The 144,179-nt window shown below is 46.6% G+C and overlaps 1 protein-coding gene and 1 pseudogene across 4 annotated transcripts; both read left to right on the top strand.

Annotated features, from left to right (window-relative positions):
* The first annotated feature begins 33,498 nt into the window (after positions 1-33,498).
* On the top strand, positions 33,499-131,655 carry LOC147108911 (double-strand-break repair protein rad21 homolog). 4 transcript variants are annotated; one of them, XM_086005866.1, is made up of 16 exons: positions 33,499-33,588; positions 42,014-42,086; positions 42,646-42,718; positions 45,149-45,331; positions 52,185-52,314; positions 66,047-66,146; positions 69,115-69,215; positions 73,147-73,338; positions 80,331-80,438; positions 82,469-82,582; positions 91,351-91,580; positions 93,737-93,851; positions 102,278-102,423; positions 104,946-105,056; positions 108,529-108,609; positions 130,286-131,655. In XM_086005866.1, the coding sequence occupies exons 4-16, from the start codon at positions 45,188-45,190 to the stop codon at positions 130,469-130,471; spliced, it is 1,758 nt and encodes a 585-aa protein (XP_085861992.1). In that variant the 5' UTR covers positions 33,499-33,588; positions 42,014-42,086; positions 42,646-42,718; positions 45,149-45,187; the 3' UTR covers positions 130,472-131,655. The 4 variants fall into 4 exon arrangements, with proteins under 4 accessions (XP_085861992.1, XP_085861989.1, XP_085861991.1 ...); XM_086005863.1 differs by having other exon boundaries at positions 130,283-131,655; XM_086005865.1 differs by lacking the exon at positions 42,646-42,718 and having other exon boundaries at positions 130,283-131,655.
* LOC147108912 (uncharacterized) lies at positions 88,383-89,324 on the top strand (annotated as a pseudogene).
* Positions 131,656-144,179: the final 12,524 nt, after the last annotated feature.

The following is a 144,179-nucleotide window of genomic DNA, read 5'->3' as shown; positions in this document are numbered from 1 at the left end:
CAACTCTTGATCCTGAATTCCTTTGGATTTATTAGTGACTATCTTTTATTTATGGCCTCTAGTTTTGGGACACCCCACAAGTGGAAAAATCTTCTCTATGCCTACCCTACCAAACCCCCTTCATAATTTGAAAGACTTCTATCAGGTCGCCGCCTCAGTCTTCTCTAGAGGATGGCAATGCATTCCAACAGTACTGAGGGAGCGCTGCACTGTCGGAGGGGCAGTGCTGAGGGAGTGCCGCACTGTCGGAGGGGCAGTACTGAGGGAGTGCTGCACTGTCAGAGGGGCAGTACTGAGGGAGTGTCGCACTGTTGGAGGGGCAGTACTGAGGGAGCCCTGCACTGTCGGAGGGGCAGTACTGAGGGAGCCCTGCACTGTCGGAGGGGTAGTACTGAAGGAGCGCTGCACTGTCGGAGGGGCAGTGCTGAGTGAGTGCCGCACTGTTGGGGGTGCCGTCTTTCAGATGAGACGTTAAACCGAGGCCCCGTCTGCTCTCTCAGGTGGACGTAAAAGATCCCGCGGCACTATTTCATAGAAGAGCAGGGGAGTTCTCCCCGGTGTCCTGGGGCCAATATTTATCCCTCAATCAACATCACTAAAACAGATTATCTTGGTCATTATCACATTGCTGTTTGTGGGAGCTTGCTGTGTACAAATTGGCTGCCACGTTTCCCACATTACAACAGTGACTACACATCAAAAGTACTTTGTTGGCTGTAAAGCGCTTTGGGACGTCCGGTGGTCGTGAAAGGCGCTATAGAAATGTAAGTCTTTCTTTCTTTCTTTAAGCATGTTCTGTAGTTAATACTTTCAGCTTGCAGATTTGAAGGTTTTTTTTAGCAGAATAAGGAATGAGGAGTATTAATCTATAAAATTTAATGTTTTGCTCCTGACACCTATTAAGAAGCCCGAGTACCTGTACGGCGCAGGAAAGTGTTTGATATGTTTGTATGGTGCCAAGCATACTGCTAGCTTCTAATTTTAAGCAAATTGTGCTGATTGGTGTTTTTTTTAAAGAAAGTTGGCGAGGAAGCAGATGATGAGACACCAAAAAAATTGCAAACCCTTGCCTTAACTATCTCTTCAATTCCAAGTCACAAAAAAAAGAGAAATCATCCGGCTCTTTTGTTCCAAATTCTTTTCAGCAGCCATGTTGCTTTCACACCCAAACCTAAAAAATAAAATTATTCACATACATCATAGGGCTGGATCTTGCCAATGAGGAGCTTTTGGAGGCGGGACTGCTGCTTGTCGGGTTTTAGTCCCGCCTCCATCGACTTCTGGCCAACTCACGCTATTTTCCCTTGATTGACCTTGTTAAGCCTGCCCAGCGGGTTTAGCAGGCCAATTAAGGGAAAGCCGGTGACAGAGAACATCAGCGTATGACGTTTCACAGATGAATTGTCATTGTTTGCTGACATTCTCTGTTGTTTGATGAGTTCTTGAATTCAAGACTCATCAAACCTCTTTTGTGAGCAGAAATTAGATGGCGGTTGCATTGGAGAATGCAGCAGCCATTCTGTCATCTCTGCCGGTGAGATGCCGGAGTCTCCACATCCCCAACTGTTGAAGCCTACAGGAAGAAACAAAGGTAAGTAAACATTTTCTATCACTTTACACTCACCTCACATACTTACCTCTCCACACTTGCACCCATCACTCACCTCCACAGCGCACTTTTTGACCCCTCCGACCCCCGCAGACCCACGGCTCGACTCGCTGACCCTGGCGGGGTAAAATGGGGATAATCCTGTTAACTGCCTGTTAACTACCTGTTAACAGGCAGTTAAGTGGCTGTAATCACCTTCCCGCCTCGGGGAGGCGGCTCCAAGCGCGCGTCGGGTACCCGCCTCCTGGGAAGATGGCATGGAGGCGGGTTGGGGGCGGGATGGCCACCTGCCCCTGGATTCTGCCATTTTGCCAGCAGTCCCGCCTCCAAACCCGCCTCCCCAGGGCTGGCACAATTCCCCCCATAGAGTCATACGGCACAGAAGGAGGCCGTTCGGCCCATTGAGTCTGCGCCGGCTCTCTGTACAGCAATTCAGTCAGTCCCATTCCCCCGCTCTATCCCCGTAGCCCTGCAAGTTTATTTCCCTCAAGTGCCTATCCCGTCGTCCCTTGAAAACATTGAGTGTCTCCACTTCCACCACTTCCGTCGGCAGCAAATTCTAAGTCCTCACCACTCGCTGCGTAAAAAAGTTTTTCCTCACATTCCCCCTGTATCTCTTGCCCAAAACCTTGAATCTGTGTCCCCTAGTCCTTGTACCATCAACTAGTGGGAACAGCCTTTCCCCGTCTAGCCTATCCAAACCCGTCATAATCTTGTACACCTCTATCAAATCACCCCTCAACCTCCTTTGCTCTAATGAAAACAAATCCAGCTTCTCCAACCTGTCCTTGTAGCTAAGATCCCCCATCCCCACATATATATAAAAAAATCAATCATTCTGGAGAAATAAATCCATTTTCAATCTCACCTTCCATTACCTAAAACAGCTTTTCACTGTACAGACCTGCCACACTCTTACAGACCCTGGGCTTACCTCTGCTCTGCTCCTGGAGTCTGAATTCTTCAGCTGGTCCTGGTATATTTCTGGTATCTAAACATGCATGAACTCAACAAACGCCCTTCCTGCAGGGAGAGCTGTTCGCTTAAAACTTGCAGCCATAGTATTGAGGGATCAGTTCAGTACTCAGACTCTGGACAAAATGAGCCACTGGACAGTTCAATAAAAATGGCAGGCGCACAGCCTTATTCAGGTAAATGATTAACCTCAGCCTCCTCCAAAGGCCTTCTATTTCCACTCTACAGCTTTCCCTCTCCTCAATCCACTAAGTACTCCCAAGCCTTGGACCCTGCTCCCCCAGAGAGTAATATTTGGTAGGCATCAGCTACTTTTTTGAATGTGTTGGATGTGTTGAATTTTGAGGAAATCCAAGCTTTGCGGCTGTGATGTTTGAAGCATCATCACTATTGAATCTGCTCATCTCGACTTACAGAAGCACACTGGAGACATCCAGCTACATTATTTTTGTTAGGTAAAGAATATGGAGCAAAGGTAGGTAAATACAGTTGAGGTATGAGCTAAGTGAATGGCGGAGCAGGTTCGAGGGGCTTATTGGCCTACTCTTGTTCCTGAGTTCCCATCCACCCTGCCCATGAGTACAACCAGCCCCCAAATACGCCAATATCCCAGCCTCCCTCCCAAGTGCTGTCAGAACCAGCTCCCACCTCCCACCCGGTCTCTAACAGTCCTTCAACGGGGTTCATTTCTCTCTCTATTCCCCCCTTGGAAAAAGTGCAACATCCCCACCGACACCTGGGAATCCCTGGCCCAAGACCGCACAAAGTGGAGGAGAAGCATCCGGGAAGGCGCCGAACACCTCGAGTCTCTTTGCCGGGAGCAAGTGGAAGCCAAGCGCAAGCAGCGGAAAGAGCGCACGTCAACCCAAGCACCCCACCCACTCGCCCCTTCAACCACCATCTGCCCCACCTGTGACAGAGACTGTAGGTCCCGCATTGGACTCATCAGTCACCTGAGAACTCATTTTTAATGTGGAAGCAAGTCATCCTCGGTTCCGAGGGACTGCCTAAGAAGAAGAGAAGACTCCCCCCAACACAAATGATCCTATATCCTGATCCCACACATCCTGTCAGACCCAGCCCTTCCACCCCACCCCCACCAACCTCCAAGTATTCCATTGCCCCAGCCCAAGTGCTCCGAAACCCAACCCACCAAGTACTCCGCACCACACCTTCCCCCTAACTCCTGCGCCCCAGCCTCTCTCCCCATACACTGAATGCTCTCAAGTCTCAAGCCAGCCTCCACGAGTACTCCCTGACCCCTGGCCTACCTGCACGGTTTGCAAGCTGCCCCACCCCAAATCTAGCCACCCACGGCCTCACAGCACAACTTTTGTTCTCTCCTTCCGAGTCCCCAGCCCTCTGTCTTGTTCACAAACACCCTCCCAAACCCCACCCAACACTTGGGCCTAGAAATTAGGTGGCGCCGTCGCGCCAGGGCGCCGGAAGTACCGCCCCGGAAAGGGTCGCGAGCGCCCACCGGAAATTCAGTTTCAGCGCCCCAAACGGAAGCGCGGTGCTACTCGAGGCGCCCCGCATCCCTCTTGGGGCGCTGCAACTGAATATCGCAGCGCAACATGCCACAGCGCCACACGCAGCGGCACTGCGGTCTGCGGTACTGCAGGCCTTCCTCCCCTTCTTAAAGAGGCGGGGCCTGCTGCAGTGCGATCTGAGATCACGAGTGCCGGCAAAAGAGCCCAGCACCGAGGAGAAGTGCCGGGCTCTTGGGACACAGCCGGCACAACGCAGTGGGGGGGGCTCAGGAGGCTGGGGACGGCTGCGCGAAGAGGTGCTGGCAGGCGGCCAGCAAAAAAAATGGCCGCCCCGCACCTCAGCGCCTCTACCGCCGCAGGCAGGCCCCCCTGAACCGGTCGCAAATTGCGACCGACGTTACAGCGGGGGGCGCTACCAAATTTCGTGATCGGGGCGGTAGCGAGGCGCTGCGCACACCGATGATGTCATCGGTGGCAGCACAGCGCTACCGGCTAACGCCGCCATTAGCACCCCGCTAAATTTTGCGGGAGGTGTGGCCAGTGGCGCTAAACCCACTAAGTGCCCTCTTTGGGTGCTAACTGGTGGCGCAGCCCACCGAATTTCTAGGCCCATTGGTCTTTACGTTACCATCCACCAATGCTATGCAAGGAGAATTGTTTGAAGTGACCTTCAGCACTGGTCAGTTATCAAAAGACCCAAATAGAGACAGAACTGTGCTGCCACAATGCCCAGTTGAAATCGCTGCTTCTGAATATTTATTAAAGGGCTGTGTGTGTGCGGGGGGTGGTTCTATTCACTCAGCACACTTTAAATGCAGTAGTCAAAAACTTTTCTCTCCAGGTATCATTCCTCAAAATTATTGGATGCCCACTGCCGAAGAAAGCCCCTGATATTACAGCCCCTGGTATGGGGTATAGTGGCTTTGTTACTGGACTAGTAATCCAGAGGTCTAGACCTAATGATCCAGAGAGGTGAGTTCAAATCCCATCACAACAGCTGGGGAATTTAAATTCAATTAAATAAATCTGGAATTAAAAAAAACCTAGTATCAGTAATGGTGACTATGGGATTATTGTAAAAACCATAGGGAAGGAATTCTGCCGTCCTTACCTGGTCTGGACTATGTGTGACTCCAGACCCACAGCAAGGTGGTTGACTCTTAACTGCCCCTCTGCCACTCAGTTGTATTCAAGAAGGTGGCTCACCACCACCTTCTCAAGGGCAATAAGGGATGGGCAATAAATGCTGGCCTTGCCAGCGATGCTCACATCCCATGAACAAATTTTTTAAAAGTTACAGCCCCTGATATTACAGCTTCTGAAATTAGTCTCTGATATAACCTCTGATATTATAGGATCAAAAATCAGTCTTTAATATTGCACCCTCTGACATTCTTCTTCCCTCAGGTAGAAGATAGCACAGCTTCTCATATTACATATTGGTGCAGTAATTCCGGTCCCAACGCGTGAGTTCGGACGGTGTACTCACGCGTGGGCCTGTTGGAAGTGCCGGATTCCAGCATGCACAGCGCATGCGCGGGAAACCGGCATTTCCTCTCCATCGAACTAAGGGGTTAAGAGATCCAACGCGTGCGCGCAGCACTCTGCGCGCACGCGTTGAACTTCCTTCGTTTAGACAGGTTTGTGCGTGTGCAAGGGACTGAACTTTTTGGAAATGAAAAAAGGAGGCGTAAGCAGTGGATTTTTGAAGGTAAGTGGTCTAATATTTAAAATTATTACATTTTTTCCACAGCTTCATTGTTTTTAAGGACTTTACAGTAAGGTAAGTTTATTTTTAGACCCGAATTCATGAAAAAAAAATTCTCAAAAATTTTATTAATTGTTTTAAATCGTTTTTTAAAGTTATTTATAGTTTATTTAATTATTGGGATGTTTTTTAAAATTTTAATTAAAGTTAAAGTAGTCTTTTGGGCGCCCGTACTTTTCATGAGTTTGACAGTCTTTACTATCAAACTCATGAATCAGTTTCCCCTCCCCTGATTGGCTGCAGAGTGCTCACCTGATCCCAGCCGGCACATCGCACTAAGTACGCCGTTGGATCAGGTAAGCACATCGCGCCGACATTGGAACCGGGCCTGTGACAGGAAATGCAAGCAGGCCCGGGCTTCAGATGTCAGCGCGCAGGGTGAGTGCAGATCGGGGGCTTGCACGCGCGGCAAGCACCCGATCCTAATTTCTGGCCCATTCTGATATTGAAGTTCTTAATATTGCAGCTCCTGATATTACAGCCCCGATGCTGCAGCCCACAACATCACAGTTCCTGATAGCCCAGCTCCTAATGGGCCAGAAATTCGGGTCCCCACAGGTGAGTACGCGCTGGGTACTCATGCTTAGGCCCAACGAAGGTGCCGATTTTGTGCATGCACTGCGCATGCGCTGGAAGCCGGAACTTCCGTTCCCTTGAAGGAAGGAATTCGGAGGTCAAACGTGTGCGCCAGAGAGGCAGCGCGTACGCCTTGAACTTCCGATTTTTTTTTTACAGGTTTCACCGGGAGGGTAAGTCCCTAGCAGCTGCGCTTAAAAAAAGGAGGCGCAAGGCCTGCTTTTAACAAGGTAAGAGGTTAATTAAGTAAAATTAAAACATTTTTTCCACAGGTTTATCATTTTAAAATACTTTAAAGAAACATAAGTTTATTTTTAGCCCTGTTAAAAACTGTAATTAATTTTTTCAATAAGTTAAATTTTTGTTTAAAATAGTTAATTTATGTAATTTATAGTTATTTTTAAAATGTGATTTTTTTTTTTTAATTTGAAGTTTTAGTTATGTTTTAGGGCCGATCTCCGATTGGCTCCCCATGGCCCACGTGATCCCAGGGGACGCTGCGAACTAACTGCGCCCCTGGGATACGCAAGCACTGCGCGCCGGCAGCTGGAGGAGGCCCAGGATTGGAATCCCACGCGGGCCCACAGCACAACGGCAGGCGCGCTAGGTCGGGGGCTTGCGCCCGCGGGAAGCCTCCGACCCAAATTTCTGGCCCAATGGGTAATAATATGGATCCTGACATCAGATTTTTACATTAGATTGTAAGATTACAGCCCTTGATATTGCAACCCAACATTGCAGCTCCCGATATTGCAGCCCCTTATGCTGCATCTCTGCAACTTCAGCCTGATATTGCAGCCTTGATATTACTGTTCCTAATATCCCAGCCCTTGATATTGCAGTTTGTGATTTTTGCAGCCCTAGGTATTGACAGTCTCTGATATCACAGCTTCTGATCCTCTGATTCTTGCACTGCTGCTCCCACTGAGTAACGCCCAAATGCGCTATTACAATAGGAGCATTCTGTATTGATCTAGTGCCGCTACCTGTGTCTACCTGCCCAGCAAGTTAGTGCACTTAATTGGAAGGCAAGTTGGCATCCTTTTTGTTTTGAAATAATTCTCCAGGTAGGGCTTAGGGCTTTACATGAGATCATACATCCAAATATATGTCTTGGTATTTGGAGAGTACTTCACCTCCTGTAACGACAGAAAAGAAAACAATTCCTGGCTTATCTGGGATTTTTAACATGAGCTTTTCTTTCTTGAAATTTGCCCGGAGGCTTGGTAAAGATTAAGCAGAAAGCTGGTAGCTACCTTTTTTTAATTTAATTTCAGGACGTGGGGGAGGCTGGTAAAGCTGCATTTATTAACCATCCCTGGCTGCTCTGTGAAGGGTGGTGGACCTTCTGTTTGAACCCTTGTAGTGATGGTGACCCCCATAATGGTGTTAGGTAGGGAATTCCAGGATTTTGACCCAACAATGAAGGAACAATGATATATGTCCAAGTCAGAATGGTGTCTGAGTTGGAGGCGAACTTGGAGGTGCTGGTTTTGTCATTTTTTTTAAAAATTCGCTTTTTGTGGGATGTGGGCATCACTGGCAAGGCCAGCATTTATTGCCCACCCCTAATTGCCCTCAAGAAGGTGGTGGTGAGCCGCCTTCTTGAACCGCTGCAGTCCGTGTGGTGAAGGTGCTCCCACAGTGCTGTTAGGGAGGGAGTTCCAGGATTTTGACCCAGCGACGATGAAGGATCGGCGATATACTTCTAAGTAGCTAATGTTACCCCAATATTTAAAAAGGGGGGTAGAGAGAAAGCAGGGAATTATAGACCAGTAAGCCTTACATCGGTTGTGGGCAGAATGCTAGAGTCCATTATTAAGGATAAAATAGCGGAGCACTTGACAAATGGGGAAAGGATCGGACAGAGTCAACATGGATTTACAAAGGGTAAATCGTGTTTGACTAATCTGCTGGAATTTTTTGAGGAAGTAACTGGTAAAATAGATGGGGGAGAGCCAGTGGATGTGGTGTACCTTGACTTCCAGAAAGCCTTCGATAAGGTTCCACACAAAAGATTATCATGCAAAATTAAGGCTCATGGGATTGGGGGCAAAGTACTAACGTGGATAGAGAACTGGCTGGCGGATAGAAAACAGAGAGTTGGAATAAACGGCTCGTTTTCGGAGTGGCAGGCAGTGACCAGCGGGGTGCCGCAAGGATCTGTCCTGGGACCCCAGCTGTTCACAATATATATAAATGATCTGGATCAGGGAATTGGATGCAATATTTCCAAATTCGCTGACGACACTAAACTAGGAGGAGGGGTGGGCTCTGATGAGGATGTCAGGAGGCTACAGTGCGATTTGGACAGGTTGGGGGAATGGGCGGATACGTGGCAGATGCACTATAATGTGGATAAATGCGAGGTTATCCACTTTGGGGGTAAAAACAGGAGGGTAGATTATTATCTAAATGGCAATAGATTGGGAGATGGGGAAGTGCAGAGGGACCTGGGTGTTCTTGTGCACCAGTCACTGAAGGAGAGCATGCAGGTGCAACAGGCGATTAAGAAGGCAAATGGTATGTTGGCCTTCATATCAAGGGGGTTCGAGTATAGGAATAGGGATACCTTACTACAGCTGTACAAGGTGCTGGTGAGACCGCATCTGGAGTATTGTGTACAGTTTTGGTCGCCCCATCTGCGGAAGGATGTTCTTGCCATGGAAAGAGTGCAACAGCGATTCACCAGGCTGATACCTGGAATGGCGGGAATGACCTACGAAGAGAGATTAAATAGTTTGGGCTTGTACTCACTGGAGTTTAGAAGATTGAGAGGGGATCTCATCGAAACATATAAAATTATGGCAGGCCTGGACAGGCTGAATTCAGAGAGAATGTTTCCAATGGCCGGGGAGCACAGAACCAGGGGCCACAGTCTAAAAATAGCGGGCAAATCATTTAAAACAGAGATGAGGAAGAATTTCTTCACTCAAAGAGTGGTGAGCCTGTGGAATTCCCTGCCACAGAGGGCTGTGAAGGCTAATTCAATAAATATTTTCAAGAGAGAATTGGATATATTTCTGAAGGCTAAGGGGATTAAGGGTTACGGAGAAAAGGCGGGGACGGGGTACTGAACTGGTAAGATCAGCTATGATCTCAGACGAAGATCAGCCATGATCTCATTGAATGGCGGAGCAGGCTCGAAGGGCCGAATGGCCTACTCCTGTTCCTATCTCTATGTATCTATGTATGTAAGTCAGGATGGTGTGTGACTTTGAGGGGAACTTGGAGGTGGTGGTGTTCCCATGCGCCTGCTGGCCTTGTCCTTCTAGGTGGAAGAGGTTGCGGGTTTGGGAGGTGCTGCTGAAGAAGCCTTTTCCAAACAAGGGAGATATGGTGGACCTTTAAGCGTGTGTATTTATACAAGTGTAGTAGGATTGACATGGATATAGTGCTGGGTTAGTAACCAAGAGATTGTGAGTTCAAATCCCAAAATGGCAAGAAAGTGAATTCAGAAAATTTGGTAATTTGTGAGCTGACACCAGAAAAGTGACCATAAACATTGCTGGATTGTTGTTAAAAACTCAACAGCTTCACCAACGTCCTTCAGGGAGGGGCACCTGTGGTCTTTACCCAGCCTGGCCCCAGTGCCATATTACATAGTTGACTTTTAATAGCTCTGGAGTGGCTCAGCAGGCCACTCAATTGTAAAAATGATTGCTGTGTGTGAAGGCCACCACTTTCTCAGGGCAACTAGAGATGAACAGTAAATGCAGCCTTGCCCACATCCCAAGATCAAATATAAGATATATATTTTAAAGTGTTCATATACAAGGTGATAGCATTACACTTTTACACAACTATATGATGTGAAGGCCTTAGAGAGGGTGCAGAAAAGATTTACAAGAATGTTTCCGGGGATGAGGGACTTCAGTTACGTGGATAGACTGGAGCTGCTGGGGTTGTTCTCCTTAGAGCAGAGAAGGTTGAGAGGAGATTTGATGGAGGTGTTCAAAATCATGAGGGGTCTGGACAGAGTAGATAGAGAGAAACTGTTCCCATTGGCGGAAGGGTCGAGAACCAGAGGACACAGATTTAAGGTGATTGGCAGAAGAGGCAAAGGCGACATGAGGAAAAACTATTTTAAGCAGCGAGCGGTTATGATCTGGAATGCACGGCCTGAAAGGGTGGTGGAGGCAGACTCAATCGTGGCTTTCAAAAGGGAATTGAATAAGTACCTGAAGGAAAACAATTTGCAGGGCTACGGGGAAAGGGTGGGGGAGTGGGACTAGCTGAAGTGCTCTTGACAGGCTGAATGGCCTCCTTCTGTGCTGTAACCATTCTATGATTCTATGAATCTATTAAACAAATGGTTTATGCTCCAAAATGATTTTGAATAAAATTGTCACAAACTCAAATTGCTTCTTCATAATTATTTATTTTCCATTAATGGCTTTCTATCTAGTGTTTTTATTTAGTTTGAATATGTACACATTACGGCCAGTTGGAATCAGAACTTGTGTTAAACTACCTGATGCTTAATTACTGAAACAAGAGCCATTTTTATTAATTCAGCTCGTCTCTTGGTACACCGGTAAGAAGTAAATGGGCCTTCCTGTAAATCCATTTGAGCTTGTTTCTAAAATAAATAGACCAGTGGAGAAGCTCAGCAACAGATTGTTAGTTTAAGGTGTTGCAAAGAACTTGTGTTCCTTTTATGGCCATAACCTTCTCTAATCAGAGTATAAAACAAGTAATAAAGATGTATTTATTTTTCTGTGACATCCACTCTGTTTCTGTTATGCAACAATTTAATGTTGGAACTACACAGCAGGTCAATCACACCCGAAAGAGTAAGAAAGGTTAGTGTTTTAGATGGAACCTTACACCAACTGTGTGGTGTTATGTTTATTTTTTATTTGTTCACGGGATGTGGGTGTCGCTGGCAAGGCCAGCATTTATTGCCCATCTGTAATTGCCCTTGAGAAGGTGGTGGTGAGTCACCTTCTTGAAACGCTGCAGTCCGTGTGGTGAAGGTGCTCCCACAGTGCTGTTAGGGAGGGAGTTCCAGGATTTTGACCCTGCGACGATGAAGGAACGGCGATATATTTCCAAGTCAGGATGGTGTGTGACTTGGAGGGGAACTTACAGGTGGCGGTGTTCCCATGCGCCTGCTGCCCTTGTCCTTCTAGGTGGAAGAGGTCGCGGGTTTGGGAGGTCTATTGTTACAAATAGATTTCTAAAGATATCCTATCAGAGTGCTTCAAAAAAGTATTGAAATGCTTTAGATTTGTTAAAGTAGCTGATTTGTTTTACAGAGATTTAGCAAATTAAAATCCCTCCAGCCTGTCCTGTAGCTAATGGCTGGATTTGACCCATTCTTGGTTGTTGCATTACTCAGTCATTTTACAGGGTGTGTAAACCCGGGGCTCATGATGGATGACTGGAGTCTTATCCTTTTCTTGTCTCCTTCAAGTTGGAAACAGCTAGTATCTAGTCAAAATCTGGTAATACTAACATAATATGCACTTGTTGATGTGTCTCTTTGCATGAGCTAAGGTGGGCCGAATAGCCTTCCACATCCCTATTTATCTTGTGATTTTGTCTAGTACTGTAGGAAAGTAAATATTATATATAAGAATTGTATTGTTACACCCCCTGGCCACAGTGGGGTGTGCAAAATGCTACCACTCTCACATACTGAGCATGGAGATTAAGCACCTTTTTATATAAGAACATAAGAACATAAGAAATAGGAGCAGGAGTCTGTCATTTGGCCCTTCGAGCCTGCTCCGCCATTCAATGAGATCATGGCTGATCTTCTGCGTCAACTCCATTCACCGGCCCTATCGCCATATCCCTTGATGCCCTTACTAGTCAGAAATCTATCGACTTCTGTTTTGAATATGCCCAATGACTGAGCCTCCACAGCCCTCTGGGGTAGAAAATTCCAAAGATTCACCACCCTCTGTGTGAAGAAATTTCTTCTCTTCTCAGTCCTGAATGGCCTACCCTTTATCCTGAGGTTGTGGCCCCTGGTTCTAGACTCCTCAGCCAAGGGAAACACATTCTCCCAGCATCCACCCTATCAAGCCCTGTAATAATTTTGTATGCTTCAATGAGATCCCCTCTCATTCATAATCATAATCATAATCAACTTTATTGTCATTGTTAGTGCACAAGTGCAGTACAACGAAATGTAGGCTTGCGGCTCCCGAGAGTGTACATTTAGATTAAGACATTTAAACATTCAACATACATTTGGCTTGTAATACATTAACATAAACATAACCATAATAAAGTGCATTGGCAGATGTGCAGGCTTTAGAGTTTATTTGTGGAGTTCAGTAGGATGACAGCCCTGGGAAAGAAGCTGTTCCTAAATCTGGTCGTACGGGTGCGAATGCATCTGTAGCGTCTCCCAGATGGCAGGAGGGCGAACAGACTGTGGCTGGGGCGGGTAGGGTCTTTGATGATGGACCATGACCTCCGTAAACAGCGTTTCTGGTATATGTGCTCTATGATCGGTAGCCGGGTGCCGGTAATGCATTGGGCAGTTTTGACTACCCGCTGCAGGGCTTTCCGGTCATAGTAACTACAGCTGCCATACCATACTGTGATACAGTTCATCAGGATGCTCTCTATTGTGCAGCGGTAAAAGTTAGAGAGGATTCAAGAGAATACAGGCCTAGTTTACTCAATCTCTTCTCATACGACAGTCCTGCCATCCCAGGAATCAATCTCATGAACCTTTGTTGCACTCCCTCTATGGCAAGTATATCCTTCCTTAGGTAAGGAGACCAAAATTGTACACAGTACTCCAGGTGTGGTCTCACCAAGGCCCTATATAATTGGAGTAAGACTTCTTTGCTCCTGTACTCAAATCCTCTTGCAATGAAGACCAACATACCATTTGCCTTCCCAATGGCTTGCTGCACCTGAACATTCACTTTCAGTTCCCTTTGAGCATCTGCATTCCCCAATCTGTCACCATTTAGGAAATACTCTGCCTTTCTGTTTTTTCTACCAAAGTGGATAACTTCACATTTATCCACATTATAATCCATCTGCCATGTTCTCGCCCACCTCACTGAGCCTGTCGAGATCCCCCTTGAAGCCTCTTCACATCCTCTTCGCAACTTGCGCATGTGCTACATGGTTTGGACAATGAAACACAAATCAGCACAAGGATGTCCAATCTACCCCTTATCCCACTGCCCACCCTCCCACTTGGTACGACTACTAGTGCAATGTGATGGTCTGTAATGGAGGCGTTACAATACCTTTGAAAAGAGAAAACCTTCTATTTACTCCACTGCTAGACTCGAAGGCACGTTAGAGCTGGCAGCATCTCGCCAAGCTGGACATTTTATCCAGTGTGTGAATAAGTGATGTGATGCGATGATGGTCCATTAGCAATGTCTTTTGATCTGGTTACCCTGTAAATCTATTTGAAGACACACTTTCTTTCATGTATACTTTCTATAACTCTATTATGGAGAATAACATAGCAACACATTCATCTACTTTTCCTACTGAATGTGTGGCACACAAGGCAGTTTTTAAGAACAGATAACAGGCTTTCTACAGAGGGAATAATCTTAAATGGTATTCATGGTGTACATTTTTAATCAAAAATAAGCATTGGCTGAATCCCTGCATTATTAATAGGAAAAAAATAAATCAAACTCTCATTCAGGGAACAATGTTAGAAGAATATTAGATTTGCATTGTTCTTTAAATTATTTATATTACAATGAATATTTTTTTCTGACGTTTGAGACAGAATGCCATGTAGCTCTAAAATTCACAGATATACATTGCTTAGGAGGGCAAGTGCCTGTCAGAGGAAGTGGTGCCCTGCAGTGCTCTAATAATACCCATTTGATCTTGAATATCTGCTGATATTTTGTCTGTTGTTTTCAGGATTCAGAACTCCTACTGTGATCAGATAACAGTGACAGCAGATTGTCAGGTTTCTGTGCAAACATTATAGGTGGGAACCTCTGGGGTGGCATTATGATTCACACAAATATTTTCTCAGAGCTGAGACGGCGTTGTAAGGTAAGTCCTGTTTGACATTTCTCTCCAATTCTTAAAATACTTAAATTCTGTAAAAAACAGAACACCTCAGAGCTCCCACAAAACAAGAATATTTGATTATTTTCCAATTCCATTAACAGCATAGCCTTAAAATTAAAATAAACTGAATCCAGTAAGTGCACATTTATAGTGGAAAAAGGAAAAAACTGGACCGTTATTTAAGGGAACATGAATGATAAATTCCTATGTTCCACATTCTAACCACTCTCTGAATAAGGATGTTTCTCCTGAATTTTTTATTACATTTCTTGGTGACTATCTTATATTTATGGCCCCTAGTTTTGGACTCCCCCACAATTGGAAACATTTTCTCTACTTCTCCCCACTTGAACCCCCTTCATAATTTTAAAGACCTCAATCGGGTTACCCCTCAGTCTTCCCTTTTCTAGAGAAAAGAGCCCCGGCCTGTTCAGTCTTTCCTGATAGTTGTTCCCTTTCAGTTCTGGTATCCTCCTTGTCAATCTTTTTGCGCTTTCTCCAGTGCTGTTGCACTGAGACTCAAACACATCCCAAAACGGTATAAAATACAAAACTATGTAAAAAAAATGTAAAGCACGAAGGGGGAAAAATTCAGTCATGCCCCTTTTGGGGTGCTAACTTCGCCGGGGTGCTACTCGTAGCGCCCTGAAAAAGTTAGCGTCCCCGCACCATAAATTGAGTGGTAGCGCCCCAAGCAGGATGTGGGGCACTACTGGAAGCACTGCCCCACCTTCCTGGGGTGCTACCATTCAATGTTGCGGCGCTACTTACAACAGCGCCACGCGCGTCAACACGTAGCACCGTGGTATTACAGGCCTCCCGCCCCTGATTAAAGGGGAGGAGCCTAGCACAGTGTGTACCGGGGCTCTGCTGGGCCACCGGGGACCGGGATGCCGGGAAAACAGCCCGGCACTCGGGAGGAGCGCCGGACTGACCGATCGCAGCCGGCGCCCCGCAGGAGGAGGCGAGAGGGGGCAGGTGCTGCCAGGCGGCCAAAAATAAAATGGCCGCTCGGCACCTGCCCTTTAATTTGCGTTGCCGCGGCCGCAAAGACACCTCCCTGACCCCGTCAGACATATCATCCGGCGGTAGGTCAGGGGGCGCGACTGAAGTTTGCGGCCGGGGCGCCAGCGAGGCGCTGTGCACGCCAATGACGTCATATCGCGGGGGGGGTGCAGCGCCGCGGGGCGTTACCGCCTGCCGCCGTCGCTAGCCTCCCGTTGAATTTCGCGGGAGGCGTTAGCGCCGCAGCGTCCGGGCGCTAGGGGCTTTGCGCCCCGTCAGCCGCAAAGCAATCCAATTTTTGCCCCAAAACCCCTTGCAAAATACTGAAACTCCCCAAAGCAGCAGGAGAAACGAGTACACACTGCAAATATTATTAGCATTTGCAAGATATTAACAATGGCTTTAGGGCATACATTAATTAGCATTACTTAGCTAAATATAAATTGAATTTTTAGCACAGCGTGGCGTTTCTTGTTGACCACAATTTCTATTCATGTCATCGTTATTAGTAGAATTCAGAAGCAAATTACTCATGCCCCAGCAGCTACATTTCGATCTGTAAAGTGTCCAAACCTCTGAGTTAGATCCAGTCCTACAAATCAATCTCAAGTACCAGTTAATCTGTGTATAAACTAAGCAAATTCCCAGTAAGATGCCAGCCTGTAACATACTTTACTGTATCTATTATTCTACAGTATATACAAAACTAAATTCCTTCTCCATCTGGAAAAGTCCTGTATAATTTTTCTCATGGAAATTTCCAATAAAAGGAATCGCAAAAAAAATATGTAAAGTACTAACAATAAATAAGACAGCTGAGTATACCTGGTGAATATCAGTGCTGTCATGAAAAATAAGTCAATTTATACACACTTCTTTACATTTATAATAATAGATATCAGATCTCATATCCCAATAGCTGATCTCTAAGTACTGTTTAAGACTTACAGCAGACCAATACGGCCACTCTTTAAATTTATGGCAGCATCAGGCAAATATTTATTCACTCTACATGGAGATCACCACTTTCTAAATAAGTGCACCAGGAACGTGCTATGATGCTGGAATACTGATTCCACAGGTTCTAATATTCATATTCCACTGGGATTTTGCATGGTAACTTTATTCCTGTAACACGGAGGGTAATTTTGACTTTGTGCGAGAGTGTAAAATGGGTGCTAGCGAATCGGCTTCCCCGTTTTTGCATCTCTCCTGATTTTTAATTCTAAGGAGTTAAAAAATCTCAAGAGATGTAAAGCGGGCTGCCAATTTGCTATCACCCGTTTTACACTCTCGCACAAAGACAAAATTACCCCCACAGTGTCTTGTCAGTAGTAAACTTCAAAGCTCATAATTTATAATATAGCTCATCCATATCAGTGTCAGTTTAGCTCAGTTGTGTAACTCTTGCCCAAGTCAGAAGGTCGCAGGGATCACGTGAAATTGGTGCTCATTATACTGAGCGAGGCGTGCAGCCCGAGCTACTTATTGACTGCGTGTCTGTTTGGTGGTGGGGGTGGAGGGGGGAGAAGCGTGTCTGATCACACCAACTCTTAAAGGGGAGGTGCACTGTGGCCACAGACAAAGGGTTAAAATGGCTGCAGGAGCTCCAGATAGGGCACCCAGGTCCTCCGATGCAGCTTTGGAGGCTCTTGTCCAGGTGGTCAGCAGAGAACTGAGATGCTATTCCCCAGGGAACAAAAAGCCCTCAGAAGACAGTGGGAAGAGGTATCTGAAGAGATGAATGCAAGGAGCTTAGCTCCCAGGACATGGCTGCAATGCTGAAAAAAGTCCAATGAACTCACTTTCTCCTCACACCCACAACCTCCCTACTTGCCCGCTTCCCTTCACTCTCCGATAATCACTGGCCGACACTTCATGCCACCACCTACCCTTAGCACTATTGAAACCCTCACTTCCCCACACCTCAGAGCTTGCACATAACATCTGCATTGTTCGATCATTACAGGCACGTTCTCAAAAGAGCTCACAAGGCTACCACCAATACTCTTCAATCTTTCTTGCAGGTCAAGGTCGGGCACAACTTGAGGCAGTGCAGGCGGCCATCAAAGAAGCCTAAGGCCGCTTGCACACTCTTTCACTGCTCAAGGAGCGTGTCCTCAACATTACAGGCCGTGAGGCGAGTCATGGCCGCGGCGAGTGGCAATGCTGGAGGAGACATCCCGCACGGTTTCTTCACACCTTATCCTCTTTTTCCCTTCTCACTTCTATCTCATGTTAAAGCATAATCATACGTAGGGACTGGATGGGCCTTATTTGCTCTGACTTTTTTATGTTCTTACCAAACCCTCTCTCACATGTTGGTGACATCTCCCTCCTCACACATTTTCTTGCCAAGACAAAGGGGTCAATTTTCAGTGTGCCATGGAGTCGGGATTGGAGGCGTGCGGGGGGGGTTAAATTCCTAAATTCAGGGGTCCCGACACCATCCTGCCCAAAACCCGCCTCCGTGTAAGTTTCAAAGGAGGCGGGTACCCACCCCGCACTGGGACCCGCCGACCCGAGGCGGGAAGGGATTAGTGCCAATTAACTGCCTGTTAACAGGTAAGTTAACAGGCAGTTTTTAGCCTAATCCCTATTTTAAAGCTTGAAGTGTGGGATTCCCGACGGCTCCAAACCACGCCAAGTTAGAGGAGTCGGGCCGTTGGGTTGAAGGACTTGGAGGGGACGAGATGTCGGTGTTCAGGTGAGTGATGGGTGCATGAGTGCAAAGGTAAGTGTGTTTGGTGTGTCTAAAGTGTGTAAAGAAGTTTAAATTGCCTGTACTTACCTTTACAGCCTTTCTTCCTCTAGGTTTCGGGAGTCCATCATTCAGCCGGCACAGAAAGCAGAATGGCTGCGATCTGTCAAAAGTGACAGCCTGCAGCTTTCAGTGCCGGTGAGATTTCTAACTGAGTCTGTGTAGAAGGACTCAGGTTAGAAGTAAGACTGTCAGGCCTAGAAATTCAGTTGCGTTCGCCAGCCGTTAGCGCCATAAGAGGAGTAGATTTCGAGCGCTAGGCACTTTGCGCCCGGGCGCAGAGCGATCTGCGCCTACGCCCAACTTCAGTTGACATTTTGCGTCGGCGCAAAGTGTTTGCGCGCGCTCAGCTGCGCGCGCACCTTATGACGTCATTTCGTCGTGCAACGCCGTTTGTGCGCCCCAAACCGGAACTTCAGTGGCGCCCGCCCAATGTGGGCGTGGCGCTGTTAAGAACTGTGAAGTGGAACGCAGCAGAGGCCCTGTGGGCCTTGGGGAGTGCTAATTAAAGGGCACTTAGACTGAGGTATAAAGGCCAGCCATTTTGCTGCAATGACTTTAGTGCTTTGGATTTCTGGACAGAGACCAAGGAACAGACCTTACTGATTTGGGACAACATAGGAGAGGTATTTTTGGCTTCTGGCCAGAGCTTGGAAATTTGACTCATTGTGATTTGACTGTTTGCAAGTATACTATGGGGGCTGCATGGGGTTCCAACCCTCAGTTCCAGCATTATGTGCGAAGGGCTCGCAGACGCTGTGTGAGAGGGGCAGCCATGCCTAGACGCAGAGGGGCCATCAGGCGTCGGCAACGTAGGCCTTACCCACTCAGGGAATACCGGCAGCAGGTGTCCTATCTCACCATGACTGCCGCGCATTGTGTGAAGAGGCTGCGCTTCAGAAGGGAGGTGGTTGCAGAGATCTGCCAGCTGCTTCACAGAGATCTGCGTCCACAGCTGATGTGCAGGACGTCTCTGTCGGTGGAAGTGAAGGTCACGGTGGCTCTGAACTTTTATGCAAGCGGCTCCTTCCAAGACGCCGCTGGGGACATAGCGAACATCTCCCAGTTCGCCGTGCATCGCTGCATCCGGCAGGTCACCGATGCCCTTTTCGCAAGGAGACACCAATTCATCTCCTTCCCCATGACCCTAGAGAGGCAGGAGCAGCGTGCAGTCGGATTTGCCAGGATCGCCGACTTCCCCATGGTGCAGGGCGCCATTGACTGCACGCATGTGGCTATGCGGGCACCTATCGACAATGCCGAGGATTACCGCAACCGGAAGGGCTACCATTCCCTCAATGTACAGCTGGTGTGTGACCACAGGCAGCGCACCCTAGCTGTCAATGCCCGCTTTCCAGGAAGCAGCCACGATGCATTTATCCTGCGCCAGACTACTGTGGCTGACATGTTCCAGGCACAGCCTCCCCCAAGGGGATGGCTTATCGGGGACAAGGGCTACCCTTTGTGTACATGGCTCATGACCCCGCTCCGCGCGCCCAGGACCCCTGCTGAGGAGGCATACAACGAAAGCCATCAAGCCACAAGGAACATCATAGAGCAAACGATTGGCATCCTCAAGCAACGGTTCCGCTGCCTGGATCGTTCCGGCGGATCTCTACAGTATTCGCCGGATAGAGTCTCCCAGTTCGTCGTCGTTTGCTACATGCTGCACAACCTGGCTATCCGCAGGACTCAGGCACTGCCACCTCACGTTGGACCACCACCTCAGGAGGAGGAGCATGAGGAGGAGGAGGAGGAGGAGTACCAGCCCAGGAGGGAGCCACAAGGTCCAAGGGCCATCCGCCGGCGGCTTATTGAACGACACTTCTAGGCCCCCTGTCAGGGAATGGCTTGTGGCAATGAACGCACCTGAATGCAGCCGCTCCGCAAGCCCTCAGCCGGTTAACGCAACAACCACTTGAAACATGACACATGGACAAGCTGAATAAATAAAAAGCTTTATTTAACAAACTCAGGGCCCTTCCCACATGAAACACAAAAACAGACAAGACCCCCAAAAAACAGTCAAAAACATATCTCACTCCCACAACCTGGGGAGGAATAACAAAACTTGTCCATCCAATTGGCCTTCATCCTCGGCCTTACCAAGACAAACCCCCCCATACAGAACACAAACACCCCCATCTAAAAAAACATTTGCCATCATCTTCGGCCTTACCAAAATAAACCCCCCCCATACAGAACACAAACACCCCCATATAAAAAAACATTTGGCAACACACTCTACTTGGTGTGCCGAGAGGGCGAGTCCTTGTGCAGGCTTCTCCGGCCCCTGCCCGACCTGCTGCTCCGCCTCAACCTGGGCCCTGTGGGTGTTGCAAGGCTGGGGGAAGGCTCCTGAGGGGCACAAAGCGTGACGGCAGATGACCTTGGGGGTCGGCCTAGACGAGGTCCGGCCCTGGAGGGGCCGGCTGCTGACTGCTGCAGCTGTGGCTGGGCAGCATCAGTCTCTCCAGCAGCTCGTCGCAGCTTTGCTGGGGGAGTGGCAGTGGCGGCTGCAGCAATGGGGGCAAGCTGGCTGATGCCAGGCGCTCGCTGGTCACCAGAGACACTGGCACTCGGCCGGGCTGGCACTGCAGCAAGCGCAGCAATCTGGTGAAGGCCAGACCGCTGTGCTGCAGCAGCGTGGCGGGTGCCCTGGCGATGCGTCCGTGACACAGCGAGTGTGGCAGAAGTGAGTGCCCGTACTGCCCTGGTCTGTGCCCGCATCAGACCAGCCAGTGTCTGCACGGCACCACTCATGAACTCTCGACTCGCGTCCTGTGCTGCCGCGAGTTGTTCGACACCCCTGGCCTGTGAGTCCCCGAAATCGGCCACACTATGAGCCAGGGACTCAATGGCCTGAGGCAACTGTCCCACAACCCCCATGAACTCGGTGTGGCGCCGCTCCGAATCCGCGGCAATTTGATCAAGGAGGCGCACCTCCTGGGCGAGGACCGTCTCTGGACTGGAGGCCGGACTCTCCCTCTGGGGAGAAGGCCGCCGAGCTGGCCGACCCTTCCCGCGTGGCTGGACGCCACTGGGCCCAGCAACTGCCCTCCCCTGCAACACTTCCCCCCTCTGGGGAGAAGGCAGCCGTGCTGCCCGACCCTTCCCACGTGGCTGGACGCCACTGGGCACAGGAGCTACACCCCCCTGCAACACTTCCCCCTGGCTCTCCTCCAGGCAAGACGTGTCCCCTCCATTGCCATCCCCTGGCGCGGATGAGGGTTCCTCCGATGTGCCGCCTTCCTCTTGGTCCTCGTCGTCCTCCTCTTCCGAGGAACTGACACTCGCAGCTTCAGGGACCTCCTCCTCACCAGCTGAAAGCAGGAAGGCGCAAGAGTAGCTTTAGAGTGAGGACAGGGCGTCAGCGAGGGAGGCATGAGTGGTGGCATTATGCGCATTGGTGGGACAGTGGCAAAGGATGTAGATCTGAAGCGCAAGGGGAACGAGAGAGGTCCAAACGGTCATGTCCTTACCATTGGGGCCCAGCACAGGGTCGGCATCTCCAATAGCAACGGGGCCAATCACCCGGGCACGCATGAGTCGAGCCATGCGCTCCTCCAGGTCACTGAGCTCCTGGAACTGGACACGGCCTCCCCCGGTGACAGTCCGCCTCTTCAGATTCTGCGCCAGCTTGGCCTGCAAGAGAAAGGACGGCCTCTAAGTACAGTGTGGTGCCCTGTTGTTGTGTGCACTGCCTCCCATGGTCGAATAGCTTGGCCAGTGTGGTGCCCTGTTGTTGTGTGCACTGCCTCCCATGGTCGAATAGCTTGGCCAGTGTGTCAAGTGCAGAAAGTGCTACTGATGATCATGCCAGTGCCATAGCTGCTGGAGGAGGGCTGGCCATTAGGCCTTTGAGGTCCCTTTGCCCATAATGTGAGGTGCACATGCAAGGATGAGGAGGACACTGGAAAGGGTACTCACCCTGACCAACCGAGTGAGGTCGTTGAACTTCTTGCGGCATTGGTCACCAGTCCTGGGGACATCGCTGTTGGCTGTGACCCTCTGGGCGATTTCCCTCCAGGCTCTCCTGTACAGCCTCTTGGGAGCCTTCTTGCCACTGTCCGGGCACAAGATATCTCTTTTCTTCTCCAAACCCCTAAGCAGCACCCTCAAAGCATGCTCTGAGAAGCGCTGCGCTCGTTCACGGGCCTTCTGCATGGCTTCAGGCGCTATTTGGGTCCAGCAGCAGTGTTCAGGCCTAGCTGGAGGGCTCCACTATCCAGGGCGTGGCAGCAGACCAAGTCGACCCTTCCCCCTTTAAGAGCTGGCCGGCGTCAGGGTGTCTGCTGTCAATCAAAACATGACCGCACCTGCACTGCGCCCGGCCTCGGCGTTATCACTCTGCACCGCCGGCTTAGCGCCTAAAGATAGGGGTGCAACGCCAGTTTCAGCGCTCGCCCAAACTCCTTGGCCAAAGCTACTGAATATCGGCGAAGTGGCCTCCACTTTCCGGCGGGCGCTAACTTTAGCGCCCGCCCGACTTTACCGCCCCAAAAGTGGCTATACTGAATTTCTAGGCCTCAGTGTTTGACAGCTTCAAACAGCTGTGAAACACTGATATTTCATCTGTCAACACGTCTTGACAGATGAAATTTCAGTCTGTGACGTCACCTGTTGCCGGGTGGCCCTTAATTGGCCTGCTGAGCCCGCTGGGCGGGCTCAACAAGATCAATCAAGTTAAAATCGCGTGGATTGGCCGCATCTCGATGGAGGTGGGACTACAAGCAGAAAGTTGTAGTCCCGCCTCCTTCTCGACTTCTGAATGAAAATCCAGCCCAAAGCCTCTTCGAAGAAGCATTCTGACTCCCAATTGCCCCTTTTAAAAATGAGCCAGGGCCACAGAATTTGACATTTCTACTCATGTTTTGATTAACTAACAATCCTGTTTCTCTGTTGCATGTCTGCATGCTTGGTTGTTTTTTCTGTATCTGCAACAAACACGGGTTATACATAAACATGTCGCTATAGTAACACATCACTATAGTAACCTGTATTTGCTTATCAACATTGTCTACTTGGGCTGCCAGAACCCCAGAGTTAGCTTCATGCACTGCATTGCATGACTGCTGCCATAACAAATGACAAATACTCAGTACTATCCTAAATCTAAACAAGCTGTGATTACAGGTGTACTGTAGGCGTTGCCATTAAGTATTTGGCTTGGCAAAGAAAACTATGGAATCTTGTTCTTTTACATTCTCTGCCTGCAGTAATAATGTATGACAGTGTAGAATAAAGTCAGGAATGTTCAATCCGCTGGAACAAAGCAGTGAATGTGCCTGTACCATTATCTACTAACACTCCTTCCTCCACTTCAACAACAACAATAACTTGTATTTACATAGCACCTTTAACGTCCCAAGGCGCTGCACAGGAGTATTTTAAAACAAAAAATTTGACACCCATCCAAATAAGGATAAATTAGGGCAGGTGACCAAAAGCTTGGTCAAAGAGGTAGATTTTAAGTAGCGTCTTAAAGGAAGAGAGAGGTAAGGAGGCGGACAGGTTTAGGCAGGGAATTCCAGAGCTTAGGGCCCAGGCAACAGAAGGCACGGCCACCAAAGGCTGAGCAATTATAATCAGGGATCCTCAAGAGGGCAGAATTAGAGAGGCGTGGATATCTTGGGGGGTTGTGAGGCTGAAGGAGATTACAGAGATAGGAAGGGGCGAGGCGATGGAGGGATTTGAAAACAAGGTTGAGAATTTTGAAATCAAGGCGCTGCTTAACCAGAAGCCAATGTAGGTCAGTGACCACGGGGGTGATGTGCGAACGGGGCTTGGTGCGAGTTAGGACACGGGCAGCCGAGTTTTGGATGACCTCAAGTTTACTTAGGGTGCAATGTGGGAGGCCAGCCAGGAGTGCGTTGGAATAGTCAAGCCTAGAGGTAACAAAGGCATGGATGAGGGTTTCAGCAGCGGATAAGCTGATGCAAGGGCGGAGACGGGTGATGTTACGGAGGTGGAAGTAGGCGGACTTTGTTATGCTGCGGCTATGTGGTCGGAAGCTCATTTCAGCTACTGCCAAACATTGAACTGCACACTGCTACATGCATTCATTTACCTTCTGAATGCTATAAGACTGATACATAGAATTACATGGAATTTACAGCACAGAAACAGGCCATTCGGCCCAACTGGTCTATGCCAGAGTTTATGCTCCACACGAGCCTCCTCCCACCCCTATTCATCTAACCCTATCAGTATAACCTTCCATTTAGTTTTGCCCTCATGTGTTTATCTAGCTTTCCTTTAAATGCATCTATGCTATTCACCTTAACCACTCCCTGTGGTAGCGACTTCCACATTCTAACCACTCTCTGGGTAAAGAAGTTTTACCTGAATTCCCGTTTGGATTTATTGGTTACTATCTTATATTTTATGGCCCCCAAGTTTTGGACTCCCACACAAGCAGAACCATTTTCTCGATTCAATTCAAATACCCACATCCTTTCAATCAGTTTACATTTACCCAATACAGGAAATTCTTTGGTATCCGGCACCGACGGGACCGGGATGGTGCCGGTTGATTAAAAATTCCGGATGACGGAGAGGGTTATCTACCGAGGCTACTTTTAACAAACAAAAATTTAAAAAATCAAGAAATGTGCAGCATACAGTAATTGGGTACTCACCTACAGAATGTTGTGTTAAATGGATGGTGGAAGATGCTTGATTAAGTACAGTACTGCCAGTTGAGGGTAATCCATAACTCTTTAATTACTTAACAGTAAAACAAAACTTATACAGTGAATGACTGTATACAGTACTGTAGTTGACTGTACACTTATTCCAAGTCAGTTGATTCATCAGAAATATCCATGCCAGCTGGGTCATCAGGATCATGCACTTCAACAAATGCACGGGGAGAGACTACCTGCAGCGCGGGAGACATACAGAAAAATGGCGATCGGAAGAGACTACCGGCAGCGCGGGAGAGTCAGACTCCTGTTATTGAGGTGTTCGGACTTCTGACAGCGCCAAGAAGCCGAGTAGTGGCAGTTTGGAGAACTACCCCCACTGACTAACTCGGCCACCACGGGAGACTCAGACTCGGCAACATTTCCGGTTATTGAGGTGTTGTTTTCGGAGTATGAATTTTGCCGGTTAATAGAGAATTCCGGATATTTAGGTGCCGTTTAAACGAGAGTTTCCTGTACTTCTGAGTTGGAGTATTATAAAGAGTGGATGAACAGAAACAGAGCTGTTCGAAGCAAACATAGTCCTGCCATCGCAAAAAATGTTTTTTACAATCATATTCCATCTTCATCTTATTAATTAATTCCTGGTGTTTTATGGAAAAATAGACAACAATCTAAGAGTCAAGTTTTGGGCTATCCAATGGCATGTATCTCAGTGTATTTTTTCAGTAAACTTCCTCACTGCTATGTATTCTCTCTATACAAGCTGTAAATTGTGTGAAAGCGATCCTCTCTGTGAAAACACAGACCTCTTAGTGCAGTTTTCATAATTTAACTGCAAGGACATTTCAACATTGTTCTAAGATATAATTCAGATGTGTAAACATTTGTGAATTATAACAGAGAAAGGTGTTTTACTGTTCCAAACCAAGTGTTAATCCACGCCGAACACTAAAGTGTACCTTTCAGTGCTTCTTTGAGCCTATCTATGTTCGCAAGATTAACCCCTTTGGAAAGAGCTTTAGTTCTCTGGATTTGGCAAAATTGAAACCATCCAACAACAAACCTGGTGGGCTGGATTTTCTCAATGGAGATGAATTGGAGGTGGGACTGCTGCTTGTCGTGTCAATGTCCCGTCTCCATCATCGTCTGACCAACCAGAGGGATTTCCCCCTGATTGACCTTGTTAAGCCCGCCCTGTGGGCTCAGCAGACCAATTAGGGAGGAAGTCACTGACAGAGTACGTCAATGTCTGACATGCTAACTGTCAAGACTTCTTGAAAGAAGAAATGTCAGCGTTTGACAGCTCTGTGAAGCTGTCAAACACTGACATTCTCTGTAGTTTGATGAGCCCTTGTGTTCAGGACTCATCAAACCTTTCAACTTTGTTGATTTCAGATGGCTGCTGGGTCGGAGGATCCAACAGCTAGTCTGTGAAATCGACAAGGAAGATGTCAGGACACCCGATCCAGGGTGGATGAAGGCTGTAGGAAGAAAACAAGGTAAGTGAACATTTTTTTAACACTTATCACTCACCTTACATTCTTACCACTCCACAATTGCACCCATCACTCACCTCTACATCTTACTTCCAAGTGCCTCCGACCCCCGCAGACCTCATTCAAGTCTCCTCCAACCCGACGGGGTTCTCCGAGGTTGGGAAGCCTTCACCTGAGAAGGCAAAATGGCACTAATCCTTTTTCCTGCCTGTTAACTACCTGTTAACAGGCAGTTAAAAGGATTTAATCCCTTTCCCGCCTCCAGGAGACGGGACCCGAAGCAGCACATCTTCCCACCTCCTGGCGAAAGGGCACAGAGGCGGGATGGGAGCGGGTTTGCCAACTGTCACCACTTTCTGCTACTTTACTGGCAGTCCCGCCTCCTCGGGGCTGAGAAAATCCAGCCCGAAGTATTCAGAATCACCCAGAGCTCACCAATTAGAATTGTTTCAGTTCTAGCCCCAGGACGTTAAACTGAGGCCTCACCTGTCCAGGTGGATAGGAAAGATCCCATGGTGGGAGAGTTCATCTGGTGTCCTGGCATTTCAGCAGCCATCATATAAAAGAGACAGAGCACATATGCCACCTCCTACTCCCTGCAGCCATCTTGTATTTGGAACAATATTTTTCTGTTAAAGGGTGAGCACCAGGCATATATATACACATGGTCTGAGGGGATTTATGGCTATCACTGCCACACATACAAGCTTGGACTCACATGAAACCAGTCAAAGTATCTAATTAATTCCCTATATTTTCCTTCAAGTCCCACCCCAGAGACTGGAGCACATAAATCTAGACCGGCACTCTTGTGCAATACCGAGGGAGCTCCACTGCACTGTGAGAGTTACGTCTTTCGGATGAGACGTTAAACCTGTCTGCCCTCTTAGATGGATGTAAAAAATACCATGGCACAATTTCGAAGAAGAGCAGGGGAGTTTTCCCCGGTGACCTGGCCAATATTTTATCCCTCAATCAACATAGCAAAAAAAAAACTAGATTATCTGGTCATTATCACATTGCTGTTTGTGGGAGCTTGCTGTGCGCAAATTGACTGCTGCGTTTCCTACATTACAACAGTGATTACACTTCAAAAGTACTTCATTGGCTGTAAAGTGCTTTGAGACATCCGGTGGTCCTGAAAGGCGCTATATAAATGCTTACTTACTGAGAACAGTCTGCTTTGTATTAAGCTTGGCTGGCGGTATCAGGATTAAAACTATATGTAATAATAAAGGCCAACAGCGATGTGATGGCTCTGGTGCAATTAGCTGAAGACTGCCCGAGAGAGGTAGAGGGGGAGGGGGAGGGCAGTTTTGGGGAGGCGGGGTTGGCGGGTAGGGTGGTTTTGGGGAGGGCTGGGTTGGGGGAGGGGCTGCGTTTATGGAGGGGGTTTGGGGAGGAAGAAGAGGTGGGTGGATTGTGGAGGAGGAAGGGGTGGGTGGATTGTGGGGGAGGAAGGGGTGGGTGGATTGTGGGGGAGGAAGGGGTGGGTGGATTGTGGGGGAGTGCGGGCTGGGGTTTTGGGCTGGGTTTGGTGAGGGGGTTTTGGTGAGGGGAGGTTTGGTGAGCGGGCTGGGTTTAGGAAGGGGGTTGGTGAGGGGGGTTTTGGGGCGAGGGGAGAAGGGGTGGGTGGATTGTGGGGTTTTGGGTTGAGTTTAGGGGGGGTTTGGGGTTGGGTTTAGGGAGGGGGGTTTTGGGCTGGGTTCAGGAAGGGGGTTTTGGTGAGGGGAGGTTTGGTGATTGGGCTGGATTTAGGGAGGGGGTTGGTGAGGGGGGTTTTGTGGCGAGGGGGGAAGGGGTGGGTGGATTGTGGGGTTTTGGGTTGGGTTTAGGGAGGGGGGTTTTGGGCTGGGTTCAGGGAGGGGGTTGGTGAGGGTTTGAGGGGGGAAAGGGTAGGGTTTTGGCAGGCTGGGTTTAGGGGAGAGGGGATTTGGGAGGGGGGTTGGTGAGGGTATGAAGGGTGGGTGCATGGTGGGGTTTTGGGCTGGGTTTAGGGAGGGTGTGGGTGGGTTTGTTGAGGGGTAGGAGGGGGTGGGCTAGGGTTTTAGGAGGGATTTAGGCCGGGGGGGGGGGGTGTTGAGGGGTGGCTGGGTTCAGGGGTGTTTGAGGGGAGAAGGGGTGGGCTGTGGTTTTGGGAGGGGGGCCGGGGGGTTTGAGGGGTGACTGGGTTCAGGGGTGTATGAAACATAGAAGATAGGAGCAGGAGTAGGCCATTCGGCCCCTTGAGCCTGCTCCGCCATTCAATACGATCATGGCTGATCATCCAAATTCAGTACCCTGTCCCTGCTTTCTCCCCATGTCCCTTGATCCCCTTAGCCTTAAGAAATATATCTAACTCCTTCTTGAATATATTTAATGAATTGGCCTCAACTGTCTTCTGTGGTAGAGAATTCCACAGGTTCACCACTCTCTGGGTGAAGAAATTCCTCCTCATTTCTGTCCTAAATGGCTTACCCCTTATCCTTAGACTCTGACCCCTGGTTCTGGACTCCCCCGCCATCGGGGACATCCTTCCTGCATCTAGTCTGTCTAGTCCTGTTAGAATTTTATAAGTTTCAATGAGATCCCCTCTCATTCTTCTAAACTCTAGCAAATATAAGTCTAATCAACCCAATCTCTCTTCATACGTCATTCCTGCCATCCCAGGTATCAGTCTGGTGAATCTTCACTGCACTCCCTCCATGGCAAGAGCATCCTTCCTCAGATAAGGTGGCCAAAACTGCACACAATACTCAAGGTGTGGTCTCACCAAAGCCCTGTACAACTGCAGTAAGACATCCTTGCTCCTGTACTCGAATCCTCTCGCTATGAAGGCCAGCATACCATTTGCCTTCTTAACCGCCTGCTGCACCTGCATGCTTACCTTCAGCGACTGGTGCTCAAGGACACCCAGGTCTCGTTGCACTTCCCCTTTTCCCAATCTATTGCTGTTCAGATAATAATCTGCCTTCCTGTTTTTGCCACCAAAGTGGATAACCTCGCATTTATCCACATTATACTGCATCTGGCCAATCGCCCAACCTGTCCAAATCGTACTGGAGTTTCTCTGCATCCTCCTCACAGCACACACGCCCACCCAGCTTTGTGTCGTCTGCAAACTTGGAGATATTACATCTAGTTCCCTTGTCTAGATCATCATTAATATATATTGTGAATAACGGGTCCAAGCACCGATCCCTGCAGTACCCCACTAGTCACTGCCTTCCACTCGGAAAAAGAGCCGTTTATTCCAACTCTTTGCTTCCTGTCTGCCAACCAGTTTTCTATCCAAGTCAGTACCTTACCCCCAATCCCATGTGCTTTAACTTTGCATGCTAGTCTCTTATGCGGGACCTTATCGAAAGCCTTCTGAAAGTCCAAATACACCACATCCACTGGTTTTCCCTTATCTATTCTACCAGTTACATCCTCAAAAAATTCCAGTAGATTAGTCAAGCATGATTTACCTTTTGTAAATCCATGTTGACTTTGTCCGATCCTGTCACTGTTTTCCAAATGCTCTGCTATTACATCTTTTATAATGGACTCTAGCATTTTCCCCACTACCGATGTCAGGCTTACCGGTCTATACTTCCCCATTTTTTCTCTACCACCTTTTTTTAAATAGTGGGGTTACATTAGCTACCCTCCAATCCATGGGAACTATTCCAGAGTCTATAGAATCTTGGAAGATGACCAGCAATGCATCTATTTCTAGGGCCACTTCCTTAAGTACCCTAGGATGTAGATTATCAGGCCCTGGGGATTTATCGGCCTTCAATACCATCAATTTCCCTAACACCATTTCCCTACAAATACTGATTTCATTCAGTTCCTCCCTCTCATTAGACCCTATGTTCCCCGACATCTCTGGGAGTTTAACTGTGTCCTCCTTTGTGAAGACAGAACCAAAGTATGTATTTAATTGGTCAGCCATGTCTTTGTTCCCCATTATAAATTCCCCTGATTCTGACTGCAAGGGACCTACGCTTGACTTTACCAATCTTTTTCTCTTCACATATCTATAGAAGCTTTTACAGTCAGTTTTTATGTTCCTTGCAAGCTTACTCTCATACTCTATTTCCCCCTCTTAATTAATCCCTTTGTCCTCCTTTGCTGAATCCTAAACTGCTCCCAATCCTCAGGTTTGTTGCTTTTTCTGGCCAATTTATATGTCCTCTCCTTGGATCTTATGCTATCCCTAATTTCCCTTGTTAGCCAATGTTGAGTCACCTTTTTTGTTTTATTTTTATGCCAAACAGGGATGAACAAATTCTGTAGTTCATCCATGCGATCTTTAAATGTTTGCCATTGCCTATTCACCGTCAACCCTTTAAGTAACATTCCCCAATCCATCCTAGCCAACTCGCGCCTCATACCATCGTAGTTTCATTTATTTAAATTCAGTACCCAAGTCTCTGAATCAACTACTTCACTCTCCATCTTAATGAAGAATTCTATCATATTATGATCGCTCCTCCCCAAGGGGCCTCGCACAACAAGATTGCTAATTAATCCTCTCATTACATAATACCCAGTCTAAGATGGCCTGGTCTCTAGTTGGTTCCTCGACATATTGGTCCAGGAAACCATCCCGTATACACTCTAGGAATTCCTCTTCCACAGTATTGTTACTAATTTGGTTAGACCAATCTATATGTAGATTAAAGTCACCCATGATAACTGCTGTGCCCTTATTGGACGCATCTCTAATTTCCCGTTTAATGCCATCTCCAATCTCAGCATTGCTGTTTGGGGGTTTGTATACAACTCCCACTAACGTTTTCCGCCCCTTGGTATTTCTCAGCTCTACCCATACAGATTCCACATCATCAGAGTTAATATCCTTCCTTACTACTGTGTTAATCTCCTCTTTAACCAGCAATGCTACCCCACCGCCTTTTCCTTTTTGCCTGTCCTTCCTGAATATTGAATACCCCTGGATGTTGAATTGCCAGCCTTGGTCACCCCGGAGCCATGTCTCCGTAATCCCAATTATATCATATCCGTTTACATCTATTTGCGCAGCTAATTCATTCACCTTATTTGAGGGGAGAAGGGGTGGGCTGGGGTTTTGGGAAGGATTTGGGCCGGGGGTTCGGGGGGGCTTATGGGAGAAGGGGTGGGCTGGGGTTTTGGGAGGGGGCCGGGGGGTTTGAGGGGTGCTGGGTTCAGGGGTGTTTGAGGGGAGAAGGGGTGGGCTGAGGTTTTGGGAGGGGGCCGGGGGGGGTTGAGGGGTGGCTGGGTTCAGGGGTGTTTGAGGGGAGAAGGGGTGGGCTGGGGTTTTGGGAAGGATTTGGGCCGGGGGTTCTGGGGGGTTTATGGGGAGAAGGGGTGGGCTGGGTTTTGGGAGGGGTGGCTGGGTGTAGGGGTGGGCTTGGTTGGGGTTTTTTCAAGGGCTGGGCTGGGGTTTTGGGAGGGGGAGGGGGCGGTTTGAGAGGTTCAGGCTGGGCTGGGGTTTTGGGCCGGGGGGATTTGAGGGGAGAAGGGGTTTTTTGAGGGGTGGGCCGGGGTGTTTTTTGAGGGGGGGGTTGAAGGGATGGGGTTTTGGGAGGGGGGTTTTTTGAGGAGGGTTTTTTGAGGGGGGTTTTGGGTCAGGGGGGTTTTGGGAGAGGGACGGGCTGAGGTTTTTTGAAGGGCTGGGCTGGGGTTTTGGGAGGGAGGGGGTGTTTGAGGGTTGGCTGGGTTCAGGGGGTTTGAGGGGTTAAGGCGGTTTGAGGGGTTCAGGGGTTTTGAGGGCTGGGTGTGGTTTTTTGGGTTGGGGGGTTTTGAGGGCTGGGGTTTTTGGCGGGCTGGGGGTTTTTTGGGTCGGGGGTTCAGGGCTGGGTTTTTTGGCGGGCCGGGGGTTTTTTGGGTCAGGGGTTCAGGGCTGGGTGTGGTTTTTTGGGTCAGGGGGTTTTGAGGGCTGGGGTTTCTGGGTCGGGGGGTTTTGAGGGCTGGGGTTTTTTGAAGGGCTGGGCTGGGCTGGGCTGGGGTTTTGGGAGGGAGGGGGTGTTTGAGGGTTGGCTGGGTTCAGGGGGTTTGAGGGGTTCAGGGCTGGGTGTGGTTTTTTGGGTCAGGGGGTTTTGAGGGCTGGGGTTTTTTGGGTCGGGGGTTTTGAGGGGAGGGCTGGGCTGGGGTTTGAGGGGTGGCTGGGTTCAGGGGTGTTTGAGGGGTTCAGGGCTGTTTTTTGGCGGGCCAGGGTTTTTTTGGGTCGGGGGTTCAGGGCTGGGTTTTTTGGCTGGCTGGGGTTTTTTGGGGGTCGGGGGTTCAGGGCTGGGTTTTTTGGCGGGCCGGGGTTTTTTTGGGTCGGGGGTTCAGGGCTGGGGTTTTTGGGTCCGGGGTTCAGGGCTGGGGTTTTTGGGTCGGGGGTTCAGGGCTGGGGTTTTTGGCGGGCCGGGGTTTTTTTGGGTCGGGGGTTCAGGGCTGGGGTTTTTGGGTCGGGGGTTCAGGGCTGGGGTTTTTTTGGGTCGGGGGTTCAGGGCTGGGGTTTTTGGCGGGCCGGGGTTTTTTTGGGTCGGGGGTTCAGGGCTGGGGTTTTTGGCGGGCCGGGGTTTTTTTGGGTCAGGGGTTCAGGGCTGGGGTTTTTGGGTCGGGGGTTCAGGGCTGGGGTTTTTTTGGGTCGGGGGTTCAGGGCTGGGGTTTTTGGGTCGGGGGTTCAGGGCTGGGGTTTTTGGCGGGCCGGGGTTTTTTTGGGTCGGGGGTTCAGGGCTGGGGTTTTTGGGTCGGGGGTTCAGGGCTGGGGTTTTTGGCGGGCCGAGGTTTTTTTGGGTCGGGGGTTCAGGGCTGGGGTTTTTGGGTCGGGGGTTCAGGGCTGGGGTTTTTGGCGGGCCGGGGTTTTTTTGGGTCGGGGGTTCAGGGCTGGGGTTTTTGGGTCGGGGGTTCAGGGCTGGGGTTTTTGGCGGGCCGAGGTTTTTTTGGGTCGGGGGTTCAGGGCTGGGGTTTTTGGGTCGGGGGTTCAGGGCTGGGGTTTTTGGCGGGCCGGGGTTTTTTTGGGTCGGGGGTTCAGGGCTGGGGTTTTTGGGTCGGGGGTTCAGGGCTGGGGTTTTTGGCGGGCCGGGGTTTTTTTGGGTCGGGGGTTCAGGGCTGGGGTTTTTGGGTCGGGGGTTCAGGGCTGGGGTTTTTGGCGGGCTGCCTCGTGCTCTGCTCCAACCGCCGCGTGCTGTCTCCAGTCTCGCGAGCGCGGAGGGCGGCGGCTTTTGGCGCGCAGCTCGAGGCGGGCAGTCGGATCGGCGGGGGGGAGAGGTCCGAGCCCGAGCTTACCGAACCGTGAGTGCAATCCACCGCGGGAACCGCACCATCGCTGCTGACCCTTTCATTCACAGTTAACAGGAAGGCGAGCTCATGTCCCCCCCATTAGAAAGGCGCGATGTTTTCCCTCTCTAACTGAGGCGGGCGGGGGGGAAACGCAGTGAATGGAGCCGGCACCCATTGCACATCGAGCAATGCAACCGGGCGGAGGGAAGTGGGTGTAAATGCGGGGTCTGGGGGGCGTCTTTCCCCGGAGAACAGGGAATCGGTGCCGCGCCCTCCATCTAAAACACAGCATTGCTGCCCATTGCAGGACTTCCCGCTGCCGAATTTATCCCAATTCGCAAATTAAGATGCAATATTCCATTTGGACATTGCCCCTCCCTTGTAGAATAAGAACATAAGAAATAGCAGCAGGAGTAGGCTGATGATAATGCTCCATTATTGGCCATCACCAATGCAGCCCCATTGCCCTGAACAGAAGACAGGGTGCACGGTCTGGAACTCGCTGCAAAGGGTGGGAGAGGCACAAACCCTCCTCACATTTTTAAAAGTACTTGGATGTGCACTTGAAGTGACATAACCTACAAGGCTATGGACCAAGAGCTGGAAAGTGGGATTAGGCTGGATAGCGATGGACCAAATGGCCGCCTCCTGCGCTGTAAATTTCTATGATTCTATGCAGTTGTCCGGCACACTCGGTTGGATGTCTTGCTGCAGTTGTACAGGGCCTTGGTGAGACCGCACCTTGAGTATTGTGTGCAGTTTTGGTCGCCTTATCTGAGGAAGGACGTTCTTGCCATGGAAGGAGTTCAGCGAAGATTCACCAGGCTGATACCTGGGATGGCAGGAATGACGTATGAGGAGAGATTGGGTCGATTGGGCTTATACTCACTGGAGTTTAGAAGAATGAGAGGGCATCTCATTGAAACTTATAAAATTCTGACAGGACTGGACAGACTAGATGCAGGAAGGATGTTCCCGATGGTGGGGGAGTCCAGAACCAGGGGTCACAGTCTAAGGATAAGGGGTAAGCCATTTAGGACAGAGATGAGGAGGAATTTCTTCACCCAGAGAGTGGTGAACCTGTGGAATTCTCTACCACAGAAGGCAGTAGAGGCCAATTCATTAAATATATTCAAGAAGGAGTTAGATATATTTCTTAAAGCTAAAGGGATATGGGGAGAAACAGGGACAGGGTACTGAACTTGGATGATCAGCCATGATCGTATTGAATGGCGGAGCAGGCTTGAGGGGCCGAATGGCCTACTCCTGCTCCTATCTTCTATGTTGCATTTCTGCTACCTGGAGATCTTGGGGCAGAACGTCACTGCCTCCTCCGCTTGGCGTGCAGTTTTACTGCCACTTTTGCGCTGTTGCAAAGTTGTCTTTGGGTGTGCATTGATGCAAAAGTGCCGGTATAACTCGAGTCTGCTGAGCCTGCTAAAGCCATGAGGTGCGAGATCTCTTCCCAGCGCTCCCCCCTCCCCATTCCCTGCCCCAAGAGTTCCTCTCGCTCTGATGCGAGTTCCCAATAAGTGCAGTATTACTCCAACCTTAGTTACTCGTTATTAAGCAAAACATCTCTGGCACTGCGTCCACAGACTGCAAATGGGATTTCATAATAAATATGAATGTACAGCTCACTAGTGTAACATCAGTGACAAGCTAATGCAGCTGCAACAGTAATTTTTGACTCATTCCATTATATTCAATTGGAGACAAACTACAAAAGTTATATACCGAGAATGGTGCAAGGCTGTCCGTTACATAGTAATAGCTAAGATTGTAAAAACGTAATGTCATTGAAGGTTTCATCTGAATCCCTTGATAAGATAATTTTCTTTTAAGTGCTTACACATAATACTTATATGGATATGGCATATTACCACATCAAAACCTCTCGAAGTGCTTCACACAAAAAATTACTTTTGAAATGCAGTGATTGTTCTGTTGGGAAATATATAAGCCATTTTGCACTAATGACATCTCACAACAGCTTTTGATGTGAATGTTTTGGTGATATTGTTTGTGGACTAAGGTAACTTGTAGTTCCCAGAATAGGCAGACAGTTATTCGGTTTAACATCTCATCCAACAGATGGCACCTGTAACAATGCAGCACTCCCATCAGTACCGCTCCCGGTTAAGCAGCGCCTCGATTTTAAAATTCTCATCCTTGTTGTCGAATCCCTCCATGGCCTCGCCCCTCCCTATCTCTGTAATCTCCTCCAGTCCCACAACCCTCCGATATTTCTGCGCTCCTCAAATTCTGGGCTTTTGCGTATCCCTGATTTTAATCACTCCACCATTGGCGGCCGTGCCTTCAGCTGCTTGGGCCCAAAGCTCTGGAATTCCCTCCCTAAACCTCTCCCCCCTCTCTACCTTTCTCTCTTCCTTTAAGATGTTCCTTAAAACCTACCTCGTCATCTGCCCTAATATCTCCTTGTGTGGCTCGGTGTCAACTTTTGTTTTATAACGCACCTTGGGATATTTTACTAAGTTTAAAGGTGCTAAATAAATACAAGTTGTTGTTGAGTGGCAGCCTGGGTTATACGCTTAAATTCTGATATGGGGCTTAAAGTCATAACCTTCTGCTCCAGAGGCGACAGTGCTATCAACTTGATCACATTGTCATATACTTAAAAATACATTATTTTTTATGATTCTACGTGTGTGTGTGTGTGTGTATACACATTTATAATATAGCAAAAGTCTTGTTTGTATGCACTTCCTCTTTAGTCACTTCTTGTCATGCTAGTGCCATCCTGCTTATTCTGTCACACTATCGAACGTACCTGTACTGTATGTACTCACCAATGAATTCTCCTCGTTCCATTTCCAAGGCAGTTGGCCCTGCTGTCCACTGCACCCACCTGAGGCCTACTAACGTGGCTGTTGCTCGATGGGTCCCTTCCGGCTGCCTTTAGCTATCTCTCATGTTGCCCCAACCTCCGCCCCGTGCCCCTGAAGTAGCCTTTATAGTATTTTAATCTGGCCCATGACTTCACAGAGCACCGGCCTGAGGTGGTGTTTCTCCCATTCCCCCTGCAGAGGTAGTACCTGTTCCTTCCAGGTGATGGTTGTGAATAGTAGAAGCTACAACAAAGACATTTTCTGGAGGAGGTGGGTCCCGGGAGGGGAGGCCAGCCAGAGGCTTTAAACAACTGCACTGTTAAGTATTCATTCCTTCTGGAAGATGTCATGAAAATTAGAGATGTGAGAGGAGGCTTGACCCGAGCCAATAACAACAAAAGAAACAGTGTTTTGGGTGCCGGAACTCGGAACCTATGGTAAGGCTAAGTGGCCAAAAAATCAAGTAACGGGAGAGGAAGAGAGGCGGGTGCATTACCCAGGTCAAGTGACAAGCAAATCAAATAAATAGGGGAAAAGAATTGGGAGTGAAGGAGATTTTCCAAAATAATATTAGGTAAAGCATAAATGGGCTAAAAAACAAGCCAATAAGTATTACTTAAAATTTTAAAATATTTAGTTGCACTAGCCCCAAGGAAATCAGATGTGGGAGATGCAATTTGGAGACACAACAGTGTTAACTAGTATTTGCAGGCTTGTAACAAAAGTAATAGTAGGTATATCCGTTTAGAAGCCTGTCTAGGCACTTTAAAAGTAACTCAGGTGAAACCATATTTGAGGATGGGCGATTAATTGGACCAGGACATGCTGGTGTAAATTGGATCCATTTTAAAGTCATGGGGGGGAGTTTTGCGGGAGGTCAGCGGGCGCGATCAGTGGCGGGTCAGGTAGGAAAATGTTTTCACTCAAAGTGACTCCAGGTGTACCAGAAGTGTAAGAATATCATGATACCAGGTCTGATTTAATTGTACAACATTCAACCTTCACCCTCGTTCTGTCCCCTACCCTTCCTCCCTCCTCTCCTCTCTCTTCTGTGCACTCTGTTTCTCTTCTCCCCTCTACCCTCACTTCCCCATGCTCCCTCCTCCCCTATCCCTGCCTTGGTCCAGTTATCCCCACACCCTATAACCCTGCTGGTCCTGAATAGTAACCTTGATCTCAACTCACCGTATGCAATGCCACAGGTGATTGACTGGTATAACAGATCAATATATGGATATTACTCAATCTCCTGTTGCGTTGTACACGGAGAGTCAAGTTAAAGTGATGTGTTCAGGTGAAACCATATTTGAGGATGGGCGATTAATTGGACCAGGACATGCTGGTGTAAATTGGATCCATTTTAAAGTCATGGGGGGGAGTTTTGCGGGAGGTCAGCGGGCGCGATCAGTGGCGGGTCAGGTAGGAAAATGTTTTTTTTTTGGCAGCGTGTCGGGACCCTGCCATTAACCCACCACCACACGCCTTTCCCAAATGTCGGGTCTGCCATCGCTGAGCAGACACGACATGCAGCGGCGGGGGGAGGCAATTCAGGTCATTATGACCTTGTTAACAGAGGATTAAGAACCATTTTCAGCTCATTTTCAGAGTTTACCAGGTCGCCCATGGGGGGTCTATGCTGCTTGGGGGTCATGTCAGATAAGCAGGGCGGGAGTTGAATGCCCATGGAATCATCTCATTACTTGACCGCTGCAAATGTGCTATAAAAGCTCCCATCTCACAGCTGTTCACTTTCCAAGCTCAGAAGCTGCTGCTTACTGCATTTGGAAGACATATTGAGCTTTATGCAGGTTGCAAGTGTTTGGAGCAAACTCTCTATCCAGTGTCACCTCATTGGAACAACCTCTCTCACCATTGACAGATTGCTATGCCATCTATTACATCAGAGTGGCTACGGTTTATACTGTCTCACCTTGGTCCTCAGAGTCAGTCCCCACACCAGCAGCACCAACAACAACACCAACCTTCTCTGCAATCAACTGATGCTGCACTGGACACAGGGCATCAGCACCCGACCACATTGCTGCCTGGGACGCCAGGGATGGCCTCACCATGGCCAGATTTACTTCACTTGATGCTGTACACCCTGGCTGCCACATGATGTGCCAGGTTGGTACCACCCCACACCAACACCATAAAGCATCCCTACATTGCCCAAACCATTTGTTTCATACTCATCAGCATTGCAGGGAGTACCATTATGTCTCAATATTCACTGCAACTCACTAAGCCACTTCCAAAGGTTCACACACATCCGTCCAAGAATGCAAAGTGTTGAAAATAAAGATTTCAATGTTTGACAGCACATTAACAGAAACTTCACATGAACATTGACTAAAATACACAAGTACCTACCCTTGTGTGTTAGTTGGTATGATTGGACTAGGATGAGGGCGAGTGTGAGGGGTGGCTAGTGAGATGGGGAAGTGATAATGTAGATAGAGAGGGATGGGTGGAGGTGCAAGGTAAGTTGGTGTGAGTAAGGATGTGCAGGTGTAGGGTAGGGAAGGCAGAGTGATGGGGATGTGATGAATGGCACAGCAGGATGAAGTTGAGTGTGGCTTTGCAGTAACGTTTCGTGATTACCGAGATCATTGAAAGGTTTACGCCACTGCAGCCTGGTCCTCCTTACGACATCCCTGCTTGTGTCCTCCTGTGTAATGTGCAACCAGGCTGCGTATGGAGGGAGTCATGGGAGAGCCTGAGTGCAGCCCTGCACCTTTGTGCAGTGCTTATCAGTATTTGCAGCACCTCAATGCTGTAGAACAGTGACAGCAGAACTGTCAAAGTTGATTTGCACATGGTCCCTTTAAGGAAACCGCTTAATGATGCGTCATCGAATGACGTCATCAGACCCGCTTCCTTCAATTGGCTGGCAAACACGCTTAACAAGCCCAATCAAGGGAAAATCATTTTGAACAGCAGGCTGGAGCTGGCAGCGGGGCAGGGACCCGCCACCGACGTCACCCGCCACGGACCCGCCGAGGTTGGTAGAATCCAGCCCATACAGTCTGTTCTTTAATATAATTTGATTTTATATTATTTACAGTTAAATATCAACACATACAGTAATTTAGGAAATAGAGTTGGTTGGCGCATATGAGAAGACTGAGGAGCTGGGAGGTGCAAAACTGAGGCACCATTGTGCCGCCACTGATGAGAAGATTCAGTTGTAGTGTGACAAATTTACAATTGCACTTCCCTTATTTTGATATGGGGAAAATTTAACACAAGATTGTGTCAAAATCATGACAACTGGAGCAGAAGGCTTTTTAGACAGGAAGTGCATGCATATAAATGTATTATTGTTAATATAATATTGTGGCATGAATCTCTCCGAGTTCAGTATTTTTTGCTAGGAGTACGTAGACTCCTACAATATAGACATATATTAGTCAATCTTCCCATGGTATTGTGGATGGGGAGTGAAGACCAAGGCCAGTGTTTTCCTTACCTTCGCGTGGGCGGTGTCTGTGGCGGGTTGCAACCCCGCTGCTGGCTCCATCCCGCTGTACAAAATGAACTTACCTTAATGGGGCCTATTAAGTCCACCCAGCCTGTTAGCCGGCCCAATTAGATGGAGCGGGTCTGGTGACGTCACTCATGACTCGTTTTAAGCCGGGGTCCTTAAAGGGACCCTGGCTACATTAAATTTTAAGTTTAATCTAACAAAGTGGGTGTTGAATCTTTACTGTACAATAATATAATAAAAGTTATATATGAGTGACAAAGATATATTTAAGTAAAATTATCATTAAGTAATATGACTCCATCTACAAATACGATCAGAACATAATTTAAAAAGTACATTAATTGGGAAGTTATTGGTGCTTTAGTCACAAATCTATAGACTTTTGTATCAGTAACTGTTACAAGTAAAAGATGTGTGTGTGTCTAGGTAAGACATAAAACTAAGCAGATTTTAAATGTAATTGTAAAGGGGTGGATTTACAATTTTATGCAAGTTCAGCAGAAGAGCTGCGGAAACCCTGACAAACAGTGTAAGTGGTGCTTACAATGTGTTTCTGGGATTTCTGCAGCTCTTCCGTTGAAGTTAACAGTGGACAAGTGAGAGAACCGCTGCAGAAATTCACCCTAAAGGCTCAGACTGAAAAATTAAATTAGTCATATTCAGGGACTGAAAGTAAATTGAACCAATGGAATGCGTGATGAGAATGAAATTGTGACGGTTGATGACTTAATTGAATGTGTAACTGGACAATCACAGTATACTGAGAAAAGCCTGACCAGAAACAACACAAAAATGTATTTAAATGGTATGTCATTTTTTATACTGCAGATCAATTCACTGCAATTGCTGTTAAGTTGGAAGGCAACAGCTGAGAATGGCCAGTGAAAAATTAACATTTACCAGTAGCATTTCAAGTAGAACAGAATCGCTATCAATCTGTTAGTTGATATAATCAACGTGGTTTTATTTGGGTTTATTTTCCATGCAGTCAAGTCATCAGCTGGAGCAATGCCCACGGAACTCACGCATCCGATTGACAGACATGATTCCCGAGCTGTGTGAACCCCGTGGCCATGCAGAAAAATGTAAAAAGTAGGGGGGAAAAAGGCTCTTTCGTGCCTGTAGAGTACCTCATAATGATTTCAGTTGGGTCCCCCACCGCTGCAGGTCGGGCCGGCTCCACACTGACAGATGCGCCTGTGGGAAAGGCGTGTGGGAGCGAGTTGACAGCGGGTTCCCGACATGCTGTCAAAAAAAACAACTCTCCCACCCGACCCGCCACCGATCGCGCCCGCTACCACCATGGAAATTTCAACCCCAAGTGTTCAAGTGAAGCAGGGTTAGAGCCTGGAGGATAATTGGACCAGGGAATCCTTATTTTGATGCAGCATATCCATTGGAGGGAGGGTCTGATTATAGCTTGTCAAGTTTACAGGAGCAGTTTCCATTATAAATGTGGACCTGGGAATTTTTAATGGTAAAATTGATGGAAAGTGCATACAGATGTAAAAAATTAAAATATTGCAGCTAAATATATATGTATGTGCATTTTAAATAATATAACTTAAGCTTGACTCATTGTTGCTATCTGGAAGGCAGTTTTGGAATTGGGGGTTACAGCCAACATTTTTTTTTATTCATTCATGGGATGTGGGCGTCGCTGGCAAGGCCAGCATTTATTGCCCATCCCTAGTTGCCCTTGAGAAGGTGGTGGTGAGCCGCCTTCTTGAACCGCTGCAGTCCGTGTGGTGAAGGTGCTCCCACAGTGCTGTTAGGGAGGGAGTTCCAGGATTTTGACCCAGCGATGATGAAGGAACGTGGATATATTTCCAAGTCAGGATGGTGTGTGACTTGGAGGGGAACTTGGAAGTGATGATGTTCCCATGAGCTTGCTGCCCTTATCCTTCTCGGTGGTATTTTTGCACCAATAAATTGTCATGTGATAATGTGCTCACTAAAACATTGCTGGAATTAATCCTTGTAGATTGGAAGGAAAACCTTGCTCTGATTGAGATTGCCAAATTGTATTGAATTATCAAACATTTTGTACTATAGATTTGTGCCAACTAGGAAGTGGCCTAAACTTATTTTGCTTCAGATTTTTACAGTCAACTGAGAGAAGAGGCTTTCATCCCATCAATCTGGATTGGATTCAACACCAAAGTTTGGAGGTGAAAGATCACTGCTAACTCTGCTGCCCAAACTCCATTCAATATTATTTATAATATTTACAGAATAATCACTTATTAAAGAAACATTCCAGGATAAGTTCCTATTTGGCCTTATTCTCAAATATAAGAATAATTTCTATTTAAAAAAATGTAAAATAGTTTACCATGCAGGCCAGATTTTGCTGGAGCAATTCTTGTGGCGATTCACAATTCACAGGTTATCTCTTCCTCATTACAAGTTGCTGACCGATTTGCATATTAATAAAGGTGTACGTTGTTCAGACGCCTTTTTTTCAGCAAAATCTGGCCAAAAGTGTATGTTCTGCAATTACAGAATGTATTGTACACTGATTTTCAGAAAGCCTTTGACAAGGTAACACACAGAAAGCTATTGGAAGAGATTAAGGGGTATGTACATAGGGGAATGCCAGCAAATTGGATTAAAAACTGGTTAGAAAGGAGGAAACAGAAATAATTAAGGCCAGTTTATCTGTGGTTGGAACTGTGTAGCAGTCTCAAAGGACTCTGTTTTATAACTGCTTCTGTTTATTGAATACAGGAAACTTTGGTTTATCCGGAGGTTGTATGTCCGGAATACTCGATCTAACGGCAAAAATCAGGAGCCGTTTTCTGTAAGTTTTTTTAGATCTCGTTCTTTTTTTTCCCAGTCAGCCACTGCAAGGTCTGTAACTATAGCAACAGCTTCAGCTAGAGATGCTTGCAGCCGACTCTTTAGAAGCTGTTGCTAAGCAACAGTGTTTGTTGTCATATACAGAGATGAAAACCTCCGTATGCTTCAACATTAACTTTGTACGTCCGGCAGTTTTGATAGATCGGCAACACGCCGGTCCCGTCGGTGCCGGATATCGCAAAGTTTCCTGTATAGGGCTAGAGTGTGTAGTGTCCAAATTTGCAGGCAATACTAGGAGATACTGACAAGATGGAATGGGCAACAATTTGGCAGATGGAGTTCAATGTCAGTGACTTTCAGTTGGTACATTTTGGTATTAAAAAAAAGTTATATTTTAATGGGGGACAGTTGGGTGATACGGAAGAGCAGAGAGATTGAAGGGGCGTTAGCTTCACAAGACATTAAAAGCAGCATCTCAAGTAGATAAGGCCATAAAAAAGCCAATGGAATTCTGGGTTTTATTGCAAGTAGTATAGAATATAGAAGTTAAGATGTAATCGTGAATCTATATAAAACCTTAGTAAGATCACAGTCGGAGTACCGTGTGCAGCTTAGGGTTCCACACTATAGGAAGGATGTTGAGGCTTTAGAGAGGGTACAGTGCAGAATCAGTAGGATGCTGCCTGGTATGAGGATATACAAACACGAAGAAAGACCTGAAAAATTGGGGCTGTTCTCATTAGAATAGAGATTACGTGTGATTTGATGAAGAGAGCAAGAGAGGGTTGTCGGGCTGTGGACTACTACCGGAGTTAGTGATTGATGCAGAGAACTTGTCAACATTTAAGAAAAGTTTAGATAGGTGTTTGAAAGAAAGAAGGATAAAGAGATTTGTAAACAATAGGCACATCAGATTCAGACTATTGCTCCCATGAAGTATAAACACCAACACGACTGGTTGGACCGAATGGCCTGTTTCCATGTTGCAATTTTTACATAAATTCTATGTAACGTTTGGAATGAATAAAGGGCATTGAGACCATGGGACCTGCTTTTTCAACAGCCCATGCACAACTTGCATTGTTACTGGTTCTCCTCAATTTATTTAATGTTCTGTAGGGGGAGTGATAAACTCTAGTAAAACTTCCAAGAGCATAAATCTTTCTAATATTTACCACTAATCCCAATTCTAAGCATAATTTTGTGTGTTCAAGGTAGAATCAGAATATTACAGCGTAGGAAGCCATTCGGCCCATTGTGCCTGTGGTGGCTCTTTGAAAGATATGTCCAATTAGTTCTGCTCTTTCCCCATAGCCATGTAATTTTCTCCCTTTCAAGAATTTATCCAATTCCCTTTTGAAAGTTAATGTTGAATACAATATAAAAACAAAAAAAAAGAATACAGCCATTCTTTTAATTGTGTCTTTTTTCTGAGATGCAGGTAAGAGTATGATACTGTGGAGAAAACAGTCTTGTGTTTACTAACATCTTTGTGTGTATTTTTGGTTACATAGTCAAAGTGAAAAACAGACAGTTATTTCCTCCCAAATAGGAATAATATTTAGATTTACAAGACCTTCAACCTGATAAACCCTATCTATATCCTCCATTGTTTAATAACATACTTTGGTATTCACTCAATTTGTTCACAATCCATATTAAAGTTGCAAGTATAAGTAACTGCAATACAGTCCTGTGCGTGGGCCACTTGCTAAGATTTGGCTTGCCGCTCATTGGGACATAAAGCTAACAAAAGCCCATGTTTTTGAGTGCAACCTGGAGACCACTGTTTGAGTAATAGTTGTGTCACAGAGAAAAATAGCTTGCGATCAATGAACACCGATGCCTGTAGAGTTAAAACGTCCTTATATGTGGCAAATATTTACTCTAAATAACCAGCAAATGTGACGTAATAAAACTCACTACGCACTTGGTTTGAGCATAGAGCAAGGCTTTAATCAACTTGTTTCAGAACATGGAAGTCTAGTTGTATTTCACTAGTTCCTTGTCTTTCAAAATGTCCCTGACAAGCTGGGGCCCAGGCCCAAGTATTTATACTCCTTGGACGGCGCCACCAGCTGGCCGTCCAGCGTAATTTCATAAGTAGTTTCTTGATGATGAGATTTATAACAAAATGTACTGGCAAAACTAATCAGATTCCATGCACCAAACCATCAGAATGACAAACTGGAGAGTTCTAAACATTACTGGGGAAAAATTTAGAGTAGAATGACCAACATGTTTCAGATCTGCTTAAAGCCAAACCTCGACAGTTTATATAATGTGCATGTCAATGATAACAGGAAATGAAAAAAAGAGGCCATTCTTGTGATATAGCTGTGCACTTAGTGTTCTTATACATAACTGTATTGTTACTAATGTGATCCATTATTCTGCAATGTTTCACTACACTTTTTTCCCCCCTCACCAGCATTTTCTCTAGTTTGTGGCAGTTGTAGCCGCTGCAGTGATGTTTTATGCTACCTTATTTTTGAGCAAGCGTGGGCCACTCGCTAAGATTTGGCTTGCCGCCCATTGGGACAAAAAGCTAACAAAAGCCCATGTTTTTGAGTGCAACCTGGAGACTACTGTTGAAAGCATTATTTCACCCAAGGTAAAGTAACTGAATATGCAATAAATGAGCTAGTACTGAAGTGTTACTATATAAAACACAGTATCAAATTGCTTTGTACTCTGAATGTAATTCCAGTTGAACTTTAAATTAATAGTTCACAAGTTAGTTCATGTCATGTGATCTGTAGGGCTCAGTCGATTACAATTTAAAGCCCTTGGCATTTCAAAATGACTGCTCTCTGGAAAGGTCCACAGCGGAGTTAGAGGCTGGAGGTGCTCATTCTTTGTTGTTGGTTTAGCCTTTCTTCACATTAGAGTTTGTGTTTTATTTTCTGTTCAAAACTGAGTAGAACGTTTACAGAATAACCTGCTACTAAATATGATACTGAATATAAACATCAGTAAATACGTTAAAAGCATTTTCGTTGTTCAGTCGTCTTGTGTGATGTTTTCACCACTTAATAATGTTTTTGTAAACGCCCTGTCACATTCTAAAAAAACTGCAGTGACATATGCTCAGTTGTATTTATCAAGTCACATTGAAGTAGAAATCCATTCCTTGTGCATTTGGGTATACTGTCTCAATGTCAAACCCCTGATGTTTTCCTTGCCTTGTTGGCTGTATTCTGCTTGGTGATGGATGTATCTGAATCGTGTTGGTGTCCTCCAGCTCTGACCACTGGATTACATAAGAACATAAGAAATAGGAGCAGGAGTAGGCCAATCGGGCCCTCGAGCCTGCTCCGCCATCCAATAAGATCATGGCTGATCTGATCCTAACCGCCAATCCACTATCACAGAACCATCTCCTGAATCTAACAGAATTAGACACACGAAATAGGAGCAGGATCAGGCTACACGGCCCCTGGGCCCGCTCCGCTACCCACAGGGCCATGACCGATCCGAACCTAGACTCATGTCCAAATTCCTGCCCGCTCCCCGTAATTCCCTTTACTTCTAGGAAACTGTCTATTTCTGTTTTAAATTTATGTAATGATGTAGCTTCTACAGCTTTTTGGGGCAGCATATTCCATGGACCTACCACCCTCTGAGTGAAGTAGTTCCTCCTCATCTCAGTTTTGAAAGAGCAGCCCCTTATTCTAAGACTATGCCCCCTAGTTCTAGTTTCACCCATCATCGGGAACATCCTCCCCGCATCCACCCGATCCAACCCCTTCACAATCTTATATGTTTCAATAAGATCGCCTCTCATTCTTCTGAACTCCAATGAGTAGAGTCCCAATCTACTCAACCTCTCCTCATATGCCCATCCCCTCATCCCCGGGATTAACCGAGTGAACCTTCTTTGTACTGACTCGAGAGCAAGTATGTCCTTTCTTAAGTATGGACACCAAAACTGTACGCAGTATTCCAGGTGCGGTCTCACCAATACCTTGTACAACTGAAGCAATACCTCCCTATTTTTCTATTCTATCCCCCTAGCCATGAAAGCCAACATTCCATTGGCCTTCTTAATCACTTGCTGCACCTGCATACTAACCTTTTGAGTTTCGTGCACCAGGACCCCCAGATCCCTTTGTACTTCAGTACTTTCCAGTTTCTTGCCATTAAGATAATAACTTGCTCTACGATTTTTCCTGCCAAAGTGCATAACCTCACACTTTCCAGTATTGTATTCCAGCTGCCAAATCTCTGCCCACTTACTTAGCCTGTCTATGTCCCCTTGCAGGTTTTTTATGTCCTCCTCACTCACTACTTTCCCTCCCATCTTAGTATCATCTGCAAACTTTGGTATGTTACACTCGGTCCCCTCCTCCAAATCGTTAATATAGATTGTAAAGAGTTGGGGACCCAGCACTGACCCCTGCGGAACACCACTAGTTACTGATTGCCAGTCTGAGAATGAACGGGCAGCACGGTGGCATAGTGGTTAGCACTGTTGCCTCACAGCGCCAGGGACCCGGGTTCAAATCCGGCCTCGGGTGACTGTGTGGAGTTTGCACATTCTCCCCGTGTTTGCGTGGGTTTCCTCCGGGTGCTCCGGTTTCCTCCCACAGTCCAAAGATGTGCGGGTTAGGTTGATTGGCCATGATAAAAATTGACCCTTAGTGTTAGGGGGGGATTAAATACGTGGGGTTACGGGGATAGGGCTTGGGTGGGATGGCTGTCGGTGTAGGGACCGGGTGCTAGGGTTTGGATGATCAGCCATGATCTCGTTGAATGGCGGAGCAGGCTCGAAGGGCCGAATGGCCTACTCCTGCTCCTATCTTCTATGTTTCTATGAACCATTTATCCCAACTCTCTGCCTTCTGTTAGATAGCCAATCCTCTATCCATGCCAGAATATTACCCCCAATCCCGTGATTTTTTATCTTAAGCAATAATCTTTTGTGTGGCACGTTGTCAAATGCCTTTTGGAAGTCTAAATACACTACGTCCACTGGTTCCCCTTTATCCACCCTATACGTTACTTCCTCAAAGAACTCCAGCAAATTTGTCAAACATGACTTCCCCTTCATAAAACCATGCTGACTTTGTCCTATTAAATTATGATTATCCAAATGTCCTGTTACTGTCTCCTTAATAATGGACTCCAAAATTTTACCTACCACAGATGTTAGGCTAACCGGTCTATAGTTTCCAGCCTTCTGTCTACTGCCCTTTTTAAATAAGGGTGTTACATTAGCAGTTTTCCAGTCTGCCGGGTCCTTTGCCGAGTCCAGGGAGTTTTGGAAAATTATTACCAATGCATCCACAATCCCTACGGCCACTTCCCTCAAGACCCTAGGATGTAAGCCATCAGGTCCAGGTGATTTATCCGCCTTGAGTCCCATTATTTTACCGAGTACCACTTCCTTAGTGATTTTGATCATGTTTAGCTCCTCCCCCCCTTTAGCCCCCTGTTTGTCCAGTGTTGGGATATTCTTAGTGTCTTCTACTGTAAAGACTGATATAAAATATTCATTCAGTGTTTTTGCCATCTCCATATTTCCCACCATTAATTTCCCGGTCTCATCCTCTAAGGGACCAACATTTACTTTAGCCACCCTTTTTCTTTTTATATAACTATAAAAACTCTTACTATCTGTTTTTATATTTTTTGCTAATTTACTTTCATAATCTATTTTCCCTTTCTTAATCAATCTTTTTGTTATTTTTTGCTGTCTTTTAAAGTTTTCCCAATCCTCTATCCTCCCACTAGATTTGGCTACCTTATATGCCCTTGTTTTTAGTTGAATACTATCCTTAATTTCTTTACTTAGCCACGGATGGCTGTCTTTTCTTTTACACCCTTTTCTTCTCAGTGGAATATATTTTTTTTGGAAGTTGTAAAATAACTCCTTAAATGTACACCACTGATCATGTATCGTCTTACCCTTTAATCTATTTTCCCAATCCACTCTACTCAATTCCGCTCTCATACCTTCATAGTCTCCTTTATTCAAGTTTAGCACGCTTGTTTGCGATCCAACCTTCTCACCCTCTAATTGAATATGGAATTCAACCATGTTATGGTCACTCATTCCAAGGGGATCCTTTACTAGGACATTTTAAATTAATCCTGTCTCGTTACACAGGACCAGATCTAAGGTTGCTTGCCCCCTGGTCGGTTCAGTTACATACTGCTCAAGAAACCCATCCCTAATACACTCAATGAACTCATCCTCAAGGCAGCCCTGCCCAATTTGTTTGTCCAATTAATATGGTAGTTAAAATCCCCCATAATTATAGATGTTTCCTTATTACAAGCCTCAACTATTTCCTGATTGATACTCCGTCCAACAGAGTTGCAACTGTTCGGAGGCCTATAGACTACACCCACTAGTGTTTTTTTCCCCTTATTATTCCTTACCTCCACCCAAACTGTTTCATTATCCTGATCTTTTGACCCAATATCATTTCTCTGTATTACAGTGATTCCTTCCTTTATTAACATAGCCACCCCACCTCCCCTTCTTTCCTGCCTGTCCTTCCTGATCGTTAAATAACCTGGTATGTTTAATTCCCAGGCATTGTCACCCTGCAGCCATGTTTCTGTAATGGCCACAAGATCACAGAATCACAGAATCCTCACAGTGCAGATAGAGGCCATTTCGGCCCATCGAGCCTGCACCGACACATATCCCACCCTATCCCTGTAACCCCACGTATATTTAATCCCCTAACACTAAGGGTCAATTTATCATAGCCAAATCAACCCAAATCAACCTAACCTGCACATATGTAGTTATTTGTGCCATTAACTCGTCTATTTTGTTACGAATGCTACGTGCATTCAGATAGAGAACTTTCAAAGATGTTTTGTGACACTTAGTTCCTGCTTTTGCCCTTTTTATTACTTTACCTTTTACTCCATACCTTCTGCCCCTTCCAGACACGCTCTGGTTTTTAATTTCCCCACTGCTACCTAAGCCTATGACCTTCTCTGTTGTCATTTTTATTATTTGCTCTCTAGGAACCTTCCCCCCCACCCCCACCCCCCACTAGTTAGTTTAAAGTCCTCTCTACAGCCCTAGTTATATGATCCGCCAGGACTCTAGTCCCAGCACTGGCCAAGTGAAGCCCATCCCAACTCCCTCCTGCCCCAGTGTCCCAGGAAGCAAAACCCATTTCTCCCACACCAGTCTTTGAGCCACGCATTTAACTCTCTAATTTTATTTGTCCTAGCCAAATTCGCTCGTGGCTCAGGTTATTACCCTTGTGGTTCTGCTTTTTAATTTGGCCCCTAGCTGCTCAAACTCCCTCAGCAGAACCTCCTTCCTTGTCCTATCTATGTCGTTGGTACCAACATGGACCACGACAACTGGATCCTCCCCCTCCCACTCCAAGTTTCTCTCCAGTCCAGAGGAGATGTCCTTAACCCTGGCACCGGGCAGGCAACACAGCCTTCGGGACTCTCGCTCTCGGCTGCAAAGAACTCTATCTATCCCCCTACCGATACTATCCCCTACCACTACAACATTTCTTTTAACTCCCCCCACTTGAATGGCCCCCCGCACCACGGTGCTGTGGCCAGGTTGCTCATCCTCCCCGCAGTCCCTGTTCCCATCCTCACAGGGAGTAAGAGCCTCGAACCTGTTGGACAAGTGCAATGGCTGCGGCTCCTCCAACACTACCTCCTGGATCCCCGTACCTGCCTCACTTCTAGTCGCACCATCCTGACCCTGGCCACGGACTACATCTGAATTAATTAATCTAATTGGTGTGAATACCTCGTGATACACCGAGTCCAGGTAACTCTCCCCCTCCCTGATGTGTCTCAGTGTTTGAAGCTCGGCCCAGCTCATTCTCCCAGAGCTGCTGTCAATCAGGACTGCAGAGGATGTTGGAAGTACAGGAAACTTTTTTTTATCCGGCACGGATGGGACCAACATGGTGTCGGTTCATCAAAAATTCCGGATAACTGAACGCTATAGTGAAAGATACGGAGCTGAGAGCTCCGTATAAAGCAACAAACCCTGTTGCGCTTCAGAACAATGGCCACAAGTTGCAAGCGTCTCTGTAGCTTAGCAACAGCTGCAGCCACACCCTTGCACAGCAACAAATGGAGGAAGGCAAGTAATAAAAGTTACCTGAACCTATTCCTGAATTTTGCCGGTTAACCGAGATTTCCGGTTATTTAGGTGCCGGTAAATCGAAAGTTTCCTGTAGATGGCCTTCTGTGATGTTCAGATGAGACAGTATCTCTTCCCACCTGAGGCTGACAACACTGCAGAGGAGAGACTGGATTCTTGTCTGGGACAGAGTTCCTCTTTGCAATATTACAAGGAGTTCAGCAATTTCCTAAAATGAATATGTGGATTATAATGTCCAATGACTAGACAAGATACACATTCTTTTGACTCCCATACAGGACCAAATTGCACCTGAAAGTTGACTGCTTTTTAGGCATTTAGCATCACTGCAGGTTATCAAACATCTGATGGAATATACAGTACATGCTGTATGTTTACTTCAATTATATGAATGTTTATATATGATGTGAATGTTTTTGGTCTGTCAATGTCTGGATAAAATATATGTGCTAATAATAGATACCGTTCACTGGCAATAAAGAAAGGATTTTGCATGTGCTAAAATAGCTCTTTAGAATTGTTACAGCATACGACCAAATTGATGCGTTAAAATCCACTATCTCTCCTTTTGCACAACATTTAAAAAACCCTCTTCACTTGTTAATCATGTACTGTGGCGTAATTAGCTAATGGAAGGTGAAAATCAATGCATGAATTGGCACATATATACCACTCTGTTGTCACCAAAGTTTATGGACTGATAGAAAAGTTCAACGTTAAACCGGAAACCAGCTCCAAAGACAAGGAAATGAGACTGTTTGTCTATTGATTGACGTTTGTTAGATTCACCCTTACAACAATGTGTAACCCAACGAGGCCAGTCAGAGCTTCTGCTGGGAGTAGCTTTTTGGGGAAGTGCATAAGTCATGTTAAAGGATCAGATGAAAGCTCCCTGATGGCCTAGTGAGTTTATCAGGTGAGTTGCTGAACCATAAAGATCAGGAGGGTCCCACGCCTGTGCTGAATTAGTTGATCAATGGTAGGGCTTCTACTATTGGCCTCAGGTCCCATGGGTTACAAAAGGAGGAAAATCAGCCAGGGTCCCCATTCCTAATTGCTGTCCGACCCTGCCAAAAGCCCATTTAAAGATTGAATGCACCTCTTAAAGCAAGGTGTTATAGTAGACCTTGATTAGGACATAGGGAGGGACTGAAATTTGCTAAACCATTGATGGAGACTCCAGTGAGTGCCAAAAATAGGTGGTATGATGTGCATTTTTAGTGATGGTTAGAAATTACTTGGGATATGCAGAGAAATATGTGAAGTATGCAAATAAGTCCAGGCTGTATGATGAATTAGAACCTTATTACTGCACAACAAAATAAATTTGTAGTGATGTTTTGTGTCCCCTCTTTAGATTAAAATAGCGCTGAGAACTTCAGGACACCTGCTTTTAGGGGTGGTGAGGATTTACCATAGGAAGGCAAAGTACCTCTTGGTAGACTGCAGTGAGGCATTCACAAAAATTAAGATAGCCTTTCGTCCAGGTACTGTACAGTCACTGGAGCTCTACACAGATGTTTTGATTAGTATAAAATTATTTAGCTTTTGATTATTGAAAGATTTTCTCACTTAGATTTTTATTTAAGATTTAATTCAGTGGACAACAGTACAGATATTGCTACAGGGCACATCAGAACTTCACAAGCTTGCTTTATTCCTTGGATTGGGTTGTCCACATCATATCAATGTGGACTTGGACATTATTGGATTTTATTAGAAGCATTCATAAATCCTTATCACAGGCAGGCATTGGCTCCTTTTCTTGTGGCACTATTGTCAGTGTCACTGGCACTCAGAACACCCATCCTCAGAACTTTTGCCTTTTTTGCAAAGGTTTTTGAATAACATTTTGGTAATTATAATAACTTTAGCTATTGTTACAATTGTTTAATTTATTAAATAATTTTTTCCATCATCTTTCTGTTGCTGGATGCCGTCATGTGGTTCAATGCCTGGCTGTTTAGATTACAAACTAGTAGTGTTTCTTCATAACCAGATTAAAACTTGGAAATAATATAATGATATTTGTTACATAAATATAAAACTAATGTTTTATTTGATACTGTACTTCGTTGAGTAGAGGAAATATATTAAATTTTCATTTGCTGAAAAACTTGTCAGTTAAAAAGAAAACAATAAGGATAATTTAACGTTTTAATTTTGTTCTATTCCTGCTGTACTGTACACATGATTTTGATGAATCAAGCTAATGTTTCTGTAAAATTGTGATTTTACTTAAGTCGAGGCTTATTGGTATTACTACAGGAGGACTTTTTAAAAGTTCAGTCGACCACTGATTAGGAACAATAGTGTGGCACATGCTCATTGTTATACTTTCAGAGCACAGCATGGATTGGTAGCTAACTGATAGCCAAATACAAATCAGTTTGATCAAAGCAAAACCATTTAGCAATTTATCTGTGGATCGGATTTAAACCAGGAGATGAGGGGCAAACGGAGCGGACTGAAAACTAGGGGTGATAAATGCTGAAACTGAAAAATGTACAGAGGCCAGGTGTTATGGGACAGAAAATGGGATGGCAGCTGAAAGTTTGAGTACAGAGTGTGATCCCAACAGGAAAGTGGGCAGAGTATAAGAATACGACCATGAATAAATAAATCAGGTTCGAGGATGGGGTAGCAGATGCCACACAATTCTGAACACAAATACAAGAGGGCTGATTTTACAAGATTGAAGTAAGTGACATTACCAGGGGAAAACTAACTATTGGGATCTATTATAAATGCCAGGTCAAGAATGAAGATTAGACCTGGAACATAATATTAAAATAAAAGAGGCAGTTGAGAGGTCAAATGTGACTGTAATGAGTGATTTTAGTTTCTCTGGGATAAATTGGGAAGTCTGCAATAGGAGTAAAAGGAGTTAGATATATTTCTGGACATTATAATGGGCTGCTACATGGTTAAGAACCCTCTATGGGGAGGGATGATTCTTGACATGCTCTGTAATAATCAGAAAAGGTTAAAGTGAGGGAGCACCTTGGAAACAGTGATCACAATATAGTTGAGTTTAAGGTTAGTTTTTGATGGAGAAAGAGAGGAAGGCATATTTTAAGGGGATAAGGAGAGAACTAACTGAACTAAGAGAACAAGGGTGCTCTGGAAGGTGAATGGAATACTTTCAAGCGATACTTTACTCAAAGTACAAAATAACCATATTCACTGGGAAACCGGTGCAGAAGAATAAGCAAAAACCCTGTGTGGGCAACAGTAAAGTAATGTAGAGTAGAAAGGAAAAAATCAACTTTCCTCAAGTATAAATCTACTGGTAGATCAGAAGATAGAGAAACCATAGGTCCATCTAGTCAGCCTTCCTGTTAGTAGTTATAACCAATTATATTTTCTTTTCAAGATACTTGTCCAATTGGACCTTAAAGAAATCTGAGTTACTTGCCCCCTACAAAACTCACTTGCTAAATTATTCTAAAAACTAACCACCCTTTTAAGTGAAATAAGGCTTTCTTACACTGCTTGAATCTCCCCCTTTTCAGTTTCCACAGTAAGCCCCTGCTTGCTCTATTGGGAGCAGAAGAACTGAAGAGAACATGTTCCTTCGGGGCCTCTTCTCTGTCAGAACAGCATGGTGCTGTTCAGATATTCTGCCAGTATTTCAGGGCAGGCATGGGTAGTCTGGCCTGGCCATGCAGATGGTCCAGTAATAGGGTGGGCAGAGTTATAGAAACATAGAAGATAGGAACAGGAGTAGGCCATTCAGCCCCTCGAGCCTGCTCCGCCATTCGATGAGATCATGGCTGATCACCCAAACTCAGTACCCCGTACCTGCCTTCTCCCCATATCCCTTGATACCTTTAGCTCTAAGAAATATATCTAACTCCTTGAATATATTTAAAGACTTGGCCTCAACCGCCTTCTGTGGTAGAGAATTCCACAGGTTCACCACTCTCTGGGTGAAGAAATTCTTCCTCATCTCTGTCCTAAATGGCTTACCCCTTATTCTTATATGACCCCTGGTTCTGGACTCTCCGACCATCGGGAACATTCTACCTGCATCTAGTTTGTCCAGACCTGTCAGAATTTTATAAGTTTCGATGAGATCCCCTCTCATTCTTCTAAACTCCAGCGAGTACAAGCCCAATCGACCCAATCTCTCCTCATACGTCATTCCTGCCATCCCAGGGATCAGCCTTGTGAATCTTCGCTGAACTCCTTCCATGGCAAGAACATCCTTCCTCAGATAAGGCGACCAAAACTGCACACAGTACTCAAGGTGTGGTCTCACCAAGGCCCTGTACAACTGCAGCAGGACATCCTTGCTCCTGTACTCAAACCCTTTCGCTATGAAGGCCAACATACCATTTACCTTCTTCACCGCCTGCTGCACCTGCATGCTTACCTTCAGCGACTGGTGCACAAGGACACCCAGGTCTCGTTGCACTTCCACTTCTCCCAATCTATTGCCATTCAGATAATAGTCTGCCTTTCTGTTTTTGACACCAAAGTGGATAACCTCGCATTTATCCACGTTATATTGCATCTGCCACGCTTCTGCCCAATCACCCAACCTGTCCAAATCATCCTGGAGTTTCTCGGTATCCTCCTCGCAGCACACATGCCCACCCAGCTTTGTGTCATCTGCAAACTTGGAGATATTACATCTAGTTCCCTTATCTAGATCATTAATGTATATTGTGAATAGCTGGGGTCCAAGGACCGATCCCTGCGGTACCACACTAATCATTGCCTGCCACTCGGAAAAAGACCCGTTAATTCCTACTCTCTGCTTTCTGTCCGCCAACCAGTTCTCTATCCAAGTCAATACCTTGCCCCCAATCCCATGTGCCTTAACTTTACACGCTAATCTCTTCTGCAGGACCTTATCGAAAGCCTTTTGAAAGTCCAAATACACCACATCTACTGGTTCTCCCTTATCTATTTTCCCAGTTACATCCTCAAAAAAATTCCAGTAGATTAGTCAAGCACGATTTACCTTTTGTAAATCCATGTTGACTTTGTCCGATCCTGTCACTGTTTTCCAAGTGCTCAGCTATTACATCCTTTATAATGGACTCTAGCATTTTCCCCACTACCGATGTCAGGCTTACCGGTCTGTAATTCCCCGCTTTCTCTCTACCACCCTTTTTGAATAGTGGGGTAACAATAGCTACCCTCCAATCCATGGGTACAGTTCCAGATTCCAGCGAATTTTGGAAGATGATCAGCAATGCATCTACTATTTCTAGGGCCACCTCCTTAAGTACCCTAGGATGTAGATTATCAGGCCCTGGGGATTTATCGGCCTTCAATCCCGTCAATTTCCTTAACACCATTTCCCTACAAATACTGATTTCTTTCAGTTCCTCCCTCTCATCAGACCCTATGTTCTCCAACATCTCTGGGGGGTTACTTGTGTCCTCCTTTGTGAAGACAGAAATAAAATATGCATTTAATTGGTCTGCCATGTCTTTGTTTCCCATTATAATTTCCCCTGCTTCTGACTGCAAGGGACCTCCACTTGATTTCACTAATCTTTTTCTCTTCACATATCTATAAAAGCTCTTAGTCAGTTTTTATGTTCCCTGCAAGCTTACTTTCATATTCTATTTTCCCCTTCTTAATTAATCCCTTTGTCCTCCTTTGTTGAATCCTAAACTGCTCCCAATCCTCAGGGTTACCGCTTTTTCTGGCCAATTTATATGCCCTCTCCTTGGATCTTATGTTATCCCTAATTTCCCTTGTTAGCCACGGTTGAGTCACCCTTTTTGTTTTATTCTTATCCCAAACTGGGATGAACAACTTCTGTAGTTCATCCATGCTGTCTTTGAATGTTTGCCATTGCCTATCCACCGTCAACCCTTTGAGTGACATTCCCCAATCAATCCTACCCAATTCGCGCCTCATACCATCGTAGTTTCCTTTATTTAAATTCAGGACCCTAGTCTCCGAGTCAACTACTTCACTCTCCATCCTAATGAAGAATTCTATCATAGTATGATCGCTCTGACCCAAGGGGCCTCGTAAAACAAGATTGCTAATTAATCCTCTCTCATTACATAATACCCAGTCTAAGATGGCCTGATCTCTTGTTGGTTCCTCGACATATTGTTCCAGAAAACCATCCCCTAAACATTCTAGGAATTCCTCCTCCTCAGTATTTTTACTAATTTGGTTAGCCCAATCTATATGTAAATTAAAGTCACCCATGATGACTGCTGTGCCCTTACTGCATGCTTCTCTAATTTCCCTTTTAATGCCATCCCCAACCTCCGTATTACTGTTTGGAGGTCTATATACCACTCCCACTAACGTTTTCTGCCCCTTGATAATTTCTCAGTTCTACCCATACAGATTCCGCATCATCAGAGTTAATATCCTTCCTTTCAATTGTGATAATCCCCTCTTTAACCAGCAATGCTACCCCACCTCCCTTTTTTGGCTATCCTTCCTAAATATTGAATACCCCTGGATGTTGAGTTCCCAGCCTTGGCCACCCTGGAGCCATGTTTCTGTAATCCCAATCAAATCATATTCGTTTACCTCTATTTGTGCAGCTAATTCATCCACCTTGTTCCGAATGCTCCTTGCATTAAGACACAAAGCCTCCAGGCTTGTTTTTTTAACACTCTCAGACCTATATGAATTATTATTTACCATGTTTGATTTAAACCGTTGAGTTCTTTGCCTTCTAATTTTGTTTTTCTCCTTCCTGTCTTTTACTTTTTTCCTTGTTTCCCTTTCCTCTGTCCCCCTGCTCAGGTTACCAACCCCCTACCACTTTAGTTTAAACCCTCCCCAACAGCACTAGCAAACACTTCCCCTAGGACATCGGTCCCGACCCTGCCCAGGTGCAAACCGTCCCGTTTGTACTGGTCCCACCTCTCCCAGAACCGGTTCCAATGTCCAAGGAATTTGAATCCCTCCCCCTTGCACCGTTCCTCTAGCCACGTATTCACTTGAAATATCCTCCTATTTCTACTCTGACTAGCACGTGGCACTGGTAGCAATCCTGAGATTACCACCTTTTGAGGTCCTATTTTTTAATTTACCTCCTAACTCCCTATATTCTGCTTTTAGGACCTCATCCCATTTTTTACCTATATCGTTGGTGCCTATGTGCACCACGACAACTGGCTGTTCACCCTCCCTCTCAAATGTTCTGCAGCCGCTCCGAGACGTCCTTGACCCTTGCACCAGGGAGGCAACACACTATCCTGGAGCCTCGATTGCGGCCGCAAAAACGCCTATCTATTCCCCTTACAATTGAGTCCCCTATCACTATAGCTCTTCCACTCTTTTTCCTCCCAGCCTGTGCAGCACAGCCACCCATGGTGCCAGGAAGTTGGCTGCTGCTGCCTTCCCCTGATGAGTCACCCCCCCCCAACAGTATTCAAAGTGGTATATCTGTTTGAGAGGGGGATGGCCACAGGGGATTCCTGCACTACCTGCCTGCGCCTCTTACTCTGCCTGCTGGTCACCCATTCCCTTCCTGCCTGTACACCCTTCACTTGCGGTGTGACCAACTCGCTAAATGTGATATTCACGACGTCCTCAGCATCGCGAATGCTCCAAAATGAATCCATCCGCAGCTCCAGTGCCGCAATGCGGTCTGTCAGTAGCTGCAGCTGGACACACTTCCCGCACACATGGTCGTCAGGGACGCAGGAAGCGTCCCTGATTTCCCACATAGAGCAGGAGGAGCATACTACGGGGCTGGGCTGTCCTGCCATGACTTACCCTTTAATTAATTAATTAAAATTAAATGAATCCCACCAATTTCACTTCAATTAAATGATATACTCAAAGGCCCTTGTTTAATAGTAGTCCCCGCTACACAACAGAGACCTTAGAAACCACAAAATTTAAGTCTAGAAAAATTTAGAAAGAAAATACTCACCAACCAATCACTTACCTGCTTCTTGGTGACATCACACTTCGATTACTTTTTGCTTCCCTCTCCCGGAACCTGGATTGGTAAGCTCCTTAAATACCGCCGCCGCCTCTGGTGCTCCCTCGCAGGTCCTCCGCTCTCTCGGGGCTCTGGGCCTCGCTGCTCGCTGCCTCGGGGCTGCTCCTTAAATACCGCCGCCGCCTCTGGTGCTCCCTCGCAGGTCCGCCGCCTCTCCGCTCTCTCCATTCTACCACACTTGTGTCCGCAGAGTGGACCTCCAGGAATTTCAGGCTGTTTATCAATAACTTTACTGAAGTCCAAGTAAACCACACCTCCATATCTGCATCCTTAGTTAGTTTATTAAAAAAATTATATTGGCCCAGAAATTCGGGTCTCCACAGGCGAGTACGCATGGGGTACTCACCCGTAGGCCCAATGGAAGTGCCGGTTTCGCGCATGCGTGGGAAACCGGAACTTCCGTTCCCTTAAAGGAAAGGGTTCAGAGGTCGAACGCGTACGCCGGAGAGGCAGCGCGTGCGCATGGAACTTACATTTTTTTTGCAGGTTTCTCCGGGAGGTTAAGTCTCCAGGAGTTACACATGTAAAAAGCAGGCGTAAGGCCTGCTTTTAACAAGGTAAGTGGTGGAATTAATTAAAATTAAAAAAAAATTTCCACAGGTTTATTATTTTTAAATACTTTAAAGAAAGGTAAGTTTATTTTTAGCCCTGTTAAAAAATGTAATTAATTTTTTCAAAAATTTAAATTATTGTTTAAAATAGTTATTATGTAATTTATAGTTACTTTAAAAATGTGATTTAAAAAAAAAAATTATTTGAAGTTTTAGTGATGTTTTGGGGCTTATCGTATTTATAGTTTTGACAGCTCTTCCTGTCAATTTTATGAATGGGCATTTCCCTGCTACCATTGGCTCTCCATGGCCCACGTGATCCCAGGGGACGAACTGAACTAACTGCGCCCCTGGGATATGCAAGCACTGCGCACCGGCAGTTGGAGGAGTCCCAGGATCGGAATCCCACGTGGGCCCACAGCTCAACGGCCGGCGCACTAGGTAAGTGCAGGTCGGGGTCTTGCACCCGCAGGAAGCCTCCGACCCGAATTTCTGGGCCATTAAATTGGTCTGGCATGGCTCCTCTTGTAAATCCATGTTGTAGCTCCCTAAATGTTCTACCATTCTGTCCTTGATATAGAATTTTCCCTGCTGCTGATAAACTGGTAGAAAGGCTAAAGTGGAGAACGAGATTAATAGTCATAGTGCTGGATTTTCATTGAGGAGGCGCGACTACAACTTTCGGGGTTGTAGTCCCACCTGCATCGAGTTGTAGCCAACCCACGCAATTTGGACTTGATTGACCTTGTTGAGCCCGCCCAGCGGGCTCAGCAGGCCAATTAAGGGCCACCCGGCAACAGGTGACGTCACAGATTGATATTTCATCTGTCAAGACCTTTTGACAGATGAAATATCAGCGTTTGACAGCTGTTTGAAGCTGTCAAACACTGACAATCTGTACTCCCAAGTTAATTCCTTCCTCTCAGGATGATTGAGATATCTCCGGAACAGAAAGCTGAATGCTGCAATTTTTGACAGATTGCGGCCATTCTGCTTTCTGTGCCAGTGAGATGAGGGACTTCCGAGACCTGAAGGAAGGAAGGCTGTAAAGGTAAGTAAAGGGAATTAAACTTCTTCAAACACTTTACACAGACCAAACACACTTACCTTTGCACTCATGCACCCATCACTCACCTGAACACCGGACATCTCGACCCCTCCAAGCCCTTCAGCCCGACTGCCCGCCTCGCTAACTTGCTGTGGTTTGGAGCCGTAGGGAATCCCACACTTCACCAATGAAAATAGGGATTAGGCTAAAAACTGCCTGTTAACTACCTGCTAACCGGCAGTTAATTGGCACTAATCCCCTTCCCGCCTCGGGGAGGCGGGTCCCAGCTCGGGTCAGGTACCTGCCTCCTTTGAAACTGGCGTGGAGGTGGGTTGGGGGCGGGATGGGTTCGTGCCCCTTGATTTTGGGATTTTAAGCCCCCACATACCTCCAATCCCGCCTCCACAGCCCAATGAAAATCCTGCCCATAGAGTTATACAGCACAGAAAGAGGCCCTTCAGCCCATCGTGTCCGTGCCGGCCATCAAGCCCTGTCTATTCTAATCCCATTTTCCAGTATTTGGTCCGTAGCCTTGTATGCTATGGCGTTTCAAGTGCTCATCTAAATGCTCTTGAATGTTGTGAAGGTTCCTGTCTCTACCACCCTTTCAGGCAGTGAGTTCCAGATTCCAACCACCCTCAGGGTGAAAAAGTTTTTCCTCAAATCCCCTCTAAACCTCCTGCCCCTTACCTTGAAACTATGCCCCCTGGTTATTGACCCCTCTACTAAGGGGAAAAGTTCCTTTCTATCAACCCTATCTATGCCCCTCATAATTTTGTACACCTCAATCAGGTCCCCCCTCAGACTTCTCTGCTCTAAGGAAAACAACCCCAGCCTGTCCAGTCTTCAAAGCTGAAGCGCTCCAGCCCAGGTATGTAACCGGATTTTGCGGTGGTCAATTTCCTATGGCCCCTGCCGCAATCGCCAATTATTGTAAGTGGTTTCGCCCCGCCCGTAGCGAGCACGCAAACCCCCTTACTACAAGTTCTGGACGATAGGGATTACCGAGGACAGATTTGAACACGGACAGCGTTTTCGGGCTCACCCATACAGTTTATTAAGGTTAACAAAAACCACTCCACTCACATACAGTACGAGCAGTGTGAACACAACAGTACAGTTTAAAACAGTACAACCCTGACTTGTCCAACAAGCCCCCGCCGTGCTGACTTACCACGGCCTAAAAACACCCTCCCGTGAACTGAACTATCACAGGACCCTTCCAACGCTAAACCCCCTCTGGTTTGGTAGGAACATACAGGCACCCTCCTCACAAAGCTAAGTGATCTTGTGGGTGTGTAGGCTTGGCAATGCTCACTTAGATTGCCCTTTTGATCTTGCCTGCAGCTTCCTCCCGTACGTCTCGGCTACCTGGTTCCGTACTGGCCTTTGGCATGCGAGTCCCAGCCTCAGTCGAAGTCCGTCTCGGTTGGAAGAGCAAGGCTCTGCTCTCCTTGATGTTCCGTTGTGTGGAGGGCAGGAGAGAGAGAGAGAGCTATCCAAACTGCTGTCTTTTATACCCCTCCAATACACAGACCGCAGCCTGTGGTATTAATGGACACGTGGCCTATCGATACATAGAAGATAGGAGCAGGAGTAGGCCATTCGGCCCCTCGAGCCTGCTCCACCATTCAATGAGATCATGGCTGATCATCCAAACTCAGTACCCTGTCCCTGCCTTCTCCCCATATCCCTTGATCCCTTTAGCCTTAAGAAATATATCCAACTCTTTCTTGAATATACTTAATGAACTGGCCTCCACCGCCCTCTGTGGCAGAGAATTCCACAGGTTCACCACTCTCTGGGTGAAGAAATTCCTCCTCATTTCAGTCCTAAATGGCTTAATCCTTAGACTATGACCCCTGGTTCTGGACTCCCCGGCCATCAGAAACATCCTCCCTGCATCTAGTCTGTCCAGGCCTGACAGAATTTTATAGGTTTCGATGAGATCCCCTCTCAACCTTCTAAACTCCAGTGAGTATAAGCCCAATCGACACAATCTCTCCTCATACGTCATTCCTGCCATCCCAGGTATCAGCCTGGTGAATCTTCGCTGCACTCCCTCCATGGCAAGAACGTCCTTCCTCGGGTAAGGTGACCAAAACTGCACACAATACTCAAGGTGCGGTCTCACCAAGGCCCTGTACAACTGCAGCAAGACATCCTTGTTCCTGTACTCGAACCCTCTCGCTACGAAGGCCAACATACCATTTGCCTTCATAACCGCCTGCTGCACCTGCATGCTTACCTTCAGCGACTGGTGCACAAGAACACCCAGGTCTCTTTGCACTTCCCCTTCTCCCAATCTATTGCCATTCAAATAATAATCTGCCTTCCTGTTTTTGCCACCAAAGTGGATAACCTCACATTTATCCACATTATAGTGCATTTGCCATGTTTCTGCCCAATCACCCAATCTGTCCAAATCGTGCTGGAGTTTCACGACATCCTCCTCACAGCAGATGGTTTTCGATCTTTTGAATGGTTTTTGATCTCTTTTCGATCTTCCTGCCGATTAACTTAATGAGTTCATCTTGACTAGAACAATGAGTCGTCAGCCTTGTTAATCAAGACTTGGGAGTGGGCCTCTCGGGCCGTTATTCCCAAGTACAGTTCGTTTCCATACGAATGAGTCATCTCCAGCTTGAATGGGTTTTACACTGCTCCCCCCCCACCCCCCCCCCCCCCCCAAACAGCCAGTTTTTAATGGGGGTTAAAAATACATGAAGCCTGCGCCGACTGCTACAGGTAACATCCTGGTGAATCTCCTCTGTACCCTCTCCAATGCAATTACATCCTTCCTATAGTGTGGCGACCAGAAGTGCCCACAGTATTCGAGCTGTGGCCTAACTAGCGTTTTGTACAGCTCCATCATCAAATCAAATCAAATCAACTTTTATTGCCATTGTTAGTGCACAAGTGCAGTACAACGAAATGTAGGCTTGCGGCTCCTGAGAGTGTACATTTGGATTAAGACATTTAAACATTCAACATACATTTGGCTTGTAGTATATTAACATAACATAACTATAATAAAGTGCATTGGCAGATGTGCAGGCTTTAGAGTTTGTTTGTGGAGTTCAGTAGGATGACAGCCCTGGGAAAGAAGCTGTTCCTAAATCTGGTCGTACGGGTGCGAATGCATCTGTAGCGTCTCCCAGATGGCAGGAGGGCGAACAGACTGTGGCTGGGGTGGGTAGGGTCTTTGATGATGGACCGTGACCTCCGTAGACAGCGTTTCTGGTATATGTGCTCTATGGTCGGTAGCCTCCCTGCTCTTATATTCTATGCCTCGGCTAATGAAGGCAAGTATCCCATATGCCTTTTTAACCACCTTATCTACCTGTCCTGCTGCCTTCAAGGATCTATGTACATGCACACCAAGGTCCCTTTGATCCTCTATCCTTCCTAGGGCCCTACCATTCATTGTGTATTCCCTTGCCTTGTTAGTCCTCCCAAAATGCATCACCTCACACTTTTCAGGGTTAACTTCCATTTGCCACTGTTCTGCCCATCTGACCAACCCGTCTATATCATCCTGTAGCCTGAGGTTTCCCTCCTCGCTATTTACCACTCCACCAATTTTTGTGTCATCTGCGAACTTACTGATCATACCTCCTACATTCATATCTAAATCATTAATGCACACTCAAACAGCAAAAGTCCCAGCACCGATCGCTGCGGTACACCACTGGACACAGGCTTGTAGTCACAAAAACAACCTTTGACCATCACCCTATGCCTCCTGCCACTAAACCAATTTTGGATCCAATGTGCCAAATTGCCCTGGATCCCATGGGCTCTTACCTTCTTGACCAGTCTCCCATGTGGGACTTTGTCAAAAGCCTTACTGAAGTCCATGTAGACTATATCAACTGCACTACCCTCATCCACACACCTAGTCACCCCCTCGAAAAATTCAATCAAATTGGTTAGACATGATCTCCCCCTGACAAAGTCATGCTGACTATCCTTGATTAATCCTTGCCTCTCCAGGTGGAGACTAATTCTGTCCCTCAGAATTTTTTCCAATAATTTCCCTACCACTGATGTTAGGCTCACTGGCCTGTATTTCCCTGGTTTATCCCTACTACCCTTCTTGAATAATGGTACTATGTTAGCTGTCCTCCAGTCCTCTGGCACCTCCCCTGTGGCCAGAGAGGTTCTGAAAATTTGAGTCAGAGTCCCTGCAAGCTCCTCCCTTGTCTCACACAGCAGCCTGGGATATATCTCGTCTGGGCCTGAGGATTTATCCACTTTTAAGCCCACTAAAACCGCTAGTACCTCCTCCCTCTCAATACTAATTTGTTCAAGTATATCACAATCTCCTTGCCTGATTTCTATGCCTACATATTCCTTCTCCATAGTGAACATAGATGCAAAATATTCATTTAAAACCTCACCTACATCTTCCAGCTCTACACACAGATTGCCACTTTGGTCCCTAATGGGCCCTACTCTTTCCCTGGTTATCCTCTTGCCCTTAATATACTTATAATAAAACACCTTGGGATTTCCCTATATTTTGCTCGCCCGTGTTTTTTCATGCCCCCTCTTCGCTCTCCTAATTTCTTTTTTAAGTACCCCCCTGCACTTCCTATACTCCTCACGGGCTTCCACTGTTTTTAGTCCTTTGTATCTGCCAAAAGCCTCCCTTTTTTTCCTAATCCATTCTTGTATATCCCTTGACATCCAGGGTTCCCTGGACTTGTTGGTCCCACCCTTGACCTTTACGGGAACATGTTGGCGTTGTACTCTCTCTATTTCCTTTCTGAAAGACTCCCACTGCTCTGATGTGGATTTTCCTACAAGTAGCTGATCCCAGTCCACTTTGGCCAGATCCTGCCTTATCCTATTAAAATCGGCAGGCAATATAAAACACAGTGTGAGAGGATTTTCTAAATATTTTTGTAGCCAATATGTGTTTAGAGAAACATTAGGGCCGTACTGCAGGTAACAAAATGGGGCTGATTTTCCTCTAGGTATTATGAGAAAAGATCCTGTGATTTTCCTGCCCCGGGCAATTTGTATGGTTCTGAACAGTAAACCAGCTGCCCCTCTGAGCGCCTTCCAATATACCATGTATAATTTGCTCAAAATGTTATTTAAAGCTCTGTCTTATGGCTCAGGGAATGATTAGCCAAGTCATTCAGTCTGAAGAGGTCCCAGCTTCGATGACTGGTCTGTGCTGAATTAGCTGTATTATTTGGGGCAGCAGTATGGGCATTACAATTTGGCCTAAGATGAGGAAAATCATCCTGATCATTAGTTAGTGATCCCTGTTGGAAAGCCTCCTGTGGTCAAATACTCTGTCGAGGCTCATACATGAATAATAGCCTCTTGGCTGAGGCCACCCACAGCAATAGCAGTGCAGGTAACAATGCTCCTGAGTTATGGGAGAAAATCCCTGCCAGGGAATGAGCTTGGAGCAGCAACAGTCCCAGAATGATAAGCTGGTACCGTAGAATGGCTCACTAATAAATAATTCCAATTTACTGCCTGCAGTCACCGCTCTCTGGGAGGAATCACACCATTGTGTTTCTTTCATTACTCCAGTTCTCTGCATCATTATTTGGAACTTTAGGAAAGAAAACTACAGTAGAAACGACTCAAATTAATCCATATGCTCAAAATCATTGTAAAGTGCTAATTGATTTGGTTTGATGTTACAGATATTGTGGATCTTGCTGAAGAAAACCTTGAAGCTACCTACAATGCCATAACACTGCCTGAGGAGTTTCATGATTTTTCCAATCAACTGCCTGATGTGGAGTGAGTCCCTGAACTTTATACACTGGTGGGCGAAGCTGTGCCTGTTCGTGCTGGGTGGCATGTTGCTCAGTTTCATGTTTTTCAGCTAAATTTGTTCTCTTAAAGGCGTTTAGCTTGCTAGTGATGTACAGCTATTCTAGCAATACAGTGATTTTTATACAGAGCAGATTTTTTTTTAATGAAGTGTTTTTCATTTGTGTTTTAAATAAAACCAAACATTTAAGGTTTGCCTTTTTCCCTTTGCCATTTAAAACATGCTTACAACACCTGCACTTTGGAAAATGAAAATGTGTACGGGCAGGGGAAAGGATGCATTGCTCTTCTCCGACGGTCCTTTGGACCTGATCTGATGCTGCATTGCAATGGATAAATAATTTCTGCCCCTTTTTATTTTAACCTCGATCATATTTTTGCCACTTCGTGGCCCGCTTTATTATGTTGAAGCCACTCATATCCCTGGAATCACCCTGTTGAGATTATTTTGCGACACAGCTCCTGGTGTTGTGGCCAGTTCTACCCATTGGGTGAACTTTCCTGGCTGACTGGCACTAAAAGGTCTATGCCCACTTGTTTGCTGATTGCATGAAGTTCTTAAGGTGACATAATGCCCAACTTTGTCAGCCATCTCACTTGAGTGTTTTATATTTATCTGGTACCATTACTCCACTAAATCCTTGAAAGACTTTGGGCTGGATCTTAACTCCCAAAAACGGGTAGGTTGGGGTCGTGTCAGAGGTTAAAATGCAAAAAATCTGAAACAGGAACCCAATGTCGAACCCACCCACTTCCGGTTTTAATGGAGGAGGGGCGAGCAATCAATCCGCTCGAGGGTTGGTCATTTAAATATCATAATGAGGCTGCCTGCCTTCATGTTAACAGCCGTTCTATTTTAAACTCATTTCGGCCGTTTCCCAGGCCTCGGGGAAGCCAGCAGGTGCAAGGATGCAAAAAGGGCTGAATCCATAAGGTAAGTGCCTGTGGGCCAGGAGGAGCAGGAGTGTTTCCTCCAGGCCCAACAAGCTACCCAGTGAACCCCCCCCCCCCCCAACCACTGCTCTCCCACCCCCCCTGGCCACCATCGGAATCCCCCCACCCCAACCACAATCTCTCTCCTAAATAACAACAGAAAACGCTGGAAAAACTCAGCAGGCCAGGGCAGCATCCGTGGAGAGAGAAACAGAGTCAATGTTTCGGGTCGAAGACCCTTCGTCAGAACTGGAAAAAAGCAGGAAATAGAAAGCAAGTTAAAAGCAGGAAATTGAAAACAATCTCTCTCCTCTCATTTCCCCAATACACCTACCTGCTCTCGTATTTCCAAAGCTAATAATTTTTTGTCAGTACTATTACGTGCTTTCTGTAACATTTTAAACATGCTTGTAAGTATGAGATTGTAACAATGAAGGGTGGCACATTTCACTATTGTATCTCATTCAGGCTCTGCACGAGAGTGATGACACCAGTTTTTCTGCCCGTGCTTCTCAGTTCCGTTCATGCTGACCTGCTAACATAAGAACATAACATAACATAAGAAATAGGAGCAGGAGTAGGCCAATCGGCCCCTCGAGCCTGCTCCACCATTCAATAAGATCATGGCTGATCTGATCCTAACCTCAAATCTTCTATCACTCTCCATCCCACCCGAACCCATGTGATCTCCCGGGAGAGGCGAAAAACCAGATAAAAAACCCAATGGCCAATTTGGGAGAAAAAATCTGGGAAATTCCTCTCCGACCCATCTAGGCGATCGAAACTCGCCCAGGAGATCACTCTGTCCCTATATTTTCTACAGTACTTACCTTCTGTAAAGGCGATCTCCACCCCAGCCAGGAACAGGAATAAAACCATCTCCTGAAATCTAACACAGAATTAGAACACAAGTAGGAGCAGAACCAGGCTACACGGCCCTGGGCCTGCTCCACTACCCACAGGGCCATGATCATTCCGAACCTAGACTCATATCCAATTTCCTGCCCGCTCCCCGTAACCCTTCAATTCAAATACAGTTGGTGCTGAGCATTATAATGGCTTTAGGTTAAACTCTCAATCACCATAGTTATAGAATATCATAATATGCACAAATACACTTAGCATAATCTCTGTGAATCACTATTTAGAGGTAGTATTCCCCTCCCCTCAGCTTCACGAGCAATGCTGAGGTAAATTCACCTATGATTTATAAAATTAGTGGTTGGACTGCAGTCTTAAGCATGAATACTGTATTGTAAGAAATGGAGATTTAATTCACCTCACGGTCTGTAATGTAAGCTAATGAAAGGATGCAGATGACTGTAATTATTCCCACCCATTCATACTGAACTCTCCTGTTTTGATTAGAGCACCCTGATGTTAAGTAGTGCTGATGGAAAAGTAGCAAGTGTTGCACAAGACTCCAAAGATGGCAAAGTCAGTGTGCTGCACTGGTTCTGCATAAAAAGTGGTCCAGTCCCAGGCGTTGACTCTTTTAGTACATTGCAGGTTTAGAGTTCAGCACTTATCTGTGAAACACCAGAGTGTTTATGCAAAAGGCATCTCTAACACTCTAACACTGCTAAAGGAAAGTCTGTTTACTCCTCTCCTTTTGATGCTTCCCTTCAATGAGCTAGTTGAGATTTGGCGCTCATTATGTGTGGAAAATCACAGGTACAAATCCGCAGCCCCAGGCTGAAATTTTCATCCTGCATATTACTTATGCATTAAACAATTCCAAGCAATTTATCTCTTACTCATGATGCTATCTGCACTTGCATGAATATAAAAAAGATTTGAGAGATTTATGTACATAAAACTTGGGTTAGCTTTGGCTAGTTAAGCAATCTAACTGCCTGTATTAGGACATCAATGTAGGATATTGTGAATAACTGCTGCACATTTCAACCATACAGCGTAAAGAGAATTAAATGTAACCTTTGTGTTACAGATGTAAACTGAAGTTACTACTCATTTCGTTTCAATTTGACTTTGTCTCTAGTGCAATTGATGTGGCTGAGCACTTTACACTAAACCAGAGCACAGCTGAGGCGATCACCCTTAGAGAAGATATGTGCGGTATTCTTCAGGATAATGGATTTGGTGAGGAGAGATAATAGCTCTTTAAAGTTACTGCCTAACTAATCCATGATCTACAGTTATGGCTAGACATTTCTCCATACATGACATCGTGAGTATGTGACTGCCCTTAGAATAAGGAGGTATTTCTAGCCATTAGAGGTAGACATTCGACTGGATTAGTTCTAAATTCTGCAACTGCAGCAATGACAGCATATACTTATATTGTGCTTTTATGGTAGCAAACATCCCAAGGCACATTACATGTGGGGGGGCGGTGGCGGAGTGAAACAGATAAAGGAATAAATGCTAAGCCATTGGGGTGGGAGGGAGAGCAAAAAAAGTTGAACTTTGCGGAAATATTTGGTTAAATATTAAGGGGAGGAATAGATGGTTTACCTCTTTCTCCTGCTTTGGACTTTCCAGTTCTCTGAGTCGCCGAGTGGTCATTCTGTCTGAAGGAGACCTCAGCATTGAGGGAAGAAAGGACTCATTCCCTTTAGGGTGCTGTTAAAATGGCAGCAATAACCAAGATTTTTTTTTCCAAAATTGAATGGTTGTGCCCCAGATACTGGAATTGGCACTGCCCTGGCAAACTCCTTCTGCATCTCAACTGTCTCTGGATGAAGCCTCTGCTCACTCTTGGAGCTTGTGGCCATCATAGCCTTATGGGCTTGATCAGTCTCCGAGTGTTGGAGCATCCTCAACACTTACTGCACTTAAGTGTGAAATCCAAGTTCATAATGCGGGTATTGTAGCTTTCCATATTTTCAGAACGTGTTCTTCTGGGAACAACCCTTATAGCCCATTTTTTGAAATGGATTTGAAAATCAAATCGGACTCCTCTCCCTTCACCAAGGGATAGATTTTCATCCTCACCTCCTGGCCAGTAATCTGGCGGAGTGAATCGCCCGCCCGCTATAGAACATGCCTGATTATTAATTTCAGTGGAATGATAATTGGGCGGGTTCTATAAATCGCAGGCGATCTGCTGCGGCAGATTACTGCCCAGGCAGTGAAGATGAAAGTCTAGCCGCATATCTCTGGGAACTGAGTTTAGCTCTTCTAAGTTTGTGAATCCTCCCTTTCTATGAGTTAAAATTTCTTTGATGGAGCCTGTTGCCATGACAGCACTGGTTTCAGCCAGAAGACTTAGCACACTTCAGGAACAGCTAGTTGACTAGATCAGCATGATGACATGGCTGATTTGAGACCTCATCCTGGAATTACTGTTCGCTCTTTCTATCCCTCATAGAAATCAAAGTTGGAGTGTAGATATTACTGTATGAATGCTAAAAAGTCTTTAATATTCATGTTGATGGAACAAAATTTTTTGTAGAGCCCAATCTAGGGCACATATTTCTAGTACAGCCATAACAAAAAGTTGCCAACATGGCTGAGTGCCTTGTTTTGTTGCTAGGCAGCAGGAGGAAATATTTTGTTACGTCATTCCACTGGGTCTTCCATTTTACTTGCAGGTCTTAAGGGCACACTGGAGAGGATCTGCAAGGCTGCCTTTGTACCTTTACTTTGTTATTCTGTGTTTACATACATAACAACAGTCACTAAAATCTAGAAGTGTTTAATTATGTGAAGCATCTCAGATGCAACAAGAAAGCTAGGTAATGCAAGTATTTCTTTTCTTTCATTTTATCGATCCAATATGAGCTGCCTTTTGGCCAGCGTTGTTTCTACAAAAGGCACTACCAAGGTCCCACAGAAGCTCTCTTAGGCAGTCCCTCGGAACCGAGGATGACTTGCTTCCACATTAAAAATGAGTTCTCAGATGAGTCCAATGCGGGACCTACAGTCTCTGTCACAGGTGGGGCAGACGGTGGTTGAAGGGGCGGGTGGGTGGGGTGCTTGGGTTGACGTGCGCTCCTTGTGCTGCCTGCGCTTGGCTTCCGCTTGCTCCCGGCGAAGAGACTCGAGGTGTTCGGCGCCTTCCCGGATGCTTCTCCTCCATTTTGTGCAGTCTTGGGCCAGGGATTCCCAGGTGTCGGTGGGGATGTTACACTTTTTCAAGGAGGCTTTGAGGGTGTCCTTGAAGCGTTTCCTCTGCTCACCTGGGGCTCTCTTGCCATGCCGGAGCTCCGAGTAGAGCGCTTGTTTTAGGAGTCTCGTATCGGGTATGCGGACAATGTGACCCGTCCATCGGAGCTGATCGAGTGTGGTCAGAGCTTCGATGCTGGGGATGTTGGCCTGAGCAAGAACACCGACGTTGGTGCGCCTATCCTGCCAATGGATTTGCAGGATCTTGCAGAGGCAGCATTGGTGGTACCTCTCCAGTGCTTTGAGGTACCTGCTGTACATAGTCCATGTCTCTGAGGCATACAGGAGGGTGGGTATCACTATTGCTCTGTAGACCATGAGCTTAGTGCCGGGTTTGAGGTCCTGGTCTTCAAACACTCTCTTCCTCAGGCGACCGAAGGCTGCACTGGCACACTGAAGGCCCACAGAAGCAGCCTAGCCCCTTCGCTCCTGCAAGTAACTTGGTTATACTATTTGTGTTCTTGTTTAGAAGAAAACTGATGCATTTGTGTTTTAATGGAGTATGCAGGGAAGGTAATGTGGTCAACAACATGTCACTGACACTGAAAGATCCTAAAGGAGATATGTTCTTTGTGTTTTTCCTGTCTGGAGTTTAGAAGAATGAGAGGTAATCTCATTGAAATATATAAGATTCTGAGGGGGATTGACAGGGTAGATGCTGAGAGGTTGTTTCCCCCGGCTAGAGAGTCTAGAACTAGGGGTCACAGTTTTGGGATAAGGGGTCAGCCATTTAAGACTGAGATGAGGAGGAATTTCTTTACTCAGAGGGTTATGAATCTTTGGAATTCTCTACCCTAAAGGGCTCTGGATGATCAGTCGTTGAGTATATTCAAGGCTGAGATCGATAGATTTTTGGACTCTTGGGGAATCAAGGGATATGGGGATTGGGCGGGAAAGTGGAGTTGAGGTCGAAGATCAGCCATGATCTTAGTGAATGGCGGAGCAGGCTCGAGGGGCTGTGTTGGCTACTCCTGCTCCTAGTTCTTATGTTCTTATTGTCATCCTTGGGCTTACTCTTGTGGTATGAGGAATATGCTTGCAATGAAAAAGAAAAACTTGCATTTGTATAATGCTTTTCACAACCTCAGGACACCCCAAAGAACTTTACAGCCAATTAAATACTTTTTGAAGTGTAGTCACTGTTGTAATGTAGGAAACATGGCTGCTAATTTGTGTACCACAAAGCCTAACAAAAACCAATGCGATAACGACCAGATAATCTGTTTTAGTGATGCTGGTTGAGGGATAAATATTACCGGGGAGAACTCCCCATTTGTTCTTTGAAATAGTGCCGCGGGATCTTTTGCAGCGACCTGTGAGGTCAGATGGCTCCTCGGTTTTAATGTCTTATCCGAAAGATGGCGCCCCGCTGGTTTAGCGCTCCCTCAGTACTGCGTTGAAGATTACGTGCTCAAGTTTGTGGAGTGGGGCTTGAACCCACAACCTTGTGACTCGAGAGCCAACCAGGAAATGTAATTAACTTTCTGTGTCCTTCAAAAGCAAGGACTTTTTCAAGCCATTCTTACCCATCTCATAGCAGGTAGGTATTTTGTAGTGCAGGCTAAAGCTTTGGCAGAAGGATAGCTGTTAGTTAGGGACTGTTGTGCAGTCGGCAGTGATTAACACTTTTATTAAAAAAAAAAAAAAAAAAATCTGACCTTTTCTTGTTTTCCATACATAAATTGTAAATGTGTATCTGTATGGGAATATCTGCATCCATATACGAATGTCTGCATCTGTATATAAAAAAAAACACTCCTCGTAGCTGCTAAGCCGACTGTTAGTTCACTTGGGCTTTTCAAGTGAAGAAAATTACTGCATTCTCCTCAGAATTGCCGATGGCATCACCATGTGTATGTTTCTTTAAAAAAAAAAGCAATTCTGTACATGTTGTCCCTGCCAGGTGGTGATTACAGAATGTTAAGGAATAGTGGTGTCTTGGATAACAATCTGATGAGCACCAATGAATCGATACTTCCTCAAACACCAGAAAATAATTCCAATAATGTCGTGAAAGAAACATTGGCATTAAATGGTGATAAAAATAGCTTTCAGAATGATGGATTTGGAGATGAAGGAGCAGCTTATATGTTAGGTATGTTTCATTTTTTTAAAGCATAACTATTCTTTTTTCTGCCAGTTTTAAATGTTTTGCTCCCTTCAGCCATTTCCTCATCTGTACTTTGTCCTCTTATCATTTCTGACATAGCCACTTGAAGGAATGTGATGATCACCTGGTGTAAGCCTCCCAGCAGTTCGTCCTATACCTTGCCCGATATTCTTCCGAAATACAAAAAATATGGGTAGCACAGGAAAAATCAGCCTTTCAGACTAGCTGTATGTTATATTAATACAGGAAACTCTTTATTATCCGGGACCAGCGTGGTGCCGGTTTATCAAAAAGTATGGATTACAGAGAGGTATAGTTAAAAGGTACGAGAGCGCCATACACAGCAACAAATCCAGGCTTCCCTGTTGCTTAGCAACATGTGCAGGAACTCCAGCCACAGACCAAGCGTCCCTGTTGCTTAGCAACAAGTGCAGGAACCCCGGTTACACAGCCACAGATCCAGGAACGGCCACTAATATGAAGTAAAATTTACCTGAACCTACTCCTGAATTTTGCCAGTTAACAGAGACTTCCGGTTATTTAGGTGCCGGTTAAAAGAGAGTTCCCTGTACATGTATTATGCTCCAGGTTTATTTGTACTGTACATGGCTAACCAGCAGTAGAGTAGCCTGTTGTAAGTGTTGGGAGAGATGATAGGAAATCATTTGGACATGAAACCACTTGTGTGATTTGTAGTTCAGTTGTGTACATGTGTATGATGAGCATGCAATGGAACTGGTGAAAGGAGCATTGAACTGCAGGCTGTACTGTAAATTTATAGTCTAAAAACGTTTGGCCTATTTGTAACTTGTTGGCTACACATTGTTCGTTTGTCACATTTAGTTCTTTCTATTTCTCACTAAGGTGCAGAACCATAATTATCATGAATAAGTGGGTCAGAAGTCTGCACTGTGAAACATCTAGCAAGTAAATGTATTTAGCTTTCCAGTGTTATACTCACAGATCTTATCGTAATCTTCCACTCTTAAGATACGGTGATGCAAAGCTTGAACTTTGGCCTGTGACTAGACTGGTAGGAGTGTACTTTGACCCCATTTTTAGCCTCCTGATAATCAAACCACCTGATATCTGGTGTTTCATCTGTAGTAGGTCATTCAAATTATTTGGTGTCACATACCTAGCTGAATTAAGCTAACTTGCTGCCACACAAACCCCCACCTCCCCCATAATTTGTATGTAAACATTTTTTTTCTTGAATCAAAAACTGTAGGTGTATTCAATGCCTTAGCAACAGTTGGGCCGCAAATTTAATCGCGCTGAGGGGGTGGATTTGGAGGTGGGTCCGCTGTCAAAATGGCAAAGATTGACAGCGGGTAGGAAACCCACTGTCAACCCGCCTCCACGCGAGTCTACCAGGTGTCGGGTCTGTCAGGCGGGGGATACAATTCAGCTACTTAAATGGCTTGTTAAGAACCAATTTAAGAGTATTTTGAGGCTTACTTCTAATTCTACCTTCTCCTTCACTGGTTACCCGTTGTTCGGGGAACATGCCAGCTCAACCTGGCGTGTTTTGAGTCTGCTCTGATGTTTGTGAAAAGCTGACATCTGCAGAAGTGGTGTCAAGGATGCCATGTGGCAGAAAGACCCTAGGCAAGACGGAGGGTCAGAGGGATCTGGGCGTGCAAGTACACAGATCCCTGAAGGCGGCGGAACAGGTGGATAAGGTGGTAAAAAAGGCATATGGGATACTTGCCTTCATTAGCCGAGGCATTGAATATAAGAGCAAGGGGGTTATGATGGAGCTGTATAAAACACTGGTTAGGCCACAGCTGGAATACTGTGTGCAGTTCTGGTCGCCACACTACAGGAAGGATGTGATCGCGTTAGAGAGGGTGCAGAGGAGGTTCACCAGGATGTTACCAGGGCTGGAGCGCTTCAGCTATGAAGAGAGACTGGGCAGATTGGGTTTGTTTTCCTTGGAGCAGAGGAGGCTGAGGGGGGACATGATTGAGGTGTACAAAATTATGAGGGGCATAGATAGGATGGATGCTGAGGAGCTTTTTCCCTTAGTAGAGGGGTCAATAACTAGGGGGCATAGATTCAAGGTAAAGGGCGGGAGGTTTAGAGGGGATTTGAGAAAGAACTTTTTCACCCAGAGGGTGGTTGGAGTCTGGAACTCACTGCCTGAAAGGGTTGTGGAGGCAGAAACCCTCACAACATTTAAGAAGCATTTGGATGTGCACTTGAAATGCCATAGCATACAAGGCTACGGGCCAAATGCTGGAATATGGGATTAGATTAGGCAGGGCTTGATGGCCGGCGCGGACACGATGGGCCGAAGGGCCTCTATCCGTGCTGTATTACTCTATGACTCTATGGTGAGTTTCAGAGCACAGGAAATGTTGGTTACTGCATTTTTAATACCTATAGAGATTTCTTTAGCATAAAAGCTTTTAGATCCAACTGTATGTCCAGTGCCACCTCATTGGGAGAACCTCTCTCTCCAGTGACAGATCGCTTCTGTCATCTCACCTGCAGCTGCCATCTATTGCAGCAACATCGGAGCCAATGGAACAATCAGACCGTGGTCCTCCTAATCCTTCCACGATTAGCCCCAACACCAACATCACCAACCTTCTCCGCCGTCACCTGATGCTACATTGGACACAGGGCATCAGCCCCAGACAAATTTGCTGGTCGGGTGGCCAGCGATGGCATCACCATGGCCAGATTTTCTTCACTTGACACTGTAAACCCTGGCTACCACATGATGCGCCAGGTTGACACCATCCTACACCAGCTCTGTGAAACACCCCTTTAATGTCCAAGCCATTCCATGCACACTCATCACTATAGTGGGGGCGGGGGGGGAGTTATGACTGAACAATCACTGGAACTCAGTGACACTTCTCAAGGTGTGCTCAGATCTGTCCAATAAGGGGCACTTTTTGAAACAAAGATTTCACTGTATGACAACACATTACCAGAAACTTCACATGGCTAAACCTCTCAAGTGCCTACCCTTGTGTGTTGTTAGTTGGTATGCTTGCAGTAGGATGAGTGTGAGGGGTGGCTAGTGAGATGGGGAAGTGATAAAGTAGATAGAGAGGGTTGGGTGGAGGTGCAAGGTAAGTTGGTATCCTGGGGAGGTCTCTTCCGCCCTTGGAAGGGAAGAGAACCTTCTTCGTGCTGTGACTCCCTCCATATGCTTATTGGAGAGCCTGGGTGCAAGCGTTCACCTTTGTGCAGTATTTGCAGCACCTCCGTGCTGTCAAACACTGACAGAGCAACTGTCAAACTCCATGAGGACGTGGTCCCTTTAAGGAAACCGGCTGATGACGTGTCATCAAATGACGCCATCAGACCCGCTTCCTGTTAATTGGCCGGCAGGGCGGGCTTAATAAGGCCAATCAAGGTAAAATCACGTCTGCAGAGCGGATGTAGCTGGGAGCGGGACTGGAACCTAGAAACCAGCTTTCCCGCCCCCATCCTGCCTCAATTAAATTTGCGGCCTTGATTACAGTATTAAAGATGCAATATAAGCTGGGATTTCCTGCCCCTGTCTGCTCTCCCTATTTTTTGAGTAGGGGCAGAAATTTACTTGGGTACACTCTCTGCTGTGTTCCCACCTTGTTCTGTGTCTCCTCCCACAACCCCCCAATTCCTGCTGCATCGGCCCAGCAGTGTGGATATAAGATGCAAGTTAGGGAAATAGGTCCTCCAGAGCATTTCCTGCTGTTTGTGTCTTTGCAACGCTGGACACCGGTTAGTCCTTGGCATCGAGCATTGCTGTGGCTTGAGAGGAAGGGCAGGGAGTGGCTGGAGTCTGTCCAGTCCTTCACAGACTGATGGATTGCACAGACCCCCATAAACTCAACCCCTTTTGCAGACAACACAGAAGCTGCCTATCCCTATGCTGCAGCAGCAAAACTCCACTCCTATCTGGCATACTCCCCAGCAGAGGCTGGGACGACCACCACTGTGACTGGTGGGGTACCGCAGGGATCGGTGCTTGGACCCCAGCTATTCACAATATATATTAATGATCTAGACGAGGGAACTAGATGTAATATCTCCAAGTTTGCAGCCGAAACAAAGCTGGGTGGGCGTGTGTGCTGTGAGGGGGATGCAGAGAAACTCCAGTCTGATTTGGACAGGTTGGGTGATTGGGCAGATGCAGTATAATGTGGATAAATGCGAGGTTATCCACTTTGGTGGCAAAAACAGGAATGCAGATTATTATCTGAACGGCAATAGATTAGGAGAAGGGGAAGTGCAAAGAGACAGGAATGACGTATAGAAACATAGACATAGAAGATAGGTGCAGGAATAGGCCATTCGGCCCCTCGAGCCTGCTCCGCCATTCAATGAGATCATGGCTGATCATCCAAACTCAGTACCCTGTCCCTGCTTTCTCCCCATATCCCTTGATCCCTTTAGCCTTAAGAAATATATCCAACTCCTTCTTGAATATATTTAATGAATTGGCCTCAACTGCCTTCTGTGGTAGAGAATTCCACAGGTTCACCACTCTCTGGGTGAAGAAATTCCTCTTCATCTCTGTCCTAAATGGCTTACCCCTTATCTTTAGACTGTGACCCCTGGTTCTGGACTCCCCTGCCATCGGGAACATCCTTCCTGCATCTAGTCTGTCTAGTCCTGTTAGAATTTTATAAGTTTCAATGAGATCCCCTCTCATTCTTCTAAACTCCAGCGAGTATAAGCCCAATCGACCCAATCTCTCCTCATAAATCATTCCTGCCATCCCAGGCATCAGTCTGGTGAATCTTCGCTGCACTCCCGCCATGGCAAGAACATCCTTCCTCAGATAAGGTGACCAAAACTGCACACAATACTCAAGGTATGGTCTCACCAAGGCCCTGTACAACTGCAGCAAGACATCCTTGTTCCTGTACTCGAATCCTCTCGCTGCGAAGGGCAACATACCATTTGCCTTCTTAACCGCCTGCTGCACCTGCATGCTTACCTTCAGCGACTGGTGCACAAGGACACCCAGGTCTCTTTGCACTTCCCCTTCTCCCAATCTATTGCCGTTCAGATAATCTGCCTTCCTGTTTTTGCCACCAAAGTGGATAACCTTGCATTTATCCGCATTATACTGCATCTGCCATGCATCTGCCCAATCACCCAACCTGTCCAAATCATACTGGAGTTTCTCGGCATCCTCCTCACAGCACACATGCCCACCCAGCTTTGTGTCATCTGCAAACTTGGAGATATTACATCTAGTTCCCTTGTCTAGATCATTAATATATATTGTGAACAGCTGGGGTCCTAGCACTGATCCCTGTGGTACCCCACTAGTCACTGCCTGCCACTCGGAAAAAGAGCCATTTATTCCAACTCTTTGCTTCCTGTCTGCCAGCCAGTTCTCTATCCAAGTCAGTACCTTGCCCCCAATCCCATGTGCTTTAACTTTACATGCTAACCTCTTTTGCGGGACCTTATCGAACGCCTTCTGAAAGTCGAAATACACCACATCCACTGGTTCTCCCTTATCTATTCTACCAGTTGCATCCTCAAAATATTCCAGTAGATTAGTCAAGCACAATTTACCTTTTGTAAATCCATGTTGACTTTGTCCGATCCTGTCACTGTTTTCCAAGTGCTCTGCTATTACATCTTTTATAATGGACTCTAGCATTTTCCCCACTACCGATGTCAGGCTTACCGGTCTATAATTCCCCGTTTTCTCTCTACCACCTTTTTTGAATAGTGGGGTAACATTAGCTACCCTCCAATCCATGGGAACTGTTCCAGAATCTATTTCTAGGGCCACTTCCTTAAGTACCCTAGGATGTAGATTATCAGGCCCTGGGGATTTATTGGCCTTCAATCTCGTCAATTTCCTTAACACCATTTCCCTACAAATACTGATTTCATTCAGTTCCTCCCTCTCATTAGACCCTATGTTCCCCGACATCTCTGGGAGGTTATTTCTGTCCTCCATTGTGAAGACAGAACCAAAGTATGTATTGGTATGAAGAGAGATTGGGTTGATTGGGCTTATATTCGCTAGAGTTTAGAAGAATGAGAGGGGATCTCATTGAAACTTATAAAATTCAACAGGACTAGACAAACTAGATGCAGGAAGGATTCAACAGGACTAGACAAACTAGATGCAGGAAGGATTCAACAGGACTAGACAAACTAGATGCAGGAAGGATGTTCCCGATGGCCGGGGAGTCCAGAACCAGGGGTCACAGTCTAAGGATAAGGGGTAAGCCATTTAGGACTGAGATGAGGAGGAATTTCTTCACCCAGAGAGTGGTGAACCTGTGGAATTCTCTACCACAGAAGGTAGTTGAGGCCAATTCATTAAATATATTCAAGAAGGAGTTGGGTATATTTATTAAGGCTAAAGGGATCAAGGGATATGGGGAGAAGGCAGGGACAGGGTACTGAATTTGGATGATCAGCCATGATCTCATTAAATGGCGGGACAGGCTTGAGGGGCTGAATGGCCGACTCCTGCTCCTATCTTCTATGTTTCTATTTACATCCTGCCAATATGCACTGTTCAGGCTTGCACAAGAATAATGACTACTTGGGCGAGGTAGCAGAAGGTAGATGGCAGCGTACCCCCGCAAGGGAGGAGAAGGGGAGAGAAATGGCAGGATAGAGAAAAAATGTTATTAAAATGTTTTGATAAATTTTCATTAGGTAAACAAATCTGAGAACTTAAGATATGATCCCACTCCCTGCCTCTCAGCTGTCCTATTCCTTGTCTGGTTTTGGACTTGGCGAAAGTTGGCAGCTGGATGAACCACAGTACACCTTACATCTTTATAACAGCAACAGCGTTTGATTATTCCTTTGTCAACCAGGTTTCTGCGGTCTGTACGTGAAGCTTTGTCTAATCGACAGATTAGGCATAATTGAGGAAACCGTGCTATAGAAATAAATTCACTTGCTGCCAATATGTATGTGCTCAAATGACTTCTTATAGTAATCCTTTTCTATAAAGGCTAAGAGCACTTTCACTTTATTTTCAGAGGAGCTTCTCAGTGGCGAAGCTGAAAATGCCTTTGTGGATATTGCAGATACTAATGGAGGCATTATTAAAGATCTACCAAATAAAAAGTTACCAACTGATACGACCGGTATGGACTTTTATAGCATTTGAAGTGAAAAGTCATGTTGTGCATTAGTATGCTCCATGTTATTTCTCTTTAGCTTTGAAGGTTACAAAGCCGAGCCGTTCAGCTGCACCATCAAGGAAATCTTTTCATAGGCTAGTGATTTTGATATATTTGGTCCAAAGATGTAAGGAACATCGGAACAGGAGTAGGCTTTTCAGTCAATCGAGCCTATTCCGTCATTCAATTAGATCATAGCTGATCTGTACCTGAACTCCATTTACCAACCTTTGTTCTCTATCCCTTAATACCCTTACCTAATAAAAATCCCACCCAATTCCAAAAATCTTACTAATTTAACTTGTGTGAAATGGCAGATTTAAATCACGAGCCTACAGTTTCCTTTAATCTAAATGCCACACCCGTAAAGTATATTTTTGAGCCAGTGGGCGAAACCTTCCATGCCACAGGTGGGACCAGTGGCCAACTTATCAGAAAGTTGCCAGGGGGGAAAATTCGGTTGCTTTGCGCCTCCCGTTAGCGCCCGGGCATGGCGATGTTTGCGCTGCTTGCGAAATTGACCAGACATTTTGCGGCGGCACTAAACACTACCGCCACGATCTCCTGTGCCTGTAGATCGTGACGTCAGTCGAGCCTGTAGCGCCCCGGACCAGATATTGAGTGGCGCCCCCTGCCTTACCGCCTGCCGCTAGCAAAGACAGGTTGAGGGGAACGTTTTGCAGTCGGGAAAGGACTAGGGGGAGTGCTATTTAAAGGCGGCCGCTTCCTGACTCTCTTTGTCTGCGACATTTTTGCATCACGCCTTATGCTGACACCGTGGCTTTCTGTATGAGACTTGTTATATTCATGTTATTTGGATGGAAAGAGGAGGGGCACAGGATGGCTGCCTGGTAGATGGCATTGCAGCAGACATGGACAAGTGGCTCCTTTAATTAATCTCCAGGCTGAGGTGCAGTAACCTGGACTTGTCTGAGGAACTCTGGGGGAAAAATTCGTTAGCGACCATTTTGGGTCGCCAGCATTGCCTGGGTGCTAAATATAGCGCCGGCGATCACTAACTTCAGTTTTAGCGCTCCACTTCCTTCTTAGAGCGCTAACACCAAATATCGGGGCGGTGCATTCTGCAACTCTACGCACTGGGCCACGTAGCGCTGCCGCATGGAAGGGCTCTTCCCCTCATTAAAGGGGAGGGCCCAAGCCCACAACTCTGCGGGCCCTAGCTGGACCACCGGGGAGATTGGTGACGTGCCAGCAGCCTGGCACTCGAGTGCCGGGCTGCCAGATCATGGCACGGACCCCGCATTCAAAGACGCAACGGGGCACGACAATTTTTTTTGTTAGTGCCCCGCGAGCCTCCTGCTGCTCTGTTCCCGTCCCCTGAATCGGTCGTTGTCATCAGCCGGCGCAGATTCAGGGAGCGCGGGTCAATTTTGCAGGCGAAAATGGGGCGCTACGCATGGTGATGACAACGGGGCACTACCCGTTACTGCCGCCACTAAACTCCCGCTGAATTTAGCGGGAGTTGTTAGCGGTGCCACGCCCGGGTGAAAAGTTGTTTGCGGCCCGTTAGGCGGGGCCACTAATGAGAGTCACAAATGCACCGAATTTCTAGCCCTCTGTCTTTGTATTCTGTGATTCATGATGGAGGTAGGAGGTGAATTGTGTCAGAAGCTGAAACCTGACCTCCAGCCAAACTGCTCCACATTCACAGCACTGCCAGTCGCTGTAATGGGCATCACAGCACTTGACTGTTGCCTGAGGCATAAAGATTATGATATCTACATTGTAAGACATTCCACTGTGCTGCCCATCAGTTGACACAGGATGAAAATGGAAAAGTTGGCCTCTTGGAGACCAAATGACCCTTTTGGAGCCCGGGCTGTGCATCATGAACAGCTCTTGAGCACAGCACTGCATGCAGCTACTAGAATCATTATTAACTGCGCGTGGCTCTGCTTCCTGGCGCGCACTTAAAAGCTAAAGGGAATGTAAAGGTGCTTTTGATTTATTTTTACATTTGATTATTTTAACAGGTGGTTCAGATGTTTCTGATTCTTTAGTTCAAGTGGAAAGTGCTCTACGTGATCAAACAACTCTGCTGTCCAATGAAGAGGAGGGCTTTGCCTTACAGCCAGTCGATACTACTGGTTAGTTTTACTCTTTATCTCTGAAACACTAAATGCGTTGATGGGTTAGTTATTTCTTTATTACTGGCAGTAATTAGTGTTTGTATAAATGTTATTCCTGTTTTCAACTTCTTGATCTTGTGCCGAAAACTGTTTGTTAGACAATGTCAATCATTAGCGCTGAGCGCCGATTTTCCTCTAGGGCCCCCTGACAGGTGCAGCGTTCCAGAGGTGCGCTACGCTTGCAGCGGGAGGAGTCCGCTCTTATTTCCTGACTCTGGTCATTTGCACGGCTGGATGCCCTCCCCATGGAGGGCCACCCCTGAAAGTGGGGAAGTCGAAACAGGCCAGCAATAGCCATTTAGCCACAAGGCCTAAAGATTATGCTGCGGGAGAAAGAAAAAAACGGAAGTCACCTGCTGCCATCCTGTTGGGGTGTTCTCGGGACTCCTGCAATCCCTCCTCCAACTTTTAGGGGAACCCATCCGTTTGGATGCCCCACCAGCTACCTCTGAGGAAAGTGAGGCAGGAGGGCTGGAAACTCCCCCTTCTGCCTTGACACCGGAGCAGTAATAGCTCTTGGAGGAAGGATTTAATATCCTAGGCCAGTGTAGTGAGAGAGGAGATCTGACATAACTGGTCAATTTCCTTCCTATTTATTTGCTGTTGAACTCTCTTATTTTGCAGACATCAGTGCTCAAGTTTCTGCAAGCATAGGCTAAATCCAACTAAAGACTTGCATCCTTTGTTACAGGTAGTGGCATAAGCCATGTCTTTGATGTTCAGGCTCATAACTGGCATCCCGGACTAGCCTCATTCTAATTTCCTTCTATCCTTGCAGCTTCAGGGTGAGGTAGAACCATTTGAGAATTGCTTTGATTGTGGTTTCTCAGTAGGGCAGGATGACTACTTAACTCTGGATAAATAGGATAGTCTAGGGATAAACGGGAGAAGGATGGGGGTTTTTCTGTAGGTGAGCCTTCAGGCAGGCACTTTTTTTTTTGCTAGGCACAAGTAAAAACAAACCAATGAATTGATAACCAATTGTGACTGGAAAACCTCAACCTGTCAAAGATAGATGGCTTTTGTAGGGTGCCAAAACAGAGTCTTTTGTTATTATTCATCAAATCCTTTTGCTTGATAGCTTTGTATCCATTGCACGCCGGGCTATGCAAGACATCCCAGTAATAGTAATCCACATTAATCCACAGAAAAGGAAACTCACAATTGTTTGATTCCATAGGAGACAAGGTTTACCTGGAAGTGACACTGCTACTTTTAATTGTGCTTTACCAGGCATGTCTCTATGACATGTCATTCAGGACAAGTGCACCAGTTTGTTCTTGCTACGCTCATTATTGATTACTCCCCAAAGATAATAGACTGGGTTTTCCTTAATCTGCCCTAAGAGGGTCAGGGCAGGATTTTTGTCTTGCTTGCCCTGACCCCTCTGTAATCCTGAGCTATTTTTCTGGGTTATTATTGGATACGTAAGATCCCCACCATCAAAGGGGAGCCTGTCACTGCTAGAGAGGAAAATGGCACCACTGCTACAGCACCCAAAGAGGTGGGGAATATTTAAAGGAATCAGAAGATCCCACCCCCCCCCCCCCCCTGAACATCCAGGAGGGACTTGCAGTTTTTAGGCTTTGGACTGGGCAGAGATCTAAAAAGGTAGAAGTCTGCAGCCTAATGTGAGGAGAGGTACCCAATACTGGGCCTTCTCGTTCCTAAAGGGCATCAGTGGCCCTTCTGTTGCTAACACTGGGACAACAACATACCCCTTTCCTAGCGGGCCATAAGATCGGCCGGATCAAAGGCCAAAGGTAGGGTAAAGGGGTGGCTTGCCGGGCTCTGCCTCCCCGCCATAATTTACATGTGGCAAGCACGGAAGGAGCAGCCAATGGTCACCCTGGTTTAGGCAGAGGAATAGAAGTCAAGGCCTCCACTGCACTATTTTTCCTCATTTTCAGCCACTATCCTGACTGAGAGAAAATTCCAGCCCAAAAGACTGAAGTTATAAGAGTATGTTGGTGCTTGCAAGTTTATGCTTGCACCACATTTAAGGAAGTCATTTAAAAAAAAAATAACGGGGGGTGGGGGGTGGAATTCGTTAGCGACCATTTTGGGTCGCTAACATCCCCTGGGCGTTAAATTTAGCGCCTGGCGAAAAATAGCGCTAGTGATCGTTAACTTCAGTTTTAGTGCCCCAAGAGGGAGGTGGAGCGCTAATTCAAGCATTCCACTTCCTTCTTACAACACTAACCCCAAATATTGGGGCGCTGCATTCTGCAGCGCTACGCACTGGGCCACGTAGCGCTGCCGCATGGAAGGGCTCTTCCCCTTATTAAAGGGGAGGGCCCAGGCCCACAGCTCTGCGGGGCCCTACCTGGACGATCGGGGAGCAAGGTGCCATGCAAGCAGCCTGGCACTCGAGCGCCAGGCTGCCAGATCGCGGCACGGACCCTGCGTTCAAAGACGCAACAGACCGTGACAAATAAGTCGGTCGATTTTTTTTTTTTTTTTTTTTTTTTTCCCCTCCGCCTGCCACCTCCCCTTTTGTTAACACCCCGCAAGCCTCCTGCCGCTCCATTCCCGCCCCCTGAATCGGCCGCTGTCATCGCCCGCCGCAGATTCAGGGGCACGGGCCAAAATGGGGCGCTGGGCACGGTGATGACGTCGTCATCGCCAGGGAAGCGGGGCGCTACCGGTTAACGCCGCAACTAAACTCCCGCTGAATTTAGCAGGAGTAGTTAGCAGCGCCACGCCCGGGCAAAAAGTTGTTTGCGCCCCGTTAGCTGGGGCCGCTAATGAGCAGTGCAAATGAACTAAATTTCTAGCCCTATGACTCAGTTTTGATACAGTCCAGTGACATTCAGGCCTTGGTATTCAGTCTACTTTTCAATAATGAGTACCTGCTCAGCGCCTTACCAGTTCTCATTTAAAAATAGTAGACCAGTTATGAGAGCTATTCTCAACTTATTGCTGATCAAATCTAAATGGGCTGTAAGACATGCAGAATTTTCAGAGACACCTGGTTTCCACAGGTTTAAAATGGCTCTGCTCCCAGTGCAGAACTTCAAGGGTCCTTCTACCTAAGAACTTAGTCAGACATGTGGCTCCAGGCAGCTAAACTAGCAGGAGCTGAGTCTGTTTGGCTAACCAAACTTCTACCCAACTGTAGGGAGAATAATGATGCAACCACCTGGGTCACGATGATTGCAATAATGAGGTACTTCCCACATTTTCAGGGATATTACTGCAATTTCCAATGAGTTGTGGCATTGGGTGTGTTGAATGCGTCATTCCACATTATGAAGAGGGTGCTATCAAATGATATGGGTTTTATAAGTGATTTTAATAAGTTGTCTACTGTCATTCAAATACCTTTTTAATAAGGCCACTTGGTGAATATGCAATTTGGATTAATTGTGATGATAACCTTTTGGCAGTGATTTTGTTGTCTACTCAGCGATCATAGTGCAGGAAACTCTCGATTTACCGGCACCTAAATAACCGGAAATCTCTGTTAACCGGCAAAATCCAGGAGTAGGTTCAGGTAAATTTTACTTCATATTAGTGGCCGTTCCTGGACCTGTGGCTGTGTAACCAGGGTTCTTGCACTTGTTGTTAAGCAACAGGGACGCTTGGTCTGTGGCCGGGGCTCCTGCACTGTTGCTAAGCAACAGGGAAGCCTGGATCTGTTGCTGTGTACGGAGCTCTCGTATCTTTTACTATACCTCTCTGTAATCCGGACTTTTTGATAAACCGGCACCACGCCGGTCCCGTCGGTGCCGGATAAAAAAAGAGTTTCCTGTACTACTTTAAAAGGGCTGGTTTTTAAACTTGGGATGGGTGTTGTACATACTGGGGGGGGGGGGGACGCAACAAGCCCCCATGATGTTGGCAGGAGGTCCCAGGGCATTTTTACAACCTGGTATCATTAACAGTAGAAGGACAGGTTGCCCTCACGATCCCCTGCAGAATCAGGCAGCCCGCCCATGTGCAATCTCTGACACCTTTCCCAACTCTACTTAAAGCGGAGATGCATCTCTTAAACTGGGGTTGCATCCCCTACTTTCATTTTACTTTAAATAACTCTGGAAGACTTGCTGACTGCAGACATGAGTTAGAGGGTTGCACCCCACTTTCCAGATGCATCCCTAGAGGTCCTAGTGGAGGAAGTGAGGGCTCGAAGGAAAGTACTATTCCCCAGCACCCACAGGAGCATCCTCAAGGGCACTATCAGGCAAGCCTGGACAGAGGTGAGAGAGAGTCAGTGCCAGCAGCATCAGCCCCAGAACCTGGGTTCAATGTAGAGGTTCAATGACCTCACAAGAAGTAGCAAGGTTGAGTGGACCTCTTCACCTCTCCACTTCTCTCAAGACCACATCACAACACACCTCTCGCCTCCTCCCCCAGCACTCCCAACTGTTACCTCCCACCCATCATATCCTTCACCATACAATCACAAGGGCACACTAAGACAACTCTCTTGTTCATTCCAAACAAACTCACCTCAGCCGTCTTTTGTCTCCACTGTCCTATTAGCATCTCGTCTGGTTTTGAATACCTCTTAATGTCTCTTTTACTTCTTTTGTTCTATCGCAGCCCTGCCTTCGATCTATTTTATTTCCTTTCCAGTTTTGAAAAAGGGTTTCGACCCGAAACGTCAACTCTAATTTCTCTCCACGGATGTTGCCTGGCCTGCTGAGTTTTTCCAGCATTTTCTGTTGTTATTTCACCTCTTCCTTTCCCCTCTTCACATCATACACTAGTGCCATTCTCTTCTCACCTAACACTTGCACAGCCATCAGCCACTGCTTACTCACTTCACATCTCACACACTTCCCTTTACACTCAACACCACCCCATCCTAATTCCATCTTGATTCTTCTGCACCTCTCCACGTCCACTATATGCACAAGCCCCACACATCTCCACTCACCTTCTCAACACACACTTATTAAGTCTTGTGATGAAATATTTCCATTCATCACTGCCTGTGACTGAGATCGGTTTCAGTGTCATTTCCCTTCCCCCAGACCTCATTGTATTGTGTACTGGAATGTGCTGTATTGTATACTGGAATGTGCTGTGTGTAGGGCTCCGCTCATACCTGGCCCCGTTTGTAAGCTAGCTTTCAGTCTAGCCCCAGTCTCCAGAAGGACGACATCTCTCTCGCTTATGTGTTTCGTTCTAAGTTAATAAAAGCCTTGTTTTGTTCTGCTACCTTCGAGTCTCGGAATTATTGAGGCACATCAATTTTATTAACTTTTTCTGAAGGATAAGACCATGCACAATGCCAGCGAGAGAGACAGGACAGGTGGAGGAGTCTCCAACATCATCGCCCTCACACAGGCAGAGCAGGAAGCACTGGAGATCACTGGCAGGAAGAATGATGAGCATTGGGCCAGGAGATACTGGTATTGTACCCAAGCAGGGTGTCTGCATATTACTTTATCCCTTAATTCAACTCAGCACATATCCAGCAAGCTTAGCAACTTCAACCTGCATCCTCCTGACTGTTAACCTGATCATGTACAGCTTCTCTCTGACATCCTAACTCTTCTCCCATCTTGCTTTTCTTCTCCGATCTCGACAACAAGAGGCTCCTGTAGAAGAACAGATCTTGGAGGAGGACAATCCCTCTGAGAATGCACCATCAGGCACTCCACTCCTCCCAAGCACCAGCTCAGACATTGGCACTCCACATTGAATAGAGAGCGAGCTTAGAGGGGTTTGTATGTGTAGAAACATCAGCACCCATGGCTGTAGCAGCAACCGGTGACAGACAAAACAGGAGAGACCTTGGCATAGGATGCACTCTGCTGCCAGCTCTGCTGAGGACGACAGAGATGAGGACTTCCAGGGTCCAACCATGAGAAGAAAACTACTGGCCTCACACAGACAGCTGTACGAGGTTTTGGAAGGCCAAGGCGACTCACCTCTATGGCTGAGAGTGTGGAGCCGTCCGCATTCAGCCTCTGTGGTGTCATCACAACTCTGCAGTCTACCCCAGAGAGTGTGGCAACCTCCAGGGACACTGCAGCGCAGCCCTCGCAGCAGGAGTCCAGGATAGCAGTCTTTGCAACTTCATTGGAATCTCAAACGACTGCCATGCAGATTCTGGGCTCTACAATGGAGAGAATGTTGGATCGAATGGAGAGGGGCTTTGAAGGGGTCATTCATCTTCTACAATCTGCTCTCCCACAGATGACTGGAAGTGATGAGCCCCAGTCCCAAAGGAGTAGCAGTGACACAGTGGGAGCAGTGCGTCCTGGTCTCTCTCTGCACATTCAGCACCCCGCCCAATCCAGTCCCTGCCATGGTGCCAGCAAATCAACTGGGCCAGACTGCTCCAGCAGTAGCTAAGTTGCAGCAGCCTGCGGCCGAGACTCTCGGGTTTGAGCACTCGGAAGTCTTTGGCCACGAGCATATTCAGGGTCCGCACATGAGGAACAGCAGCCTTCCACCAGCTCTGCTTAGGCCGCTAGAGGAGCACCCCGTAGGAGTAGTAGAGTTAGGAAACTTTCATAAAGAAAAGCACAATGGGTTGATCGTGTGCGTGAAAAATGAATGGAAGACATTTATTATATTTGGCATTAAATTAATCACCTTTATGGCCTTCAGGACTTTGGTCTACAGAGTTAATTCTGAGTCTGTATGGTCAGAACTTAATCGATATAGAAGTCTGAATGTTCTTCGATGCAGGGAGCGGGGGAGAATGTCGAGGACTGTTACGCCGAGGGGCTCTTTGTAAGTTCTCAGGCAGGGTGTGAGAAGCTCAGCTGAGCTATGAGCTAATCCCTGACATCTCGTGCTACAAGACCCTCCTGCCTTTGCTGCTTCCTCTCCTTCCCTTGGGTCTTCCTTGTCTTGATGATGACTGCTGCTGCTCCTCTTCCTCCTCCAAATGCAGGTCTCTCTGCAATTCAGTGTTATGCAGTGTGCAGCAGACCATGACAATGTGTGACACTCTATCTGGGGCATATCGCTGGGTGCCCCCGAGTGGTCCAGACATCATCTGCTTGAGCAGTCCAATCGTGTGCCCTATAAGGATCCTGGTTTCAATTGTTTCTGTGCTGCTCAGGTATGGTTGTGCAGGGGTGTCATCAGCCAAGTCTGCAGGGGGCATCCCTTGTCCACCAGCAGCCATCCTGTCATGCTCCTCCGAAAGTTGAATAGCGGGGATGGTGGTGTGTTTTGAGGATAAAAGCATTGTGGTAGCTCCCAGGATGCCTTGCACAGACCGGCATGATGTTGCTCCTGTCATTGGGCACTAGCTGTGCATTAATAGAGTGGTACCCTTTTCTGTTGATGAATGTTGCTGGCTCATGTTCCGGTGCTCTACAATCGATTGTACACACAATCGGGTACTGAATTTGGATGATCAGCTATGATCGCATTGAATGGCGGAGCAGGCTCGAGGGGCCGAATGGCCTGCTCCTATCTTCTATGTTTCTACTCTGCACGTGAGGGAAGTCAGTCAAAGCCCCAAGCTCCATCCTGTTAACTGCTGAGAACTGGGAAAGCTGATGTACTGCTTGGCCCTGGCAAAGAGGGTGTTGGTCACCTGCTTAATGCAGCTGTGAACTGCAGACTGTGAGATGCGGCTGATGTTCTCTGTTGCACACTGAAAGGACCCAGTGGTGTACAAATTCAGGGCTGTGGTGATTTTGAGGGCCACTGGCAAGGCATGCTTCCCTGGTCCAGCAGGCAGCAGGTCGTGTTGCAGGGGGTTGCCACAGGTCTGTGACAGCCTGTCAGAAGAAGAGCAGCCTCCTCCTGCACTGCTCCTCTGATAGATTCAGGAAGATAAGTCTGCACGCAGCCCCTTCACCTGGTGTTTCTGAGATGCCCAGCTGGTGGTGGTGCTTGCTGAGGCTGCTGCTGCTCCACTTTCTCCCTCAAGTCTTCATACAGAAGAAAAAAGCAAGAGTGGCTCCCATAACAAGAGACACCTGATTAAAGGGCTGTAAGGCAACAAAAATGTAGAAGTCGCGATTTGGAAGCTGAAAATATTCCTGGCAATCCAGACAGCAAACAATCCTGTGATCCTGTGAGCTGCAGCTGAGAGCCCCCTTTTATACTGCTTCAGGAGTTCTCAGACGCCAATCCTGCTAGGTGTTGCTGGCAGGTCCGAGAGTGGGCGGAGCATCCACAAATTTAAGTGAAGGTGCAGTAGGGGCGGGTGTGACGTCATTGGAGTGCGATTTTTAATTAGGGGATGGTGCAGAACAGCCACAGACGTGACTTTAACTCCTCTCCACCCGCAGCGTTCCCACTGAGCAGGGACCTCTAGTTTGCCAAATAACATGGAGAATACCCCCATTGCTATGAGTGATATTTTCTATAAGTTGACCGTGTATTATGTCTGCTCCTCTCCATGAACGTGGCAGTATGCCTATTGTTGGAGAATATATATTTTTGCCTTTGTAGTTTTTACTGAAACTAAGGCAGAATGACTAATGCAAGAATTATGCATAAAATAACCTGTAGTGATTATACATTATTTATGCAAGTGCTGAGCAGTGTCAGTGTCAAAAACTTGCTTTCCTCTATATAATATATATATATATGTATTTATATTTTAAATGAACGCTTAGTGATGGTATTCTCTTTCAGCATGGTAGTGTGGTCTTGTAATGCAGCCTGAAATCCACCACATAAGAGGCAGACTAGTGAATGGTAATTGCTATTTACAGCATAGTGTCAAAAATGTTGTAAGTACTATGGAACAAGCCATACAAGTATAACTTGTACTGATATTATTCTTGTCTTGTTAGTTTCTTCAGAAAAAAAGCGGGGCAAGAGGAGGCGTAAGCTTACTGTGGATTGCGTTAAGGAGCTTGATAGTAAGACCATTCGTGAACAGATTGGGGACTTTTCAGACATAATCTCAATGATCGAGCTGGCTCCACCCACCAAGAAGCTGATGATATGGAAGGAGACAGGTGGAGTTGAAAAACTCAACTCTCAGCCTGCCCAGCCCTTGATAAATTACAGATTATTAAAGGTAACTCATTGTGTTGGTGAAAATTAAAAACAGCCCCAAGTAAAAAATTTTTTAATTTGCTTCACGTTTCCACTGTTTGCTGAAACTTATTAAAACATAAATATTTCACCTTACCTCAAAAAAAATCTATCACAAATAGATTTCTAAAGACATCCTACCAGAGTGTGTCAAAATAGTATTGAAACACTTTAGATTTGTTAAAGCAGCTGATTAGTTTTACAGAGATTTAGCGAAAGAAAGCAACAGATAAAGTATGGCCCAAATTATGTACGGTACCACAGGTTACTGATAATGTGGTGGCATCCAGTTCAGATAGAGAGGGACTGCTTTTTTTTTTCTTGAATGACATGGGGCATCTTGTGAAAACATTTCAGCTGATATGGGTAGAGAATGCGAGGCACTTGGCGATTTTGTGCTCAGATTTTTTTTTTTAAATCATAGGTCCTTCTCATGGCCATCAGTAGCAGAGATGGTGTTGCTGCATTTAATGTAATGTGTAAATTCCTCAAATAAACTGTAAGTTGGCAGTTCCATCAGTATAGACCTATACTGGTGAGTGCAGGAGTCAAATTATGTAGGGTATGTTATTGATATCAGGGGTGTCGGCCTACTCTGTTGCAGAAGGACAAAAAGAAGATTGTATTTTTGTATTAATATATTTTATTTACATAAAACTTTATTTTGGCTAAAAATAGTAACTTATGAGAAGCAGGGCATGACTGGAAAACAATGGTGCCAGTCTATGCCAGTACTTTTTATCTTTACATTTGAAAAACATGAATCTAAATTTAACACAACAATAAATACCTACAACAATATAAACAATGAGGAAATGTTCTAAAACTACCTAAGAAGGAAAGCTAACTTGAAAGTATATGGCAAAATGGGTGATATTAGGGCAGGAAACACTGTCCCTGGCGGTGGCATCAAACTATCTCTCCCCCATATAGGTAGGGCTTCATATAGAATGCAAGATTAGTATCACCCAACATCACAATGTCATGAGGTCAGAAACATCGGCCGGAATTTTCCCATCAAAAAACGGGTGGGTTTGGAACATGGGGGCAGTTAAAGTGTTAAAAATGTGAATGCCAGCCTGATCCCACCTCCAACCTGGCCACTTCTGGTTTTCCCGGAGGTGGGGCGGGCAGCCAACCCGCTGCCGGGGGCGTTACCTCAATTTAAATATTGTAATGAGGCTGGAAGCCTCTATTTTCCCCTCCATTTTGTTTTTAACTGCCTTTGGATGGGTTTCACACAATTCGTGAAACCCGGCAGTTAAACAGAGGCGGCGACTGCTGCATCCAGGAGGTAAGTGGCTTTATACCTACCTCCTGGATCCAGGGTCCCGTCCATACCCATCCCCCCCTGCAATCGGAGACCCCACCATGAGGCCTCTGATCACCTCCCCATTTGTGAGCAGACTTCTGGAAACATACACCCTGATGACAGGGCACCCAGATAGTCACCGGTGTGGCCAGTCCTTATGTGAGTGCATTAGAGTGTGCCACGTTTATCTGGTTGTGTACCCCGCAAAATGCCTGCTGTTTCCGTTTGGCTTTTCTGTGATAAATGAGTTTCTAGAAAAGGGGGACAAAGAAAAAATGCTTCCCTTTACTGGCAAGCAGGACTCCTTCAAAAGCTGCTGCACCAACGGATTACCTTCCCCTACTGGTCAGGCTCCTTGTGCCCATTTTCCACCAACATCGCTAAAAAGCAGATTATCTGGTCATTATCTTATTGCTGTTTGTGGGAGCTTGCTGTGCGTAAATTGGCTGCCGCGTTTCTCACATTACAACAGTGACTACGCTTCAAAAGTACTTAATTGTCCCTAAAGCACTTTGGGACCTCCTGAGGTCATGAAAGGTGCTATTTTTATTAAAATTAGGAGGAGCTAGCCCCACAAAGTTCACTGGAGCCTGCTGCTGCAGGCTTGCCTGAGTTGCAGGTGAGCACAGCCCCAATTTTGCTGCCATTACAAAATCAGGGCTATAAACTTTTGGTGGCAAGTGTGCTGGATGCCAAAATATTGGCAGGTATTCTTGTATCCCATTGTTGAAAAAGGACTTTGTGCAGCAACCAGTGTACGCAATGCAAACTTTTTACATACTTGTGATTTATAAATTACTTTGTGTTTTATTTACTTTATTCATCAGTTGTTCAGACATTGCCTTAGAAAAAATCTACCTAGGGAGCAAAACGATCAGAGTAACGCTGTAGAGAGGAGATCTGATATTGAACAAATGAGAAGTGAGGAACACAATGCAATCGGTGAGTAATTGAATATATTTTTTTTGATAGGTTTCAAGTAGATTTTTAATTTTTTCTGTAATAGGTCATCATTTCCACTGTAGATCTTCAAAAGAACTGAAGGATCTACACTGGAAATATTAATTCATCTCAACTTTTACAGATGCTGATAGGACCTACTTTGTATTTCCATCATTTCCTGTTTCATTGGCCAAATTTTCTTCCTATCTCTTTAGTGATGGACTTGGTTGGGAATAAGGAAGATGTTTATTAAAAATATTCTTGAAGGTTTTAAGCTTTAAAATTCAAACATCACAAAATACTTAAGAGCCCTGATTCTGCATCCACAATGCAGTGCCTCACTGGTGGCAGGTGCACGTCACGAATCAAATGCTTGACCTTGTGTGCTTGATTAGTAGCACGGCAAATTTTCCAAGGCATGGTTTTGCTGGGCCGTGCTTCAGGCAAGTGGAAGCCTCATTTAAATGTTAGAATTATTGAAATAAGGTGCTACGCTAAATTTTACAAATTGTGTCAAATTTCTGCCCCCAGCAGCACCTCGCCCATATAACATTGACGCACAACAGCTCCAGGCAGGCCTGCTTTGACAAAATCCTTAAAGTAAAGTTGCTATCGTTGGGAGTTGGTGGTGAATGTATTTTCTTGTCAATGAGCATTTATCTTGTGCATCTAACATTGCACAGCCTGTGTATCTTTGGATTTTTGCAAATGTTTTCACTTTGCTTTGCAATACTTTCTTTTAATTTGTCGCTGTATTACAAGTAGCAACAAACCAAGGCCGGAATTTTGCCGGCGCTCAGAGGGCGGGTTTGGAGGCTGGTCCGTTGTCAAAATAGCAAAGATTGACAGCGGGTAGGAAACCCACTGTCAACCTGCCTCCACATGAGTCTCCCAGGTGTCGGGTCTGTCAACGGAGAACTGACCCGACACCAAGCAGTGGGGAATACAATTTATATATCATTAAATGGCTTGTTAAGAGCCAAATTAAAGCTATTTTGAGGCTTCCTTCCAATTTTACGTTCTCCCCCCACGGGTTACCCGCTGCTCGGGGAACACACCAGCTCACCCTGGCGGGATTTGAGTCTGCCCTGATGTTTCTGATAAGATGACAGCTGCAGAAGTGGTGTAAAGGATGCTATGTTGCAGATGGTCAGTTTCAGAGCGCAGAAACATTTGGTTACTTCATTTGTAATACATAGAGCGATTTCTTTAGCTTGCAAGGGTTTAGAGGCAACTGTATGTCCAGTGCCACCTCATTGGAACAATCTCTCTCACCAGTGACAGATCGCTTCTGTCATCTCACCTGCAGCTGCCATCTATTGCAGCAACATCGGTGCCCTTGAAACAATCAGACCTTGGTCCTCTGAATCCTTCCACGATCAGCCCCAACACCAACATCACCAGGCACACCATCATCACCAACCTTCTCCGCCATCACCTGATGCTGCACAGGACACGGGGCATCAGCCCCTGACAACATTGCTACCCAGGAGGCCAACGATGGCATCACCATGGCCAGATTTACCACATGATGCGCCAGGTTGACACCATCCCACACCAGCACCGTGAAGTATCCATTTAATGTCCAAGCCATTCCATACACACTCATCACTATAGCGGGGAGGGCGGGGAAGTTATGTCTCAACAATCACTGGAACTCAGTAAGACACTTCTCAAGGTGCGCTCAGGTCTGTCCAATAAGGGGCAGTGTTGGAAAAATAAATTTCACTGTATGACACCACATTACCAGAAACTTCACATGGACATTGGCTAAACCTCTCAAGTGCCTACACTTGTGTGTTGTTAGTCGGTATGCTTGCAGTAGGATGAGGGTGAGTGTGAGAGGTGGCTAGTGAGATGGGGAAGTGATAAAGTAAATAGAGAGGGTTGGGTGGAGGTGCAAGGTAAGTTGGTGTGAGTAAGGATGTGCAGGAGAAGGGTAGGGAAGGCAGACTGATGGGGATGTGTTGAGTGGCACAGCAGGGTGAGTGTGGCTTTGCAGTAACGTTTCGTGATCCACAGATCATTGAAAGGTTGGCGCCACTGCAGCCAGGGACCCCTGACGACATCCCTGCTTGTGCCCTCCTGTGCAATGTGCAACCAGGCTATATAAGTATATAGAGGGAGTCATTGGAGAGCCTGGGTGCAAGCGTCCACCTTTGTGCAGTGCTTGTCAGTGTTTGCAGCACCTCAATGCTGTCAAACACTGACAGAACAACTGTCAAACTCAAAGTGGCTGTGGTCCCTTTAAGGAAACTGGCTTTTACTTTTTGGAAAGTAAAATCAAGGAAAACCTAAAGATGTTTTATAAATACATTAAGAGCAAGAGGATAACTAAAGAAAGAATAGGGCCTATTCGAGACCATAAAGCTAATCTGTGTGGAGGCGGAAGATGTGGGTATGGTACTTAAGAATACTTTGTGTCTGTTTTCACAAAAGAGAGGGGCAATCAGGGAGGAGGAGTGTGAGATATTAGATGAAATAAACATAGTGAGAGAGGAAGTATTAAGGGGCTTGGCAGCTCTGAAAGTGGATAAATCCCCAGGCCTGGATGAAATGTATCCCAGGCTGTTAAGAGAAGCAAAAAAGGAAATAGCAGAGGCCCTGACCATCATTTTCCAATCCTCTCTGGCTACAGGTGTGGCACTGGAGGACTGCTAACATTTTACCTTTGTTTAAAAAGGGAGAAAAGGGTAGACCGAGTAATTTCAGGCCAGCCAGCCTAACCTCGGTGGTGGGAAAATTATTGGAAAAATTCTGAGGGACAGGATAAATCTTCATTTAGAAAGACACGGATTAATCAGGGACAGTCGGCATGGATTTGGTAAGGGAAGATCGTGTCTGACTAACTTAATTGAATTTTTTGAGGAGGTAACAAGGAGGGTCGATGAGGGTAGTGCGTTTGATGTAGTCTATATGGACTTTAGCAAGGCTTTTGATAAGGTTCCACATGGCAGACTGGTCACGAAAGTAAAAGCCCAGGGATCCAGGGCAAAGTGTCAAGTTGGATTCAAAACTGGCTCGGAGAGAGGAAGCAGAGGGTAATGGTTGATGGGTATTTTTGTGACTGGAAGGCTGTTTCCAGTGGGGTTCCGCAGGGCTCAGTACTCGGTTCCTTGCTTTTTGTGGTATATATCAATGATTTAGACTTGAATGTAGGGGGTATGATTAAGAAGTTTGCAGATGATAAAATTGTCCGTATGGTTGATAATGAAGAAGGAAGCTGTAGACTGAAGGGAATATCAGGTGGGCAGAACAGTGGCAAATGGAATTCAATCCGGAGAAATGTGAGGTAATGCATTTGGGGAGGGCGAACAAGGAAAGGGAATACACATTAAATGGTAGGACACTGAGAAGTGTAGAGGAACAAAGGGACCTTGGAGTGCAGGTCCACAGATCCCTGAAGGTAGCAGGACAGGTAGATAATAAGGTGGTTAAGAAGGCATACGGAGTACTTGCCTTTATTAGCCGAGGCATAGAATACAAGAGCAGGGAGGTTATGCTTAAACTGTATCAAACACTGGTTAGGCCTCAGCTAGAGTATTGCGTGCAGTTCTGGTCACCACATTACAGAAAAGATGTGATTGCACTAGAGAGGGTGCGGAGGAGATTTACGAGGATGTTGCCTGGGCTGGGGAATTTTAGCTATATGAGGAAAGATTGGATAGGCTGGGTTTGTTTTCTTTGGAACAGATGAGGCTGAGGGGAGACCTTTATTGAGGTATATAAAATGATGAGGGGCCTAGATAGAGTGGACAGGAACGACTTATTTCCCTTAGAGGGGTCAAAAACCAGGGTGCATAGATTTAAAGTAATTGGGGGAAGGTTTAGAGGAGATTTGAGGGGAAATTTCTTCACCCAGAGGGTTGTGGGGGGTCTGGAACTCACTGCCTGAAAGGGTGGTTGAGGCAGAAACCCTCACCATATTTTAAAAAGTGCTTGGATGTACACTTCAAGTGCCGTAACGTACAGGGCTACAGACCAAGTGCTGGAAAGTGGGATTAGGCCGGATCGCTCTTTGTCGGCCGGCACGGACACAAAGGCCGAAATGGCCTCCTTCTGTGCTGTAAATTTCTATGATTCTAAATGACGTCATCAGACCTGCTTCCTGTTAATTGGCCGGGAAGCCTGCAGGGCGGGGCTTAACAAGGCCAATCAAGGGGAAATCCCTTTGATGGAGAGGCTGCAGCCAGGATCGTGACTGGAACCCGGAAACCAGCTCTCCCGCCACCATCCCACCTCCGCTGGGAAATTCGCGGCCAAAGTTGCAAGGAGCGGAATCCCTTTGACTGTTCCCATTGTGCTGCATGAATTATGTGAGGAGAACGTTTTCGCGAGGGGCCAAAATCTCATGTTAACAATGTCTGAGTAATTCCCTACCAACAATACCCCAGGACTTGTATTTGTAGACTATGCCACTCCTCCGTGGGTATGTCAGAAAAGATCTGTCTTTGCCACCATCGCTTCACTATAAAGGCCGTGATGAAGCCATGCCATCTGCTTCGGGTTGACATATGGGCAGCTTTTAAGGATTGGGACTGTTCTCCACATGACAGTGATGATCACAAAAGCATTAAACTTCTATGCTACGTTATCCTTTCAGGGCACTGCTGGGGTCATCTGCCAGATAAGCCATTCTGTTGTTCATAAGTGATGTGAGGCCTTGTTTACCATTGAGAATGAGACACCAACTGGAGAGAACACAGAATTTTTACTGTTAGCGAATCCCCCAAGAGTCCAGGGCTTTAATGAATGCATGTGGCCATCAGGGCTCCACATAGAATGATAGAATAGTACAGCACAGAAGGAAGCCATTCAGCCCATCGAGTCTGCGTCGGCTCTTTTGAAGAGCAATACAGTTAGTCCCACCGCCCCCCCCCCCCCCTGCTCTTTCCCCATATCCCTGCAATTTTTTCTCCTTCAAATATTTATACAATTCCCTTTTTGAAGGCTACTACTGAATCCGTATCCACGACCCCATCAGGCAGTGCATTCCAAATCCTAACCACTCGTTGCGTAAAAAAGTTTCTTCATGTCACCTCTGGTTCTTTTGACCCTTCAGCCATTGGAAACAGTTTCTCTTTATTTACTCTATCTAAACCCTTCATGATTTTAAACAGTTTTATCAAATCTCCTCTTAGCATTCTCTGCTCCAAGGAGAACAACCCCAGGGGAGACCAAACGCAGATTGGGTGACCGCTTTGCGGAACACCTCCGTTCAGTCCGTAAGGGGGACCCCGAGCTCCCGGTGACCTGTCACTTTAATTCTTCGCTCCACTCCCACTCAGACCTCACTGTCCTCGGCCTCTTGCACTGTTCCACGTAAGCTCAGCGTAAGCTCGAGGAACAGCACCTCATCTTCTGATTAGGCACTTTACAGCCTTCTGGACTCAACATAGAGTTCAACAATTTCAGATCATAACCTCGGCCCCTATCACATACAGGAAACTATGGTTTATCCAGAGGTTGTATGTCTGGAAACCTCGATCTACCAGCAGAAATCAGGAGCCGCTTTTAGGTTTTTTTTCTTCTCGTAGCTTTGTTTTCAACAGTCGGGCTCTGGAAAGTCTCTCTGAAGCTGTTGTTAAGCTACAGAGACGCTTCCAAGGGACGGGCCGACTGTTTACAAGCTGTTGCTAAGCAACAGTGTTTGTTGTCAGATACGGAGATGAAAACCTCCGTATGCTTCAACATTAACTTTGTATGTCCGGCAGTTTTGATAGATCGGCAACAGCTCGGTCCCGTCAGTGCCGGATATAACAAAGTTTCCTGTATATATTTTCTTTTTATCCACAATTCTTGTTTGGCCTTTTTTTCTTTCTTCTTCCCTCCCACATGGCAGCTGTCCTTCATTCTGCCAGCGCAATTCACACCCCATCTAGAGCCATCCTTTGTTCCTTAACCTGTCCCATTACCACCTCCTCTCGCCTTGAATCTCTCTCTTAATATCTCTCAATCTCTCCTGCTTTCTATCCTATCACTGACCTTCCCTTTTGTTCTTTCATCCCCTCCCCCATTTCCCAGCCCCGAAACCTGCTTTCCATTTCCTGCTTTTTTCCAGTTCTGACGAAAGGTCATCGACCTGAAACGTTGACTCTGTTTCTCTCTCCACGGATGCTGCCCTGGCCTGCTGAGTTTTTCCCAGCGTTTTCTGTTATCCCAGTTTCTTATCACTATGCTTCCCCTTGGTGGCCTTATAAGGCTTCCTTGGTGACCTTACACCTTGCAACCGCAGTTTTCTCCAGACCTGAAAGGAAGGATCTCCATCCGTGGCTCAGTTGGTAGCACATTCGCCTCTGAGTCATGAAGGTTGTGGGTTCAAGTCCCACTTCAGAGACTTGAGCACAAAAATCTAGGCTGACACTCCAGTGCAGTGCTGAGGGAGTGCTGCACTGTCGGAGATGCCGTCCTTCGAATGAGACGTTAAACAGAGGCCCCATCTGTGCTCTCGGGTGGACGTAAAAGATCCTATGGCATTATATCAAAGAAGAGCAGGGGAGTTCTCCCCAGTATCCTGGCCAATATCTATCCCTCAATCAACGTCACTAAAAACAGATTATCTGGTCATTATCACATTGCTGTTTGTGGGTGCTTGCTGTGCGCAAATTGCTGCTGTTACCTACATTACAACAGTGACCACACTTCAAAAAAGTACTCCATTGGTTGTAAAGTGCTTTGGGACGTCCGGTGGATGTGAGAGGCGCTATATAAATGCACGTCTTTCTATCTCTTTAACAAAGACAAAAGCAGCACTGTCCACACCATTGTTACTGCCTCCAGTAACAGTGGAATATAACCCAGGGCCAAAGAGGGAATGAGGTAGGCCAGCCGAGTGGGTAATTGCTAATACTCCTCTAATTCTGGTCTCTTGAGCATCCCCGATTTCAGTCGATCCACCATTGGTGGCCGTGCCTTCAGCATCCAAGGCCCTAAGCTCTGGAATTCCCCCCCTAAACTTCTCCGCCTCTCTACCTCCCTCTCCTCCTTTAAGACGCACCTTAAAACCTACCTGTTTGACCAAGCTTTTAGTCACCTGCCCTAATATCTCCTTAATGTGGCTCGGTGTCACATTTTGTTTTATAACGCTCCTGTGAAGCGTCTTGGGATGTTTTACTCCGTTAAAGGTGCTGTATAAATGCATGTTGTTGTTGTTGAAGTGGCAAAAGGCAGAGCGGGGGCCCATCATGAGGGACACCAACTGCACAGCAAAGCATCCGGAGAGGCAAAAATGAGCTGGGCCATGAGGAGGGGAGAGGACGGCCTGAGGCTCCACCAAAGTGGCCAATTTTTTAATTATTAAAATGAATTATATAAACAAATAAAAAGTTTAAAAAATATTTATTTAAAAATAACTTCAGTTACATATAAAATCAAATACTTAACCTACCAGAAGCTTACTAAGAATAAGATGGTGATAAAGTTGGGAGGGAGAGTTCAGAAATTTACTTCAGAGCCACCTAGCGGCTGGTGCCTGTAATTGACATTGCAAAATTAAATAGGAAAAAAAAATCAAATCAAATCAAAATCAAATCAACTTTTATTATCATTGTTAGTGCACATGTGCAGTACAACGAAATGTAGGCTTGCGGCTCCCGAGAGTGTACATTTAGATTAAGACATTTAAACATTCAACATACATTTGGCTTGTAGTATATTAACATAAACATAACCATAATAAAGTGCATTGGCAGATGTGCAGGCTTTAGAGTTTATTTGTGGAGTTCAGTAGGATGACAGCCCTTGGGAAGAAGCTGTTCCTAAATCTGGTCGTACGGGTGCGAATGCATCTGTAGCGTCTCCCAGATGGCAGGAGGGCGAACAGACTGTGGCTGGGGTGGGTAGGGTCTTTGATGATGGACCGTGACCTCCGTAGGCCATTTCACAGGGCAGTTAAGAGTCAACCACATTGGGTCTGGAGTCACATAAATGACAGACTGGGTAAGGACAGCAGGTTTCCTTCCCTATAGGACATTAGCGAACCAGTTGGGTTTTACGACAATCTGATCGATAGCTTCATGATCACCATTACTGATGTCAGCTCTTTATTCCAGATTTATTTAATTGTTTTCTTTTAACTTAATTCAAATTCACAAACTGCCATGGTGGGACTGGAACTCTATGTCGCTGGATCATTAGTCCAGGCCTCTGGATTACTAGACCAATAACATAACCACTGCACTACCTACCATATCTAAGTAATAGTACAATAGTGTGACCAAAAAGTGTGACAACAGGAAGTAAGGTTTTTAGATGAGAAATTCATGCAGATGAAAGATTTTTAATATAATGTATAAATAAAATAGTTTTCAAAGTGTGAATATGGCCAGCCCAAGCAAATTCTATTTTGAAGCGTCATGTTTCCTAACAATGCTTTTACTTGTTTCTCTTTCGCCCCCATCCCCAACCCTTTTTCGGGTTTGGTAAAGATTTGCCCATCATGGAGGAGCCTTGTGATATGCAAGAATCCATAATATTTGAATCCAGAAGGATCAGCATTGATCACACACCAATGTCAGTGCAGAAAATAAGCAAAGACAGGGACAGTGGATCTGAAAAAGAGATCAATGCATCTGTAAGTGTCTGTACTTGCACAGTTTCTCCACTCTGAATTAGCAGCAACATACTTCTTAAGGAGGTTAGAGGTGGTTTTATTGCTACCTAGTGGGAAACCTGATATTTATTGTGGAAACATCTGAAGGGGTCATGACAGTGACTGAGAGGGAACAAGTTGGGACAGTGACTCGCAGAAACATATAGAAATAATGAAATTATTCACAGGAGAAGACAGGTGCAGAGGGCATTTTAATGCAAACATTTGAAGGAAAACTGGTTTTCAAAAATCTTGGCCAGGAAATTCCTTGGAGCTAATCCTGCTCCGCCTGCGTTACTTTGCTGGAAGTCCGGCGGAAACCCTGTTGTGTAAATGTATTTCTGCTGCACTTTCAGCGGATTAACACCAGCGGAGCAGGAGCAACTCAGGAATTTCCCGGCACTTGTCTTGTGCAAAATTAGTGCGGTAAATTTTTGTGGGGGGTTCTCCTGCTTGTCCACCATAACTTCGGTAGAAGAGCCATGGAAACTCCAGAAAACTGATTATGCCGAAGTTATGGCAGACAAGTAAGAGAACCCACATGGAAATTCACCCTAAAAGTTTGAACAACATGAGGACATTTCCTCCGTGTGATGTATGTGTAAAAAAAAAAATTCTCTTTAATTGCATGAATCTCCATAAATGGGTCTATGATTTTGTTATTAGGAAGTCTTTCCCTATATTCTTCCAACTTCCTCAAGAAGTATCATTGCAAGCACAGAGACGCTCAACTCATGTCACCTATAAACTCTGTCAATGAGTGATTCACTACTCAGTCCTGGATGCCATCAAGAGAGTTTCTCTTTTTAAATTTAACTGTCCTTAGGATGTGGGTGACACTGGCAATTGCCCATCCCTACATGCCTTGACAATGTGTTTTGAGACTGGAATGTTTAGCATTGATCCAGCACAGACAGGATCATCCTCTGCCATTTCCGCCACCTCCAAAGTGATCCCACCACCAAACGCATCTTCCCTTCCCCTCCCCTTTCAGCATTCCGTAGGGACCGCTCCCTCCGCGACGCCCTAGTCCACTCCTCTATCACCACCAGCACCCCTTCCCCTTCGCCCGGCACCTTCCTGTGCAAGTGCAGGAGATGTAACACCTGCCCTTATACCTCCCCCCTTCCCACTGTCCAGGGCCCCAAACACTCCTTCCAGGTGAAACAGCGATTTACTTGTACTTCTCGCAATCTAGTATACTGTATTCGCTGCTCACGATGCGGTCTCCTCTACATTGGGGAGACCAAACGCAGATTGGGCGACCGCTTTGCGAACACCTCCGTTCAGTCCGTAAGAGTGACCCCGAGCTTCCGGTCGCCTGTCACTTTAATTCACCGCCCCATTCCCACTCGGACCTCACCGTCCTCGGCCTCTTGCATTGTTCCACGGAAGCTCAGCGTAAGCTCGAGGAACAGCACCTCATCTTCCGATTAGGCACTTTACAGCCTTCCGGAATCAATATCGAGTTCAACAATTTCAGATCATAACCTCGGCCCCTATCACATTTTTACTTTAAAAAATTTTTTTCCCACCCCTTTGTTTTGGGTTTTCCCTCTTTCCCCCCCCCCCGCCTTTTTTTTTACATGGCAGCTGTCTCTCATCCTGCCAGTACATTTCACACCTAATCTGAGCCGTCTTTTGTCTCCACTGTCCTATCACCATCTCGTCTGGTTTTGAATACCTCTTAATGTCTCTTCACTTCTTTTGTTCCCTCCCCAGCCCTGCCTTTCGATCGATTTCATTTCCTTTCCAGTTTTGAAAAAGGGTTAGACCCGAAACGTCGATTCTAATTTCTCTCCACGGATGTTGCCTGGCCTGCTGAGTTTTTCCAGCATTTTCTGTTGTTATTTCAGACAGTATTCAGTTGGTTGTGAATTTTCCAATCTCGGGCTGCCTCCTCATGAGTAATGCTGGACCCTGTGCAGCCATCTGCTGACGGAGGCTCCCAGCTGAGGCTTACCTTCCCGACGAGTTTGTGACCTAAATGGCACTTTTTCAAGGTATTGCAAGAAAAAAGCTCCCCATTTAACTCCTGCAAGGTAAGACACAAAGGGCTAAAAATTGAGTAGCGCCCCAATTGAGGCGCTAACAAGTAACGCCCCGGAAAAATTAGCACCCCCGAACTGGAAATTGAGTGGTTGCACGCCAAGAGGGAAGCAGGGCGCTACTGGAAGCGCCCCGCCTCCCTCTTGGGGCGCTGCGAGTGAATATCGTGGCGATACGTGCCGCAGCGCCACACGCTGTGGCACGTCGCGCCTCTGCAAACCCCCACACAGTGAATCCCCAGTCTCAAACCTACCATTGCAGAAAACTAATGGAGGCCACGTGTTTACAGTGGAGCGTTCACAAGTATGCCATGGGGAGATTATGGGAGATGAAATGGGGGGGGGGTGGGGGAAGGGAAGTTTTTGTAACATGAATGATAATACACAAGAGTGTGTATTGATAATACTTAATAGTTACAAATGAAGTTACAAATATTTTGTGTTACTTTTAAATAGGAAAAATCTGACATTGACTTAATACCAGTGCAGTTTCCTCTTGAGGACTCTTTAGTTGTTCATCTTTCTACTGGAGAAGAGAGAGAAGGTCAGCAAAATGAAGTTGCCGAGGTGAGTGAAATGCAAATGCTCCATGCAACGTAGACTGATATGAGAAAGTGAAGAACTAAGGCTAAACAGCTGTGTAAGCTATAAATTCATTTTATAATTAGATCCTTCTTGTGAAAAACAGCTCACGTCCAACTAATCTAAGAGTTATTTGACGGATTCATCGAGGTGTTGGGTAGAAGATCAATCGCTATCATATACTTGACATTTCTGGCTAAAATTGAATTGCATGAAAGGGGAGGCAACCACATTGTAGGGAAAGGAAATAGGTTGGGAGGTAGGAAGCAGAAAGCTGGTATTTCAGGGGAATTTATAATGGGGAACAAAGAAATGGATGACGAATTAAATACATATTTTGGTTCTGTCTTCACAAAGGAGGACACAAATAACCTCCCAGAGATGTCGGGGAACATAGGGTCTGATGAAAGGGAGGAACTGAAAGAAATCAGTATTTGTAGGGAAATGGTGTTAGGGAAATTGATGGGATTGAAGGCCGATAAATCCCCCTGATAATCTACATCCTAGGGTACTTAAGGAAGTGGCCCTAGAAATAGTAGATGCATTGCTGATCATCTTCCAACATTTGATGGAATCTGGAACAGTACCCATGGATTGGAGGGTAGCTAATGTTACCCCACTATTCAAAAAAGGTGGTAGAGAGAAAATGGGGAATTACAGACTGGTAAGCCTGACATCGGTAGTGGGGAAAATGCTAGAGTCCATTATAAAAGATGTAATAGCAGAGCACTTGGAAAACAGTGACAGGATTTGACAAAGTCAACATGGATTTACAAAAGGTAAATCGTGCTTGACTAATCTACTGGAATTTTTTGAGGATGTAACTGGTAAAATAGATAAGGGAGAACCAGTGGATGTGGTGTATGAAGACTTTCAGAAGACTTTCGATAAGGTCCCGCATAAGAGATTAGCGTGTAAAGTTAAGGCACATGGGATTGGGGGCAAGGTATTGACTTGGATAGAGAACTGGTTGGCAGACAGAAAGCAAAGAGTTGGAATAAACGGGTCATTTTCCGAGTGGCAGGCAGTGACTAGTGGGGTACCGCAGGGATCGGTCCTTGGATCCCAGCTATTCACAATATATATTAATGATCTAGACAAGGGAACTAGATGTAATATCTCCAAGTTTGCAGACGACATAAAGCTGGGTGGGGTGTGTGCTGTGAGGAGGATGCCAAGAAACTCCAGGATGATTTGGACAGGTTGGGTGATTGGGCAGAAGCATGGCAGATGCAATATAACGTGGATAAATGTGAGGTTATCCACTTTGGTGGCAAAAACAGGAAGGCAGATTATTATCTGAATGGCAATAGATTGGGAGAAGGGGAAGTGCAAAGAGACCTGGGTGTCCTTGTGCACCAGTCGCTGAAGGTAAGCATGCAGGTGCAGCAGGCGGTTAAGAAGGCAAATGGTATGTTGGCCTTCGTAGCGAGAGGGTTTGAGTACAAGAACAAGGATGTCTTGCTGCAGTTGTACAGGGCCTTGGTGAGACCACACCTTGAGTATTGTGTGCAGTTTTGGTCGCCTTATCTGAGGAAGGATGTTCTTGCCATGGAAGGAGTTCAGTGAAGATTCACCAGGCTGACACCTGGGATGGCAGGAATGACGTATGAGGAGAGATTGGGTCGATTGGGCTTGTACTCGCTGGAGTTTAGAAGAATGAGAGGGGATCTCATTGAAACTTATAAATTTCTAACAGGACTAGACAGACTAGATGCAGGAAGGGTGTTCCCGATGGTCGGGGAGTCCAGAACCAGGGGTCACAGTCTAAGGATAAGGGGTAAGCCATTTAGGACAGAGATGAGGAGGAATTTCTTCACCCAGAGAGTGGTGAACCTGTGGAATTCTCTACCACAGAAGGCAGTAGAGGCCAATTCATTAAATATATTCAAGAAGGAGTTGGATATATTCCTTAAGGCTAAAGGGATCAAGGGGTATGGAGAGAAAGCAGGGACCGGGTACTGAATTTGGATGATCAGCCATGATCGCATTGAATGGCGGAGCAGGCTCGAGGGACCAAATGGCCTACTCCTGCTCCTATCTTCTATGTTTCTATGGTATAAAAGGTCACTTTTGAAGACAGAGATTTAAGGTGATTGGCAAAAGAACCAAAAGCGACATGAGGAATATCTTTTTTTACGCAGCGAGTGGTTATGATCTAGAAAGCACTGCCTGAAAGGGTGGTAAAGGCAGACTCAATCATGGCTTTCTAAAGAGAAATGGATAAGTACCTGAAGGAAAAAAAATTGCAAGGCTACAGGGAAAGGGCGAGGGAGTGGGACCAGCTGAAGTGCTCTTGCAGAGAGCTGGCACGGGCTCGACGGGCTGAATGGCCTCCTTCTGTGCTGTAACCATTCTATGATTCTATGAATTGGTGGGCAATGGCTAGTGGTATCCTCCAGGCATTGGCACTGGAACTACAGCTTTCTAGTTTGTATATAAATGATTTGGGAAAGAGCGAAAAATTTTATAGCTTGAAGATGATATTAAGCTTGGAGGTATAAGGGCAAATTCAACGAGGCTATACTCTTAGTGGCACAGGCACGATGAGCCAAATGGCCGAATTATACGGTGCTGTATAATTCTATGATGGTGTAAACTCAATGACCAGAAAATCAGGAGTGAAATGAATCCTGTGTGCTGGCCTTCATTCCTAAGTCTCCAATGTGCCTTCCATTGAGTGAGATCTCTGCAACAAAAGCATAATCTCACTAATTTAGCCTACAGTGAATTATAAAGAATTAAAAATTACAAAATAAAGTGAGTGGAACAATGGTAGATGCGATGAAGTAGTGTAACCTAAACGGGGAAGCACTGGGGTGGGTAGGAAACGAAGGGATTTAGGGTCTAACTATGTCAGGAAGCACTTCCTCAGGGGTGATTAATAGAATGACTTTCTGGGTACTTTACTGGAGCAGTGTTGGGGGAGTGTACATTTCTGTGGAAGGATGAACTCATTGAACCTCCCTCATCTGTGTTTTTAATTAATTCATGGGATGCTGGCAAGGCCGACATTTGTCGTCCATCCCCAGTTGCCCTGAGAATGAGTTGGTGGGCTGCATGTAGCCATTTTGATGCAATCGAATAGCTTGTTGGGACAGTTGAGAGTTAACCACGTTGGTGTGGAACTGGAGTCACACATGGGCCAGAGCGCATAAGGACAGCAGGTTTCTTTCCCCAAAGGGTATTAGTGAACCAATTGGGTTCTTGTAACATTCCGACATCTTCATGGTCACCTTCTGCTGGTAAACTGATGCCAGCTTTTTATTTCTAGATGGTCCACTGAATTCAGATTCACAATTGAACTCACGATCTCTGGATTCTTAGCCCAGGACTCTGGATTATTAGTCCAGTAACACAACCGCTATGTTGCTTGTGTTTGTCTTAGTGAATTGTGATGGATGTTTTAACGTGAGAACAGTTAAAATTTTAATCTTCACTCTGATTTATTGCATAGAAGCAAAGTAGAGAAACCGATCTGGATTATGACGAGACGCGTTGCAACAAAAGAATGCAGCAGCTTTGGCACAGCCTGCAGGTATACATTTTCACAGTACTTCCCTGTATTTACAGCTAAAGCCAACTATCTACTAGTACACATAATTAGTTTAAAAATGATTCTGTTTGTCATAGCCATTTTAAGGCACTAATGATTAACACTAGAGGGGGAGAAATTGGATAGAGGCCTGCCAGTGAAAACTGGGTGCAGGGAACGATCCTTGCTGCTCAAGGCCCGATTGAACTTGGACCTCGAGGCTCATTTAAGTTAGACCAGCAAGCTGTGGACGCCTGCTGCATGGCCGCAGGCGATTTCAGGCTGCTGCAATGTCGGCAATGACCCTCGTGTAGGTCCTACAGGTAAGTGGGGGGGAGGAATCGTGCAGGGGCCGGCTACAGTCCTCCTGGGGGGGGGGGGGCCACACTGTTTACTCCTGGTGAAAATATGACCGCTGTCTGTCCTTCCAGACATCCTTAGTGGGTAGGTTTGCCCCTGGTGGTGGTGACGTAGGCAGTTTTGGTGGCTGTTCTGTAGCATTTTCTGTGCTTCCACTGCAGCCGAGGCCACTTTGTGCTCCCAGGTAGCCTCTGTGTGCTCCCGCTCCCCCACCCTACCTGTGGCCTAACCCAGTGAAAGCTCCACATCCACTCAGTGTTGCCAAACTCCAGATCTATCTCCAGTGCTGTCAAATGCCAGATTCCCAAGTGCTATAGATCCAATTCTCTAATCCAAAATGCAGCCAAACTCTGGAACACATGATCTTCTCCAAAACCCCAGACATCAGAATGCTACAGACCAACCCCCCCGCCCCCCTCCCCCACCCATTGTTCCCACACACTTCAGTTGTCCCACATTCCCTCACGTGCAGCCAGACCTTCGCCCACCTTATGTACACCTAAACTTCAGCCCCACGCCCACCCCACCCCCCACCATGCTTCCAAGATCCAAACTCATTGAATGCTCCCAAGCCCAGATGTCAAGGCTCCCAGACACCATCCCTCATGGAACTCCCAGGCAGCAATCCCGCAAGTGCCTCCCAGCCCCCTGCATCCATTGTCCGACACACACAGAACCCATCCCATTTCTTTTGGCCTCTGACCCACTCCGCACACCATAATTTCACTCTGGCTTGTATCCTATCACCTTCTCTGTGCCGGTAGCTCACTTCAAGCCGGTACTTGTTGCCTTCTATTATGCTGCTATTTTAGGCCTTTGAAAAGGTAGAGATTCCATAGATAAAGGAACAACTGTGAGGGTCATGCAGGTAGATTGGGCCAGACAGAATAAAAGAACTAGGAAGGTAGTGCAGGAGTCCCCTGGGTCCATCTCCCTCTCTGATAGATTTTCCGTTTTGGATTCTGCTGGGGGAGATGGTTTCTCAGGGGAATGCAGCAAGAGCCAAGTCCGTGGCACTACGAGTGGCTCAGCTGCACTGGAGGGGAGGAAAAAGAGTGGGAGAGCAATAGTGATAGGGGATTCTATCGTAAGGGGAACAGATAGACGTTTCTGTGGCCGCAGACGTGACTCCGGTGTCAGGGTCAAGGATGTCACTGAACGGCTGCAGGGCATTCTGAAGGGGGAGGGCGAACAGTCAGAGGTCGTGGTTCACATTGGTACCAACGACATAGGTAGAAAGAGGGATGAGGTCCTGCAACAAGAATTTAGGGAGCTAGGTAGCAGATTAAAAAGCAGGACCTCAAAGGTTGTAATCTCTGGATTACTCCCGGTGCCACGTGCTAGTGAGTATATAGGAATAGGAGGATAGAGCAGATGAATGCGTGGCTAAAGAGTTGGTGCAGGAGGGGGAGGGCTTTAGTTTCCTGGATCATTGGGTCTGCTTCTGCAGAAGGTGGGACCTGTACAAGTCGGACGGGTTGCACCTGAACCGGAACGGTACCAACATCCTTGCAGGGAGGTTTGCTAGTACTGTTGGTGGGGGGGGGGGGGCGGCGTTTAAACTAACTTGGCAGGGGGATGGGATACGGAGTGGAGCTATAGTAGGGGGTGATGCACAGCCAAATATAGAGGAAAAAACAAGTCAGCCTGGAAGGCAGAGCAAATATGTAACAGCACAAGGGAGTATGGCAAGGCTGGATGGCATTTATTTTAATGCAAGGAGTCTTGCGAGTAAGGCAGATGAATTGAAGGTGTTGATGAACACATGGGAGTATGATATTGTTGCTATCACAGAGACATGGTTGAGGGAGGACTGGCAGCTCAATATTCCGGGGTATAGAATCTGCAGGCGAGACAGAGGGGTGTAAAAGAGGAGGGGGTGTCACAATATTAATCAAGGAGTCAATTACTGCTGTAAGGAGGGATGATATCTTAGCAGGTTCCTCTAATGAGGCCATATGGGTAGAACTTAAAAACGAAAAGGGGGCAAGCATTTTGCTGGGAGTGTACTATAGGCCTCCAAACAGTCGGGGAGATAGAGGAACAAATATGTAGGCAAATCTCAAAGAAATGTAGATATAATAGAGTAATAATAGGGGATTTCAACTTCCCCCCAATATTAACTGGGATAGTCAGAGTGTGAAAGGCTTAGAGGGTGCAGAATTCTTAAAGTGCATCCAGGAGAGCTTTTTGAGCCAGCATGTAGAAAGTCCTACCAGAGAGGGGGCAGTACTGGACCTAATTCTAGGGAATGTACCCGGGCAAGTGGTAGAAGTGTCAGTCAGAGAGCATTTTGGTGACAGTGACCATAATTCGGTGAGATTTAAGGTAGTCAGGGAAATGGACAAAGATGAACTGGAAATAAAGGTTCTAAATTGGGGGAAGGCTGATTTTAATATGATAAGGCAGGATCTGGCCAAAGTGGACTAGGATCAGATACTTGTAGGATAATCTACATCAGAGTAGTGGGAGTCTTTCAGAAAGGAAATAGAGAGAGTACAACACCAACATGTTCCCGTAAAGGTCAAGGGTGGGACCAACAAGCCCAGGGAACCCTGAATGTCAAGAGATATACAAGAATGGATTAGGAAAAAAAGGGAGGCTTTTGGCAGATACAAAGGACTAAAAACAGTGGAAGCCCTAGAGGAGTATAGAAATTGCAGGGGGGTACTTAAGAAAGAAATTAGGAGAGCGAAGAGGGGGCATGAAAAAACACTGGCAGGCAAAATATTGGAAAATCCCAAGATGTTTTATAAGTATATTAAGGGCAAGAGGATAACCAGGGTAAGAGTAGGGCCCATTAGGGACCAAAGTGGCAATCTGTGTGTAGAGCTGGAAGGCCAGTGAGCCTAACATCAGTGGTAGGGAAATTCTGAGGGACAGAATTAGTCTCCACTTGGAGAGGCAAGGATTAATCAAGGATAGTCAGCATGGCTTTGTCAGGAGGAGATCATGTCTAACCAATTTGATTGACTTTTTCAAGGGGGTGACTAGGTGTGTGGATGAGGGTAGTGCAGTTGATGTAGTCTACATGGACTTCAGTAAGGCTTTTGACAAAGTCCTGCATGGGAGACTGATGGGATCCAGGGCAATTTGGCACATTGGATCCAAAATTGGTTTAGTGGCAGGAGGCAGAGTGTGATGGTCAAAGGTTGTTTTTGTGACTGGAAGCCTGTGTCCAGTGGTGTACCACAGGGATCGGTCGGTGTGGGTCCTTTGCTGTTTGTAGTGTAAATTAATGATTTAGATATGAATTTAGGAGGTATGATCAGTAAGTTTGCAGATGACACTAAAATTGGTGGAGTGGTAAATAGCGAGGAGGGAAGCCTCAGGCTACAGGACGATATAGACGGGTTGGTTAGATGGGCAATACAGTGGCAAATGGAATTTAACCCTGAAAAGTGTGAGGTGATGCATTTTGGGAGGACTAACAAGGCAAGGGAATACACAATGAATGGTAGGACCCTAGGAAAGACAGAGGATCAGAGGGACCTTGGTGTGCATGTACATAGATCCCTGAAGGCAGCAGGACAGGTAGATAAGGTGGTTAAAAAGGCATATGGGATACTTGCCTTCATTAGCCGAGGCATAGAATATAAGAGCAGGGAGGTTATGATGGAGCTGTACAAAACGCTAGCTAGGCCACAGCTGGAATACTGTGTGCAGTTCTGGTCGCCACACTATAGGAAGGATGTGATTGCATTGGAGAGGGTGCAGAGGAAATTCACCAGGATGTTACCTGGGCTGGAGCGTTTCAGCTATGAAGAGAGACTGGATAGGCTGGGGTTGTTCTCCTTAGAGCAGGGTAGGGTAGCTAGAAAGGAACTTTTCCCCTTAGTAGAGGGGTCAATAACCAGGGGGCATAGTTACAAGGTAAGGGGCAGGAGGTTTAGAGGGGATTTGAGGAAAACTTTTTCACCCAGAGGGTGGTTGGAATCTGGAACTCGCTGCCTGAAAGGGTGGTAGAGGCAGGAACCCTCACAACATTCAAGAAGCATTTAGATGAGCACTTGAAACGCCATAGCATACAAGGCTACGGACCAGGTGCTGGAAAATGGGATTAGAATAGACGGGGCTTGATGGCAGGCGCAGACACGATGGGCCGAAGGGCCTCTTTCTGTGCTGTATAACTCTATGAGGAAATATGGTAAAGGGAAGCCTTGCACAAACAGTGAAAGAGCGGGACCAATAGGCAAATCGACACCACAATGAGAGAAGTCTGAGACGTACAGAGAAGAACAAATCTGAGTGGAAGCCACAGAGAGTGACACGGAAGAAATTAGAGTTGGAAGAAAAAAGTGAAACAATTGCAAGAAGAGAGACAATGTTATGTTTCTGCAGGTGTAAAATAGAGGAGATTAAGTGTATTATGTATTAGATTGCTTGTAACGACAGGGTGTTATACTTGGTGCTATAACACAACTGTTGTTACAAAGCAGAATATCCTGCAATGCCACAGGAGATATTCAAGGCTGAGATCGATAGATTTTTGGACTCTAGGGGAATCAGAGAATATGGAGATCGGGCGGGAAAGTGGAGTTGAGGTCAATGATCATCCATGATCTTATTGAATGGCGGAGCAGGCTCGAGGGGCCGTATGGCCTACTCCTGCTCTTGTTTCTTATGAGATCTGGTAATAAATGTCAGTTTGAGATCTTGGGGAAAAAATAGCTTTGTTTGAAGGGCACAGAACGCTTTAAGATTCACCAGACATTAGGGCTATTCAAATTGCAGTTCAATACTAGGCTGGTGAGCTGGAATACAACAGGGACAGGATGATGAGGTGTGGTCATTTTGTCCATCCTTGACTTTTTCTTTTAGCCTGTGTGGGCGGAATTTTTGAAAGTCGAGTGTGGGTGTATATTATCCGATCCGATAGCGCTGTGTTTACTCCCCTGGCAGAGTTGCACGCTCCTGCGTGTATACCTGCACTTGCTTATCTAACGTGCAGTTCCACCTGCTACTGTTGGTGGTGCTGCTGAACACACTGGTATGTCGCAGCGCGATATCGCCGCCAGCAGGAACTACAGTGGTACTGCTGCCGTTTGTGGCATTTGACATCCATCATCAGCGTGGATGTACAGTATAACCGAACTGTCTGACTCCTTCATCCCTCTTGATTCAGTTGATTTATAATAGGGTAAATTGGACGTATGCCACTCGGGTAACTGCAGAAAGCTTCACTTCATAGAGACATTAATGCTGTAGTTCACTCAACAAGATTCATTTTTTGCCCATGTTGTGTTTACAGAAAGCTTGGATAATAAGCTGTCCTGCAACAGCCTCACATCTATTTTTATCCACAACTACTTTTCTTCCAGCAGGCAATAGGTCTGAAAATCCACAGGCCTTCTGGCACACTCCTGCCAAAACCTGGCCAGTGGGGCAGCAAAAGGTTTGTGAATTATGCCAGAACTCGTATACGCTGGCTCTCAGCCTCCGCTGCTATTTTCCACGGGGCCTTGTATGTGGCAGAAACTCCGTTCACCCGAAACATCATGCCTTGCATTAGATCGGGGGCAAGGGGACTCCTGGGCTGGGATTTCCCTCTGCCGCAGCCTAAGATCTGCCGGTGTGCCGGATGAAATGAACTATAGCAGCCAGCAGGAATGAGCCTCGTCTGGGGTGGGTGTGGGGAGCAGGGTGGGGGAGAGTGGGCGTGGGGGGGGTGTGGTTAGGCCTGCACCCCTGAAGAACTCTAGCAGCATCAAGTATGAATCAGCTCCCATTGCAAGAGGTTAATAAGCCCTGTGGAAATTCATGCTGGAACTACTACCGAAAAACTGAGTGCTGCATTCCCCCCCCTCCCCGGACCCTGGATACAGCTGTGGAGTTTCCAAGCAAACGGTTCCCAGCACTTACGCTGAGGGAAAAATCTCTCAGATGTCTGTGACCTATAAGGCGTCAGCTGTGGCTCAGTGGGTAGCACGCTTATCTCTGAGTCGGAAGGTTGGGGTTCAAGTCCCACTCTGGAGAATTGAGCGCATAATCCAGGCTGACACTTCAGTGCAGTACTGAGGGAGTGCCGCACTGTCGGAGGTGCCGTCTTTCAGTTAACTCAGGTGGACATAAAAGATCCCGTGGCACTAGTTTGAAGAAGAGCAGGGAAGTTCTCTCTAGTGTCCTGGGCCAATGTTTCTCCCTCAATGAACATCACTAAAACAGATTATCTGGTCATTATCACATTGCTGTTTGTGGGAGCTTGCTGTGCGCAAATTGGCTGCTGTGTTTCGTACATTACACTACACTTCAAAAGTACTTCACTGGCTGTAAAGCACTTTGGGATGTCCTGAGGTCATGAAAGGCGCTGTAGAAATGCAAGTTATTTCTTTCTTATAACTGTCTGATTAGCTGTCCTAAGGCAACAACATTGGTTGCTGTCAGATTAAGTTTATAAAGTGCCCAAGAGGATTAAACCTATTATCACCAGTTTTGACAGCTGTGAACTGGTTGCACTTCGCAGGGCTGGAATAATGGCAGTATAACTTTGGTGTAGGGGTACAGTAGTGTAGTGGTTGTGTTACTGGACTAAATCCAGTACAGAGGTCCTCTACCAACCTGCCCCCGCCACACAGTACTGCACCCCGATTATCAAAATCCACGACGAGGCCTTGGACAACGTGGACCACTTTCCATACCTCAGGAGCCTACTGTCAACAAGGGCAGACGTCGATGACGAAGTCCAACACCGCCTTCAGTGTGCCAGTGCAGCCTTCGGTTACCTGAGGAAGAGAGTGTTTGAAGACCAGGACCTCAAACCCGACACTAAGCTCATGGTCTACAGAGCAGCAGTGATACCCGCCCTCCTGTATGCTTCAGAGACATGGACCATGTACAGCAGGCACCTCAAAGCACCGGAGAGGTACCACCAACCATGCTTCCGCAAGATCCTGCAAATCCATTGGCAGGATAGGCGCACCAACGTCCGTGTTCTCGCTCAGGCCAACATCCCCAGCATCGAAGCTTTGACCATGCTCGATCAGCTCCGTTGGACGGGCCACATCGTCCGCATGCCCGATACAAGACTCCCAAAACAAGCGCTCTACTCGAAGCTCTGACAGGGCAACAGAGCCCCAGGTGGGCAGAGGAAGCGCTTCAAGGACACCCTCAAAGCCTCCTTGAAAAAGTGCAACATCCCCACCGACACCTGGGAATCCCTGGCCCAAGACCGCACAAAGTGGAGGAGAAACATCCGGGAAGGCGCTGAACACCTCGAGTCTCTCTGCCGGGAGTAAGCGGAAGCCAAGCGGAAGGAGTGCACGTCAACCCAAGCACCCCACCCACCCCACCCTTCAACCACCGTCTGCCCCACCTGTGACAGAGACTGTAGGTCCCGCATTGGACTCATCAGTCACCTGAGAACTCATTTTTAGTGTGAAAGCAAGTCATCCTCGGTCCCGAGGGACTGCCTAAGAAGAAGAAATCCAGTAGAACATGAGTTCAAATCCCACCAGTTTGAAAATTTTAATTCTGTTTTTATAAAGCTGATATTGAAGCTGTTGGATTGTCATTAAAAACCAAACTGGATCACTGATGTCCTTTAGGAAACCTGCCACCCTTACCCAATCTAGCCTATATATGACTCCAGTCCCACACCAATGTGGTTGATTTTTAATTTCCTTCTGAAGTGGCTCAGCAAGCCACTCAGTTCAGGGCAACTAGGAATGGGTAACAAAAATGCTGGTTTTGCCAGTAATGCCCACATCCCGAGATTGAATTAAAAATAACGATCTCTGGAGAGGAGTATCTTAGATTGCTTGTGTTTTACAGTGGTTATAAGAACATAAGAAATAGGAGCAGGAGTAGGCCATTCGGCCCTTCGAGCCTGCTCCGCCATTCAATGAGATCATGGCTAATCGTCTGCCTCAACTCCATTCACCGGCCCTATCGCCATATCCCTTGATGCCCTTATAGTCAGAAATCTATCGACTTCTGTTTTGAATATACCCAATGACTGAGCCTCCACAGCCCTCTGGGGTAGAAAATTCCAAAGATTCACCACCCTCTTTGTTAAGAAATTTCTTCTCATCTCAGTCCTGAATGGCCTACCCTTTATCTTGAGGCTGTGGCCCCTGGTTCTAGACTCCCCGGCTAAAGGAAACATTCTCCCAGCATCCATCCTATCAAGCCCTGTAATAATTTTGGAATCTTCAATGAGATCCCCTCTCATTCTTCTGAATTCAAGAGAATACAGGCCTAGTTTACTCAATCTCTTCTCATAGGACAGTCTCGCCATCCCAGGAATCAATCTTATGAACCTTCATTGCACTCTCTCTATGGCAAGTATATCCTTCCTTAGGTAAGGAGACCAAAATTATACACAGTACTCCAGGTGTGGTCTTGCCAAGGCCCTATAGAATTGGAGTAAGACTTCTTTACTCCTGTACTCCAATCCTCTTGTAATGAAGGCCAGCATACCATTTGCCTTCCTAATGGCTTGCTGCACTTGTACATTCACTTTCAGTGGCTCATTTACAAGGACACCCAGGTCTCTTTGAGCATCTGCATTCCCCAATCTTTCACCATTTAGGAAATACTCTGCCTTTTTGTTTTTTCTACCAAAGTGGATAACTTCACATTTATCCACATTATATTCCATCTGCCATGTTCTCGCCCACTCACTGAGCCTGTCGAGATCCCCTTGAAGCCTCTTCACATCCTCTTCGCAACTGACACTGCCACCTAGCTTTGTATCATCAGCAAATTTGGAAATGTTACATTTAGTCCCCTCATCCAAATCATTGATATAGATTGTGAATAGCTGGGGCCCAAGCACTGATCCTTGCGGTACCCCACTAGTAACAGCCTGCCATCCTGAAAAAGACCCGTTTATCCGTACTCTTTGTTTTCTGTCTGTTAACTAGTTCTCAATCGATGCTAGTATATTACCTCTAATTCCATGTGCCCTAATTTTGTTCACCAACCTCTTGTGTGGGACTTTATCGAAGACCTTCTGAAAATCCAGATACACCACATCTACTGGTTCCCCTTTGTTTACTCCACTAGTTACATCCTCAAAGAACTCCAGTAGGTTTGTCAAACAGGATTTTGACTGAGACCTCCTGGGCACTTTTTAAACTTTGCCAACGTTGTTTTAAATGTTTTGAGAAAACAAGCACAAAACTGCCTTGTCACCATGAAAGTTTGATAGAGGACCATAAGTAAGATTCGGCCTGACTACAAGCAATTCTGTAACCGTGCACCCTAAAAAGTCACACTTTTTTATTCGTTCCTGGGATGTGGGTGTCGCTGGCAAAGCCAGCATTTATTACCCATCTCTAATTTCCTTGAGAAGGTGGTGGTGAGCCGCCGCCTTGAACCACTGCAGTCTGTGTGGTGAAGGTACTCCCACAGTGCTGTTAGGGAGGGAGTTCCAGGATTTTGGGGAGTTCCGGCGATGATGAAGGATCGGCGATATATTTCCAAGTCAGGATGGTGTGTAACTCGGAGGGGAACTTACAGGTGATGGTGTTTCCATGCGCCTGCTGCCCTTGTCCTAGGTGGTAGAGGTTGCGGGCTTGCGAGGTGCTGCCGAAGAAGCCTTGGTGAGTTGCTGCAGCGCATCTTGTAGATGGTACACACTGCAGCCACAGTGCGCTGGTGGTGGAGGGAGTGAATGTTTAAGCTGGTGGATGGGGTGCCAATCAAGCTGGCTGCTTTGTCCTGAATGGTGTCGAGCTTCTTGAGTGTTGTTGGAGCTGCACTCATCCAGGCAAGTGGAGAGTAATCCATCATGCTCCTGACTTGTGCCTTGTAGATGGTGGAAAGGCTTTGGGGAGTCAGGAGGTGAGACACTCGCCACAGAATACCCAGCCTCTGACCTGCTCTTGTTGCCACGGTATTTATGTGGCTGGTCCAGTTAAGTTTCTGGTCAATGGTGACCCCCACGATGTTGATGATGGGGGATTCGGCGATGGTAATGCTGTTGAATGTCAAGGGGTGGTGGTTAGACTCTTGCTTGTTTGAGATAGTCATTGCCTGACATTTGTGTGGCGCGAATGTTACTTGCCACTTATCAGCCCAGCCTGAATGTCGTCCAGGTCTTGCTGCACGCGTGCACGGACTGCTTCATTATCTGAGGAGATTGATTTCTGAAAGTGACTCCCAGTTGCCAACAGAGCTAGCGGATGCCCAACTATAGACTGTTTCAGCTACACAGCAACAATCGACATGTCTTCTCTGCATCCTCCTTGTAGTGGAAATTGTACCAGCTGCGACTTAAAATGTATTCTTTTCCATGACTCACAACTATGGACCTTGTTATCTCTGTCAATATTCCCTTCCTCCTAAAAACCTTCAGGCTTTTTAAATCCAAACCTAACTATTACTACTTGATTTATCTCCTCTCCTCTACTCTTTTCCATCCTACAACCTAGGCCATTTTCCCTCAATTAGGTTTCTCAGTCTATAAAAAATAAATATATTGGGCTTTTGCAATTGGCATTTAAAGGTGGAATCTTAATTCTCAAACATACCTTCCTACAAGATAAGCAACAGCATGAAATAAATGAATGTATTAGTGTAATGTAAAACTGCAGAAATGTTGTTTGCCAGCAAATTCCTGACAAAGAACATGCTGCAAGAGAATTGGACACTTTTTTTAGAATTACTTTATCCTATGTTGCCAGCACGGTCATTTTGAGTGCACTAGCACGATACAGTTGTGATATACGAGTACTCCACTGTATTAAATTGAATTGTGCAACAGGCATCACTCGGTTTCGATTTATTTCCCTATCTACTTTCTACTTAATCGGCAGTGAATCCTCTGTATTTTTTTCTTCTTAGCTGTCAGCTGGTGAATTTGGATCTCCTGAGATAGTACTACTGCCATCTCTCTGAAAGCATTTACCAATATAACAATGCTAACATCAAACACCCTGTTCTACCATTAACTCCATTTAAGAATGGAAATGACCTATCTCACCTTGTCCTGGTGGCCACTCCTTCTGAGGCAGTCCCTCGGAACCGAGGATGAATTGCTTCCTCACTAAAAATTAGTTCTCAGGTGACTGAGTCCAATGCGGGACCTGCAGTCTATGTCACAGGTGGGGCAGACGGTGATTGAAGGGGCGGGTGGGTGGGGTGCTTAGGTTGACGTGTGCTCCTTCCACTGCTTGCGCTTGGCTTCCGCTTGCTCCCGGCGAAGAGACTCGAGGTGTTCGGCGTCTTCCCGGATGCTTCTCCTCCACTTTGTGCGGTCTTGGGCCAGGGATTCCCAGGTGTCGGTGGGGATGTTGCACTTTTTCAAGGAGGCTTTGAGGGTGTCCTTGAAACATAGAAACATAGAAGATAGGAGCAGGAGTAGGCCATTCAGCCGCTCGAGCCTGCTCCGCCATTCAGTGCAATCATGGCTGATCATCCAATTTCAGTACCCGGTCCCTTCTTTCTCCCCATACCCCTTGACCCCTTTAGCCTTAAGAAATATATCCAACTCCTTCTTGAATATATTTAATGAATTGGCCTCTACTGCCTTCTGTGGTAGAGAATTCCACAGGTTCACCACTCTCTGGGTGAAGAAATTCCTCCTCATCTCTGTCCTAAATGGCCTACCCCTTATCCTTAAACTGTGACCCCTGGTTCTAGACTCCCTGACCATTGGGAACATCCTTCCTGCATCTAGTCTGTCCAGTCCTGTCAGAATTTTATAAGTTTCAATAAGATCCCCTCTCATTCTTCTAAACTCCAGCGAGTACAAGCCCAATCGTCCCAATCTCTCCTCATACGTCATTCCTGCCATCCCAGGTATCAGCTTGGTGAATCTTCGCTGAACTCCTTCCATGGCAAGAACATCCTTCCTCAGATAAGGCGACCAAAACTGCACACAATACTCAAGATGTGGTCTCACCAAGGCCCTGTACAACTGCAGCAAGACATCCCTGTTCCTGTACTCAAACCCTCTCGCTATGAAGGCCAACATACCATTTGCCTTCTTAACCGCCTGCTGCACCTGCATGCTTACCTTCAGCGACTGGTGCACAAGGACACCCAGGTCTCGTTGCACTTCCCCTTCTCCCAATCTATTGCCATTCAGATAATAATCTGCCTTCCTGTTTTTGCCACCAAAGTGGATAACCTCATATTTATCCACGTTATATTGCATCTGCCATGTTTTTGCCCAATCACCCAACCTATCCAAATCATCCTGGAGTTTCTCGGCATCCTCCTCACAGCACACACTCCCACCCAGCTTTGTGTCGTCTTGAAGCGTTTCCTCTGCCCACCTGGGGCTTTCTTGCCCTGTCTGAGCTCCGAGTAGAGCGCTTGTTTTGTGAGTCTCGTATCGGGCATGCGGACGATGTGGCCCATTCATCGGAGCTGATCGAACGTGGTCAGAGCTTTGATGCTGGGGATGTTGCTCTGAGTGAGAACACTGATGTTGGTGCGCCTATCCTGCCAATGGATTTGCAGGATCTTGCAGAGGCAGCATTGGTGGTAACCTCTCCAGTACTTTGAGGTGCCTGCTGTACATGGTCCATGTCTCTGAAGCGGGCGGGTATCACTACTGCTCTAGACCATGAGCTTTGTGCCAGGTTTGAGGTCCTGGTCTTCAAACACTCTCTTCCTCAGGCGACCGAAGGCTGCAATGGCACACTGAAGGCAGTGTTGGACTTCGTCATCGATGTCTGCCCTTGTTGACAGTAGGCTCCCAAGGTATGGAAAGTGGTCCACGTTATTCCAAGGCCTCGCTGTGGATTTTGATAATCGGGAGGCAGTACTGTGTGGCGGGGGCAGGTTGGTAGAAGACCTTTGTCTTATGGATGTTTAGTGTAGGGAAAAGTGATCCAACCATGGCTTACAAAAGAAATTAAAGCTAGTATTAAGTCAAAGGAGGAAGGTTATAAAGTTGCCAGAAAAAGCAGTCAGCCTGAGGATTGAGATCTTTTTAGAAATCAGCAAAGGAGGACCAAGAAATTGATAAAGGGAAAATGGAATATGAGCACAAACTAGCGAAAAATATAAAAACGGATTGTAAAAGCTTCTATAGGTATGTGAAAAGGAAAAGACTGGTGAAGGTAAATGTAGGTCCTTTACAGTCAGAGACAAGAGAATTTATAATGGGGAACGAGGAAATTGCAGAGAAATTAAATAAATACTTTGTTTCTGTCTTCATGGAGGACGCCACAAAAACCTCCCAGAAACATGAGAAAACCAAGAGTGTGACAAGAATGAGGAACTTATAGAAATTTTTATTAGTAAAAAAAAAACAGTACTAGCAAAATTAATGGGACTAAAAGTCGATAAATTCCAAGGACCGGATGACCTACATCCTAGGGTTTTGAAAGAGGTGGCCATTGGAATAGTGGACGCATTGGTCGTCATCTTCCAAAATTCTGTAGATTCTTGAACTGTTCCTGCAGATTGGAGGATAGCAAATGTAACCCCGCTATTTAAGAAAGGAGGGAGAGAGAAAACGAGGAACTACAGACCTGTTAGCCTCACATCAGTAGTTGGGAAAATGCTGGAATCTATTATAAAGAATGCAATAACTGGGCACTTAGAAACTAATAGTAAGATTGGGCAGAGTCAACATGGATTTATGAAAGGGAAATCCTGTTTGACAAACCTATTGGAGTTCTTTGAGGATGTAACTAGTGGAGTAGACAAAGGGGAACCGGTAGATGTGGTGTATCTGGATTTTCAGAAGGCCTTCGATAAGTTCCCACACAAGAGGTTGGTGAACAAAATTAGGGCACATGGAATTGGGGGTAATATACTAGCATGGATTGAGAACTGGTTAACAGACAATAAACAAAGAGTAGGGATAAATGGGTCTTTTTCAGGATGGCAGGCTGTGACTAGTGGGGTACTTAAAGGATCGATGCTTGGGCCCCAGCTATTCACAATCTATATCAATGAATTGGATGAGGGGACTAAATGTAACATTTCCAAATTTGCTGATGATACAAAGCTAGGTGGCAGTGTCAGTTGCGAAGAGGATGTGAAGAGGCTTCAAGGGGATCTCGACAGGCTCAGTGAGTGGGCGAGAACATGGCAGATGGAATATAATGTGGATAAATGTGAAGTTATCCACTTTGGTAGAAAGGCAGAGTATTTCCTAAATGGTGAAAGATTGGGGAATGCAGATGCTCAAAGGGACCTGGGTGTCCTTGTACATGAGTCACTGAAAGTGAATGTGCAGGTGTAGCAAGCCATTAGGAAGGCAAATGGTATGCTGGCCTTCATTACAAGAGGATTGGAGTAAAGGTGTCTTACTCCAATTATATAGGGCCTTGGTGAGACCACACCTGGAGTACTGTGTACAATTTAGGTCTCCTTACCTAAGGAAGGATATACTTGCCACAGAGAGAGTGCAACAAAGGTTCATGAGATTTGTTAAGTCTGTGTGTCCCAGTTATGCTTATTATAAATCACTGGACACAGACCACAAGAATAACTTTAACAGGTCTTTACTATTCGGAGGTCAGGGCTGAACTGCCCAGCAAATCCCTACACAACACTTATATACCGGTGTGGTCACCACCGGTATTACAGTATACAGCAGCCAAGAGAAAGTAGTACATCTCTTAAGGTAGTTCTCTTAAGGTGGAACAGGTTACATACAGCACAATCCTCCCTTTTTAGCTTAAGTTATATCCCCATTTAACATAACATAATAACATATATATATACAACTTCATGCAAAACAGTTCAAAGATTCAGTCTCTGAGGAGGCCTCCTGATTCGAGTTGGATAACGCCTTTCAGGGGTCTCTGATTCTCGTTGCTGGGGTGACTCATCTAGTTGATCTCTTATGGATTGGACATCATCAGGTACATTCACTTCTGAGGTAGATGCTTCAGGTTCACTAACTTCTTCCACGGTTGTCTCTGCCGTAACCATAGGTTCGACCCTTGTTCTCGATTCTACCAGTTGGTCAGCATGACGCCGTATTACATTTTCACCAATATCTACCGTGTACATCAGGGGTCCTTGCCTGGCCCGAATTGTTCCAGATTGCCATTTCTCGTTTTTATAGTCCCGGGCTAACACTGGTTGTCCTATTTCGAAACTCCGAGTGGTCTTGTTATTTATATGCTGGAACTGTTTGTTTTCAACTTCCCTCCGCACATTTGGTTTTAACAAGTCCAACCTGGACCACAACCTCCTGTTGTAGAACATCATGGCAGGACTTTGGTTTGTCACTGCATGAGTGGCGTTTCGATATGCCAGTAGGAATTTGTCCACCTTGTGTTGTAGTGGAATCTGATCTTCGCTCATGGCCTTTATTGCTTTTTTGAACGTTTGTACAAATCTCTCGGCCAACCCGTTTGTAGCCGGATGATATGGGGCAGAGGTATAATGTTTCACCCCATTCTTCTTCATGAATTTCTGGAATTCTTCTGACACGAACTGCGGTCCGTTGTCTGAACATATTTGTTCTGGCAATCCATTTCTTGCAAATATTGTTCTTAGCACCGCGATCGTCTTTTCCGAGGTAGTGGTAGTCATCTTAATCACTTCTGGCCATTTAGAATGTGCGTCCACCGCAATTAAAAACATGGAGTCCATGAATGGACCAGCAAAGTCAATATGTACACGTTGCCATGGGGTTGAAGGCCATTCCCATGGATGCAGCGGTGCAATCGGAGGTGCATTTTGCACTTTTTGGCACCCTGAGCAGCTTTTCGTCAGATCCTCTATCTGTTGGTCGATACCCGGCCACCACACACAAACCCTAGCAAGGCTTTTCATCTTGACTACCCCCAGATGACCTTCATGCAGTTCCTTTAGAACTCTCTCTCTTAACTTAGGAGGAATAATCACCCTTGTTCCATATATCAATGTTCCTTGACAGACGGACAGCTGGTCTCGTCTTGCTGAGAATGCTGGTAACAGTGGATCACCATGTGCTGGCCATCCCTTCACTGTCACTTCGTAGACCCGGGACAGTGTCGGGTCATTCCTGGTTTCTCTTGAAATACTTGTATTGGTGACTGGTAAACATTCGATGATGGTCGAGTGAAATAACTCAACAGGGTCAACCGTCGGTGCCTCCTCCTCTGCAGGCGCGACAGCCCATCAGCATTACCATGCTGCTTTGTACCTTTGAATTCAATCTGATATTGATGTGCCCCTAGGAAAAGGGACCATCTCTGGAGTCTCTGTGCTGTCATCACCGAAACACCCTTCTTAGGGTTAAAAATGGATACCAACGGCTGGTGGTCTGTCAGAAGCGTAAACTTTTGGCCCTGCAGGTAATGATTAAACTTCTTTACTCCCCACACAAGGCTGAGAGCCTCCCTATCTATCTGAGCATAGTTGCGCTCAGCGGAGGTCAATGATCTGGATGCGAACGCAACTGGCCTCTCCAGGCCATTTGGCAACTTGTGTGAGAGTACTGCCCCAATACCATATGGAGAAGCATCACAAGCCAAACGAATAGGCAGCGTTGGGTTGAAGTGAGCCAACACTTCCTCTGAGGTGATCAATGCCTTGCTTTTGCGAAAGGCCCTCTTTCAGTCCTCGCTCCACTTCCATGGTACTCCCTTCTGCAAAAGGGCATTCAGCGGGTGCAGCACCGTGGATAAATTTGGCAGAAACTTATGGTAATAGTTAATCAACCCTAGGAACGACCTCAACTGGGATACATTATCCGGAGCGGGAGCCTTCACAACAGCTTCGATCTTGTCAGGAGACTTATGAAGCCCCTCCTGGTCAATGACATGACCACAGTACGAGATCCGCTTCTGAAAGAACTCACATTTCTGGCGATTAACTCGAAGTCCATATTCTTTCAATCTGGTGAGCACCAGTTCCAAATTTGCAAGGTGTTCCTCGTCATCATCTCCTGTAATCAGAATATCGTCCAGGTAACATTGTGTACCTGGAATTCCCTGTAATACCTGCTCCATGGCCCTCTGCCAAATTGCTGGAGCCGATGCCACTCCAAAAACCAGTCTATTATACTGGTACAAGCCTCTATGCGTGTTGATCGTGAGATACTGGCGTGACTCTTCCTCAACTTCCATCTGTAAGTACGCCTGCGCCAGGTCTATCTTGGTGAAGTGTTTCCCGCCAGACAAAGAAGCGAAGATATCCTCAATCCGCGGAAGCGGATACTGCACCGTGTGAAGCACCGGATTAACAGTGATCTTGAAATCTCCACAGATGCGAACCTTCCCCGGTTCCCCCGGCTTGTTGCTCGATGAACGCTTCATGACAGGGACAATGGGCGTGGCCCACTCACTCCAGTCTACCTTAGACAGTACTCCTGAACGTTCTAGCCCTTCCAGCTCAGCTTCCACAGCAGGTCGTATCGCATAAAGTACCGGTCTGGCTTTGAAAAATTTCGGGTTTGCATGTTCTTCAACCTTGATGTTTGCCGTAATTCCTCTCAGTGTTCCCAGTCCCTGTTGGAACACCTCTTTAGCATCGTCCAATATTCTGGACAATCGTTTAGGTTTGACATCTTTTTTACCGGAATCTACCGTTAGTGCTTTTAAGGAATGCCAGTCCATATTTATTTTCCTAATCCACTCCCGTCCCAGTAGTAGTGGACCTCCCTCAGGTAGCACATATAAGTCCATTCCTCGGCTTTCTTTGCCCTTGTGGACCACCTTTACCTCTATCTTTCCGATGGGGTATACTCTTTGCCCCATGTATGTTTTCAATACAATCTCCGTATCCCGTAGGGGAATATGTGGGAATAACCTTTTGTAATCTTGCTTATTCATGACCGTCAATGCCGATCCAGTGTCCAATTCCATCTTCACTTGGACTCCTGCTATCTGAAGTGTGACCCAGATTGTTTGGAGGTCTGCTTCCTTACCAACATTGTGTACTCTTAGACTACCCAGTTCATTACTGCTGGAGTCTGAATTTGACTTCTGTTCGTTCGAACTGTTCTCTGTCACCTTGTGTACCTTTCTGTACTTTTCCTGCGGTGACTTTTTGTTGCTGGTCTTCTTTCCTGACCGGCATACTTTAGCTATGTGACCAAGCCTGCCACATTTTCTGCATTCCTGATTTTTGAACCAGCACTGGTTCTGATCGTGTGTTGTCTTTCCACAACGATAACATTTTACTGTACCCAAGACCATTTGATTGGTGCTGAGTTCCGGTGACCATAGCTGCATTTCCGCAGTGCCTCTCGCTGCGGCTTCGTGCGATGCTGCAATAGTGACAGCTTTATCAAGCGTAAGATCATTCTCCTCAAGCAGTCGCTTTTGTGTTCCTTCTTTTAACAATCCACGCACAAATTTATCTCTGTGCATCTGCTAGTCCTGTTCCAAACTGACAGTACTTTGATAGCTTACGCAGTTCAATTAAAAATTCAGCGTTGCTTTCGTCTTTCAGCTGCGTTCTTCTGTAAAATTTAAATCGTTCTGCTATCATCAGCGGCGTGGGGTTTAAATGATTTTTCAGGACAGTAACAATATTCGCGAAAATCTGATCCGCTGGTTTATCTGGTGACAGAAGGTGCTTCAATAGCCCGTATGTCTTCGCACCCATTGAGCCTAATAAGGTTAGTGCTTTCTCATCATCTGGTACCTTATTTGCTTTACAATAAACTTCCATGCGTTCTACATACGTGGTCCAATCTTCGATATCACTATCAAAGGTATTAATGTTCCCATGTTTAGGCATCCTTGAGTTTTTAAATTTTTCTTTTTCTCAAAATGGCGGCTTCCCGCGCTTGGCGGTCTTTCCCGCGCTCGTCTTCTTCCCCCGCCGACTACAATGGCGGATTCCCGCGTTTGCCTTCTTCCCCCGCTGGCTGCAATGGCGATTGCCGTGCTGCTGCCGTTCTCGCCTCCCCAGCGGTTCTCATGCAGCCCGGTCCTTTACACCGGCTGTGTTTGAGTTCTCCGCGGCTCTCGTGCCTTAAGCTGCCCCAGTCGCTGCGCCTCTCGGCCTCGATTGCAACCCGGCCCTTTTCACCGGCCGTGGTCGAGTTCTCCGCCCTTTTTCCTCCGTTTTCCCTCCCCCACTCCACAGTCAACGCCGCCGACTTTCTGCTCGTGTCGCTGATCGGCTTACCCACCACCGTGGTAGAAGGGATGATCACTGCCTGTCGCTGATGGAGGGCTTCGTGGTCAGAATTTTTCTTTTTAACCCGGGTTCTCGATGCCTCCCGTGCGATGGTGCTCAGCAGGATGATGAGGGCGGATGCCTCTTCTCGACGCCCGTTCTGAGGACGAAGCTGCCTTGGATGTAAAACTGCCGCAGGGTAAGATCGGACTCGTCACCACTGTTAAGTCTGTGTGTCCCAGTTATGCTCATTATAAATCACTGGACACAGACCACAAGAATAACTTTAACAGGTCTTTACTATTCGGAGGTCAGGGCTGAACTGCCCCAGCAAATCCCTACACAACACTTATATACCGGTGTGGTCACCACCGGTATTACAGTATACAGCAGCCAAGAGAAAGTAGTACATCTCTTAAGGTAGTTCTCTTAAGGTGAAACAGGTTACATACACCACAAGATTGATTCCTGGGATGGCGGGACTGTCGTATGAGAAGAGATTGAGTAAACTAGGCCTATATTCTGACGAATATGTTCTGACGAAAGGTCATCGACCTGAAACGTTAACTCTGTTTCTCTCTTCACAGATGCTGCCTGACCTGAGTATCTCCAGCATTTTCTGTTTTTATTTCAGATTTCCAGCATCTGCAGTATTTTCTTTTTGCATTAGGCCTGTATTCTCTTGAATTCAGAAGAATGAGAGGGGATCTCATTGAAGCATACAAAATTATTGCAGGGCTTGATAGGATGGATGCTGGGAGAATGTTTCCCTTGCCTGGGGAGTCTAGAACCAGGGGCCACAGCCTCAAGATAAAAGGGTAGGCCATTCAGGACTGAGATGAGAAGAAATTTCTTCACACAGAGGGTGGTGAATCTTTGGAATTCTCTACCCCAGAGGGCTGTGGAGGCTCAGTCATTGGATATATTCAAAACAGAAGTCGATAGATTTCTGACTAGTAAGGGCATCAAGGGATATGGCAATAGGGCCGGTGAATGGAGTTGAGGCAGAAGATCAGCCATGATCTCATTGAATGGCGGAACAGGCTTGAAGGGCCAAATGGCCTACTCCTCCCATTTCTTATGTTCTTATGTAAGGCCTATGCTCGTACTCTTCGGTGAAGTTGTTTATGATGGTTTGGAGTTTGACCTCCGAGTGTGCGCAGTCGCAAGCGTTGTCTGCATACTGTAATTCGATGACAGAGGATGGGACAACCTTGGATCTGGACTGGAGGCGATGGAGGTTGAACAGTTTCCCGTTTGTTCTGTAGATTAGCTCCACTCCAGCTGGGAGCTTACTAAGGGTGAGATGGCGCATTGCAGCAAGGAAGATCGAGAAGAGTGTTGGTCCGATAACACAGCCTTGCTTGACCCTGGTAAATACGTGAATTGGGTCTGTGGTGGATCCTTCATGGGTGTTGTGAGCTACCATCCCCCTGCATTTGCGATTCTTCCTTCTGGTCAGTGCCTGATGAAGATTAGTGCCAGGTAAAAACTAAATGAAGTTCAGCAGCAACAGGAAGCTGATATGGTGCCAGACTCCCAAACCCACTGCAGTAGAGCAAAAGTGCCCAAGTTGTTGCTGGGTCCACAACAACAATTGCATTTATATAGCACCTTTAACATAGTAAAACATCCCAAAGTGCCTCACAGTAGAGTCATCAAACAAAATTTGACACCGAGCCACATGAGATATTAGGACAGATGAGGTAGGGTTTAAGGAGTGCCTTAAAGGGGTGGAGAGGTTTCGGGAGGGAATTCCAGAGCTTAGGGCCTGGGCAGCTGAAGGCACGGCCACCAATGGTGGAGCGATGAAAATCGAGAATGCGCAAGAGGCCAGAATTGGAGGAGCACAGATATCGCGGAGGAGGTTACAAAGATAAGGAGGGGACGAGGCCATGGAGGGATTTGAAAACAAGAATGAGAATTTTTAAATCGAGGCGTTGCCGGACCGGGAGCCAATGTAGGTCAGTGAGCACAGGGGGTGATGGCTGAACGGGACTCGGTGCGAGTTAGGACACGGGCAGCCGAGTTTTGGATGAGCTCAGGTTTACGGAGGGTGGAAGGCGAGAGGCCAGCCCGGAGAGTGTTAGAATAGTCAAGTACACAAGTACTCCTCACTCCTGTCTACCCTACTGTTCCATCACAAACCCTTTGCTTCATGATTTTACAATCTCTTGTATGCTTTTCATCCTTGATGGTGTTCTGCACTGTTAGTGTTGCCCCTTCACCTGAGGTTTTGATCTTTTTAAAAAAGACAAAATCATTTTTCCCCTGGCCATTTTCTATGCTGGTAAAGGCAGCGTTGGTTCATTTTACTTCTGTTTTTGCTTTTTTTTTGTAGCAGATCCATCACAGAACAGGTGCAGAGTTCTTCAGCCTACTGGAGCTGTGCAGGAACAACAATCGCAAACAGGCTGCTGCCAAATTCTACAGTCTCCTGATGCTCAAGAAACAATTAGTGCTCGAACTCACCCAAAAAGAACCCTATAGTGACATCATTGCAACCCCAGGAGCAACGTTTGACCTCTGAGTACTTAACTGGTATTGTTTTTGTCTCTTTTAAAATAGCCTTCAGAATTACCAGAAGTTTTTTTATACCTTCTAATGTTGAATAATTACAACATATGATTCAAATGATGCAGACCATTCACATTCCTCAAGTCACAAATGTCTTAAAATAATATTTTTTTATATTTCTGACCTGAGATACTACAACAGTCCTCCCGGGATAAAGGGGAGTTTAACACTGTCAATTAAAACATACTGAGCAATCCAAAAAACCTGTTTAAATTCTCAGAATTAGTTGGACTCTGCAAACAAACAAAAAAGATTCCCATCTGATCTACTGCTTCAGTAGCTTGGTACCAACATTCACCTTTAATGACCTGAGTGTAGCTTAACATGTGAAGAGAATTCAAAGGGCATTGAACGAAGGTCAGCCTAAAGCACTACAGCAGTACCATTGCACTGCTTCCACTGGTTAGTGGCTGTGAGGTTAGCAGTTGCTTAGAATGGGTACTTCGGTCCAGCTGCCCTCTACTTGCATTCACCCACCAATGTTCAGTCCCACTAAGTTAGCTTAAAGGGGCAGGTTTTCCTGTGCCTGGAGGTATTGGACTGACCTGGGCTAGCCAATACAGGAAAATTGGGCGGGGAGGAGTGCACAGCCCTGACGGCGCCCATCCTGTATTCACCACGCTGAATAGCCCCCGAGACAAGACTAGGCAACTTACCCTCAAAAATCTTCGTTTGTTGTCGATGCACTTATTTACCTCGGTATGTTGTGAATATCCTCATTCTATCATTATGTCCCATTAACATTGAAAGTGTTCAGAGAGATTACACATTTCTTTACATCAGCATAATTTCAATCACAAAAACATTATTGTACGGGTTAGTTTAAAAGTTTTATGATTCCACTTTTTTTTGTATTTAAATGCAGTTAGTTGTATTTTTGCAAATAGCTTAATTTGCTCCACACTCTGTTTTTGAATACTTGTTATAATCATCCCTTGTGGCTGTATTCACTTTGAAGGCAGATAATTATTTTTCTTTGTCCAGAGGTATTGCCACAAAATAATCTGTATTTGCTTCTGTCACTCAATGGGAAGTGTTTGTTTTGTGGTCTTTGGAACTATGGTGTTTGGCTGTGATTATTTAACCTTTACATGTAAATAAACATGTTTGCTAGTGTTTGCAAACAGTGGGCTGGCAGAGTGTTTCATTGTGCAGATGCATTAATTATGGCAATTAGCTTTTTGACAGGCCAAAATCTGTAGGGAGATTGGATTTAAAACATTCACAGCAGCACAGAATTATACTTGTGGTGTGTCCAAAATTTTGAACATTAATTTAGTTGCATTTAAAAAAAAAAAAATAAGCAGTGTGTTAAAATACAATTGTATAGCAGTGCAACATAAAGACGAGAACAGTAAAAGGTAATTCGGCCTAACAAGCTTGTTCCAATTCAGGCTACTTCCCAATACTCGTGCCCACCACAAAAACAGCTTTTGATGAGCTGGAAGTTGACATAAGAAATAGGAGCAAGAGTCGGCCCTTCGAGCCTGCTTCGCCATTCAATGAGATCATGGCTGAGCATCTGCCTCAATTCCATTCACCGGCCTTATCGCCATATCCCTTGATGCTCTTACTAGTCAGAAATCTATCGACTTCTGTTCTGAATATACCCAATGACTGAGCCTCCACAGCCCTCTGGGGTAGAGAATTCCAAAGATTCACCACCCTCTGTGTAAAGAAATTTCTTCTCATCTCAGCCCTGAATGGCCTACCCTTTATCCTGAGGTGGTGGCCCCTGTTTCTAGACTCCCCAGCCAAGGGAAAGATTCTCCCAGCATCCACCCTATCAAGCCCTGTAATAATTTTGTATGCTTCAATAAGATCCCCTCTCATTCTTCAGAATTCAAGAGAATTCACCTTTTGGGTGAAGAAACAATGAACCCTTATACTGTTGAGTATGACTGGAAATAGTACGGATATCACCGCATTCCCCTGAGCGCTCCGAATCAGTGGAAAAACACCTGCTAACAGACCATACCCTTCCGGCTAAACTAGTTCAAATTTATTGCAAGAATAAATCAGCGCATTAGAAAGGAATACATTATTTAACTTCACTGGTACATTAAACTGTTTTCTTTGGGATTCGTCCTTTTCCAGAGGTCATATACGGGCTGTAAGCATTGAGAATTCTGTGTCGCCGCTGTGATGTCTGGTTATATGTATGAATCACGTGAACTAGTGATAGCAAATGCTTGTTGTATTTATTCCCAACGGAGCTGCTTGTTGATACAAATCTGTCAGTGAAAATCAGAACAAAGACACATTAGTAGGAGATGGCTGCATTCCATGCACCAACCTGATTAGATACAGGTTCAATCGTGTTCAGTTCGCGCATACCCACATAACGCCTCAATAACCTATAATGGGATTAAAAATAGAAACAGCTGTCTGACCTGCAGAAGAAAACCTCTGTCCTGTGCCCTGCATCCCCAACAGCTTTGGCATCGTGTTGCAAACAATAGGGCAAGAAAAATTCCCTCTCTAAGGCTTAGTTATCCACCAGATGAACTCCCTGAGCAATCGGAATATCGCAATAGGGTCTATTAGTGACAATGAATGAATAAAAGGTTGTTTCTTCTTGGGATTCTGCCATGCTCGTATTGTACTGCCAACTGGCAAACCCAAGCACTGAAACATAAGAGCAGAAGAAAAGTAAAGAGGGGGGGGGGGAAAGGCCATTTAGTCCATTGAAGCGTGTCCCAAATCTTCCTGCCTACCATCCAGCTGCATCTTAAACACCCTGACTGTTTTTGTCTTTGCAACTATTTGCCAGGAAAAGTCGTAAACGCTTGTCACTCTTGAATAAAGAGGGTCGATTTTACACCGGAGCGGATTTTGGGTAGGTGGGGTGCAGGGGCGAGTGCGAAACACTGATCTAAATTTAAGGCCCAGGCTCTCTTAACTCCCGGGCCTCAGTGCTACCAGTCCACTTCCTGCCTGGAACGGGAGTGAAGTGGGTGCAAAGTGGCTGTCTGCAGCAAAGATCGGAAGGCTCTTGGTCGTAAGTGTCAAGGAGGTCGGGTTTTGGGAGGGTCTCGCGGGAGTCCGGGACAGTGGAGACCCTGACTTTTCTTGAGGCCTGGAGGAGCACTCCTGCTCCACAGAGGTAAGTTTTAGAAACATAGAAAAATAGGAGCAGTAGTCGGCCCTTCGAGCCTGCTCCGCCATTCAATATGATCATGGCTGATCCTCTATCTCAATACCAAATTCCCGCTCTCTCCCCATACCCCTTGATGCCTTTTGTGTCTAGAAATCTATCTCTCTCCTTAAATATATTCAGTGACTTGGCCTCCACAGCCTTCTGTGGTAGAGAATTCCACCCTCTGAGTGAAGAAATTTCTTCTCATCTCAGTCCTAAATGTCCTACCCCGTATTCTGAGACTGTGACCCCTCATTCTAGACCTCGCAGCCAGGGGAAACATCCTTCCTGCATCCAGTCTGTCTAGCCCTGTCAGAATTTTCTACGTTTCAATGAGATCCCCTCTCATTCTTTTAAACTCTAGTGAATACAGGCCTAGTCGACCCAATCTCTCCTCATACGACAGTCCTGCCATCCTAGGAATCAGTCTGGTGAACCTTCGCTGCACCCCCTCTATGGCAAGTATATCCTTTCTTAGGTAAGGAGACCAAAACTGCGCACACTACTCCAGGTGTGGTCTCACCAAGGCCCTGTATAACTGTAGTAAGACATCCTTGCTCCTGTATTCAAATCCTCTTGCAATGAAGGCCAATATACCATTTGCCATCCTAACTGCTTGCTGCACCTGCATGTTTGCCTTCAGTGACTGGTGTACAACGACACCCAGGACCCTCTACATCAACATTTCCCAATCTATCACCATTTAAATAATACTCTGCCTTTCTGTTTTTCTACCGAAGTGGATAACTTCACATTTATCTACGTTATACTGCATCTGCCATGTATTTGCCCACTCACTCAACTTGCCTAAATCGCCGTGAAGCCGCTTTGCATCCTCCTCACAACTCACAATCCCACCTAGTTTCGTGTTGTCATCAAACTTGGAAATATTTGGTTCCCTCATCCAAATCATTGATATATATTGTGACTAGCTGGGGCCCAAGCACTGATCCCCACGGTACCCCACTAGTCACCGCCTGCCACCCTGAAAAAGACCCATTTATTCCTACTCTTTGTTTCCTGTCTGTTAACCAATTTTCAATCCATGCCAGTATATTACCCCCAATCCCATGTGCTTTAATTTTGCACACTAGCCTCTTATGTGGGACTTTATCAAAGGCCTTCTGAAAATCCAAATACACCACATCCACTTGCTCTCCCTTATCTATTCTACCAGTTACATCCTCAAAAAACTCCAGTAGGTTTCTCAAACACGATTTCCCTTTCATAAATCCATGTTGACTTTGTCTAATCCTGTTGATATTTTCTAAGTGTCCTGTTATCACCTCCTTTATAATAGACTCTAGCATTTTCCCTACTATTGATGTTAGGCTAACCGGTCTGTAGTTCCCTGTTTTCTCCTTTTTTAAATAGTGGGGTTACATTTGCCACCCTCCAAGCTGCAGGAACTGTTCCATAATCTATAGAATTTTGGAAGATGACAGCCAATGCATCCACTATTTCCATGGCTACCTCTTTTAGTACTCTGGGATGCAGATTATCAGGCCCTGGGGATTTATCGGCTTTCAGTCCCATTAATTTCTCCAGCACTTTTTTTACTAATACAAATTTCCTTTAATTCCTCCTTCTCACTAGACCTTTGGTTCCCTAGCATTTCTGAGAAGTTATTTGTGTCCTCTTCTGTGAAAACAGAACCAAAGTATTTGTTTAGTTGCTCTGCCATTTCCTTGTTCCCCATTATAAATTCTCCTGTTTCTGACTGAAAGGGACCTACATTTGCCTTCACTAATCCTTTTCTTTTTACATACTTGTAGAAGCTTTTACAATCCGCTTTTATGTTCCTTGCAAGTTTACTCTCATACTCTATTTTTCCCCTCTTAATCAATCGCTTGGTCCTTTTTTGCTGAACTCTAAACTGCTCCCAATCCTCAGGCTTGCTACTTTTTCTGGCAATTTTATATGACTCCTCTTTGGATCTAATACTATCCTTAATTTCTTTTGTTAGCCATGTTTGGGCCACTTTTCCTTTTTGTTTTTGTGCCAGAAAGGAATGTATAACTGTTGCAATTCATGCATTCGTTCCTTAAATGTTAGCCATTGCCTATCCACCGTCATGCCTTTTAATGAAGCTCCCCAATCTATCATAGCCAACTCAATCCTCATACCTTCGTAGTTTCCTTTTAGATTTTGGACCCTATTTCGGATTGGACTTCTTCACTTTCCATCTTAATGAAGAATTCTATCATGTTATGGTCACTCTTCCCTGAAGGACCCCACACAACAAGATTATTAATTAATCCCTTATTGCACAATACCCAATCTAGGATAGCCTGTTCCCTAGTTGGCTCCTCAACGTACTGGTCTAAAAAACCATCTCGTACACACTCCAGGAATTCATCCTCCACAGTATTAGTGCTAATTTGATTGAGAGGGAAGGCAACAATCCTGAGCAGTTTAATTAAACTCTGTCAGTAAAGGGGTGCACCTTGGGAATGATGTGGTTCACTGCTCCCTGTAGTTCTGTCCTCCTGCAGTACTTTTAACAATGCCAACATCAACCAGCCCTCCTGTAACTCAGTAGATGAAACTATTGCTGAAGTGGTAAACCCGTCCTTACATTCACACATTCTCACCTTGTTCCCCAATTAGCTTTGTTTAAATTGTCCACATACTCCATCCCACTCAGTAACAGTGAGATGGTGCCTCCTATTCGACTTTCTGTCCATTCTGCACTGACTGATAAAACGGTGGATTTTGAAATACAAATAAAATGATCCCAGCAGCTGAAACCGTTGCATTAAAGAGCGCAGAAAGAAGAAAACTGAGTGCGCAGTTTTACTAACAGTCAATAGTAACAAATCAAATGTCTGCAAACACAGTCATCAAAGCCCTTATGCATCGAAAGACAGAATCTGTTTAGGTATGTAATTTGTAAGTTGGTGAAATTGCCTTAAAAAGCAACACTGGTAGGTTGCAACGGGTCAGTGTCAACCAGTGGGTAGCACTCTCCCCTCTGAGTCAGAAGGTTGAGGCTGCAAGTCCCACTCCAGAGACCTGAGCAGGAAAATCCAGGCTGACAATCCAGTGCAGTACTGAGAGGAGCGCTGACACTGCAGTGCAGTACTGAGAGGAGCGCTGCACTGTCGGAGGTGCCGTCTTTCGGATGAGACGTTAAACCGAGGCCCCGTCTGCTCTCTCAGGTGGACATAAAAGATCCCGCGGCACCTCTGACGTCCGGTGGTTCTGAAAGACGCTGTAGAAATGCAAGTCTTTTTCTTTTTCATAAGCTACAAGTAAAATACACCCGTTATGGAAATATTTAGAAATTTGAATCAACAAATCTTCTGAATTAAACTTAATCTTGTGTTAAATGAAGGGAAGGGGTTTAAACAGTCACACAGTTTCTTACAAGTAGAGAGTCCGAGAAAGCGTGGGCGTGCATAGTCCCCTTGAGGTGCCGTTAAGGTACATGAAGCAACGTAAGTGTTTTCCTTGTTGGCATTCAAAGGCAACCTTCCCAGAGAACAGTAATCTAAAGTGCCTGGTAGAAGATGACAACAGGGTGATTAATCGCTCAACACCATAAAAAAAACTACTGCAAAGGTGGAATAAGGTGACAAATGTAAGGAAAAATGCCTATAGGATGAACCTGTCGTAAGGATGCATTCAACAAAGTATGTCCTGCTACTCTTCCACTGTTCGCTCCTCTAAAGCACTCATTCAACCTTACAGTCCTTTGAATGCTTAGCATGCACGGCCAAAAAACAGCATAGCACGCATACAGGATGCAAGCTCCACTTGAACTATTGCATTGAAATCTTAATGGTGCTTCAAACAGCAAATACTGCCAACTCCTATGTGCATGAGGCATATGCAGTTAGTGACACACAGGATGGAGTGCAAGATGGCCACGTGGATGCCATTTGTTACTCCTGCACTTTGTAAAATGGAGTCTGATAAAATTGGGTAGTCATCGTTGCTGTTGCTAAGTAGGTGCAGGCATAACTAGTGAGAGTGGAAACAACTTTAACTGGTAGTGCAGTTCCTGTGATGGAGGTTGACTGCAGGTTACCTTGCAGCAAATGGCACCGCTCTGCAACTGCCTTGTGATTATCCAGAGCCTGCAGTAATAGTTGCTCTCAGTTACGGTAGGTACGTGTGTCGGAGTTTTCATGAATGTTGGATGTGGGCAGTCCGGGAATGAAGCCCCTGAATATCCATGTTTGTGTGATTACGGCTCTGAAACACCATGGGGCGTTTTTCTTTCATTAAATGCATTATATAAATGCAAGTTGTTGATGCACTATAGGCCAGAGCTGGAGGACCGAACGGTGTTGGCCGAAACCCCGAGCAAAGATACTCAACCACAGGGATCCAACCGTTAGAAGGTGAATATAATAACATTTGCGGACGTGATGTCATGAAACCTCCAACCAGAGTCGGCAATCCTATCGTGGGCTGGTGCACGGGTTTTTGACTCCACGGTTAGTTATAAATGTACACCTGGCGGTGCCGAGTGGATGTAGCCACTCACACCCATTCACTGGACATAACTGATTGGGAAATCTACCCATGTGTGTCTGCAACCACTGGACTTGTCTATCTGGCTCTCGGTATGTCAGCAAACATAGACTGCTGATGGTTCCTCTCCTCCCCCCTCCCTACCCTCTTCCCTCGTCATCCCATCTTCTATCCTTCTCCCACTCCCCCACCCTTTACTCTGCCTCACACTCTCCTTCACCCCCTTCCACTCCCCCACACCTCCCCAACCTTCTCCCACTCCCGCCCTCCCCTCCCCATCATCTCCCATCCACACCGTCCTCCCACCCTCCTCTCTCTCCCGCCCACCCTCCCTCCTCTCTCTCCCGCCCACCCTCCCTCCTCTCTTCCCCGCCCACCCTCCCTCCTCTCTTCCCCGCCCACCCTCCCTCCTCTCTTCCCCCCTCCCTCCTCTCTCTCCCCCTCCCTCCTCTCCCCCTCCCTCCTCTCTCTCCCCCTTCCTCTACCCCCCAACCCTCCTTCCTCTCCCCCCCACCCTCCCTCCTCACACTCCCCCCCACCCTCCCTCCTCTCTCTCCCCCCCACCCTCCCTCCTCTCTCTCCCCCCCCACCCTCCCTCCTCTCTCTCCCCCCCACCCTCCCTCCTCTCTCTCCCCCCCGCACTCTCGCCCTACCCTCCCTCCTCTCTCTCCCCCCACCCTCCCTCCTCTCTCTCCCCCCACCCTCCCTCCTCTCTCTCCCCCCCCACCCTCCTCTCTCTCCCCCCCCCCCCCAACGCACACACCTCTCTCTCCTCTCCCCCCCCCCCCTCATAGAAACATAGAAGATAGGAGCAGGAGTAGGCCATTCGGCACTTCGAGCCTGCTCCGCCATTCAATGAGACCATGGCTGATCATCCAAATTCAGTACCCTGTCCCTGCTTTCTCCCCATATCCCTTTAGCCTTAAGAAATATATCCAACTCTTTCTTGAATGTATTTAATGAACTGGCCTCCACTGCCCTCTGTGGCAGAGAATTCCACAGGTTCACCACTCTCTGGGTGAAGAAATTCCTCCTCATTTCAGTCCTAAATGGCTTACCCCTTATCCTTAGACTATGACCCCTGGTTCTGGACTTCCCAGCCATCAGAAACATCCTGCATCTAGTCTGTCCAGGCCTGACAGAATTTTATAGGTTTCGATGAGCTCCCCTCTCAATCTTCTAAACCCCAGTGAGTATAAGCCCAATCGACACAATCTCTCCTCATACATCATTCCTGCCATCCTAGGTATCAGCCTGGTGAATCTTCGCTGCACTCCTTCCATGGCAAGAACGTCCTTCCTCAGGTAAGGTGACCAAAACTGCACACAATACTCAAGGTGCGGTCTCACCAAGGCCCTGTACAACTGTAGCAAGACATCCTTGTTCCTGTACTCAAACCCTCTTGCTACGAAGGCCAACATACCATTTGCCTTCTTAACCGCCTGCTGCACCTGCATGCTTACCTTCAGCGACTGGTGCACAATAACACCCAGGTCTCTCTGCACTTCCCCTTCTGCCAATCTATTGCCATTCAAATAATAATCTGCCTTCCTGTTTTTGCCACCAAAGTGGATAACCTCACATTTATCCACATTATAGTGCATTTGCCATGTTTCTGCCCAGTCACCCAGCCTGTCCAAATCGTACTGGAGTTTCACGACATCCTCCTCACAGCATACCCTCCCACCCAGCTTTGTGTCATCTGCAAATTTGGAGATATTGATGTGCCTCAATAATTCCGAGACTCGAAGGTAGCAGAACAAAACAAGGCTTTTATTAACTTAGAACGAAACACGTAAGCGAGAGAGATGTCGTCCTTCTGGAGATTGGAGCTAGACTGAAGCTAGCTTACAAACGGGGCCAGGTATGGGCGGAGCCCTACACACAGCACATTCCAGTATACAATACAGCACATTCCAGTACACAATACAATGAGGCCTGGGGGAAGGGAAATGACACTGAAACCGATCTCAGTCACAGGCAGTGATGAATGGAAATATTTCATCACATTCACCCCTTCTATAGATTTAGTCTGTTCGGGGGTTTGATAGTCCTCTGCGACCGACGTGGCTGTTGCGGTGCCGCGGGTGTCGGCTGGGTGTCCCCGGTAGCCTCCTGGGTCTCTGCCGGGGGTGCCGCCAGGGTTGTTGAAGGGGTAGTTGGTGGGGGTGCCGTTGGTCGGTGTTCTTCCGGGGGTGATGAAAGAGTAGTGGGTGGGTAAGAGTTGCTGTGATCGTCGTTGCCGCTATTGCCGTGGTTGTTGTCGATGCCGGCTGGGGCGACGTCTTTTATGGACACGGTGTCCTCCCTTCCGTCGGCGTGCCGGACATATGCATATTGGGGGTTGGCGTGGAGTAGGTGTACTGGCTCCACGAGAGGGTCCGTCTTGTGGCCCCTCACATGCCTTCGCACGAGTACCGGACCTGGGGTGGAGAGCCATGACGGCATGGATACGCCTGAGGTGGATTTCCGGGGAAAGACAAACATTCATTCATGAGGCGTGGTATTAGTGGCCGTACACAATAGCGACCGTATCGAATGGAGCACATCCGAGAGGACTTCCTGCCAGCGGGAGATAGGGAGGCCCTTGGTCCTTAGAGCTAGAGTGACTGCTTTCCATACTGTCCCGTTCTCCCGCTCCACTTGGCCGTTACCCCGGGGGTTGTAGCTGGTGGTATGGCTCGTGGCGATCCCCCTGGACAGCATGTACTGGCGCAGCTCTTCACTCATGAAGGACGCCCCCCTATCCGTATGGATGTAGCTCGGCATACCGAACAGGCAGAACAGGCTGTTGAGGCATTTAATGACCGTGGCGCTGGTCATGTCTGGGCAGGGGAAGGCGAATGGGAACCGGGAGTATTCGTCCACAATGTTCAGGAAGTAAACATTGCGGTCGACGGACAGGAGGGGGCCCTTGAAATCTAAGCTGAGCCGCTCAAAGGGCCGTGTAGCTTTGATTAAGTGGGCTCTATCTGGGCGGTAGAACCGAGGCTTGCACTCAGCGCAAGTGCGGCAGTTCCTGGTCAGGGACCGAACTTCCTCAATCGAGTAGGGTAAGTTACGGGACTTTATGAAGTGGAACAGCCGCGTGACCCCTGGGTGGCAGAGGTCGTTGTGGAGGGTCTGTAGCCGATCCCCGGTGGCGCTGGCACACATCCCTCGTGAGAGGGCGTCAGGGGATTCGTTAAGGGCCCCTGGCCGGTAAATGATGCCGTACTCGAAGGTGGAGAGCTCGATCCGCCACCTAAGAATCTTATCATTTTTAATCTTCCCCCTCTGTTTATTATTGAACATAAACGCTACCGACCGCTGGTCGGTAAGTAGGGTGAAGCGTTTGCCGGCTAGGTAGTGGCGCCAGTGGCGCACTGCCTCCACGATGGCTTGGGCCTCCTTTTCTACGGAGGAGTGTCTGATCTCGGGCCCTTGGAGGGTCCTCGAGAAGAAAGCTACGGGCCGCCCCGCCTGGTTGAGGGTGGCCGCCAAGGCGAAGTCAGACGCATCACTTTCCACTTGAAATGGAGTGTTCTCGTCCACTGCCTGTAGCGTGGCCCGCTCAATATCCTGCTTAATGCTTTTGAAGGCGGCGTGGGCCTCAGCAGAGAGCGGGAAAGAGGATGCTTTCAAGAGGGGGCGGGCTTTGTCGGAGTAGTTGGGGACCCATTGGGAATAATAAGAAAATAACCCCAGGCATCTTTTCAGGGCTTTGGGAGTGTTGGGCAGGGGCAGCTCCCGTAGGGGGTGCAATCGGTCGGGGTCTGGTCCGATTTCCCCATTCTCCACCACGCTGCCCAGTATGCAGAGGCGCGTGGTGTTGTAAACGCACTTGTCCTCGTTGTAGGTGAGGTCGAGTTTTTGTGCGGTTTTCAGGAACCTCTCGAGGTTCGAGTCGTGATCCTGCTGGTTGTGACCGCAGATGGTGACGTTGTCGAGGTAGGGGAAGGTTGCCTGCAAGTGGTGGTCATCGACCATGCGGTCCATCTCCCTCTGGAAGACCGAGACCCCATTCGTCACCCCAAAGGGGACTCTGAGGAATTGGTAGAGGCGTCCGTTCGCCTCGAAGGCGGTGTACGGGCGGTCCTCTGGTCTGATAGGGAGCTGGTGGTACGCTGACTTGAGGTCGATGGTGGAGAACACCCGGTATTGGGCGATTTGGTTCACCATTTCTGATATGCGGGGTAGCGGGTAGGCGTCTAGTAGGGTGTACCTGTTGATCGTTTGACTATAGTCGATCACCATCCGTTTCTTCTTGCTACCCCTTACCACTACCACTTGGGCGCGCCACGGGCTGTTGCTGCGTTCAATAATGCGCTCTTTCAGGAGCCTGTCTACCTCGGTCGCGATAAACCGCCTGTCCTCCCAGCTGTACCTCCTGCTTTTGGTCGCTATTGGCCGGCAGTTAGGGGTAAGGTTCGCGAATAGCGAAGGCGGCTTTACCTTCAGGGTAGCCAGACTGCACACTGTGAGGGGCGGCTGGGACCCACCGTACTTGAGCGTGATGCTTTGGTGGTTGCACTGGAAATCCAGGCCCAAGATCACGCTCGCACATAGGTTCTTCATGATTAATACTTTAAAATTATCATATACAGTTCCGTTAACGCACAATTGTACCGTGCAGTAACCCAGAATGGTCGATGTCTGGGTTTTGTCAGCCATAGAGATGGTACCCTGAGTAGGGACCACCTTTAGGGAGAGTTGTTGTGCCAGTTCTGGGTGGATAAAGCTCTCCGTGCTTCCACTGTCAATTAAGCATTTAACCCGGCACCCGTTTACCTCGATGTCCACCATTGATCTGGATAGCGGGTGCGGCCTGGTCTGGTCCACTGTGACCGATGCCACTGTAGGGCCCTGATCGATACAAGATGGCGTCCACGCTGTCTGCTCACAAGATGGCGGACCCCACGAGGTCGGGCAAGATGGCGTCCAAGATGGCCGCTCCCACGGCGCACACGCGGCGGTGGCAGGTTTTCCGGCGGTTGGTTTTCCGGCGGGGTTCCCTCTGCACACCTTCCCGAAGTGCCCCTTAAAGCAGGTGGTGCCTTTCGCCGGGCACAGGTTTCTGGTGTGCTTTGGCTGCCCGCAGAAGTAGCAGTTGGGTCCCTGACGCGTCGCGGCTGTCGTAGGGCTTCTGGGGGGAGAGCGGGGCCCAGCCGGTGTCGGGCTGTCGGGCGGGGAAGATGCCTTCCAAGATGGCGGTGCCCTCGGTGCACACGTGGCGGCGTGGACGGCGCGGGCTGAAGAGTAGGCGTCTGAGTTTCTCTGGGCCACATCCAGGGATCGCGCGGTGTCCGCAGCCTGTTTCAGGTCCAACCCCGTTTTTTCCAGCAGTCTTTGCCGGATGTAAGTGGAGCTGAGGCCTGTGATGAAGGCATCGCGAACAAGCTCGTCAGTGTACACCGCGGCTTTTACATCTCGGCACTTGCAGTCTTTGCCAAGCATTTTCAGGGTGCTTAGGAACTCCTCTACCGATTCCCCAGGTCGCTGTGCGCGGGTGGCGAGCAGGTGCCTAACATACACCTCATTCGTAGGCTGCTGGTAATGCACCTTTAAGATGTCGCAGGCGGCCAGGTACGTCTCGGCGTCTTGGATGAGGGGGTAAACCCGGTGGCTTACCCAATTCCGCAGAATTCCGAGTCTCATCCTTGCAGCGTCCGTAGCGTCTTTGACGGCTGCGGAATTGTCCAGGAAGAATTCCATACACTCAAACCAGTGTCCGAAGCGTGCTGATGCGTCCGGAGCATGTTGATCCAAATCCAAACGTTCGGGTTTCAGGAGTTGCTCCATAGTGTTGAAAAAATAAGTTAATAAAATTGATGTGCCTCAATAATTACGAGACTCGAAGGTAGCAGAACAAAACAAGGCTTTTATTAACTTAGAACGAAACACGTAAGCGAGAGAGATGTCGTCCTTCTGGAGATTGGGGCTAGACTGAAGCTAGCTTACAAACGGGGCCAGGTATGGGCGGAGCCCTACACACAGCACATTCCAGTATACAATACAGCACATTCCAGTACACAATACAATGAGGTCTGGGGGAAGGGAA

Source organism: Somniosus microcephalus, chromosome 13, assembly GCF_052327205.1.
Source record: "Somniosus microcephalus isolate GS21.2 chromosome 13, FLI_Smic_1.0, whole genome shotgun sequence".
In the NCBI taxonomy this organism is placed as follows: Eukaryota; Metazoa; Chordata; class Chondrichthyes; order Squaliformes; family Somniosidae; genus Somniosus; species Somniosus microcephalus.
The sequence above is the reverse complement of the archived record's forward strand: the minus strand, read 5'-3'. Positions and strand labels throughout refer to the sequence as shown.

Bases quoted from the DNA above. Each gene is read 5' to 3' on its own strand.
- LOC147108911 (XM_086005865.1), top strand. From the start codon at position 45,188: ATGTTTTATGCTACCTTATTTTTGAGCAAGCGTGGGCCACTCGCTAAG. The intron at 73,339-80,330 runs GTATGTTTCATT...CTTTATTTTCAG, and splicing joins AGGAGCAGCTTATATGTTAG to AGGAGCTTCTCAGTGGCGAA. The intron at 82,583-91,350 runs GTTAGTTTTACT...TTGTCTTGTTAG, and splicing joins ACAGCCAGTCGATACTACTG to TTTCTTCAGAAAAAAAGCGG.